This window comes from Rattus rattus, chromosome X, assembly GCF_011064425.1.
Source record: "Rattus rattus isolate New Zealand chromosome X, Rrattus_CSIRO_v1, whole genome shotgun sequence".
Lineage (NCBI taxonomy): Eukaryota > Metazoa > Chordata > Mammalia > Rodentia > Muridae > Rattus > Rattus rattus.
Genome location: NC_046172.1, coordinates 12,109,887 through 12,254,065, shown reverse-complemented (window position 1 = coordinate 12,254,065; position 144,179 = coordinate 12,109,887). Strand labels below are relative to the sequence as shown.

The following is a 144,179-nucleotide window of genomic DNA, read 5'->3' as shown; positions in this document are numbered from 1 at the left end:
TATTCAAGTTACTCTTTCTTTAGCCTATTTTTTTATTTTTACATTGAAAATAACCTTTGTTTTCATACAATATATTCTGTTTGTGTGCTTGTCTTCTCTTTGTTTTGTTGCAAAACGATTAGTTTCTTGCTTTTTCTAGGGGGTAGCTTGCTTCCTTGTGTTGGGCTTTACTATTTATTATCCTTTGTAGTGCTGGATTTGTAGAAAGATATTGTGTAAATTTGTTTTTTATGGAATATCTTGGTTTCTCCATCTATGTTAATTGAGAGTTTTGCTGGATATAGTAACCTGGGCTGGCATTTGTGTTCCATTATGGTCAGTATGACACCTGTCCAGGATCTTCTGGCTTTCATAGTCTCTGGTGAGAAGTCTGGTGTGATTCTGATAGATCTGCCTTTGTATGTTACTTGACCTTTTTTCCTTACTGCTTTTAATATTCTTTCTTTGTTTTGTGCATTTGGTGTTTTGACTATTATGTGACAGGAGGAGTTTCTTTTCTGGTCCAGTCTATTTGGAGTTCTGTAGGCTTCTTGTATGTTTATGGGCATCTCTTTCTTTAGGTTAGGGTAGTTTTCTTCTATGATTTTGTTGAAGATATTTACTAGTCCTTTGAGTTGGGAGTCTTCACTCTCTTCCATAACTATTATTCTTAGGTTTGATCTTCTCATTGTGTCCTGGATTTCCTGTATGTTTTGGACCAGTAGCTTTTTCCGCTTTACATGATCTTTGACAGTTGTGTCAATGATTTCTATGGAATCCTCTGCTCCTGAGATTCTCTCTTCTATCTCCTGTATTCTGTTGGTGATGCTTGTATCTACGGCTCCTTGTCTCTTCCTTTGGTTTTCTATATCCAGGGTTGTTTCCATGTGTTCTTTCTTGATTGCTTCTATTTCCATTTTTAATTCCTTCAACTGTTTGATTGTGTTTTCCTGGAAATCTTTCTGGGTTTTTTGTGTTTCCTCTCTATAGGCTTCTACTTGTTTATTATGTTTTCCTGCATTTCTCTAAGGAGTTCTTCATGTCTTTCTTGAAGTCCTCAGCATCATCAATCTAATGTGATTTTTAAATCTAGATCTTGCTTTTTTCTGGTGTGTTTGATGTCCGTGTTTGCTTTGGTGGGAGAATTGGGTCCATGATGCCATGTAGTCTTGGTTTCTGTTGCTTGGGTTCCTGTGCTTGTCTCTCTCCATAAGGTTGTCTCTGGTGTTACCTCGTTCTGCTATTTCTGACAGTGGCTAGACTGTCCTATAAGCCTGTGTGTCAGGAGTGCTGTAGACCTGTTTTCCTGTTTTCTTTCAGCCAGTTATGAGAACAGAGTGTTCTGCTTTCGGGGGTGTAGTCTTTCCTGTCTACAGGTCTTCAGCTGTTCTGTGGGCCTGTGTCCTGAGTCCACCAGGCAGGTCGCTTGGAGCAGAAAAGTTGGTGTTACCTGTGGTCCTGCAGCTCAAGTTTTCTCGTAGGGTGTTGCTTTAGAGCTCTCCATGAGGGCGGCGACCAGGAAGGCCTGTGCTGCCTTTTCCAGGAGTCCCAGTGCACAGGGGTCCAGATGGCGTTAGGTGTATTCCTCTGGAGTCAGAAATGTGGTCAAGGAGGTAGTCTCTTCTGGTTTCCCCAGGTGTGTCTGCCCTCTGAAGGTTTAGCTCTCCCTCCCACGGGATTTGGGTGCAGAGAACTGTTGACCGATTCCCTTCAGGTCCAGGCGGTGTCATTCGAGTGCCCCTGTCTTCCGTTCCCAGAGGCCATATACAGTTTCCTCTTGGGCCAGGGATGTGGGCAGGGCTGGGCACTATTGGTGGTCTCTCCCGCTCTGCAGTCTCAGGAGTGCCCACCTGTCTGGGTGGTGAGCTCTCTCTCCCAAGGGGTTTGGGAGCAGTGAGCTGTGGGCGAGGAACAGTGAGACTGGGGCTCCAGCTAAAAACCGGAAGTGTCCTGTCCCAGAGGAATTTTGCCCCTGTGTGTCTTGAGTCCACCAGGCAGGTCGCTTGGAGTAGAAAAGTTGGTTTTACCTGTGGTCCCACAGCTCAAGTTGCTCCTTGGGATCTGCTTTTGAGCTCTCGGTGAGGGCAGCAACCAGGAGGGTCTGCGCTGCCTTTTGCCGGAGCCCTGGTGCACCGGGGTCCCAGATGAACTGTTGACCGGTTCCCTTCAGGTCCGGGTGGTGTCTCTTCCTGCATTTCTCTAATGGAGTTCTTCATGTCTTTCTTGAAGTCCTCCAGCATCATGATCAAATGTGATTATAAATCTAGATCTTGCTTTTCTGGTGTGTTTGGATATTCAGTGTTTGCTTTGGTGGGAGAATTGGTCTCTGATGATGCCATGCAGTCTTGGTTTCTGTTGCTTGGGTTCCTGTGCTTGCCTCTCGCCATCAGGTTGTCTCTGGTGTTACCTTGTTCTGCTATTTCTGACAGTGGCTAGACCTTCCTATAGGCCTGTGTGTCAGGAGTGCTGTAGACCTCTTTTCCTGTTTTCTTTCAGCCAGTTATGGGAACAGAGTGCTCTGCTTTCAGGCGTGTAGTCGTTCCTGTCTACTGGTCTTCAGCTGTTCCTGTGGGCATGTGTCCTAAGTCCACCAGGCAGTTCACTTGGAGCAGAAAAGTTGGTCTTACCTTTGGTCTTGGGCCTAAAGTCGCTCCTCGGGGCTGGCTTTCAGTTCTCTGTGAGGGCAGCAACCAGAAGTGTCTGCCCCACCTTCTCCCAGGTCCCTGTGCACAGGGAGCCCAGATGGCACTAGGCATTCCTCTAGAGTCAGAAATGTGGGCAGAGAGTAGTCTCCTCTGGCTTCCTAGGCATCTCTGCCCCTCTGAAGGTTTAGCTCTCCCTCCCACGGTACTTGGATGTTTGATCAGGTCCCTTCAGATCCGGGTGAGTTCTGGACTGCAGCACTCCTGCAGCTTGAGTGCTCCTATCTTCCTGTTCCCAGAGGCCCTATACAGTTTCCTCTTGGGCCAGGGATGTGGGCAGGGGTGGGCAGTACTGGAGGTCTCTCCTTCCTTTCATTCTTAGGAATGCCCACCTTTCTGGGCGATGAGCTCTCTCTCCCACAGGGTTTGGGAGCAGGGTGCTGTGAGCCAGGATCAGTGAAGTTCGGGTGCCAGTTAGACACCGGCCCCAGAGGCATTTTGCCTTTGTGTGTCCTGAGTCTACCAGGCAGGTTACATGGAGCAGAAAAGTTGGTCTTACCTCTGGTCTCGGGCCTGAAGTCACTCTTCAGGGGCTGCGTTTTCAGCTCTCCATGAGGGCAGCAACCTGAAGAGTCTGCTGCCTTCTCTGTGGTCCTTTGTGCACAGGGGCCCAGAAGGCTCTCTCATATGATTTATTCTGATCACAGGTTCCTCTCCCTCATTTTTCCCAGGTCCTCCCCACTTCCTCACTCATGCTTTCCCTATCTCTTTAGAAAACAGACAACCAAAAGCAATTTACAGATTCACTACAATCCCCATCAAAATTCCAATACAATTCTTTACACATCTTGAAAGAAGAATCCTCAACTTCTTATAGAAAAACAACATAAAACAAAAAACCCAAAATAGCTAAAAACATAACTGAACAATAAAAGAACTTTTTGAGGAATCACCATCCCTGACTTCAAGCTGTACTACAGAGCAATAGTGATAAAAACTGCATAGTATTGTTACAGAAACAGACACATTGACCAGTGGAAAAGAATGAAAGACCCAGAAATACAACCACATGTTTACAGATGCTTGATTTTTGACATAAAAGCCAAAACGATACAATGGCAAAAAGAAAGCATCTTCAACATGTCTAACTGGATGTCTACATGTAGAATAATGCAAATAGGTCCATGTCTATCACCCTGCACAAAACTCAAGTCTATGTGGACCAAAAACCTCGACATAAAACCAGATACACTAAATGTAAGAGAAGAGAAAGTGAGGAATATCCTTGAACACACTGATACAGGAGACAACTTCCTAAACAGAACACTAATGGCTCAGGCACTAAGGACAACAATTAATAAATGGTACCTCCTCATGAATCTAAAAAGCTTTTTAAGTCAAAAGGACACTGTTAATAAGTCAAAACCTCAGCCTACATATGGGAAAAGATCTTCACAAACCCTACCTCTGACAGAGGACTAATATCCAAAATTTATAAAGAACTCAAGGAGTTAGACACCGACAAACAATCCAATTAAAAATTGGGGTACAGAGCTAAACAGAGAATTCTCAACATAGGAATCTCAAATATCTGAGAAGCACTTAAAGAAATGGTGTATTTTCAGTCATTATGGAAATACAAATCAAAACAGCTCTGATATTCCAACTTATAATCATCAGAATGGCTAAGATAAAAAACTCAAGGGACAGCACAAGCTGGTGATATGGAGCAAGGGGAACACTCCTCCGTTGTTGATGGGAATGCAAAATTGTACACCCATTCTGGAAAAATCAACTTTGTGGCTTCTCAGAAAATTAGGGATAGTACTACCTCAAGACCCAGTTATACCACTCCTGGGCATATACCCAAAGATGCTCTATCATCCTGCAAGAACACTTAATCAGCTATGTTTATAGCAGCCTTATTTGTAATAGCCAGAAACTGGAAACAACCCAGATGTCCCCCAACCAAAAAATGGATACAGAAAATGTGGTTCATTTATACAATGGGATACAATGCAGCTACTAAAAACAAGGACATCAAGAGTTTTGCAGGCAAATGGATGGAACTAGAAAATAACTTACGTGAGGTATCCCAGACTCAGAAAAACATTCATGGTATGTACTCACTGATAAGTGGATATTAACCATAAAGTACAGGATAACTATGCTATAATCAACAGAACCAAAGAAGCCAAATAACAGGGAGGGCCCAAAAGAGGATGGTTGAATCTTTCTTAGAAGTGGAAACAAAATAGACATCCAAGGTTGATAGAATGAGGAAACTGTGTGGGAGAAGGGATGGTGAGGGGAGCATTGTTGGAAGTCAGGGACACAATCTCTAGCATGTGCCAGAGTCCTAGATGGGTGGTGGTTTCAGGGAGTATATGGGGGAGACTCTAGTTGAGACTCCTAGCAGTAGGCGATATGGATCCAGAAGTGACAACTTCCTCTAGGCAGGCAGGAGTCCCAGTGGAGAGATAAGAACAGCAACTCACCCACAAAACCTTTTGCCCAAAATGAGTTTTTCCTACAAGAAGTACAGGGACAAAGATAGAGCAGAGATGGAGGACGGAGGGTATGGACAACCAATAACTGGCCCAACCTGAGACCCATCCCATGGGCAAGAACCAATCCCTGACACTATTAATGATACTTTGTTATGCTTGCAGACAGGAACCTAGCATAGGTGTCCTCTGACAGGCTCCACACAATGGAAAGAGATGCAGAGACCGATAGCCAAACATTAGATGGAGCTCAGGGAGTCTTGTAGAAGAGTTGGGAGAAGGGCTGAAGGATCTGAAGAGGACAGGGACTCCACAGGAAGACCATGGAGTTAATTAACCTGGACAATGTGGGGGCTTCCAGAGCCTGCATCACCAACCAAGGAGCACACATGGGCTGGACCTAGACCCTCTCACACCTATGTAGCAGATGTGCAGCTTGGTCTTCATGTGGGTCCCAACAACTGGAACAGGGGCTGTCCCTGAATCTGTTGACTGCCTGCCAGTGTATCCTGTTCCCCTAAATGGTCTGCCTTGTCTGGCCTCAGTGGGAGAGGATGGACCTTTTCCTTCAGCAACTTGATATGTGTGTGTGTGTGTGTGTGTGTGTGTGTGTGTGTGTGTGTGTGTGTGTGTGTGTGTGTGTGCAGTTAGTGTGGGGGCTAACACCAAAAGGGGAGCTCCTTCTTCGAAAAGGAGAAAGGGAGGGTAGATTGTTGGGGAAGATCTGTGTGAGGGGGTATTGAGAGGAGATTGGTTGATATTGGGATGTAAAATGAATAAATAAATTTAATAAAAAACAGGCAAATTAAAAATAATGGAATAAAATCAAAACAAAAATAGAGGCACAGGCACACATATGCACACCATACACACAGCACACACGCACTATAAAAACGCAAAATCAGAAACTGTAATATATAAACAAAGGGTCAGTAAGGTAAAAAAAAAATCCAATCAAAGCAATATGAGACAAAAAAGAAATCTACAAGAAGCCCATTGCCTTTGTTTTGTGTTGGCCATCTACTGTTGGACATGGGGCCTACCCTTAAGTGTGACTTATATAACCAGGGAGACTCCATTGGAGAAACTGTAAGTGTTTCCTTGCTAGAAGATATCAATTGGAGGTAGCTTCTTGGTAGAAATAAGAACCTATGTCCACTTCCCCTTCTTAGCACTGGAACTCTGTCTGTTGACCCCGTGCAGGCCTTGAGCATGCTATCACAGGCTATGAGTTCATATGTGCGTCAGTCCTGTTGTGTCTGGAAGACTGTTTCCTTGGAGTCATCCTTCCCCTCTGGCTCTTAAAACCTTTTCACCTTCTCTTCTGCACACTCCCTGAACCCTTAGGGGAAGGGTTTGGTGAAGACATCTGATTTAGTCTCTCACTCTCTGCATATTGCCTAGTCATGGACCTCTGTGTTATTTCCCATTTCCTACAGGAGGAAGCTTCTCTAATGATGGTTGCATGAGACATTGGTCTATGGGTACAGCAGAAGGTCACTAAGAATCATTTTCTTGCTGGACTTGTTTAGCAGAACAAATTATTTGGTTCTCCTCTGGGCTCAGGACTTACCTAGTCTCAGGTTCTTGGCCACCCAAACATTTCATACTTTTTGAAATAACTTTTTGAGACCAAGTCTCACATAATCCTGGCTAAACTTAAGTCCTTATGTAGCCACGGGTGGTGACCCTAACCATTCTACTCCCACCTCCCAAGTTCTGGAATTACTGACATGTTCCACCACACCTGTTTATGCAGGGATGATGATTGGACTCAGAGTTTTATACATGTCAGACAATAACTACCAACTGGCCTACACCTTCAGTCCTTGAAGTCTTCTTCAGCCACAAAGAAACTTGTGTCTTTACAGGCTGAAGGGATTGTCCAGTGGTTAAAGGCATTTCCTGCTCATGCATAGAACCTGAGTTCCGTTTCCAGCACACAAGTTCCAGTGACTCTGGCTCCAGGAGGATCCTGTGGGCCTGGCCTCTTCTGGAACCTACATCCATGTGCACATACCTGTCCAACAGGGTTCTTCCCCTGCTCTGCTACACAGGGTTTCTTTTAAAGAAAATATTGTCTTCCTAGCATCTTTGTTTGTTTCTGCATCACCTATCAATGAGTCAATTTTTGAATAGAAATGCTATTCAATCTTCATGAGCCAATATGTCTTCTTTTTTCTGCTAATATACCTGTGTATGTGCTAGGAAGTGAATTCCAAGTTTAGATGCTCTTAAAGTCTGATCCAGATGTTTGTTTCTCTTACAGTTCTTCTAGGTGCTGATCAAAACCAAAGGCCTGGACAAGAAGCTTATGCCCTCTCAAGCTCTACTCCGAAGTATGCTTGTCACAATTATGACTGTAACCTCAGAGTAATAGACTCTGACCCGATATGCCTCATTTCCTTGGCCAGTGTCAGACATTGACTTTCAAGGACAGTGTAACTGATTATAGACAATCCCTACTGTTGCATATCTTGTGAGCTCCCTTTGACAATGGTAGAGAACCTGCTTGTGCTCAAGACTACAGAACTTCATTTGTCTGAGGAGTAAGGAATCAACCTAATGTTTGAATGCCATAGATTTCCTCTGTTTTAATTCCAGTTCACAAGTTTTTAAAATTAATTAGTTAACTAAAATATACAAGAATAAAACTATTTTTAACAAATTAATGACTTTAGGCTTTTAATAAAATTGATGACTTTAGGCTTTGAAAAACCCCAAATGGAGGGAGAAATTAATGGGTTAGACAATTGGAATGGGGAATATTTCTGGGATGAGCTAGAAACCTAGGATAATGGAAAGTCCCAGGAGTGTATGAAGGTGATCCTACTATGACTCATAGCAATGAGAGATATGGAGCTTGAATGGGCCATCTCCTATAACCTGAAAGATTTCCAATGGGAGGATTGGGTCTCCAACACAGACATAGAACCTGTGACCTACAATTTGCCCTGTCCACAGATGGAGCAGAAATTGAGGATATGGCCAACCACTGACTGGTCCAGGTTGAGACCAATGCCATGAGAGGTACCTCACCTCTGACACTATTAATTATATTTTGCTAGACTTACAGACAAGAGCCTACATAGCTGTCATCTGGTCTTCACCCAGCAACTGAAGAAACTGACACAGAAACCCCACAATCAAACATTAGGTGGAGCTTGGAGAATCCTAAAGAAGAGGGTGAGAAAGGATTGTAGGAGCTAGGTGGTCAGGGACACCACAAGAAAAACTACAGAGTCAACTAACCTGGGCCCATGGGGACTCACAGAGTCTGAATTGCTGACTAGAGAGCATGCATGGGACTGACCTAGGTCCTCTACACATATGTAAGAGATATACAGCTTGGTCTTCATTAGGAATTTTAACAGTGGGATCAGGGACTGTCTCTGACTTTGTTGCCTACCATTGGAATCCTTTCTCTCTACTGGGTTGCCTCATCAATAGGAGAATATATGCCTAGTCTTACTGCAACTTGATATGCCAAGGTGGGTTGACATCCATGGGAGTCCCCTCCCACCCTTTTCTGAAGAGAGAGAGAGAGGAGGGGTGGACGGAGAGAGGAGGTAGTAGGGAAGGACTGGGAGGAGAGGATGGAGGGGAATTTGTGGTTGGGTTGTGAAGTAAATAAATTAATTAGTTAACTAATTAAAATAAAAAAGAAAGGAAGAGCCCATTTTAACAAAAATCAATATGGTAAGCTTTTAGTTACTGTTGGTGGGAAGAGTTGGTGATCTCTTCAGTCAGTTGTAGCTGAAAATCTCTCAAGAATATTGTCACACTTTACATAAGATCAAGAAACTTGTTATTCATACCAAAGAACAAGATTTGCATTCAGTGCACATGGGTGTAGATGTAGAGGGTTGATGGAGTTTAAAGTGAGGAGGTTAATACCCCCCTAAAAATGCCTCTATCACCTTCACTGTTTGGCATATGCATATACTTTTAAATTTCAGTTGTGTTTATATTTCAAGGCTATGGGTCAGGCTGCATACTCTCTGGTTTCCAAATTTGTCCAGCAGTAGCTTAATAGGAGAGGATCCTTTAAGTGAGTGCTCCTGTGCATGGTCACATATCCAAGAGTATATGTGCAACACAAATTGGACATGATGGTTTTTTTTTGTTCATTTTAACAATGATAACACAAAGTTGGGTGGATAGGAAATAGGGGTGGAATGAGGAAGAGTTGGGGGTGAATATGATTAAAATACATAGTATGAGATTAGGTTTGGGAAACTTTGCAAACAAGGACGTGGAGAGATTGTGAAAACCTGAGGACCAGGACCAGGATGCCTGCAGCAACACAGGCTCTTCTGACAATGAAAAGAGGACATGCAGTTGGGGTGAGGTTGGATCTGGGAGGAGTTGGAGAAGTAGAGTGACTATGATCAAGAAGTGTTATTCTCAAAAACTGAAAGACAGAGGCAGAGAGGACAGAGAGAAAATACATGGGGGAGGGAGAAGAGGAGGAGGAGGAGGGGAGGAACAGGAGGGGGGAGGAAGGAGGAGAAGGAGGAGGGGAGGAGGGAGGAGGAGGAGAGGAGGAGGAGGGAGGGGAGAAGGAGGAGGGGGAGGAGGAGAAGGAGGAGGGGAGGGAGGAAGGAGAAGAAGGAAGAAAAGAAAAGGAAGAAGAAGAAGAAGAAGAAGAAGAAGAAGAAGAAGAAGAAGAAGAAGAAAAGAAGAAGAAGAAGAAGAAGAAGAAGAAAGTTGGCGAGGACAGATATCAGCAAATACTTCCTTCCTGTTTGGTTTTCCCAAATCTCCTTTTCTTCTAAGATCACTTGCATGATAAGCCCTCCCAGTCTGAAACCTCATTTTAGGGAATTTGGTGCTAGTTTCCAAAGAGTTCCTATACAGGTAAAGCATTCTAACCAGCCTCAGGAAGAAATTCTAAATCCATTTCCCCCTATTACTGCTAGCTTGCTATGTTGGGAAACGAACTTGCAGCAATTGGCTTCAAAGTGGATGGCCCTCTTGTAGAAGTCCAGGGAAGATTGATGGTAACTATCATGCAGTGGACATTCACTATCATTTTTCCTTGGTGACCCCTTTCATATGCTTGATAATCCATAATTTTGTGAGGCAGATTCTACTAGCAAGCATTAACACTGAAAAGGCTACCTATTTAACCAGTGTCATTTAAAACTGCAGGTTGGGGTATAAAGTCTATGAACCACAACGATGACCTGCATGGAAAGAGAGTCTAAAAAGTGCAATAGTGTCACTTATGCCCTGGGAGTAACCAAAAGCCACTGAATTGGCCCATTTGGTAGGATGGAATTCATGCCTGTCTTATCCAGTTATTCACAGCTGGTGAGATCATGGACCCTACAAGAGAAAATACCATGGTCACTTTCCTACATAAGCATAATTTTTGGCTGTATTCTAAATATTTATCCTCATACCCACAGATAGGTGTAACTCTCAGACTGCATCAAAGAAACTTCTTTGGCAGCAGCTGGACACAGTTACAGAAAGCTATGATTGGTCAAAATGCAGAGAAAAAACTGATCATGGTGTGCCTATGTTCAATTAATGCATTTACACCATAACCTCTACATCCAAGGCTCAGGGAACATCAAGGAAGAGGGAGGAGGAAAATTATAAGAGCCAGAGAATCAGAACATCTGCTGTGAGATATAAAGTTAGGGTCTGTAACTGCTTTGACAACTGTCATTGGTTTCCAAACAGAAACAGCAAATGGGGAGCAAAAGAGGAAGGCAGAACCAAGAGTAGTTAATTGAATATAATCAAGATCTATTGTTTAAAATTCTCAAAGAACTAATAAAAATATTATATTCAAATGTTAAAGAGTTGATGGTTTGGGAAGAATGAGTTGCCTGTGACCTTTTTCAGTATTAGGTGAATACAGCTGCAGTGTCCCCATTCAGTTTCCAGAGGTAGCAGAAGTGTCAGTGGTGTTGAGAACTAAAGCTGAGCATTGTTGTTTGTTATGGTCCCTCTTCTTGATTATCCACTGTTTTCAAATTCTGTGAGGTACCTAGCACAGGCTTCCAACTGTTCATGAATCATTCATGAATCAACTGTTCAAAGTCACTGTTTATTCTACTGCAGCAACATGCTTGATAACCAGTATCTATGCCACACCTATCAACTTGTATAGTTTGGTGGTTTGCCCACTCCTTAGATCCATCAAAAATGGTTCCATGTTTGCCATTGTCAAATTGGGACAATCCTATATTTCAAGAAGTGAGGATTGATTCTCATTGTTGGTGGGGGGTGGTAAAGTTACAGTGCAGCTCAGGACTTTTGATCCAATGGCGGTCATCATTGGATCAACAGAACTGAGTGTAGGAAGTCAGGAAGGAATGGTGGTAAAAGATATTGGATCCTTGATGACATTAAGCAGGTGGATTGGCTCAGCATTTATTTAGGATCTCTATACTGATTCCTTTCAATAATTTCCCTCTATTGAAACAGTTTGAATAGGATTCTCTGCCATTTGCAACTATAATAACTCTATCCAGGGGAGCTATGGAATCTCTGAAGATTTAGGATAAGAGGTAAGAAGCCCCCAGATACTTTAATGTGTTCTCTTCACTAAAGTCCACATCTCCTGTGCTCACGTATCTCAGGAAATGGCTCCAATTTCCCACTCACCCAAGCTACAAATAAACAAGGAAGTCCCACTGGGCTTGTTTGTTTTTCTTCCAGACCTCTACTCAAATCTTCCACCATGATAACTCTATCTTTGCAGTCTCCCTCATCTCTCAAACCTATAGCTTCTGCCCTATTCCAAATACCATGGTTCACAAGAGCGTTCTGAGTTGACTCCACCTCCTCTGTCAGCTGTTCACCCTCCCCTTCTGCACTTGTTTTATCTGTTCCTGTCATGATAAACTGTTCTCCATACAAAATTTGGCAGCCTCATCTATTCTGTTCCAGACAATAAACTCCATAAGCACATGGATATGCCCAGCCTTTCCCCACTCCTTTCTTTCATCTGGTACCAAACAAGCCTATTCCATGTCCCATGCTATAACAATTCTATGGGTCCTAGCAGAAAGCTTACACTTCCTAGTCACATTCTCTTCTTTCCATCACTTCCTTTGCCCTTCTGTGACGTTGGGCATGCCTTCTCACATCATGGTGTCTTTGATTTTACTGTTTCAAATAGTGGTTATGCATCTCAATGGATGTCTGTTTTCTCGAGCTTCTGTGTTACATGGCCTGTGCACACTCCTATATTTATTTGCCTCAATCTGTGTGTTTCAGTGTTTGTGTGCCCCAGTGTTTGTGTCCTGCAGGTGTCTCTATACCACAAATGGTCGATTTTTTGTCTTAGTCAACGTGTCTCATTGTCTACATAGCCTAATGTCTATTTTCTAGAGTCTTTATGTCACTGTATGATCTATCTGTCTTAGAACTGTGTATTTCCCAGTGTCTCTCTGTTTTGATATCTCTATGGATTCAGGTATGTGTCTACATGTGTGTTTCAGTTTTAGTGCTCAATATAACCCATTACAACATGTGTTCTATTTAGCCTAGTGTCTATGGGTACTAGCATACTTATATTCAATAGTTTATTGATACATATGTGAATGCGACAGTGTATTGATGTCACACAGTATGTGTGTGTTTTAATGGATGCATATCCCCATCTCATATCTCTTATATTTATATCAAGGTGTCTGTCTTCCTTGGATTATGTATGTCTCAGAAACAGTATACTATTGGCTAAGAACCACACTGTTGTTTCTTTTTAATTAATTAATTAATTAATTAATTATACTTATTCACTTTACATCCTACTACAGCTGCCTGGTGTCTGCTTGATGAAAAAACTGGCTGTAGCTGCTGGTTCATGCCTGGTGTCTGCCTGCATAGAGGACTGATCTGCAGCTGCTAAGTTGTGTTTGGTGTTTGCTATGGGACTGAATTGCTGCCCAAGAAGATTGAGTTCACCACCAAAGAACTATTCTTGACAGGTCCACTTCCTCCATATTCTAGTAACTTTTCTCTTCCACTACCTCTGCTGAATGGTGGTCTAGAGGAGAAAAGCCTTTTAATAACTTTAGTAAGTTGAACCCTTACTAAAAGGTTGCAAAAAAGTTGTACCTACAAGCATGATCATGTGTCGGCATGTTGCTTTGTATTTTTTTAGCTTCAGTTTCCATGTACTGCTGTCCTGATACTCTACTAGCTATGTGTCTCAGTATCTTACATGCCCAGCTATGTATCTCTCAATATTGATTTGACTCTGTATCTTTAAGTAGCATCATCTACTTTTAGGGCTTCTCTGTCACAATGTCTTTGAATGTTGGTGTCCATAATGATTAGTATCTGTGAGATCTAATACCTTCTTTTTTGTGTCTCTATATATTAATGTCCATGTACCCCAGAGTCTGTGTTTAAGATCGTCTTTCTTATGCCTCAGGGTCTGTGTATCTTTGAATCCGTGTATGTTTTAATGGATTTCAGTGTCCATGTGTCCCACTCTTGGTTTTGGCTGCATGTTGCATTTTGTCTCTAGTTTTAGAAGTGTTCTGTCCCCTTGCCTACATCTCTGTGTCTCTTCATACCTATATCTTTGGTATATGCATAAGTGAATCAGTGTTCAAATGCCTGTAGGCACCAGTGCCTACTTATACAGTTTTAAAGTCAGTATCTGCACATCTCAATTTTCCGGGTGCACCAGATTCCTTTATCTTAGTATCTCCATGTGTCCAAGTGTCTGAGTCTGAGGTCCCACATATCTCTTTGGTATTTACTCTAGTGTCTATATACCCCAGTGTTCCTATGTCCCAGAATTAGCTTTTGGTGTTTTGCTGTGCCTTGGTTTATTTGTGCTTGTTTCTTCATGTCCCTAGGTTTCTTTTCTTTTTTTATTATTAACTTGAGTATTTCTTATATACATTTCTAGTGTTATTCCTTTCCGGTTCGGCAACACCCCCTCCCCCTCCCCTTCAGCGTTATGGGTGTTCCCTCCCAACCCTCCCCATGCTGCCCTCTCCCCAGTCTAGTTCACTGGGGGTTCAGTCTTTTGGGACCCAGGGCTTCCCCCTTCCACTGGTGCTCTTACTAGGATATTCATTGCAACCTACCAGGTCAGAGTCCAGGGTCAGTCCATGTATAGTCTTTGGGTAGTGGCTTAGTCCCTGGAAGCTCTGGTTGGTTGGCATTGCTGTACATATGGGGTCTCGAGCTCAGCAAGCTCTTCCAGTTCTTTCTCTGATTCCTTCAACAGGGGTCCTGTTCTCAGTTCAGTGGTTTCCTGCTGGCATCGCCTCTGTATTTGCTGTATTCTGGCTGTGTCTCAGGCGATCTGCATTCACATTTGATCATCCGTCTTGAGTTTCATTTTGTTCTAGGCATCTAGGGTAATTCAAGCATTTGGGCTAATAGCCACTTATCAATGAGTACATACCATGTATGTCTTTCTGTGATTGGGTTAGCTCACTCAGGATGATAGTTTCCAGTTCAACCATTTGCCCTACAATTTCACCAAAGTCATTGTTTTTTTGATAGCTGAGTAATATTCCATTGTGTAGATGTACATTTTTTCTGTATCCATTCCTCTGTTGAAGGGCATCTGGGTTCTTTCCAGCTTCTGGCTATTATAAATAAGGCTGCGATGAACATAGTGGAGCACCTGACTTTCTTATGTGTTGGGGCATCTTTTGGGTATATGCCCAAGAGAGGTATAGCTGGATCCTCAGGCAGTTCAATGTCCAATTTTCTGAGGAACCTCCAGACTGATTTCCAGAATGGTTGTAGCAGTCTGCAACCCCACCAACAATGGAGGAGTTCCCCTTTCTCCACATCCTGCGCCAGCATTTGCTGTCACCTGAGTTTTGATCTTAGCCATTCTCACTGGTGTGAGGTGAAATCTCAGGGTTGTTTTGATTTGCATTTCCCTTATGACTAACGATGTTGAACATTTCTTTGGGTGTTTCTCAGCCATTTGGCATTCCTCAGCTGTGAATTCTCTGTTTAGCTCTGAACCCCATTTTTTAATAGGGTTATTTGTCTCCCTGCTGTCTAACTTCTTCAGTTCTTTGTATATTTTTGGATATAAGCCCTCTATCTGTTGTAGGATTGGTAAACATCTTTTCCCAATCTGTTGGTTGCCGTTTTGTCCTAACCACAGTGTCCTTTGCCTTACAGAAGCTTTGCAGTTTTATGAGATCCCATTTGTCGATTCTTGATCTTAGAGCATAAGCCATGGGTGTTTTGTTCAGGAAATTTTTCCAGTGCCCATGTGTTCCAAAAATACTTCCCTAGTTTTTCTTCTATTAGTTTGAGTGTATCTGGTTTGATGTGGAGGTCCTTGATCCACTTGGACTTAAGCTTTGTACAGGGTGATAAGCATGGATCGATCTGCATTCTTCTACATATTGACCTCAGTTGAACCAGCACCATTTACTGAAAATGCTATCTTTTTTCCATTTGATGGATTTGGCTCCTTTGTCAAAAATCAAGTGCCCATAGGTGTGTGGGTTCATTTCTGGGTCTTCAATTCTGTTCCATTGGTCTATCTGTCTGTCTCTGTACCAATACCATGCAGTTTTTATCACTATTGCTCTGTAATACTGCTTGAGATCTGGGATAGTGATTCCCCCTGAAGTCCTTTTATTGTTGAGGATAGTTTTAGCTATCCTGGGTTTTTTGTTATTCCAGATGAATTTGCAAATTGTTCTGTCTAACTCTTTGAAGAATTGGATTGGTATTTTGATGGGGATTGCATTGAATCTGTAGATCGCTTTTGGTAGAATGGCCATTTTTACTATATTAATCCTGCCAATCCATGAGCATGGGAGATCTTTCCATCTTCTGAGATCTTCTTCAATTTCTTTCTTCAGAGTCTTGAAGTTCTTATTGTACAGATCTTTCCCTTGCTTGGTTAAAGTCACCCCGAGGTACTTTATATTATTTGGGTCTATTATGAAGGGTGTCATTTCCCTAATTTCTTTCTCGGCCTGTTTCTCTTTTGTGTAGAGGAAGGCTACTGATTTATTTGAGTTAATTTTATACCCAGCCACTTTGCTGAAGTTGTTTATCAGCTTTAGTAGTTCTCTGGTGGAACTTTTGGGATCACTTAAATATACTATCATATCATCTGCAAATAGTGATATTTTGACTTCTTCTTTTCAAATCTGTATCCCCTTGACCTCCTTTTGTTGTCTGATTGCTCTGGCTAGAACTTCAAGAACTATATTGAATAAGTAGGGAGAGAGTGGGCAGCCTTGTCTAGTCCCTGATTTTAGTGGGATTGCTTCAAGTTTCTCTCCATTTAGTTTAATGTTAGCAACTGGTTTGCTGTATATAGCTTTTACTATGTTTAGGTATGGGCCTTGAATTCCTATTCTTTTCAGGACTTTTATCATGAAGGGGTGTTGAATTTAGTCAAATGCTTTCTCAGCATCTAATGAAATGATCATGTGGTTTTGTTCTTTCAGTTTGTTTATATAATGGATCACGTTGATGGTTTTCCGTATATTAAACCATCCCTGCATGCCTGGGATGAAGCCTACTTGATCATGGTGAATGATTGTTTTGATGTGCTCTTGGGTTCGGTTTGCCAGAATTTTATTGAGTATTTTTGCATCGATATTCATAATGGAAATTGGTCTGAAGTTCTCTTTCTTTGTTGGGTCTTTGTGTGGTTTAGGTATAAGAATAATTGTGGCTTCATAGAAGGAATTCGGTAGTGCTCCATCTGTTTCAATTTTGTGGAATAGTTTGGATAGTATTGGTATGAGGTCTTCTATGAAGGTCTGATAGAATTCTGCGCTAAACCCGTCTGGACCTGGGCTCTTTTTGGTTGGGAGACCTTTAATGACTTCTTCTATTTCCTTAGGAGTTATGGGGTTGTTTAACTGCTTTATCTGTTCCTGATTTAACTTCGGTACCTGGTATCTGTCTAGGAAATTGTCCATTTCCTGCAGATTCTCAAGTTTTGTTGAATATAGGCTTTTGTAGTAAGATCTGATGATTTTTTGAATTTCCTCTGAATCTGTAGTTATGTCTCCCGTTTCATTTCTGATTTTGTTAATTTGGACACACTCTCTGTGTCCTCTCGTTAGTCTGGCTAAGGGTTTTTCTATCTTGTTGATTTTCTCAATGAACCAACTTTTGGTTCTGTTGATTCTTCTATGGTCCTTTTTGTTTCTACTTGGTTGATTTCAGCTCTGAGTTTGATTATTTCCTGCCTTCTACTCCTCCTGGGTGTATTTGCTTCTTTTTGTTCTAGAGCTTTTAGGTGTGCTGTCAAGCTGCTGACATATGCTCTTTCCTGTTTCTTTCTGCAGGCACTCAGCACTATGAGTTTTCCTCTTAGCACAGCTTTCATTGTGTCCCATAAGTTTGGGTATGTTGTATCTTCATTTTCATTAAATTCTAAAAAGTTTTTAATTTCTTTCTTTATTTCTTCCTTGACCAGGTTATCATTGAGTAGAGCATTGTTCAATTTCCACGTATATGTGGGCATTCTTCCCTTATTGTTATTGAAGACCAGTCTTAGGCCGTGGTGGTCTGATAGCACGCATGGGATTATTTCTATCTTTCTGTACCTGTTGAGGCCCGTTTTTTGACCAATTATATGGTCAATTTTGGAGAAAGTGCCACGAGGAGCTGAGAAGAAGGTCTATCCTTTTTGCTTTAGGATAGAATGTTCTATAAATATCTGTTAAGTCCATTTGGCTCATGACTTCTCTTAGTCTTTCTCGTCTCTGTTTAATTTCTGTTTCCATGATCTGTCCATTGATGAGAGTGGGGTGTTGAAATCTCCTACTATTATTGTGTGAGGTGCAATGTGTGTTTTGAGCTTTAGTAAGGTTTCTTTTACGTATGTAGGTGCCCTTGTATTTGGGGCATAGATATTTAGGATTGAGAGTTCATCTTGGTGGATTTTTCCTTTGATGAATATGAAGTGTCCTTCCTTATCTTTTTTGATGACTTTTAGTTGAAAATTGATTTTATCTGATATTAGAATGGCTACTCCAGCTTGCTTCTTCGACCATTTGCTTGGAAAGTTGTTTTCCAGCCTTTCACTCTGAGGTAGTGTCTGTCTTTGTCTCTGAGGTGTGTTTCCTGTAGGCAGCAGAATGCAGGGTCCTCGTTCGTATCCAGTTTGTTAATCTATGTCTTTTTATTGGGGAGTTGAGGCCATTGATGTTGAGAGATATTAAGGAATAGTGATTATTGCTTCCTGTTGTATTCATATTTGGATGTGAGGTTATGTTTGTGTGCTTTTCTTCTCTTTGTTTTGTTGCCAAGACGATTAGTTTCTTGCTTCTTCTAGGGTATAGCTTGCCTCCTTATATTGGGCTTTACCATTTATTATCCTTTGTAGTGCTGGATTTGTAGAAAGATATTGTGTAAATTTGGTTTTGTCATGGAATATCTTGGTTTCTCCATCTATGTTGATTGAGAGTTTTGCAGGATACAGTAACCTGGTCTGGCATTTGTGTTCTCTTAGGGTCTGTATGACATCAGTCCAGGATCTTCTGGCCTTCATAGTTTCTGGCGAAAAGTCTGGTGTGATTCTGATAGGTCTGCCTTTTATATGTTACTTGACCTTTTTCCCTTACTGCTTTTTAATATTCTTTCTTTATTTTGTGCGTTTGGTGTTTTGACTATTATGTGACGGGAGGTGTTTCTTTTCTGGTCAATCTATTTGGAGTTCTGTAGGCTTCTTGTATGCCTATGGGTATCTCTTTTTTTAGGTTAGGGAAGTTTTCTTCTATGATTTTGTTGAAGATATTTACTGGTCCTTTGAGCTGGAAGTCTTCACTCTCTTCTATACCTATTATCCTTAGGTTTGATCTTCTCATTGAGTCCTGGATTTCCTGTATGTTTTGGACCAGTAGCTTTTTCCGCTTTACATTATCTTTGACAGTTGAGTCAATGATTTCTATGGAATCTTCTGCTCCTGAGATTCTCTCTTCCATCTCTTGTATTCTGTTGGTGATGCTTGTATCTACAGCTCCTTGTCTCTTCTTTTGGTTTTCTATATCCAGGGTTGTTTCCATGTGTTCTTTCTTGATTGCTTCTATTTCCATTTTTAATTCCTTCAACTGTTTGATTGTGTTTTCCTGGAATTCTTTCAGGGATTTTTGTGACTCCTCTCTATGGGCTTCTACTTGTTTATTTATGTTTTCCTGGAATTCTTTTAGGATTTTTGTGACTCCTCTCTATGGGCTTCTACTTGTTTATTTATATTTTCCTGGAATTCTTTTTAGGAATTTTTGTGATTCCTCTCTAGGCTTCTACTTGTTTATTTATGTTTTCCTGTGTTTCTCTAAGGGAGTTCTTCATGTCTTTCTTGAAGTCCTCCAACATCATGATCAAATATGATTTTGAAACTAGATCTTGCTTTTCTGGTGTATTTGGATATTCCGTGTTGGCTTTGGTGGGAGAATTGGGCTCCGATGATGCCATGTAGTCTTGGTTTCTGTTGCTTGGGTTCCTGCGCTTGCCTCTCGCCATCAGATTATCTCTAGTGTTACTTTGTTCTGCTATTTCTGACAGTGGCTAGACTGTCTTATAAGCCTGTGTTTCAGGAGTGCTGTAGACCTGTTTTCCTGTTTTCTTTCAGCCAGTTATGGGGACAGAGTGTTCTGCTTTTCGGGCGTGGTTTTTTCTTCTCTACAGGTCTTCAGCTGTTCCTGTGAGCCTGTGTCTTGAGTTCACCAGGCAAGTCGTTTGTAGCAGAAAAGTTTGTCTTACCTGTGGTCCCCAGGCTCAAGTTTGCTAGTGGGGTGTTGCCTATGAGCTCTCCACGGCCTCAGCAGCCAGGAAGATCTGCGCTGCCCCTTCCGGGAGGTTTCGTGCACCAGGGTTCCAGATAGCTTTTGTTTTCCTCTGGGGTCAGTACTGTGTGCAGCGTGCAGTCTCTTCTGGTTTCCCAGGCGTGTCCGCCTCTCTGAAGGTTTAGCTCTCCCTCCCACGGGATTTGGGTGCAGAGAACTGTTTATCCGGTCGGTCCCTTCAGGTGCGGTGTCTCAGACGCAGTGGATCTGCTGCTCCTGGGCCCTCCTCTACGGGTACCCAGAGGCCGTATACAGGTTCCTCCTGGGCCAGGGATGTGGGCAGGGGTGGGCAGCGTTGGTGGTCTCCTCCGCTCTGCTGCCTCAGGAGTGCCCGCCCGACCAGGCGGCGAGAACTCCCCTCCAGGGGGCCTGGGAGCAGAGAGCTGCTGAAGGCAGGGATCCTCCGCTGGTCCGGGACTCTGGCCAAACACCGGAAGTGTCCGGCCTTCAGGTGTTTCTGTGAGTCTGTGTCTTGAGTTCACCAGGCAAGTCGTTTGTAGCAGAAAAGTTCGTCTTACCTGTGGTCCCCAGGCTCAAGTTTGCTCGCGGGGTGTTGCCTATGAGCTCTCCACGGCCTCAGCAGCCAGGAAGATCTGTGCCGCCCCTTCCAGGAGGTTCCGTGCACCAGGGTTCCAGATAGCTTTTGTTTTCCTCTGGGGTCAGTACTGTGTGCAGCGTGCAGTCTCTTCTGGTTTCCCAGGTGTGTCCGCCTCTCTGAAGGTTTAGCTCTCCCTCCCACGGGATTTGGGTGCAGAGAACTGTTTATCCGGTTGGTCCCTTCAGGTGCGGTGTCTCAGACGCAGTGGATCTGCTGCTCCTGGGCCCTCCTCTACCGGTACCCAGAGGCCGTATACAGGTTCCTCCTGGGCCAGGGATGTGGGCAGGGGTGGGCAGCGTTGGTGGTCTCCTCCGCTCTGCTGCCTCAGGAGTGCCCGCCCGACCAGGCGGCGAGAACTCCCCTCCAGGGGGCCTGGGAGCAGAGAGTTGCTGAAGGCAGGGATCCTCCGCTGGTCCGGGACTCTCATGTCCTAATTTCTATGTGTTCCCATGTTTGTGTGTTTCAGAAAGAAGTATGTTTCAGTGACTGTGTATCACAATGTTTGTATGGGATGTTCCAGTTTCTGAGTACCCAATTGTTGTATTCCAGTATCTGAGTGCCACATATCTGTATTTCCTCGTTTATGTCTTAGTGCCTGTATGTCCAAGCCTTTGTTGGACTTGGTTTTTCTCCACTAGTATCTTTGTTTCCTAGTGTCTGAGTACTCTATTGACTATAGCTCCTAGAATGTCTGGACACTTAAGTGTCTATGTATGTCAGGGCTATATCTTGGTATTTATGAATCACAACATTTCTGTATCCTGATGTCTGTGTACCCCAATGTTCTTAAGTTCAAATTTCTGTCCTTTTCTGCCACTGTGAGCCAATGTCTATGCATCCCAGACTCTCTGGGTTGCAGTATCTCTTCTCAATGTATATGTAACCCAAAGATTGTGTGTTCTAGTGTCTGCTTCCCACCACCTAATAGAGTATAGTCTGTTTTTACTGCAGTGTCTACATGACTCAACAATTGCTCTTAGGTCTGAATGACCATATTCTCCGGTGTCTTGTAGGTTAGTGTTTGTATACTCTGCTGGCCACTTGCATGTTGTATTGTATCTCCTAGTTTTTTAATATAAAAGAGTTTGTTTGGGTCTTAGAGTTTCATAGGTTAGAGCCCATGATGATGGAGACTTGGCAGCAGGCAGCAGGCAGCCGAAGCAGCAGCTGAGAGCTTACATGTTGATCCACAAGCAGGATGTAGAGAGAGGGAGCACACTGGGAACAACACCAGTGTTTTGAAACTGCCAAGCATGCCTCTGGTGACATACCTCTCCCAACAAGGCCACACCACCTAATCCTACCCCAATACTTCCACCAACTGAGGACTAAACATACAAACATATGAGCCTATGTGGGTCATTCTCATTCAAACCACTATTACTGTTCTTGTGAAGAACCTGAATGCAGTTTCTGGCACTTGTATCAGGTAGGGTTCACAACTATCTGTAACTCTCGAACTCTAGTTCCAAGGGATCTGACATCCTCTTCTGCCCTTCAAGGGCACTTTCACTTGCATTCACTGACACAAAAAAAGACACATAATTTAAAAAATATTTTTAAAAGATGCTGAGAGGGTTGGAAAGTTATGTTCTATGTATTTAATTTTAAGCAACAAATTAATGAAATGTACTTCACTGGTTACCTAATTAATACAGAAAAATAGTTCTGTATATGGCATTCAGGTTACATACGTTTTCTTTTTATTAAAACGAATTTTAAATTTAAATATATTTTGATCATATTCTTCCCCTCTCTCACATTCTTTCAGGTTCTTGCCTTCCTACTCAGCCTTAAGTTCTTAAAAACAAAACCCTAATAATGATAACACTCTCCCAGAACAAAGGAAACAAAATAAAACCACATTCCCCCTGAAAGCAAAATCAAACAAAACACAACAAAGTAACTGAATAAAAGCACACACAAACACAAAACTGCTAGTTCCATTATTTATTAGTCAACTACTTCCAAACAAGAGGTCTGTCCTAGAGTGTTTGATATATCTAGTGTCACTCTATTGGAGAAAATTGATTTCACCTCTCCCAGAAAGTACAGTGACAATTCAGTTGTTACCCTGGTGGCTAGGTTTACATTGATTAATTCACTCACTTTAAAAAAATATAACAAAATCAGTAAAATAAGACCAAAGCAGTCACAGTGAAAGTTGGATAAGGCAAACAATGAAAAACCCCAAGAGAAGGCAAAAGAATCAGGGAGGAAGGGAAGGGGAAGTAGAGGGGAAGGTGTCAGGGGGATCAGGTATGGGGAGAACAAGGTGGGAGAATAGAAATAGGTGGAGGCACCATATCATCTTTGGGACATGCCAGAGACATGGAAAGGGGGACACACCAGGGAGTCTATGTGGGTGACGCTAGCTGAAACCTATAGCAATGGGGAATATGGCACCTGAAGTGGTTACCTCCTGTAGCCAGATGGGATTCCTAGTGAAGGAATGGGTACAGCAACCCACTCACAAACACATCCACTCACTAAATTTTCAAGGACAAAGATGAAGCAGAGACAGAGAGAATGGCCAACCAATGACTGGCCCAAGTTAAGATCTAGCCATGGGCAAGAATGAATCCCTGACACTATTAAGGATGCTTGTAGACAGGAGCCCAGCAAAACTGCTGTCTGAGAGGCACTACCCAGCAGTCAATGGAAACTGATGCATAGACCCATAGCCAAACATTGGAGGGAGCTCAGGGAGTCTTATGGAAGAGTTTGGGAAGAATTGAGGGCCCCCAGAGGAAATGGGAACTCCACAGGATGTCCAACAGAGTCAACTAACCTGAACCCTTGGGGGTTCCCAGAGACTGTACCACCAACCAGAGAGCTAGCATTGGCTGGACTTAGGCCCCCTGCACATATGTAGTAGAAGTGCAGCTTGGTCTTCATGTAGGTCCCCCAACAACTGGATCATGGGCCTGTCCTTGAATCTGTTGCCTGTCCGTGAATTCTGTTTCCCTAACTGGGCTGCCTTGTCTTAACTCAGTGGAAGAGGATGTGCCTGTTCCTGTAGTAGCTTGATATGCCAGGGTAGGGTGATGTGGGGTACCTCTCCTTAGAAGAGAAGGGGTATGGGAAATGGAAGGAGGAACTGTGTGAATGTGGGAAGAGAAGAGGGTGAATGTTGGGATGCAAAGTGAATGAATGAATAAATGAATAAATAAATAAATAAATGAAAAAAAGGTCCCACAGACTTGTCTGTAGGTTTATCAATTGTGACCCTGTCTTCTTTGACAACTCCAGCCCTTGTTAATTTGCCCCAAAACAGACAAACAAACACAATGACAAATATCTGGGACAGCAGAGCATCATGAGGGACAAGCCTCCATGATTATAAGCATTCCTCCATGATTTATGCTTTGAGTTCCTGATCTGCCTTCCTTTTATAATGGCCATTTGTTGAGGCACAGAAGCTGAAATAAACCATTTCTTTCCCAGGTTTCTTTTGGTCATGTTTTATTACAGTAATGGAAACCTAAACAAAATCTAAATAAAAGTTGTTCTTGAGTCTCAAAAAAAAAAAAAAAAAAGGGATCAGGGAGGAGTTTGCACACACAAGAATCTCAGAAAAACACTAAACTAGAAGCCATAATATATACACAGAGGACGTGGTGCAGACCCCAGTAGGCCCTGTGTTTGCTGCTTCAGTCACTGTGAGTTCATATAAGCTGTGCTCAGTTGATTCAGAGGGCCTTGCTCTCCTGGTGTCCTCCATCCACTCTGGCTCTTAAAGTCTTTCGACTACCTCTTCCCTGGGGTTTCCTGACCTTTAAGGGGGAAGGATTTGATGGAGACATCCCATTGAAGGCCGAGTGTTCCAAGGTCTCCATTCTCTTCATGATCTCTGGCTGTGGTTTCTGTATTTGTCCACATCACCTGCAGGAGGAAGCTTCTTTGATGGTGGCTGAGCAAGGCACTGATCTATGAATATAGCAGGCATTTTTATTACTGCAGTTTTTCCTTTTTTTTTAAGGCCAGTAATATTTGGTTTTACCCTCTGTCTCTGGCCTATCTACTCTCTGGTACTCAGTCTTCCAAGCAGTACTGGATATGGGTTCTATCTCATGGAGCGAGCCTATAAGTTCCACAGCCTTCTATTGGATGTATAGTTAGCAAAGACCTTTTCTCATTCTGTAGGCTGTCATTTTGTCAAATTGACAGTGTCCTTTGCCTTACAGAAGATTTTCAGTTTCATGAGTTTATTGTTGATCTTAGTGACTATGCTAATGATGTTCTTCTGTTGAGAATCTTTTTCCAGTGCCAATGACTTTAAGGATATTCCCCACTTTCTCTCCTATAGAGTTCAGTGTATATTGTTTTAGGTTGAGGTCTCTGATCCATTTGGACTTGAGTTTTGTGCAGGGTGGTAGAAATGGATCATCTGGATTCTTCTATGTGTAGCTATCTAGTTTGAGCAGCAGCATACTGTCTTTTATCCAGCGTGTATTTCTGATTTTTTAAAAAATCAGGTGTCTGATTCTTCAGCTGAACTCCATCGATCAACTTGTCTGTTTTTGTGCCAATACCATGCTGCTTTTATTAGTACAGCTTTGTAGTACAACTTGATATTGGGGATGTTACCTCCAGCAGTTCTTCAATTACTAGAGATTGTTTTAACTATCCTGGGTCTTTTGTGTTTCCAGCTGAAATTTGTCCTTTTAAGTTCGGTGAAGAATTGTGTTGGAATTTTGATGGGGATTGCATTGAATCTGTACATTTTTGGGTAGGATGCCCATCTTACTAATATCAATCCTGCCAATCCATGGGCATGGGAGATCTTTCCATCTTCTGATACCTTCCTCAATCTCTTCAAGTTTGAATCACACAAATCTTTTATTTGCTTGGTTAGAGTTACTCCAAGATATTTTACATTATGTGAGGCTGTTGTGAAAGGTGCTGCTTTCCTGATTTCTTTCTCAGGTCATTTGTCATTTGTAGAGAGGAGTTTTGTGAGTTATTTTGGTATTCAGCCACTTTGCTGAAAGTGTTTATCAGCTGTGGGAGTTTCCCACTGGAAATTTTAGGGTCACTTATGTAAACTTTCATATCATCTGCAAATAAAGATACTTTGACTCCTGTTTCAATTTGTGCCCCTTTGATCTCTTTTATTAGTCTCCAGCTGAGACTTCAAGTACTGTATTGAATAGGTATGGAGAGTTAAAGAATTGTTTTGTTCCTGATTTTAGTGGAATTGCTTTAGTTTCTCTCCATTTAATTTGTTGTTTGCTCTAGGCTACCTGTAAATTTACTTTATTATGTTTAGGGTTGTCCCTTGTATCCCTGATCTCTCCAGGACTTTTGTCATGGAGGGGTATTGGATTTCATCTGTGGACTTTTCTTCCTCTAATGAGATGATCATGCAGATTTTGTCTTTCAGTTTGTTTATAGAGTGGATTACATATATCAATTTACATATGTTGAACCATCACTGCATCTCTGGGGTGAAGCTCACTTGATCATGATGGACAGTCCTTTGATGTGCTCTTGGATTCTGTTTGCAAAGACTTTATTGAGTATTTATTTTTGCACCTGTGTTCATAAGGGGAATTGTTCTGTAATTCTCGTTCTTTGTTGGGTCTTTATGTGGTTTGGATATCAGGGTAACTGTGGCTTAGTAAAATGAATTGGTCAATATTCCTTCTGTTTCTATTTTGTGGGATCATTTGAGGAGTGTTAGCATTAACTCTTTTTTTGTGCTTCAACAAGTTTCTTTTTTTCTGAACTTATCATAAACAGTACATAACAAGTAAATGAGGTGGGTGGGGTGGGGACATCCTAGTGGAGACAGGGGCGGGAGGGGATGAGGTATGGAATGTGGAACAATAGGAGGGTAGACCAGGAGGGGAATACAATCTTGAGTGTAAAAATAAAAAAAAATAAATTAATTAAAAAAGAAACTTCCTCAGAGAGTACAACAAAGTCAGCAGATTAAGATACATGATAAAATTAGCATTAAATCTTTCACCTAGGGAAAAGACAGTTACTTGGTCTTTCTGTATTTATTATTCTGCATTTTCACAGATGACCTAGAATGACGGAGAGCTGAGGTGTCCTTAATGGTTTGAAATTATGGAAATATGTTATTTAACTTGGCATGCAACAGTAATGGTCGGTCCCAGGAAAGCACAGTAAATGTGAAAGAATACATGCAATCACATGAAGAGTGTGCATCTTACGTTTTTATATACCTTTCTGTAGCATTAACTTTTGTTTGAAATTCTGGTAGAATTTTGCTGTAAAACCATTCAGCCTTAGGATTTTCTGATTGGGAGACTTTTAAAAATGGGGTCAGTTTGGGAGAAAGTTCCATGAGGTGCTGAGAAGAATTTATGTTCTTTTGTGTTCTAGTAAAATGTTCTACAAACATCTGTTCCTTCTATTTGGTTTATAATGTCAGTTAGCACCAGAACTTCTCCATTTAGTTTTTGTTTGCATGGCCTGTTTTGCTGAGAGTTGAGAATTGAAGTGTGAGGGTCAATATGTGATTGAATCGGTAGTAGTGTTTCTTTTACAAACTCAGGGTGTACTTGTTTGGGGGACATAGATGTTAAGAATTGCAATGTTCTCCCACTTAAGGATTACTCCCTGAGATGGAACCTATACCTGACACTGCTTGCAAGAGCCAGAAACTAGATAGCCCAGTGACCTAGGGTAAAAGCAAATACTACCAGACCTAACAAAAGGTAGTGTTAAAATGACTCCATGATATCCTGCCATACTCATAGATTAGTGCTTTATTCAGCTATTAACAGAAAAGCTTTCTCTTGCAGCAGATGAGAAGAGATAAAGAGCCTCATAGTCAAACAGTACACACACACACACACACACACACACACACACACACACACACACATACACACACACACCACAACACGGTGGTGGTGGGGGACAGATGACCTTGGAATATCCAGTTCTGAATGGGATGTCACCATCATATCTCTCTGCTCACCTCAGGAATCAACATGAGCAAAGCTCATATGAACTCGCAGAGACTGAAGCAGCATGCACAGGGTGTACATGAGTCTGCACCGGGTCTTCTCTGCTTATATTATAGCTTTCAGTTTAGTGTGTTTATGAGACTCCTGAATATGTGTGTGTGTGTGTGTGTGTGTGTGTGTGTGTGTGTGTGTGTGTGTGTGTGTGAGTGAATGAGTCTCTGATTCTTTTGCTTTTTTTTGGGTTCTTTTCCTTCTGTTGGGCTGCCTGGTTGAATTTCAATGTGATGGTTTTTGTCTTACATTTTATTTTATTATGTTTTCTTGTTATCTCGTAGAAGCCTGTTCTTTTCTGATGATAGGCAGAAATGGAGTGGATTCAGATGGGAGGAGATGTGAGGAGGAAGTGGGAGGAATAAAGGGAGGGGAGACTGTAATCAGGATATATTGTATGAGAAAAGACCTCTTGGCAGATTTTTTCTTTGTTGAGTATGTAGTGTCCTTCCCTATTTTTTTCTGATGAATTCTGGTTTGAGTTCTATTGTGTTAGATATCAAATGACTCCACTAGCTTAGTTTTGTGTCCATTTACTTGGAAAATCTTTTCCCCACACTTACCTATCCTTAATGTTAAGGTATGTTTTTTGTATGCAACAGAAGGATGAATTCCCATTTTCACCTCCATTCTATGAGTCTGTGTCTTTTTATTGAAAAAATCAGACCATTAATGTTGAGAGCTGCCAATGATTTTTATTATTTTGTTGTTGTGGTGATGATGATGATGCATGTGTGTGTTTCTCATATTTTGACTTTGTTGATCTGATATTATTTATTTCCAGTATTTTCTTGGATGTAGTTAACCCCTTTAGCTTGGAGTTTACCTTCTAGTACCTTCTATAGGCCTTGATTTGTATATAGATCTTGCATGAAATTAGTTTTTTATCATGGAATGTTTACTTGGTCTCTTTCTCTTGCCTTGCAGCTTTTAAAATTCTTTCTTTGCAGTGTATATTTATTGCTTTGATTATTAGGTGTCAAGGGGACTTTCTTTTCTGCTCCAATTTGTTTGGTGTTCTGTATGCTTCTTGTACTTTGATAGGCATCTCCTTCTTTAGGTTAGGAAATTTTTCTTCTATAAAAACATTTTCTCTGACTTTGACCCATGTTTTTTCTTCCTCTTTTATATCTATTATTCTTAGGTTTGGTCTTTTCATAGTGTCTCAGTTCCTGAATGTTTTGTGCCAGGAGTTTCTTAGTTTAACATCTTCTTTGACAGATGAATCCAATTCTACTATAGAATTTTCAATGCCTGATCGAAGAGACTGATGGAAGAGATTTTCTCTTCCATCTCTTGGATTCTGTTGGTGAACTTTTTTCTGTAGTTCCTGTTTGAATTCCTAAATGTTTCATTTTTAAAATTCCCTCAGTTTGCATTTCTGTTATTGATTCTAATTTCAATTTCAGTTCTTAATCATTTATATTGACTTCCTTCCAACATTTGTGTTTTCCTGGATTTTTTAAAAAGGAATTTATGCATTTCCTCTTTAAGGACCTCTATCTCATGCATAAAGGCTGTTTTTAGGCCATTTTCTTGTGCTTTAGTCATGTTGGAATATTCTGGGCATGCTGTGATAGGGTTACTGGGTTCCAGTAGGGACACATCCTCCTAGCGGTAATCGTGTTTTTTATTAGGGCATCTAAGCATTTGGGGTTGGGGAGACTGTATTCCTAGGTGCAGATATCTGATCTTGTCTTTGTTGGGTAGGTGTTTTGTTCCTTGTTTTCTGTTTTCTCTGTGGTTCTTAGAAGAGTGTCATGACTATGTGTTGCCCTAGGAAAAAAGTTTGGGGTCTTGATATATGAGGACACTGGGGGTTCCAGAACAAATGTGTTTCTGGGTATTGGGACCTGACACTTAGTAATGTGATTGGGCTTGGGATATGGTGGGAGGCTTCATAAGAGGAAGAAAGGCAGGGTGCTTCACAGGACCTGCTTATTTGGTCCCCTGGAAATGAGGGCAGAGAGTGAGGAGAAGCCACAGCAGAAGGTCTGATACAGACCTGGGGATGGGACTGGAGTGGGGGAATTAGACTTAGAGGAATGGAGAAAGAGGTGAAGATGTGCAATTTGACTACTTGTTTCCCTTTTTGGAGTGGTCTGTGGTTTCCCAGCAAATGCCTGCTGGAATTGTAGGCTGGGACAAATCAATGAGTTTGGAGATGATCCGTGTGATCCTCTGGAGATGGGGACAGACAGGCAAGGGAGACTGCAGCAGTTTTCTACTGCAAAACTATGAATGAAACTGGGGAACTGCACTTGGAGAAGCAGAGAGAGAGGTGAAGATCTACACTTAGGATACCTGTTTCCCTAGCCAGAATGTGTCTCTTAGTTTTTAACCTTCCTGTGTCTGTAGCACAGTATTTGTAAAGACCAGTTCTATAGTTCTATGTCTATATGTGTAACCTTGTCATTGACTCTATACCCTAGAGCATGTGTTCCAGTGCCAGTTTACCTTGGCAAATGTGTATCCCAGTGTTTACTTTTCTCAATGTTTGTCAGTCTCTGTACCCCTGTACCTTGGTGGTATCATATAATGTCCTGTTTATACACCTTGGTGCTTGTTTCTTCTAGTGTTGGTACTTTGTTTTGTCTCTGAGATTAGTTTTCCATATGCTTCAGTTTTTGTGCACATTCTTTGTGTTCTAGTTTCTCAGGTTCTGTGTGTTCCTTTGCCTATGTATACCAGCATCTCTGTGTACCAATATTTGGTTACTATTGCCTCTGTATTTCTGTGTATCTGACAGCTGCCATAGAGCTTGTGTGTATGTGTGTGTGTGTTAAATATTTGTTCATGCCAGTGTGTCTGTGTTCTAGTGGCTATGCATATTTTCTTTTGGCCGCCTGAATCATAATATCTATATGACAAACACTTGAGTTATGTCTACATAATTCAGTTTCCCAAGATTTATGTATACCAAGGTTTCTGTGTCCTGGCGTGTGTGGTTTCTATGGTATGCTGTGATCTAGTAATTGTATGTCCTTGATTTCCAGCAAGTCTATGAGAGCCAATTTCCAACTCTGTAATACTTCTCTAGGCCATAAATTCTATCAATCTCTGTGTTTCAGTACCAACCAAGCCACATCTCTGGGTATTCCCATTTGATATGGTATTCCTTACTTATGACCTTGTCTCCATGTGCCATATCTATATATTTAAATGTCCCTGTATTCTTACTCTTGAATTTCCCTGAGATTCAGCATGTCTCAAGTTTCTTTCCTAGTGTCTGTGTCTTCCTGTCTCTCTGTGTCCATGAAGCTCTGTGTCTTGCTACCTGCTGTGTATCTAGTGAGTTGCTATGTATTGGGTATTCATGTGTGGGTGTGTCCCCTTTGATGTGTATCACTTAGTTTTTGTGTATCCCTAATTATCAATCAGTGCTTCTTTATATGTCTGTCAATTTTTGTATATTCATAGTTCTTCATATGTATTTGAATCTTTGTTTCATGGCCTTGAGTGTGTTTGCATGCTACCTAGTGACTACAAAATGTGACTCAGTACTCACCACCTCTGTATTCCACTCTCAATTTGTTCTTATTTATGTGTGACCCCAAATCTTTGTGTATATTGGATACTCTGATCCAGCGTATGTGTTCTGTATTCTTGGGTGTCGCCCTGAGTTCCTTTGTTCCAGACAGTGCCTGTATGCTCACAGCCTGCATATGCTGCCTTTCTTGTGCCCGATATGGAAAAGTGCCCAAGCCTGTGCATCTCCAGAACTTCCTTTCTTCTGTCTGAATTTGTTCTCCTCTTTTCCCTCTCCTCCATCTATTGCTCTCACATCTTTGCCAACATCTCTGTGTGATTTTTATAATATCGAGACTGTACTCTCATTGTCTCTGAGTCTTTGTCTTGGCTTCCCCACAGCATTCCTGTTTTGTGAGTTCCTTTGAATATTTCTCTGCATCTGTTTTGTTCTACTGCATCATCCTCAGTTTCATGTCTTTGCCTCCCTATTTTGTCTGGAGCCCAGAGCCATGCTTTTAAGTCACTGAACCACTACCTTATGTCTTTAGGTTGGAGTCACTATCCTCATCCTTTCACTTATAACCTTTGTTTCTGTGTGTGACATCTAGGTGTCCTTAGGAATATCCTGATTCAGTGTCTTTGCACCCCTACTTTTCTTTTTTTTTTTTTTTTTGAAATATTTTTTTTATTAACTTGAGTATTTCTTATGTACATTTGGCAAACATCCCTTCCTCCCCTTCCTTATGGGTGTTCCCCTCCCCACCCCTCCCCCCCATTGCCGCCCTCCCCGACAGTCTAGTTCACTGGGGTTCAGTCTTAACAGGACCCAGGGCTTCTCCTTCCACTGGTGCTCTTACTAGGATATTCATTGCTACCTATGAGGTCAGAGTCCAGGGTCAGTCCATGTATAGTCTTTAGGTAGTGGCTTAGTCCCTGGAAGCTCTGGTTGCTTGGCATTGTTGTACATATGGAGTCTCAAGCCCCTTCAAGCTCTTCCAGTTCATTCTCTGATTCCTTCAACGGGGGTCCCGTTCTCAGTTCAGTGGTTTGCTGCTGGCATTCGCCTCTGTATTTGCTGTATTCTGGCTGTGTCTCTCAGGTTCGATCTACATCCGGCTCCTGTCGGTCTGCACTTCTTTGCTTCATCCATCTTGTCTAATTGGGTGGCTCTCTATGTATGGGCCACATGTGGGGCAAGCTCTGAATGGGTGTTCCTTCAGTCTCTGTTTTAATCTTTGCCTCTCTCTTCCCTGCCAAGGGTATTCTTGTTCCCCTTTTAAAGAAGGAGTGAAGCCTTCACATTTTGATCATCCGTCTTGAGTTTCATTTGTTCTAGGCCACTAGGGTAATTCAAGCATTTGGGCTAATAGCCACTTATCAGTGAGTGCATACCATGTATGTCTTTCTGTGATTGGGTTAGCTCACTCAGAATGATATTTTCCAGTTCAACCATTTGCCCTCTGAATTTCATAAAGTCGTTGTTTTTGATAGCTGAGTAATATTCCATTGTGTAGATGTACCACATTTTCTGTATCCATTCCTCTGTTGAAGGGCATCTGGGTTCTTTCAGCTTCTGGCTATTATAAATAAGGCTGCGATGAACATGGAGCACGTGTCTTTTTTATATGTTGGGGCATCTTTTGGGTATATGCCCAAGAGAGGTATAGCTGGATCTCAGGCAGTTCAATGTCCAATTTTCTGAGAAACCTCCAGACTGATTTCCAGAATGGTTGTACCAGTCTGCAACCCCACCAACAATGGAGGTGTTCCTCTTTCTCCGCATCCTCGCCAGCATTTGCTGTCACCTGAGTTTTGATCTTAGCCATTCTCACTGGTGTGAGGTGAAATCTCAGGGTTGTTTTGATTTGCATTTCCCTGATGACTAAAGATGTTGAACATTTCTTTAGGTGTTTCTCAGCCATTCGGCATTCCTCAGCTGTGAATTCTTTGTTTAGCTCTGAACCCCATTTTTAATAGGGTTATTTGTCTCCCTCTTGGTCTAACTTTTGAGTTCTTTGTATATTTTTGGATATAAGGCCTCTATCTGTTGTAGGATTGGTAAAGATCTTTTCCCAATCTGTTGGTTGCCCGTTTTGTCCTGACCACAGTGTCCTTTGCCTTACAGAAGCTTTGTAGTTTTATGAGATCCCATTTGTGCCGATTCTTGATCTTAGAGCATAAGCCATTGGTGTTTTGTTCAGGAAATTTTTTCCAGTGCCCATGTGTTCCAGATGCTTCCTAGTTTTCTTCTATTAGTTTGAGTGTGTCTGGTTTGATGTGGAGGTCCTTGATCCACTTGGACTTAAGCTTTGTACAGGGTGATAAGCATGGATCGATCTGCATTCTTCTACATGTTGACCTCCAGTTGAACCAGCACCATTTGCTGAAAATGCTATCTTTTTCCATTGGATGGATTTGGCTCCTTTGTCAAAAATCAAGTGACCATAGGTGTGTGGGTTCATTTCTGGGTCTTCAATTCTGTTCCATTGGTCTATCTGTCTGTCTCTGTACCAATACCATGCAGTTTTTATCACTATTGCTCTGTAATACTGCTTGAGTTCAGGGATAGTGATTCCCCCAGAAGTCCTTTTATTGTTGAGGATAGTTTTAGCTATCCTGGGTTTTTGTTATTCAGATGAATTTGCAAATTGTTCTGTCTAACTCTTTGAAGAATTGGATTGGTATTTTGATGGGGATTGCATTGAATCTGTAGATCGCTTTTGGCAGAATGGCCATTTTTACTATATTAATCCTGCCAATCCATGAGCATGGGAGATCTTTCCATCTTCTGAGGTCTTCTTCAATTTCTTTCTTCAGAGTCTTGAAGTTCTTGTTGTACAAATCTTTTACTTGCTTGGTTAAAAGTCACACCGAGGTACTTTTATATTATTTGGGTCTATTATGAAGGGTGTCGTTTCCCTAATTTCTTTCTCGGCTTGTTTCTCTTTTGTGTAGAGGAAGGCTACTGATTTATTTGAGTTAATTTTATACCCAGCCACTTTGCTGAAGTTGTTTATCAGCTTTAGTAGTTCTCTGGTGGAACTTTTGGGATCACTTAAATATACTATCATATCATCTGCAAATAGTGATATTTTGACTTCTTCTTTTTCGATCTGTATCCCTTGACCTCCTTTTTGTTTGTCTGATTGCTCTGGCTAGAACTTCAAGAACTATATTGAATAAGTAGGGAGAGAGTGGGCAGCCTTGTCTAGTCCCTGATTTTAGTGGGATTGCTTCAAGTTTCTCTCCATTTAGTTTAATGTTAGCCACTGGTTTGCTGTATATGGCTTTTACTATGTTTAGGTATGGGCCTTGGATTCCTATTCTTTCCAGGACTTTTTTATCATGAAGGGGTGTTGAATTTTGTCAAATGCTTTCTCAGCATCTAATGAAATGATCATGTGGTTTTGTTCTTTCAGTTTGTTTATATAATGGATCCGTTGATGGTTTTCCGTATATTAAACCATCCCTGCATGCCTGGGATGAAGCCTACTTGATCATGGTGGATGATTGTTTTGATGTGCTCTTGGATTCGGTTTGCCAGAATTTTGTTGAGTATTTTTGCATCGATGTTCATAAGGAAATTGGTCTGAAGTTCTCTTTCTTTTGTTGGGTCTTTATTGTGGTTTAGGTATAAGAGTAATTGTGGCTTCATAGAAGGAGTTGGTAGTGCTCCATCTGTTTCAATTTTGTGGAATAGTTTGGATAATATTGGTATGAGGTCTTCTATGAAGGTCTGATAGAATTCTGCACTAAACCCGTCTGGACCTAGGCTCTTTTTGGTTGGGAGACCTTTAATGACTGCTTCTATTTCCTTAGGAGTTATGGGGTTGTTTAACTGGCTTATCTGTTCCTGATTTAACTTCGGTACCTGGTGTCTGTCTAGGAAATTGTCCATTTCCTGCAGATTTTCAAGTTTTGTTGAGTATAGGCTTTTATAGTAAGATCTGATGATATTTTGAATTTCCTCTGAATCTGTAGTTATGTCTCCCTTTTCATTTCTGATTTTGTTAATTTGGACACACTCTCTGTGTCCTCTCGTTAGTCTGGCTAAGGGTTTATCTATCTTGTTGATTTTCTCAAAGAACCAACTTTTGGTTCTGTTGATTCTTTCTATGGTCCTTTTTGTTTCTACTTGGTTGATTTCGGCTCTGAGTTTGATTATTTCCTGCCTTCTACTCCTCCTGGGTGTATTTGCTTCTTTTTGTTCTAGAGCTTTTAGGTGTGCTGTCAAGCTGCTGACATATGCTCTTTCCTGTTTCTTTCTGCAGGCACTCAGCGCTATGAGTTTTCCTCTTAGCACAGCTTTCATCGTGTCCCATAAGTTTGGGTATGTTGTACCTTCATTTTCATTAAATTCTAAAAGTTTTTAATTTCTTTCTTTATTTCTTCCTTGACCAGGTTATCATTGAGTAGAGCATTGTTCAATTTCCACGTATATGTGGGCATTCTTCCCTTATTGTTATTGAAGACCAGCTTTAGGCCGTGGTGGTCGATATGCGCATGGGATTATTTCTATCTTTCTGTACCTGTTGAGGCCCGTTTTTGACCAATTATATGGTCAATTTTGGAGAAAGTACCATGAGGAGCTGAGAAGAAGGTATATCCTTTTGCATTAGGGTAGAAACGTTCTATAAATATCCGTTAAGTCCATTTGGCTCATGACTTCTCTTAGTCTGTCTACGTCTCTGTTTAATTTCTGTTTCCATGATCTGTCCATTGATGAGGTGGGGTGTTGAAGTCTCCTACTATTATTGTGTGAGGTGCAATGTGTGTTTGAGCTTTAGTAAGGTTTCTTTTTACGTATGTAGGTGCCCTTGTATTTGGGGCATAGATATTTAGGATTGAGAGTTCATCTTGGTGGATTTTTCCTTTGATAAATATAAAGTGTCCTTCCTTATCTTTTTTGATGACTTTTAGTTGAAAATTGACTTTTTATTTGATATTAGAATGGCTACTCCAGCTTGCTTGTTCCGACCATTTGCCTGGAAAGTTGTTTTCCAGCCTTTCACTCTGAGGTAGTGTCTGTCTTTGTCTCTGAGGTGTGTTTCCTGTAGGCAGCAGAATGCAGGGTCCTCGTTCGTATCAGTTTGTTAATCTATGTCTTTTTATTGGGGAGTTGAGGCCATTGATGTTGAGAGATATTAAGGAATAGTGATTATTGCTTCCTGTTATATTCATCGTGGATGTGTTATGTTTGTGTGCTTTTCTTCTCTTTGTTTTGTTGCCAAAACGATTAGTTTCTTGCCTCTTCTTGGGTATAGCTTGCCTCCTTATGTTGGGCTTTACCATTTATTATCCTTTGTAGTGCTGGATTTGTAGAAAGATATTGTGTAAATTTGGTTTTGTCATGGAATATCTTGGTTTCTCCATCTATGTTAATTGAGAGTTTTGCAGGATACAGTAGCCTGGGCTGGCATTTGTGTTCTCTTAGGGTCTGTATGACATCAGTCCAGGATCTTCTGGCCTTCATAGTTTCTGGCGAAAAGTCTGGTGTGATTCTGATAGGTCTGCCTTTATATGTTACTTGACCTTTTTTTCCCTTACTGCTTTTAATATTCTTTCCTTATTTTGTCGTTTGGTGTTTTGACTATTATGTGACGGGAGGTGTTTCTTTTCTGGTCGAATCTATTTGGAGTTCTGTAGGCTTCTTGTATGCCTATGGGTATCTCTTTTTTTAGGTTAGGGAAGTTTTCTTCTATGATTTTGTTGAAGATATGTACTGGTCCTTTGAGCTGGGAGTCTTCACTCTCTTCTATACCTATTATCCTTAGGTTTGATCTTCTCATTGAGTCCTGGATTTCCTGTATGTTTTGGACCAGTAGCTTTTTCCGCTTTACATTATCTTTGACAGTTGAGTCAATGATTTCTATGAAATCTTCTGCTCCTGAGATTCTCTCTTCCATCTCTTGTATTCTGTTGGTAAAGCTTGTATCTACAGCTCCTTGTCTCTTCTTTTGGTTTTCTATATCCAGGGTTGTTTCCATGTGTTCTTTCTTGATTGCTTCTATTTCCATTTTTAATTCCTTCCACTGTTTGATTGTGTTTTCCTTTAATTCTTTCAGGGATTTTTGTGTCTCCTCTGTATGGGCTTCTACTTGTTTATTTATGTTTTCCTGGAATTCTTTCATGCATTTTTTGCGATTCCTCTCTGTAGGCTTCTACTTGTTCTCTAAGGGAGTTCATCATGTCTTTCTTGAAGTTCTCAGCATCATGATCAAATATGATTTTGAATCTAGATCTTGCTTTTCTGGTGTGTTTGGATATTCCATGTTTGTTTTGATGGGAGAATTGGGCTCCGATGGTGCCATGTAGTCTTGGTTTCTGTTGCTTGGGTTCCTGCGCTTGCCTCTCGCCATCAAATTATCTCTAGTGTTACTTTGTTCTGCTATTTCTGACAGTGGCTAAACTGTCCTATAGGCCTGTGTGTCAGGAGTGCTGTAGACCTGTTTTCCTCTCTTTCAGTCAGTTATGGGGACAGAGTGTTCTGCTTTCCGGCGTGTAGTTTTTCCTTTCTACAGGTCTTCAGCTGTTCCTGTGGACCTGTGCCTTGAGTTCACCAGGCAGTCACTTGCAGCAGATAAGTTAGTCTTACCTGTGGCCCCGAGGCTCGAGGGTTCGCTTGAGGGGTTCTGCCCACGGGCTCTCCTGCAGTGCAGCGACCGGGAAGATCTGTGCCGCCTCTTCCGGGAGCCTCCGTGCACCAGGGTTCCAGATGGCCTCCGGTGTTTTCCTCTGGAATCAGTAATGTGTGCAGAGAGCAGTCTCTTCTGGTTTCGCAGGCGTGTCTGCCTCTCTGAAGGTTTAGCTCTCCCTCCCACGGGATTTGGGTGCAGAGAACTGTTTATCCGGTCTGTTTCCTTCAGGTTCCGGCGGTGTCTCAGGCAGGGCTCCTGCTGCTCCTGGGCCCTCCCCCACAGGAACCCAGAGGCCTTGTACAGTTTCCTCTTGGGTCAGGGATGTGGGCAGGGGTGGGCAGTGTTGGTGGTCTCTTCCGCTCTGCAGCCTCAGGAGTGCCCCCCGACCAGGCAGTAAGGTATCTCTCCCACGGGTTCTGGGAGCAGAGAGCTGCTGCGGGCCGGGCACCCCTACTTTTCTTATCATGATGTTTCCGCCCACTAGCCTACATTCTTTGCCTAGTTATCTTTCTACCTTGACCTTTCTAGGCATATCTATTTTTGTTTATTAGTCAAGCCTAGGTCCATGTGACTGGATTTGTGGGTTCCCATTCCCATTCTCATGTCTACTACTTCTGCCTCTGAAGTTTGATGCCACTCCCTTGCTGTCACTGCATCACTGGGTCCCACTGTCGCTTAAGTGGTATTCCTTATGTCTTGGCTGACTGGTCTGATTTCCATCTCTTTTTTGTTGTTGCTGTTTTCATTGTTCAGGGGTCTTCCTTCTTTGTCTCTGGATCTTGGAGTATGTGGCTCTGTGACATTGACTCAGTCTTCTGCACGTGCTGATATCACTGAATCTCTGCCATCGCATTCGTGAGTCTGCAATGCCTGCTTCCGGAGTTGCACATCTGTGGCTTTGCCCCTCTGTACTGTCATGTCATCTCCCCCTGGCCTGACAGAGTGCCAGTGTCTTTCCAAGATTCTACATTTTTGACCTTGGTTTTTGGGGACTGTGATCCTGACCAGTGTCTTCCTGGTTGTCTTTGTATTATTGTATCTCTGTGATCTTAGTCCCTCCCCCCCCCAGTCTGAATCTCTGTGTGTATTATTATGTATGTTGCTATTTCTCAGTTCTTCACATGTGAAATCACATGTTTGGTTCAAAGTGATCCTTTTTTATTAAAATCCCTTTGTATCTCTGTGAAGGGATGGTAACTCAGAGACATGGGAACGTAGAACCCCCAACAAGAAAGCATATGTTTTTGTCTCTGATAAAGTCACTCTGACACCTGTCCTTTGCATGTCTTTGTGTTTTTATGTCTATGGTTCCTTTTTTGTTGTTGCTGTTGTTGTTTGAGACAGGGCCTTGCATTAGAGCTCATGTTAGCCTCAAACTCACTATATAGCTCAGACATATCTTGAAATTGCAGCCATCTTCCTGCCTCAGTCTTCCCAATGATGAGATTATAGTCATATGGCCCCATGTGCAGCTGTCCATGTCTCCTCTTCACTGTATTCTCATTTTTGTATTTTTGTGCATCTTTTCTGCATGTGAACTATGTCTTTGGTTGCATGCATGCATGTTGCCTACTGCTATTTCATGCTTATTTTTGTCCATTCAATTATTCTACAAATATTTATTAAGCGCATGCCATGGGCCGTGATCTGTGGCTATGAAGAGGAATCACAATAGATTCTTGCTCTCTGGGATCTCACAGTTTCCGCTGGGATCCAGATGAGCAAACATGATTATCACACAGTATCAAAAATGCTGTGAGCTTGGAGAGGACTTTAAGCAGGCACCAAATTCAACCTCATGGGGGGGCCAGGGAGTGCCTTCTAGGGGAAGTGATGAGTAAGACTTGAAAAATGAAGTGAGTTTACCTAGATAGAGCAAAGGAAGCATGCCCCACACAGAAGGATGAATACATACAGAAGTCCAGCGATCACAGCTTATTAGGGAAATTCTAAGTCACTCAGTGAGGTTTGGGTTTTAAGAACGACAGTCAGTGAACTATGAAAAGAGAAGATGAAGTTGGGAGGGGGATGTTGAAGGGGAGATGGGGGATTGTGGGTGAAATAGAAGGAGGAATAGGGGGCTTGCTATGATCAAAATATACTATATACATGTGTGAAATTCTCAATGACTAAAAATCACTTCTAGGGATCATGCAAATTTGTAACAGAGACTATAAACTAGGCAAAAGAATACTAAAGCTTTTAGGGCCAAAGTCTGTCCAGCTTTGTGTATCTTTTCGTATCCTGGTATATTTGCCCTTAGCACATGCGTACGTATCCCTTATGTGCACCCTCATGTACCCAGGCCTGTGCCATGGCTGACTCCATGCCATAGCCTCTGGATCTCTGGGTTCAGGAGCCATCACAGAACATAGGCAAGGTAGGGCTGACCCAGCAGTTGTTCCACATGGGAGCGTTTCACCAGCCAGCATGAAGTCCAGCGGGGAAGTAGCCTTGGCGACTCTTTCAGCAGTCTCTTGCCTAGTACCACTGGCACGTCCAGGCCATGGGGCTTCTGTAAATAAGACCCAGCAGGTCCTGTTACCAGCCGGATGTCTGTGTGTTGAAACTGTCCTGAGGGAGAGAAGATGTATTGCCAATTAGATCTCTAGGGAGGCCTGTGAGCAGGGACTCTAGAAGGAAAAGTGTCAGGGTTAGAGTGTCAGATCTACAGGAGGGGAGAGGCTAGACACTGGGGAAAGCATGAATAAGTCAGATGGGACAGGGGTGTGGTGTGGAGTGGAGAGTCAAGATAGCAGAGAAAAAGAGATCAGCTGGGCCTGGAGGAAACAGGAAGATACAGGGGAAGAAGAGGTTCAAGAAGCTACAGGGGAGGTGAAGATGTCTATTCAACCTATTATTACTGGCCTCAGGTGCTTCTGGGGTCTTCTGATTTATAGTCTAGGGCTTACAGTTCACTTTCACAGGAGCCTAACAATTCAGATGGTGCTTTAAAACACCAAGACCTTGCTATGTCTCTTCCCTGTTTAGAGCCTTTCATGAATCCTCTGAGAGAAGGTCAAATTCCTCACCTTGACATTCAGCTTGGTCACGCCAGCTCTAGCTCCTGCTATCACCATTCCTTTCTTGTACACTCTTGCTTGCCTGCCAGATGCAATGCCCTCCCTTGTCACAGAGGTCTTTCTTTTTCTGTTGTTGTTTTTAATTTTTATTAACTTTATTCATTCACTTTATATCCCAATATCAGCCCCCTCTCTCCTCCCAGTACCACCTCATGCAGATCCTTCCCCCCATTCCTCCCTCCTCTTCTCCTTTGAGAAGGGGGAGGGGGAGCTCTCATCTAGGTATCAGCACCATTACTCTCCCCCTCCCCCAACCCACCCACTATATCAAGTCACTGCAGGACTAGGCTCATCCTCTCCCACTGAGGCCAGAAAAGGAGCTCTGAGGTTGGGAAAATATTTCTACCCTGGGTTACTCTAGCTTTCTGTGCATCTCACTGTCTTGCACTCGCTCCTCCCTCCCTGTAAGCACTCTTCTATATCTGTCTCTGTCTCTTTCCCTTTCAAGTTGGAATTAATGAATGTGAGCGGCCCGCTAGACCTTCATTCTAAAGAAGGTTTCTGGGCCGGGGAGGAGGCTCCGAGGTTAAAAGCATTTTCTTTCATTGCTGAGGTCCAGAGTTTGCTTGCCAGTAGCCACATAGACCTATAAAGTTCTTTAACTCTAGTTTCAAGGAAACTGAGGCCCTCTTTTGGCCTCCAGGGCTACCCAGAATACAAGTGGTGCACAAGCATATATGCAGACAAAATATTCATATACACAAAAATAGGAAGAAAAGAAAAAGAAAAGAGATTTCTGTTAGGACTGGTATACCCTGCTTCCTCTGCCTCAGCAGCACTTACCCATTAGGCCATGGGCTGAGGAGCTGAGGCCTGAGCCATTGGCCACATAGAACCCCAAATGGGGTAGCTGTAGTGTGCTGGGGTGTCTGTACTGGTGACGAAGGATGAGGAAGTTGAGGTGGGGCCCAAGGCGGAGGGTGAGACGGGTTGCAGAAGCCACATGGAGCTCCAGCTGGGGTTTCTTCACCAGGGCAGGTTGGTCCCAGGGTAAGTTCAAGGTGCCCTCACCTCGCACAGATATAGAACTGCGACTTATTGTAATGGTATATGCCCGGGGTTTTTCTGAAGTGATTGTGATGATATGGAAGTATGTCCGGGTCTGGTCCTTATGACCTGGTCTTGATGGTGCTCCAAGTAACCGCCCACTCACATGCAGCCCTGTAAGGGAGAAATGCAGGCCTAGAGTATAGGATTTCACTACAGTGTGCCCATGGTAACCTAAAGCCCAGGCAAGTGTGAGGTCTCAGGGTCTAGATGATGTCATTCACATTTATGGTTAGAATGTTAGCTCTTATGTGGAAATGCTTTCACCATGGTCTGCCCTGAGCTGTGTAAGGAGGGCATGTAGTATGTATGCACATGCTTACCCTAATGTGGTTATTTGCATGTATATGTGAATGCTTGCCCACTGCTGTGTAAGTCTGTGTATTTGGTTGTATTCTGATGAGTATCTCTGGGAAAGTCAGTGCATTTACATATTTGAAGAAGATGGCATGTTTCAATATGCACTTTTGATTGTATGATCATATGTGCCTCTGGATATGTGGGTATTCTATGTCTTGGTGTGGTAATGTAGATTTTGTGTGCCTGGTTGTTTGCAGGATATGCTAACACGTGTAAAGTGTCAGCATGCATGCATCTAGGAGCATGTCAGTGTGCGTCAGGTGACTATTTCGGTACACTAGTACATTTCATGTGTCTGATGGGACAGAGAATATGTGCTGTCTCTCTGTATTTGATTCCTGGGGATTGGGATGAATCTGGAGGCATCAGAACTTCTATGTCTGAATTGTTGATGTGTACGGGTTACTCTGTGGTACACATTGGCATATTTATGAGTATACAGAATGTCAAAATAATTTACCACATGTCCTGGTATGTATCTCTGACTATCTTGGTTTTATGAGTGTGCTTGTTTTCACTTTTAAAATTAATCCGTTAATTAATTTTTGAGACAGCATCTTACTATGTAGCTCTGGCTGTCTTGGTACTCACTATGTAGACCAGGCTGGCCTTGAACTCATAAAGAATCCTCCTAGTTCTGTCTCCTGAGTGCTATAATTAAGAGGGTATATCACTATGCCTGGTTTAGATTTATTTTACGCTATTCATGTGTATTTATTTATATATTATTTATGTGTATTTATATATTATATATGTTTTTACTCAATGTATGTATGTGCATCATATGCATGCCTGGTGCCCATGAAGGTCAGAAGAGGGTGTTAGATCCCCTGGAACTGGAGTTACAGATGTCTGTGAGTCATATGTTTGTTTTCATATGCATTCTTATATATTACTATATATTATAAGGTACTATATATAATTATAAATTTATGTTATAAGGTATATAAATACATAGTTCATACATTATAATAGAAATACTTATATATATGTGTGTATTATACACATAATATATACATATATTACATGTATGTATATACATACTCTAGAAGCTCTGAGGCCTCCCAGAACTGTAAGCCAACACAAACTCACCTTATAAAGTACTGCCTTGGATATGTCATGATTTTATACTCTACTATAAGATACATATAATAAAGTGATAAATGTCTAAGGTTGTTGACATGAGAACACTCAGCTGTGATCTTGTGTGGAATGGAGTTTTGGGATTCTCACCTGCCTTGGGGTCCTCTATGAGCTTTAGGAGGTCCCCTGGGCGCCCATCCAACGTGAAGCAGATCTTCTCGTCTGAGTAAGGAATGTGAATCACAAAGTGGGGGTCCCCATCCACTGTAAGGCAGGAGATAACTCTGAAGTTATGAGTCTTGAAGAAATGGGAGAAAAGAGAAGAGGGGGAATGAAAAAAGGCTATGTCTATTTTCCAAGAGTGAGGGAGAGGGGGGAGAAGGAGAGGAGGAGGGAGGAAGGAAAGGAGGGGGGAGAGAAAGAGCACCCAGTATCAGTTCCAGTGCTCAAGGGATGGGGGCGAATGGATTACCAGAGGACGAGAAGGTGAAGATGCCTGGCCATGTGCCTGCAAAGGATTGAGGACATGAATTAGTAAGGAACTGATTTAACATCCCCAATAACCCTGCCACCCTCCAGCTTCTGGGACTTAGGTAGGAACCAAGTTCCTGAGCTCAGTATTTAAATCTTTTCTGAAATTTGTTTCTCCAATTTTTTTCTTTATGTTTTATCCTATCCCAGTGAACTGACTTATTTGCTATTGTTTGTTCTTTGAGCCATGTTTTATATATATGTCTCCCAGGCTAGACTTTTTTTTTTTTTTTTTTTGAGCTGGGGACCGAACAGGGCCTTGCGCTTGCTAGGCAAGCGCTCTACCACTGAGCTAAATCCCCAACCCCTAGACTTGAACTTCTAATCCTCCTTCCCTTAACCACCAGCGTGTTGGGATCACACATGAGCATCACACTTGACCCTGAACTGATAGTTGCTATGAGTGCCTGCTCATTGTTTGCTCCTTTCTGTTTTGTTTGTTTGTTTGTTTGTTTGTTTTTAACCATTTGGAATGTTTTCCTCTTATTTTTTTCTTACTCAAGTCAATTTTCAGTTATCCTTCAAGACCAGATCAACTGATGGATTGATGGATTATTAGAGAGCAATGTTCTTTACCCGCCCCCTTTGGCTGTCTTGCTCTGCCTTGCTGAGTGATGCCCCTCACTGCTTTGAGATTCTGCAGCATTCCTACCACCAAGGAGAGGCTCAAGGCATGTAGCCACTCAAGCAGACCAGAATCCAGACTTATGAGATGAATAAAACTCTCTCCTTTATAAATTACCCATGTTGCAGTAGGCTGTTACATCAGGAGAACGTGGAAGAAGGGGATGAGTGTTGTCTTTTTTTTATTGAATAAAGTATATGTTTTGATCATGTGTCCCCTTTCCAATTCCTCCAAGAACATTTTCACCTCCCTACATGCCTGATTTTATGCCCCACCTCTGTCTCTGTCCCTGTCTCTGTCTCTCTCTCTGTCCCTGTCTCTGTCTCTCTGTCTCTCTCTGTCTCCCTCTGTGTGTCTGTCTCTGTCTCTGTCTCTCTGTCTCTCTGTCTTTGTCTCTCTCAAAAGCAAAGAAACAAACACAAAAACACAAGAAGCAGAAAATTGTAATAATGAAAATCAAACCAAGTGAGACGAATAAGATAAACTGTCCAGACAAACAAAAAGTCTACAAAAACATTGAGTTTATCATAAGCATCAGACTTGCCCTAATGCTTGGCTGATATTCTCAGTGATACTGCATCAGAGAAAACCCATTCTCCAATAAGTGTTGTTTTAAACTGCTCCCACACTGTCGATGAGAGTTCCAGATGCCACTGAGTAGAAACAAGGGCTTAGAGGAGTGTTGGCCAGAAGAGCCCCTTGCTTACCTTTTACCAGCTCCTTAGAACTTTCCTTAGAGTCCATGTGATGTTCAGCAACTCCCTGGATCCTCTCAGAATTACCATCCCAGTGTGGACTTCCTGCCAAACACAAATCAAATGAATCCTTCCCACGCCTGGGTCAAAGAGAAGACGAGCAATATCACTGTGCAGCCTAGGCTTGCCTCCAACTACTGACTCTACTGCTGCAGTCTCCCAAGTGCTGGGGTTCTATGGAACCTGCATGTCTGCTCATTCTTTCCTTCTAACTGGGAGATTCCCCAGTGGCTACCAAAATTGACCTGTTACATCTATATTCATGCAGCCTTTTTTTCAAGTTCAAACCAAATTTGGTTTCTCACAGCATCTATACATTAGTCTGTTCATTCACTCATTCATTCATCCAGGCATTGCTTAGGCATCGGGATATGATGGTGAGAAAGATGGATGTGGTTTCTCACCTGGCAAAATAGCATAGTTATGATTATCAGTGGTGGTAGATGCTATACAAAATAAAACATGGACTGATCAAGGTTGTCATACATGCCTGAAGTGGCCTGTGGAAGAAGGCAGGCAAGGAAGTTGGTCCAAGGCACAGGCGGGAGAGGTAGGAGTAGGGAAGGAATGAGGACTATAGGAAAGGGCAGGCCAGGCGAGCATCGAGGAAAAGTAGTAATCAGAAGTACCTGAGTGATGACTGGGGAAGGCCCAGTGGGAGGAGTGAGGAAGAAACCAGAGTCTAGAGTTCAGAGGATGGGTGGGAATGTGGGAGAAGGTGAGGTCAGCCATGGTACAGAGCTCATCATGTAGGATCTTGCAGGCCATAAAGAAAACTTTGAAGTTTATTTCAGGAGTAATGGTAAATCCTAGAGGAGCACTATGTAGGAAAGGGGGCATGGCATTGTTTGTCACAAACAAGGAAACTTGTGAGGAGGCAGAAGCAGTTAATGTAGGTACAATAGTAGAGTTTGATTTGTAATGGTGGCAGTTGAGTTCGTGGGAAGATTTGGGGAATAAAATAGAGATACAAGCACCAGGATGCAGAGGTGGATTGGATATTGGGGGACATGAGGGACAAGGTATGACAAAGATGTTGCCTAAAATCATGTCCCTGTGAATTATTGCTGCCCTTAGCTTTTTCTAATGCTGTGCTATAAAGTGCTATAAAGTAACACAAGAAGAGATTCCCCTTCTTTCAAGAAAGCAATCTAGTGGGTTGGCAGAAACCCATTTCTTTGGGGGACCAGAATGTCTGGGTTTTAGCCTCTGACTAGCTGTGTGACATTAAACAAGTTGTTTCACTTCTCTGTGCTTCAGTTTCCCTGTGTATAAAATGCATATAACAATCGTTTCTTGTGGGATATTAAGTGCTATGTTAGACACATGATATGAAGAGAGTACCACGTACCTGTACATAGGGAAAGCTGGAGAATAGTACTTAATAGTCTTTGGGAAGTGTAATGGAAATTGCCAGTATTTTCCATAAAATTTATTAAGTGGGGCTCTTCACAGAGCGCAGAACAAGAAGACTTGCCTTACCTAGTGATGCTCCAATTTATACCACCACATTCCTCCCGTGCTTGGGAGTCAGCAACCATTCTCTTTTTCAACGAGACAAATGTCAAGTTGGGCCAGTTTGCTTCTGTTTAGCCTTTCCAGTCTTATTTGCCAAAGCCTCTAATTCTGTGCATAGGTACAGAGGTCTAGAAATGTCAACTAGTCCAAAGTCTCAAAGCAACCAAGGAAGCTTCTGGATCATTACTAGAATCCATGCATACTTCATCTACTCTCAGCTCCTGCTCTCTCCATGTGCACCTCCTCCACTCTGGACTGGCCTCTTGCCAGCAACACTCACCATCTTTGTCAGGAGTGAGGAAGGTATAGAAGACTGGTGGGTTCAGGGACTCCATGAACTTGGACTCTTCCACTGACTCTGACAGCAGCTGAAGCTTCTCTGGGAGAAGGTGAAGACTGATGGCTTCTGGGAGAGTGCTGGAAGGCAGCAAGATTGGGAGGTTTAGGGGAGCTGCCTCTTGGCATAGGAGCAGAGCTGTTGGGTAGGGTCATTATTGGAATCCCTGGCAGAGACGGTCCCAGAACTTGCCTGGTGCTCTTGGGTCCTAGCAGCGGGTCTTGCTGATGCCAGTGTCTTGCAGTGGGCAGCAGAGAGGTCAGAGTAGGGGTAAAGGGAGAAGGGAGAGGTTCCCCAGGAATAGAGGTAGCCACAGTACTGCTGGAACTTGTGGAACTAGAGAGTATCGTTGAGAATGTGCTGAGGCTCTGAGGAACTAGTAGCCTGGGTCTGGCAGGTAATGGGATTTGGGTGCTATAGGGAGTTGGTGTTCGGGACTTGGAAAGTAGTAAGGGAGGTGAAGTTTGGAGAGATGAGACACTAGGTTTATGAGATGAAGGGATTTTAGGAGACTTGGGTAAATTCCCTGGTTTAGGGTGTGGTAAATTTGGGGGAGTCTTGGGAGTAAGATCCGTGGAGTTGAGGTGTAATGGGTGTTTGGGTATCTGAAATGTGGGGGTAGATTTGGGCTGTGGCACGTTTTGGGGTGACTGTAATATAGGTTCCTGAGATACAGGTTGGAGGTATGATGGGGCATCTGGTGAAGGGTGGGCATCTGATGAAGCAGGGAGTTTGAAAGGAGTAAGTGGATTAAAATGTTTCATGGTGCCACCTTTGGGCTGGGCAGGGCTCACAGGATTCAAAGGCAGAGTATGTGTCCTAGAATTAACCAGTGATGGATGCTAGGATTCTGGTGTGTTGAACTGGGCTTCTGAGGCAATGGGTCATTGGAACTTGAAGGCACATGGGCAAGAGGTTTCATCTTCAAAGTTGGCAGTGCCAAGGTACTAGAATCTTGGGCTGGAGTTTGGGGCTTTGGTTGTACTAAAGTTGTTAGGCTATTAGACCAATGACCCAGTGTCCCTAGCTCCTTGGAACTGGGCACCTTCATTGTAGGGGAAGTAATAGTTAAGGTTGGTTTTGTGGGTCTCGATTTGGAAGAGACCTTGAGAACTGAGGCTGGTTGAGCTGTGCCTGCTCCTAGTCCAAGCCTGTTGCTGGATGAGGGTGTGACTGTGCTTGTCTTGGCTGTAGTGGATGGCTGGGTCATGGCTTCCTCGTTGGTCTTCTCGAGGTGCACCACAACCAGTGAAGTCAGAGCTGTGACAAAGTTGTATTCAAGAGATAGGTTGAGGGCTTTGGCAGCCAGCAGACGGCGAGTTGTGGTGTCCCTGGCTTGGAAGCGTGCCTTTAGCAGCTCACCAATAGTGACATAGGCCCACAGGCGGCGGATAAAGTGGGCCACATTGAGGGCAGGTTTCCCTGGGCAACCAAAGGCTTTCTGGCTGCTGTTGGTGGCCTCTTCATTATGGTGGGCCACAAGAAGATGACCATTTGGGCCACGGGCTGCCAAGTGGATGCCCAGTTCCTGCTCACCTGGCTGCACCTTGCCAGCCACCACCAGCTCTGAGCCACAAAAATAGTTAGGGAAACGGGCCCTAGAGGAGGCCCCAACCAAGCCACCCAGGTAGTCTAGGTGCACATCTGCTAGTAGAGGCCTGGAAATCTCCGCATAGAGGCCCTCTAGTTGCAGGGCTGCATCAGCATCCTCGTATATGCGTCTTGCTTCTCCCTGGTTCTCCAGGGACAAACGACGTAGCAGTGAGAAGTCAGCGTCATCTCCAAAGGCCAAGCTGAAAAGAGATACCCTGTGGGCCAGTGCCTGACGGACGTTTGACAGGATCACACTGGGAGTCGTCTCACCGGCTGTGGGCTCCCCATCTGTCAGGAACATGATAAGAGGAATCTGCCCCACACCACGGCCCTTTCCAGGCTCCCGGTTGCTATGGTTCAGCACTGAAGCAGCTGCCAGCAGAGCTGCATTGATGTCCGTCCCTAATCGGGGAGCAGACTGTGAGACCACGTTCTCAGGCCATTTCTTACCCCTACTAGAGACACACTCCGAGGCTCATCCTTCCCATGTTATCTTTTCTCACCCTGTGCTGTTCCCACTGCTTATCCACCCTAACTCCTTCACGCTCGCCCTAACTCACGTGACCTGATAGTGGGGCCCATATGTCCTTGGTTTTTTGTTTTTTTTTTTTTTTTTTTTTTTTCCGGAGGCGGGATCAACCCAGGCCTTATGATTTCTCGGCAACGCTCTACCACTGAGCTAAATCCCCAACCCCATGTCCTTGTTTTTTTATCACCCCCGTTTCAGATCATTCTTTTCCCAGGGTGGGGAGTGGGGAGGGCGGAAGGGAGGCAGGATTGTTTCATTCTCTAGGCAGATGACAGCCACCCAAATACAGAACCAGGGGAAAAGATGGCTTAGATGACAGAGACAGTAGATCTGGGAGAACTGATTATTTGGAACAGGATTGAACAAAAGTGAGAACAAGGGCAAATGCTTGGAAATAAACTGTAACACTTACAACCATTTGCTTCCATGCGACTCACGTAGTTTTTGGCATTATGGATATTCTGGACAGTGGCCTGGATTGAACCTTCAGCTTTCCAGATGTTAACTATGTCAGAAAAGGTGATGATGTTGAAGGAGTCACTGGTTTGCAGATCACTGAGGATCTTGTCCATGGCCTTTTTAGTCTGCGGGAAAAGGGTGACAAAAAGAACAGAGCCCCATGAACTTGAAAGGCTCTATCCACAAGACACTTAAGCTTTTTTTTTTAACCCTTTTGACCTTGCCTTTCTGTGAGTTGAGGATGTCAGGCGAAATGTTTATTGGGCTTTATGGGAGACCTAGAGGTTCCCTGTTCATTACAGAAAAAAAAGTGGTTCTTAATTAAAAAGCCACATTTAGGTGTTCAATTACCACATGTGGCCAGTAGTTATTGTTATTAGATAGTACAGAATTTGAGATGATCACCAAGAAATTTCCATCGCCTGTATGGTGATGCATGCTTGTGAACAGCACTCAGGAGGGTGAAGCTGAAAGGCTGTGAATTGTAAGCCTGTGATACATAGACTGTCCTAGAAGACAGAACAAATAAACGATAGATCGATCACTGTGACAGCTTCACTCTCAAAGTTTCTGGTTCTGTTCTTCACAGGGCTATTTGGTCTGTATGGTCAGTGGTCTCTGACTGCATGATCTTGGGCTGAATGATTTCAATCTAGCTAACCCTATGATTGTGGAGCTGTACACCTAGCTGCCTGGCTTACACCTACTTAATTTCCACTGAGATCTGTTGCTGATTCTCACGCCCCTCTGTCTCCTCCAGGGTTATGTTCTCAATAACCCCGGGATAATCAAGATTCCATTTTAAGTTCATAGCTTGGCTCTCGTGCTCTGTAGAAAGCACACCATATCTCCTTTATTTATTCACATCTTCAATGGCCTTTCATGTGCCCATTCTCTAGAAAGCACTTTCTTGGGCTATCTGAATTTATTCATCTCCCCCTAGGCAGTCTTTTACTCCAGACTGTTCATTAACACTCTGATATGGAATATATTCACTCTCCAGCCACATATCAAATACTCTCAGAGCGAGACTCAGAATGCTTCTTCTTCCCTCTCTCTTTTCCCCATGACAATATTTAACATGGAGCTAGGCATATAGGAGATCCCATAGCATGGAGAGTCCAGTATTAGGTACCATTTATAGGACACCTCAGTGTTCCAGACATGGTTGAAAACTTTAGCTGTATCAGCACATACAGGTGTTTCAGAACATACTGGAAAAGGCACTAATATTCCTATTTCCAGGTAATGGCACAGAGCCTCACTAAGGTAGAAAGAGTCATTGGCTCAGGGTCACATAGCTGTTGGTTGATGGAGACACAAATCAAACACTGAGAGGTGGTAAGGGCTGGAAATATAGCTCACTTAGGACACAGTTTGGTAGCATTCATGAAGCCCTATATATAATATCCAGCACTGCATAAACTGGACATCCTTATGCATAACTAGAATTCCAGCACTCAGAAGGTGGAGGCAAGACGATCAAAAGGTCAAGGTCATAATCAGCTATATATGAGATTGAGGCAAGCCTGGGTTATTATGTGAAGTCTTCTTTAAGAAAAAGAGTGGCAGGCATTTTTTAAAAAGCACTAACATTTTACAGCATCAAAAGGGGAGATAGTTATAGATTTCAGAGACAGTAAGCAAAGTCCTTGTTACCTGTTGCAACTTAGTTCCAAACATGGAGCCACTCACATCAATAACAAACACCACATTCTTCTCTACTGGCTGGAGGCCTCTGGGGGCAAAGTAATGAATAAAATAGCCACCATAGACCTGGATGAAAAGAAGGGGAGGCAAGAAGCATAGTGAGGGATAACCTGAATCAGCCCCCTCTCCCTCTCCTGCATGATGCCCTGCTCTTTCCTTCCCAGGCAGCACACTCTCCCCTACTTATCTGTTGGCTCTGTGTTTATCTGCACTGTAACTGAACTGATACTCTGCAGACTTTCATCCGAGGAGCCTTGCCCAGAGCAGCAGAGTGAAGAAGACAAGCCAGGGGCCCAGGCCTACAAGTCAGCATCTTTGGAATATGTGAGTTCCTGTCCACGAGGCAGCCTGGCGCACAGGCTGAGGTCCTCAGGGACGTTTGTCTGGGCTCCAGGAACGGGAAAGTATTGTTTAACTCCCTCGACAGAGTGAGCCAGGGGCCCAGCTCATTGCTCTCAGGGCTGGAACAGGGGCCTCCTTCTCCTCCTAAACTCTCCTTTCTGCTGTTGCTGGGCAGAGCAGAGGGGGAGGAGGAAGCAGAGGCAACAGAGCTGTGTGTGCAGAGGGGATTGGTTGCACCAGGTGCAGATGCCTTGGCTGTCCTGCTGTGATTGGCTGTTGGTCCCCTGCCCCACTCCCATCTTTCCCTCTCTGCAGAGCCCGAGGGCTGGGTCAGTGGAGGGAAGAGAAGGATGGGCAGGAGCCCCTCAGGACCAGTGTCCTCCAGCCAGGGGCCTGGGCTGCCCCACAACTTGAGGCCCAGGAAGGCCTCCTGGGCTGCCTGGAAAGGCAGTGTTTGCTGCTGTGTGCTCTCAGTCACACACTGAATCCCTTCTTCTCCAGAGGAGAGGAATGGGAAGAGGAAATGCTTTTCCTCCATCCCTGCCTCTGAGTTAATTCACACATGGAATGGGGGAGGCCTGTCCCCCACAATCCTTGCTCCTGTCCTGTTTCCCCAAGGAAACTAAGTAAATTCCGCCCTGTCCCTGCCAAGCCAAGAGCAGAAATCTTGAGGGCTCCAGGTACCTGGTATAGGTGGGGAGCAGAATGTGCCACCAGTGTCTGGACCCGATTCTAAAACAGTTCCTATGATAGCCTGTGTCCTGGATAGAAGACTGTCCAGCAGCCCCCCAGCCCCACAGTGAATCACGCCATGCTGTCAGCCCAGGAGAACTCAGAAGTAAACAAATCACACACAGGCTTCTGTAAAGCCACCTTTGATTGCAGAGGTTCAAGTGCTCAAGAACGGGGTTCATCCTAAATTTGGTGTGTAAGGTAAGGTCAGGCCTGCTGAAGCTGCTCTGAGTGCTAGGTGGGCACATTCTCCTGAGGACTTGCTTCCTCCCGTCCATTACTGAGCCCTTACAGGGACCACTGAGGCCATAAAACCCTGCCCTTCCCTGTGTCCCACTCTGGCCACATGAAGAATTAGAGACCTCAGGGAGCTCCTGCTTGAGGACCCAGAAGACCTTTGCTGTCCCCACCAGCAGCCCTCTGCTTCCTCTGTGGAGACCACACAGCACCAGGACTCCTTCCCACAGGAGCTGAGTCAGCCTGGCCTTCTTGCCACGTGACCACCCCACCTCCCTGCTTTCATCTGCAAACAGTCCAGGGCTGCCTGGGCCCTTAAACCTCAAACCAGCCATATTTACAGTGTGGACTTGTCACTCTCAGATTCCTTGTCTTAGTACATGCCTTCCTCTGTCTCTTTACCTTGTCACAACTACCCACGACTCTCATCTGTGTCCTTGCCTTCAGATGGCATAGGCACGCCCCATACACAGAACCCTCTGCCTTTCCCTTTCACTCCAGGTGTAAGATCAATTCACTATTGCCACAGGGCTTTTCCATGTCAGCTTTTTAGGAAGACCATCCCTAACACTCCTCCTTGCCTGTACCACTTCACATGCTGCTTAGCTTTAGCACCTATGGTTTATGTGATCTCTGATGACCATGAGGATCTCTCTGGTTCTAGTAATACCTGGGAGACATTGGGCGCTGAGACTGATCCTTTTGAGGTTTCAGGGCCACTGAGTTGGGCCCAGGGCCTGAGTAGTTTGCGGTGGATGTGTCAAGATTGGGATGATGGAGCAGGCTTGCTCCCAGCAATGTATGGGGTGGGGCAGAGGGAGAACTGTGTCTCACATATGGGAGGAATGAAGACAGGAAGTGGGTTACCAGTGGCCCAGGGTAGACAAGCAAGTTTAACAGCAGAGGAGGTAGGGGAGACACCTCAGGAATTTACCCAGTGAGCCTGGAACAAATCAATGCTCCTGCCCCTGTGGACTGGCTCAGGAAGTTGTGGAGAAAGGGGTTTGGTGGCTTGGGGCCTTTCAGAGGGTGCTCTGTGAGGGAGCATTGCAAGGGAGGCAGGAAAGGACCTCCTGGGAGCTGACTTCCCAGGCTTTGGCTAACCCAGAGCAAGCCTGGGGTCTTGGGTCCCAGAGCTGCTATGATCTCTTGGAGCACAGAAGCCCCCCTTCTCCTCTAAGTCTTTCAGGCAAGAGTTGACACACTCCTGTGCAGGAAAGGGCCCTCAGGGTGGGGAACAAGGGAGGGTTCAGTAGTCAACCAGACAATAAGGTCAAGGACAAGCAGATAGGGAGATTTATACAGAAAGCATGTGGCCCAAGTGCAAAGGCAAAACCTTGCTCTGCAAAGGAGCTGCTTACTGACAAGGCAACTCGGTGGCTCTGTTTCAGGGCCCTGTTCAAGTCCTCCAGTTCTGTGTCTCCCACTGTGTAGTGTGTGCATGGTTCCCAAGGAGGAAGCCACATGCCTGACCCTGATGCAGCAGCTCAAACATCTCTAGGAATACACAGGGGACATCTCCACATCCTAGAGCATGGCTCTGGCCCCAGTGACCGGTGTCTAAGAACTTGCAGTTCTAGAGGTCAAGTACCTGCACATCTCCAATGATGTCTTGTGACCACATCATAGTGGGCGGTGAAGTCGGCCATGATTCCTGATTGGAAGCAGACTGCTCTTGCAGTGTTGGGGGAGAAGGTGATGGGACACAGGTCTCTTCCTCTGTATCCTGGGCATGAGGCAGATCCCCTCACCTGCATGGGCATTCTGTAGGTGGCATGGAGGGCTCAGCAGAGAAATTCATGGATGAGAACAGTAACAGAGGCAACATATGGGAGGTTGAGACCTGGAACCCCTGACACCCAGGCTGCTCCTCTTGTCTAGTATGCCCTTCCTGTTGCCCCACTGACACTCTGTCCACCGACCCTGGTCTGCTACTCACCTTCATTATCACACCCTGTCTACCAGACCCTAGCCTCCCTCAGCTCCCAGCACCATGAGATAGGGGTCAGTTCTTCACCAGCCTCCCTGCCTCACCTCCTCCCACCCCACCTAAGGCCTGTCTGCAGGACTCTCAGGCCCCAGCTCCACAGGGAGTCGCCTCCTCCTGAGACCAATGTAGTGGTGGGTGAGAGGACAGAGAGGCAGACAGGGCAGGGGCTGGGCTCCCTTCCTGCTGTGAGACAGGGAGAGGCTAGCAGGGCTCTCTCTGAGAGACCCTGGGCTCTCTCTTCCCCCTGTCACTCAGGAATGGTGCCCTCCAATGAGCTCTTCCAAAGTCTCTGAAATCATGGCAACTTTGGATCTGTGCATTTGCCCAACTGTCACAAGATCAACTCCTCTGAATTTTAGTCCAAGACAAGTGTCCACAGAAAAGTCCCAGAGCCTCCCCTTCTCCAGAAAGAGAGACTTGGGAATTCAGCTCCCTCCCCCTTCTTGCTCCAGCTGTCAGGAAGCTTAGGCAAACTGAGCCCTGGTCTGGAGAGCCTGGTCACATACATTCCCTGGGCTTCCTTCCTTCCAGGCCTTTTGTTTTGTTTATCCACAGGACTACTTCTATCCTCTGTTTAACCTTTAAGAGAAGGGGAGGGAGCTGCCATTTATAGCTTGGGACTCAAGCATGCAGGCTGCTAGATTCAGCTGCCCCTGGGCCCAGGTCCCTCATAGTGCCCCTTTGTGCCTGGGCCACGGTTGACTTTCTGTGAGTTCTAGTCTCTATAGCCACAGCACAGGGGTGCCAGTGGCTCCTGGATAGTTGTGGGCTGTCCTAGGTATTCACTGTGTCCTTAAGGAAGCACACCTTGAGCTTTGAGAGTGTCAAAGGAAGGGAACTCTTACCACCACCACCACCAGGATTCTTCATTAGGACGCTCCATGTCACGTGAAGGAAGAATGCTGTCCTGTCTTGCAGTGGGTCTCAGGGCATGAGGTGGCTGAGTAACAACGACTCCATTGATTAGATTTTTGAATGATTGTCCGTGAGGAAAGTGACACTCTTAGAGTTTAGCCCAGTTGGAATAGTAAGGCCTTCTTGGGTGATGTGTGTCACTGGGGGAGGCGTTTGAGAGCTCTGGTTCTCAATCTAGATCTAATGTGTCTTTCATTTCTGCCTCCTTCCGATCAAGGTGTAAACTCTGACCTCAAGCCTAATACCATGTTACCTGCACCCCCACCGTGCTTCCTGTTGTTGTGATGATGGACTCAACCTCTAAAACTGTACGCCAGCCCCAATGAAAAGTTTTCCTTTATGAATTTGTTATAGCCTCTCTTCACAGCAATAGATACCCCAACTAAGCCAGCATACAACTTTGCGTGGGAGAGTGATCACCTGGCATGAGCAAAGGCCTAGTCTCCTTTCTCAGATCTGGAAAATCAACCTGTCCTTGTGGTCCTAGGTCATAGATGTTCTGTCTTTCATTTGACTGTTTAACAAAGGGAAACATACAGGCCAATCTTATGGCAGAGTCAATCTGTAGTCTGAAGCCAGCTTGCACCGTGCTGTATTTCTGGTTGGGCAGGTTCCCATCAGCTAGACCCTCTAGTGCTGAAAATCTCTGCAAGGACAGCCTCTTCGGCTATATAACTTCCCTGTTTCCATTCACTCATCTCTCAGGAAAGTGTTTAAATTGGCTTAGTGCTCCCCCCTTCTTGGCTTGATATAAAGTTCATTTGAGCCTCGTTAAATATGGAGATTTGTGGCCCTAACCCAAGCCTATTGCACAAGGCTCTAGGAGAATGAGGTACTGAATTCTGTGTTTCCTTAAGATTACATCCAGATTGCACTGTAGTCAGTTCTCCTCTTCTATTCCTACAGAGGACCTGGCAGTAAGCCTATTCATCAAGATGCTTTTCTGTTCTGCATGACATCCCAGAATTAACTGCCCTGCCTCTCTGGTTTTCTTCCTCTCTTTGTGGTCATTTAGGGAAAAGCAGGACTCCTTCCCCATGGCTTCTACATCCTTCAACATTGTTAATAAAGTACTTCATGATCTACCTGTCAAACATTACTTCTTCCTTTCTGTCTTTCTTTCTTTTTGAAAAAATAAAGTCACACTGTTTAGCTCAGGTTGATCACTATATAGATTAAGCTGGTCTTGAACTCACAGGGGTACCAGCTTCTGTCTCCTGATAGCTGAGATTAAAGCCATGTGCTACCATGACATGTTTGTTAATAATTTTTAATAATTGATTCTGTACTTTCAGAAGCTTCTATTCCAAGCCAAGTTCATCTTAACTTCAAGAATTGGGCAGATATGGAACTCCCAATATCTTGAACCCTAAGCAAGCCCCCTTGTCTCTGATTTGAGAAGGAAATTGGTAGAGGGATATTACTGTCCCACAGAATATCCAAGACCTCCATTTAAAGACTAGCATTGTCTTTGGCATCTCATCTGCCCACATACTTGTCTGGTTGTTGGAACACACTTGGCAGGGCCTCAGTGGAGGTATGTGCACATAGGCGATGCCCGTCCTTTCAGACACAGTGATTTCTACGTTCAGCTTCCTCACCAACTGTCCAGGCCTCAGGCTTACCACCAACTGGTACTGGCCTTGGTGTCGCTGTAGCAGTTCTTCATAGGCCAGGGCAAAGGTTACCTTTGCACCTGCTGCCAGCCTGGTAGAGATTCGAAATTTTTCTGATTCCTGGTCCCTGGGCAAGAAGTAGAAATGAACAGGAAGGGTGTTGGATTTCCTGTGGTGTAGGGAACAGTTAGATAGCATGCTTATGCTAACCCTCACCCTTGACCAATTGGATCTGATCAGGTCTCAAATAAGTCTCTGGGCCACAGTCAATCATGCCGGCATCTACTCAGCGACCTCTCTTCTTTCCTCATCCCCTCTCCTGAACATTCTACCTGGAAAATGATCTCAAAGGTAGCTCTCTCCCTTATGGAAATGGGGTTCATAAAAATCTGAAATCAGATTTAATAAAAGGGTTTTCAATGTATGCAAACAATTTCTTTCTACCTTTAAATAGTTCCCTAAACCCACCTGATCCCTGTGTTAAACTCAGCTTGTTTATATGGCCAAAATCTAATGTATTCATTCCTATAAGATAAAACTCTCTTAGAAGCTGAGAGGAATCCATAAAAATGATAATACTTATACCAGATGAACAGAACTCATTTAAGAAATGAGTCTACTGAAAGATTTAATTCTTTTGAACCTAGCTATACTTAGCTGTACATTTTAATGTTTTGTCCACTTATTATGAATAAATGTCTTTCTCTTTTGAAATACAAAAAAAAAAAAAAAAAGAAATGAGTCAATCTAGACAAATCTCACCTGTTAACCCGGGCAAGAATGACAAATAGCATTTACCTCTCGCATGGAGATCCTAACTTCAAATTTGTAGATATCCATGTTTAATTTAAAGTGTCTGAAGAATTCAGGAAGTCAGAAAAGGCCCAAGAATGTGGGGGAGGAGCAAGAGGCCTTAAGGGGTTGAGTAGAAATACATAGTATGAAGGACTAGGGGGGAATACTGGTGTCTAAAGTTTTAAATGCTGATGAGAATTGGAGTATAGGGCAAATGAGGTTATGGGGTATGGGTTAACCAAAATTAACAATGTATGAAAAAGCCTTATGGAGAGCTATGACTTTGTTAGTCAATTTAAAATATCATTTTTAAAGGAGTTTTAATGGAGGCACCCTACCCTTGATAGGTGGAATGCTACTCCCAGAAGTCATGTGTTATAAAACTAAAATTCTAATGTGTCCTGTGACTTACCTTCTTGGGAGTTGTTGTTCAAGGAGGCCTCAGAAGCCTCCAAATAACATAGGCCATTACCATTTTTCTGTGTTACCCACTTTAGAAAGACAGGTAAACCCTGTTGCTGAAGATGTCGCACACTTTGGTTGCAGGAAATAGAAGAATCAATCTTGAACTGATCAAGAAAACTCCCTGCTAACTAGCTGGAAGATATTATCTAGGCTGCTTAGGGAGAAGATACATCAATCGTCTTTCTCAGAGCTGTACGTAGCATACTACAGTATCTGCTTACCAGGCAAGATGTGCGGTAGTGGTGTGAATGTTGAGGCATGCTTCACAGGAAGAATTTCATGCCTGGTATCAAAAAACCTAGTCAAAAAAGTCTATGGCTAAGGAGGTCAAGGCCCTAAGAAAGAACCCACTAGTAGTGCTTTACTCAGTGGACATGTGAAAATGGCCTCATCTTTGACCAGAAATCTTCTTTTTGGTTAGTTAAGAGACTCAAAACTGATAAAAATGCTGAGAATAAGTGAATTAGTCCTAAATAAGACATCTATGGCACCCAATCTGATGCTCAGGTAATATCATGGGATAGGGATCAGAAAGAATGCAAAACCTAAAGAATGGCAAGGGATAATATTTTCTCTCTACAACACATGGCTTTTGTACTCATGAACTCATGGTGGCTCTACCTGAACAGGACCTGCACAAGATGAAGCCAACCAAAACCCTAGCATGAATGGGAAGAAGGGCCCATGAGATCCTACTCTTCACTGAAGAGCTAGTTAATGGTTTCTGTGGGGGAGGGACAGTCACCTTTATTTGGAAGATGTAGTCACTGGTAGATTGCCATGCTCCAGTGAGTGGCCCCACGCCCATTTGCTAACAGAACACAGACCATTATAAAGAAAAAAAGGAAATGATACGAAGTTAGGAGGGGGATGAATTAAAGGCATGTATGAGGGTTGGATAAGATCAAATTACATTGCATGCATATGGATTCTCATTAAATAAATAAATAAATAAATAAATAAAATTTCTTATTAAAAGTAAAAATAAAAAGAGGAGAGAAAAATTCACATGTATATAATCTTCCCCCAAAGCATCAATAAGTTTCATCTTGCTAGCAGAAGCTAGAATTAGGGAAGTAACCCCCCCTCTTATTAAACATCTATTGTTATAGGCTTTGGTTTTTACTGACTCACGTAATCGTGATGTAAATCCTATGAAGTAGAAATCTTTTTTTTTTTTCATTTTACAGAGGGAGAGTATGAGGCACAGAGAGAAGGTATATCTTTCCTGGTCACACAGCTAAGATGAGTTAATTATTCCAGATGAGTTGGCACCCTACCTGACACCCACATGAGCAGCCGTCTTTCCTTGCTGATAGGCTTTCTCATACATTTTTTTTGCCTGGTGTTTTTCCTTGATTTCTGCAACATAGATTTTATTGTCGATGGTCCTGATGGGGCAGAGGAAAAGAAGGGATAGTGAAGTCAGACAAAGAAAAATGGTGGTCAAAACCAGGCTGTAATAAAAGGGAGAAGAAAAGGGATGGGAAAAGAAAGAAAAAAACAGTGTCATTAAACTCAAAATAATGTGGGAACAATAACTGGCAGTGAGAGTGAGATAAAAGGTGTGATGATGTTCTCCTGAAGTCTGTTTGTCAACTGGGAAAAGAGAGACCACACACCATGTGGGACACCATGGTTGCATTACTGTTTTGTGTTTCTTAAAGCATTGATGAATGTTTGCCTTTTACATACGAACATTTTAGATGTAACATAGTTGAACGTTTTTATTGTAATTGCTGGATATTTGCTATAACGTTTATTTTTAAATAAAACACATCAAACTAAGCATGGTGATGCAGACATAGAATCACAGCACTTAGATGACAAATTCAAGGTTCCTCTGGGCTATACAGTGAGTTCCAGGCCAAGATAGGCAATTTAATGAGATACACATAACACCCACACACACACACACACACACACACACTTTAATTAACTCATAGGCACTGCTGCTTGGGATATGAATAACAATCTAAAAAGTGTGTCTTTTTAAAGAAAGCACATTAAGTAAATAATATTGTGAATGGTATAAATGGTTAAAAATTGTCAGTAACTCTTTCATTGGGGTTCCCAGGCTCAGTCTGATGGTTGGCTGTGAGTATCTGCATCTGTATAGTCAGATGCTGGCAGAGCCTTTCAGAAGACAGCCATACTAGGCTCCTGTCTGTGAGCACTTTAGAGGCAAAGGGAAGGGGGATGGGATGGGGGTTTTGTGGAGGGGAGACCGGGAAGTGGGACATTTGAAATGTAAATAAATAAAATATCCAATTAATAAAAGTAATTGTTGGTGACACAGGGCTCAAAGAACATGAACTGGATCTCTGACCTGAATGATCCTTCCCTAAATGTACTAGATTGTACCCTACAAGTTTCTCAAGGAGGGAAGCAACCAGTACTCCTACCCCGCTAGGATTCCTATGACCCACAACAATGACCACTAGAAAACCACCAAGGCTAATGAAATCATGGATCTTGGAGGAGAACATATAATTGCCACTTTACTAAGCCAGCATAACTCTAAACACAATCTAAACATTTATCCTTATATCAACATAGAAGTATAGTTCTGTCCCCTCATCCAGGAAACTTCTCTTGGCAAGAAATAACCATTACAGAAAACCAAAACCAATCAAAATGCAGAGTTGTGCAGCCAGTTCCCAGCTGGTATATCTACAACACAACTCCTACACCTAAGGCTCAGGGATCATTGCAGAAGAGGAGATGGAAAGATTGTAAGAGCTAGAGGAACATGAAGTTTGTTGTAAGATTGTGTCCCCTAGGGTGTCAGAGATGCTATACCCATGAAGTCTCAACAATATGGCTAAACATGACCTGAGCAAGGAAGAAACCAGCAGATATTTTAACATGGAAGGAGGAAAGGCCTTATACAAAGAACTACAGACAATGAAGAAATGATGAAAGTGAAAGAACATGGTCTAATTTCAGCTTACAAATCTCAGGTCATGCTCCATCAATAAATGCAGTGAGAGCAGGAATTCAAGAAGGGCAGGAACCTGGAGGCAGGAACTGATGCAGAGACATGGAGGTGTGCTGCTGACTGGCTTGCTCCTTATGGCTTGTTCAGCCTGCTTTCTTAATGAGCCCATCACTACCAGCTTAGAGATGACACCACCCACAATGGGATGAGTGAACCCTCCCCCATCAATCACTAATTGAGAACATACTCTTACATGCTTGCCACTTGCCTACAGGCTAACTTGTTGGGGGCATTTTCTTAAATGAGGTTCCCTCTTCCAAGATGACTGTAGCTTGCATCAAATTGACAAAAACAAACAAACAAACAAACAAACAAAAAAAAACAAAAAAACTACTGCAAGTGACCCCTATGCAATATGGCACACAAACACATCATTATTAAACCATAATCTTTCCTTTCTTGTTTATCCCCAAGATCTCGTGCTAATATAACAATATATAACATAGACCAACTTTAAAAGTGTCACAGTCTAAAAAATTCAGACTTAAAAAATGTTCAGCTTCTTTAAGACATCCAAAGTCTTTCTAAAAACCCCAAGTCCCTAAGTATGAGCTCTCATAAAAAAAAATGCCTACTTATTGTCCCAAGAGGGAAGAACTAGGTAGCACACAATTACAATCGAAGCAAAGTCAAACTCCAACAGTGTAAAAAGTCCAACATCTGGGATTCACTCATAAACTCTGGGGCACTGAGGTGCCCAGGAATGGGCAGCTCCACTTCTGCAACTTTGCCATTTGCAGTACACAAAGCTGGTCTCTTAGGCTCAGGCCAGTTCCACACCACGCTTGCCACTGTCTTTGTCTTCCTATATTCCTGGCACCTCCAATATACTGGGTCTGCACCATAACAGTTTCATCTTTGTCAATGGCCTCTCCTGGCTTCTCACAGTGCCAAGCCTCAGCTGCTCTCCATGACTCCTTTAGGCCTTCAAATCTAGCACCACGTGGGTGACTCTCACTACCAAGTTCAGGTGCCAGCATGAGGTACAACCCTGGCCACCTCTGGAGCACAGCTTCTGTGTGCTGACTCCAAGGAAATACTTCCCACACGATTTCACCTCAGTGATGCTGGTCTCTTATTAAGCACCATTGATTCTTTAGCCCCAGCTAGCTAGCATTCACTGTCCCAGGAAAGCAATGTTTTCACTTTAGTGATACTGGTTTCTTGTTAATCGTAGTTGATTTTCAGGCTCAGTTTCAGTGACTAGAAATCAAAACTTCGCAATTCAAAATGTCAGAATAGCCCGATAAAACATTTATTCCCTAGGAGGCAATCCAGGTCTCTATCATCCACACTGCTCTCAAGACTCTTATTTTCCATGCTCCCAAAGAACCGCCCATTAAGCTCTCAGCGCTCAATACCTTTTCCAGTTCAAAATTCCAAACTCTTTGACAATCTCCTCCCCCAAACAACATGGCCAGCTCTGTCACAGAAATACCCCATGAACCTGGTACCAATTTCTGTTTTAGTTTGCCTTCTGTTTTGTGATAAATGCCACGAACAAATGCGACTTGGGAAGGGTCAGAGTTTATTTTAGTTTAAAGATTGCAATCATGAAGGGAGGTCAGGACAGGAATTCAAACAGGGCTGGAACCTGGAGGCAGGGCTAATGCAGAGCCATGGAGGGGTGCTGCTTATTGGTTTGCTCCCCACTGCTTGCTCAGTCTGCTTTTCTTATAGAACCCAGGACCACCATCTTAGGGATGGCACCAACCACAAAGGCCTGGGCCCTTTCATACCAATCATGAATCAAGAAAATGACCCACATCCGTGCTAATAGGCCAATGTGGTGGAGGCATTTTCTCAGTTGAGGTTCCATGTTCCCAGATGTGTCTAGTTTATGTCAAGTTAACAAAAAAACTATTTACCACACCTACTAACTGGGCTCCATTTTAAAGCTCTTGCTCTTTATAGATTGATCTAATAGCAATAGAAGTATCTATTAATCTTTGTTTATTTGACACAGGGTCTTCCATTGGCTGGCCTGAACTTACTATGTAGACTCAAAAGCAATAGCTTTTTGAGACAGGGTTTCACTATAAAGCTTAGGCTGGCCTTGAACACACTATGTAGCATGTTTTCCCTGCCTTTTTTAAAAATGCTTCACTTTTTTGTTTTTGTTTGAGCAGGGCTTACTCTGAAGCTCAAAAGTGAACTTAATATTCTTGCCTCTATCTCTCTATAATTTTAAAAATTAAAAATAGTTTTAAGTTATACATGAAAGTATATAAGGTAAAATGCTTACCTTGCAAGTATAAAGACCTGGGTTTAATCCCCCATACTCATGTTTAAATAGTCATGGTACTGCCCTTTACTGGCTGCAACCTTCAGGAGACTGGGTCGTGTACTTTGCCTAGGTAGCACATTAGAGCTGTCCCTGATGTGAGCTAGTGCCGAAGGCATGAGAGTGGGAGAGCTGGCTCTGCCCCTTGCTGGCTCCTACAGGCATTGGATGAGCTAGCCCAGGGCAGTGCTGGAGAGTTTGTCAGATGGTGTGGGTGTGGGAGAGCTGGCTGGCTGACCAACTCAGCTACCTCCCAGGCCCAGATCCATGGGATTGAGTTGTTACCATCCCAACATCTACCCCATCTATGAACTGTTGGAGCACGTGAAGGGGCTGGTCCCACAGATCCAACACTGCAGGATCTCCATGACACAGGGCAACAACAGGATATCCGAGAGGAGTCCCAGTGAGGATCCAGTATTGATAGTGTAGCAGAAGCCAGAGACCTCGAAACAGACCAACGACTCATTGCAATGAACATTTTCAAGCAAAGAAGTGTGGACCAAAGGTTATAGTATGGGACACACTGTCACACACTACAGCTTCCACGATGCAGACTTTTTTCTTTTGGGTGCAGAGGGCAGGTCAGCAGGGATGTGGAGATGAGTGGGATTAGAGTACGTCCTAATGATATCCATGTAATACACGTATACCTTGCGTAATGTCGAAATCCATATAGAATTGTATATTCTCAAACACTTATCATTTGTGACGAAACTTTTAAAATCCTTTCGTTTAGCCTTAGAAGTATACAGTGCACAATTGTCACTGTCACTGATGACAGTACCCTAGATCTTGTCGTTCCTAGCTAATCGTGATCAGATTTCCCCACAACTTCCCTACCCCTTACTCCTATCAGTCTTTGAGAATCATTATTCCACCCCAAATTCACAAAACTAACAATCTAGATTCCACAACACATGAAAATACACACATGTACACATACATACAAAAAACACAGAAAAGTTGTAGATACTAATGATATCCATGTGACACATGTATACATTGTGTAAAATATACATGAATATATCATGTGAGTGATATCATGTGCCTTTTTGTGTCTGGAATACTTCACACAGTATAGTGGCCTCTCCATCCATCCACTTGGCAGTGTTTGAGACTTTGAAACTTTTTTAAGTTATTATTTTATTTTATGTGTATGGATGCTTTGCTTTGACTGTGTGCTATATACATGTTTGGTAGCTGCAGAGGCCAGGGAGGGTGTCTGATCCCCTGAAACTATCGTTACAGAAAGCCGTGAGCTGTCATACGGATGCTGGGAATTGAACTCAGGTCCTCTGGAAGAGCAGACAGTACTCTTAGCTGCAAGTCAGCTCTCTAATGACAATTTGAGAAGGTTTTGTTTGTTTTGGAGACCAAGTGTTGTTCTACTTCAGGCTGGCCTTGAACTCACCATCTGTATGCCTCCGCTCTCCAAAACTGGTATTCGAGACATGCGGAACTGCACCTAGCTTAAAACCAGAATTAAAACAAAACTGTGTATGTATTTATGTATTTATGTATGTATTTATGTATGTATGTATGTATGTATGTATGTATGTATTTATTTATTTATTTATTTATTTATTTATTTATTGTATGATATGGTTTTTGTGTGATCCAAGCTGGTTTGAGCTCCTAATAATATTCTAGTCACAGCCCTTTCTATCCTGGGATTTGAGGCATAGACCTGGCCCATTTATGCTGTCACAAGTAACAGGACTTCCCTTTTTTCTTTTTTTATGGTTCATTTAGGTATCCATTCAGCAATTAGATCCTTAGGTTGTCTGTAGTTTTAGCTGCTTCATATAGTGTTCCTTACTGTTTTCTTTTTTAACTTGTTCAGCACAATCTTGCCCCAGAGCCTTGGTAATTATGCATCCTTTTGCCTAGAATGTTCCTCTTTCAGAACTTTGTAAGTCTTCACAGCACTCTCTTTGGGTCTCTGTTTAATGTCACTTGATCTTTGATAGCTCTAGACTAGTACCTCTATTCAGTCTGTCTCCTTTGCTCTCCTTGCTTTTTTTCTTTGCTAACACTCCTCATAGACAAACTGATACATGTGCGTTTATGTTTCCCATGTCTTGTCTTCTCTACGAGACTGTGAGCTCCTTGAAGACAAAGAAATGTCTTCCTGGTCTGCTGCTCATGCCTGGAATGTAGCACTCTCTCAATCATTTCATAATAGGCATCCAAAAAGGACAGTAAGAAAAGCTAGAGCTCATTTCATGGAATAGTGAATCAAAGAGAAGGGGGATAGAGAAAGATGGCAAGAGAATCCAGGCCTTTGAACTCAAGACCCAATGAGCTCGCATGGCAGCAAGGAATGTAAAGTGTTGGATAAAGCTCACACTAGAAGGAACAGATAGGTCAGAGCTACCTTTGAGCTGTGAGAATGTGTGTCCTAGAGAACATTAATAAACCTTTGCGGGAGGCAGGAACAGCTGTCTCCATTTCAGAAATGGAGCAGCTAGGATGCAGATAGTAGCAACTTCCAGGAATACTAGGGGAAGATATACAGCTGGCAGCAGCGTTCCAAGGCAGCTGAAACGGTATTGCTGAGGCTTGGCTAGTGTGGGGGTGGACAGTGCTGGCTGGGCCTCAAGGTCTCTTGGGGGCTGGGGTGGTAGGGTGGAGCAACTCTGGCAGTAGCACACTGGGGCCTCTGTGTGTGCTGCCTCCAGCCAGCATACTTTCCACAGAGTCTGCCCAGGGACATTTCTCCAACCTCCTTTGCTTAATTTTTTTTATAAATCCTTTTGGTGTTTTTTTTTCTATTGAAATGAACCCACATTCTGCCTATTGCTTTGTCTTTACATCACCTGACTGCCAACCTCTCAGGTCATCCCCACACTTCATATCATACCTGGGACGTGTTTGTTTGGGGACTACTTTTATTCTTGTATTTGGCTCATTTGGTCCTCTACTTGCAAGGGTCTTGGTTCCTTCAAGTCTTACCAACTTGGAAATCCTGTTGCAGGGAAGTGCCCCTCCATTATGGTCAGTTCTTCTCCCCTATCCTGACTTCACCTCAATCAAGTCTTCACAACCTCCCTACTCTCAAGGCAAGGCCATGAGGGTCTTGATGACATGGGCTTAGGACTGTAAAGATTGTTTATAGCACAGGAGCCTTCTCCATCACAGGAGCGACAATGACCGAGCAAGGGCAGAAATTCTGTTTGGGTTGGACTCCCTAATCTAATTCTGAGAGTGTCTCTACTCCAAGACAGAAGTCCCCTCTCCTTTTGTCCCCTTGATGCAGGATTTCATATAGCTGAGGCTGGCACTGAACTTGAATACACGTATGGATTATGGCCCTGAATTTCTGATCTTCTCGCTTCCATCTCCCAAGTGCTGGTATGACAGGTGTGCGCCACAGTGGCCATTTTATGTGGTACTGGGAACTGGACCCACGATTTTTTTGGTATACTAGGAAAATATTTGACTGAGCTACACCCCCAACCCCAGAAGCCTTTTCATAACTCAGACTAAGGGTTCTTTCATCTGTGTGTCTTCCCTCATTCATCATCCCATCAATTGCCTGTCATCTAACCAAACAAAACTGAAAAAAAATATGATGCCCATTCATACTTTCACCATAAACAGGTTGTTTCTCTTGCCAATGGTCTCTCAAATTCCACCATCATGTGCATGTTCCTGTTCTAGTACAGGACCCTTCTCTGCTTCCGAGCTTCTTGGCTGGCTCTTCTACCCTTGATGCCTGATTGTTACTCCTTGCTTACCACATTGCCATGCCTCCCTACTAAGGGGCCCAGCTATCTTTAAGGTGGGGTGTATGTGTCCCTGGGGATGCTGGGGACAAGTCAAAGGAGGATGGAAGAATATTAGTGTACTATTTATAGTTTTCTATTATTCTTTGATGATTTACATGTATATTCCTCATACTACATATACATTCTATAGCATAGTATTGTGGGGAATGGGTGCACACATGCGTGCATGCGTGTGTGCCTTTGTGTGTGTGTGTGTGTGTGTGTGTGTGTGTGTTCCCCATTAGACAGTAGACTGGGAGCAGGAACTTTCCCATCTTTCCACCATATCTAGCCAGCACTGTGTGAGTCGTGACTTTAGTATCAGGAAAAGGTTTGGTGGTGTTTCTTTTCTTTGCAAAAAACCCAATTTTTATCAAGTATTTATCATATGCCACACACTAGTGTTTGAATAAATTTCCACACATTTTGATTCATTTAATCCATGCAAGTGGTTTCTAATTTTATCTGCATTTTACAGATGTGTAAAATGAGACTCAGAAGTTAGGTAGTTTATTCTGAGTCACACAGCTGGCAGAGGCAGGATTCAAAGTCAAGATGCCTGCTTTTATAATTCATCCTCTTCACTGCTTTGCACTAGTGAAAGAACAAGATTGAATGAACGAAACGGTAAGTTTGAAAGCAGACTTACATTGTGAAATTGGAGATAAAGGCGATGCGGGGTAGATTCAGGTCAAAGATGGCTTCATGGGCTTCATCATGTGGATTGATGAGGACAGAGGTGACCAAAGTGTGTGCATAACGAGACACCACAGTGGAATGTATGGAGTAGCTTGTCATCAACAACTGAGAAAGAATACAAGAGAGATGGAGTGAGTTGGAGAAAGTCCATTTTTGGCCCAGATGGGCAGGTACTTGGGATCTCAAGGTTCCCGAACTGGTTTCAGGCTGCGAGAGGAGAAACTGAGGTGACTCAAGGGAACATGACGTCTGTCATATGCAGACCTGCCTACGAGTGCAAGCAGAGCTTCAGAACTAAATGTTCATAGACGATCCCAAATCAAAGCACTTCTGGACAAGAGATTCTCCAATCTTAATGAGCTCAGATCTTGCTAAACATGGGTTCTGATTTAGCAACCCTGGGGCAGGGAGAGGCTGATGTTCTCCTTGCTCCTGAATTCCCTGAAGCTGTTGCTGCTGGTGGTGGTCTATGGATTTCACCTTAGAATGAATGTAACATTTTAGCAAAGCTTTAGAATATAACAGACTGGATGTAGTCATTGGGCCCTACATTCTTACAAGGCACTGTGATATTTAGTTTTTTCCTTTTTATGATTTCAGCCATAAAGATTAAGCCTCATACATATAGTGATGTAATGCAGTCATGAGAAGTGTCTAATGCATTAAATTCCGGTATTTCCCATATCTTATGGATGTGTTAAATGAGGCTTAGACACTAAGGTCAGCCAGCAAGAAGATAAGCATTTTCTTCCCTATCTTCCCTGAATTTATGATCCTTCCATCTACCCACACATCACATACATCTCGTTTGCTTAGTGTAGGGAAGTGGGACACAGCTAATCTAGAATCAGATGGGCGTAGGTTCAAGTTCTGACTCTGCTGTTTCCTCCGTCTTAACCTCTGAGCCTTTGTTTCCTTCTCTCAATAGTGAGAATAATAAGAGACCATGGCATACAGGGATGCTGAGAGGACCAACTGAAACAATAACAGAAGCCACTGGTACAGCATCTGACATGCACTCAGCAAGCAGTAACACTTGTTTTTTTCTAGCTCCGGCTTCTCAGCCCTGCAGAAACACACTGAGAAACTTCTCCTACTCCTCCCACCCCAAGGAGCTACTTTTCTCACAAACTCCAGACCTTTGTCCTCTCATACTAAAACTGACCTTGCTGCTTGATGAGGCAGAGCCATGGGGTCCTTGGAGTGTTGGGTCTAAGAGGATGGTCAGCAAAATGCTGACCCAGCTGAGGTACCTCCATTCAGACATGGTACCACTTCTGGCCTGCGCCTGCTGTTCTCATGCAGAATGTCTGACCCTGATCTGCAAGGCTTCTCTCTTTTAAACTTCCAGGTATCCCTTCTCTTGAGAGGGAGGGACCATGCTGACGGGTGTGGAAGTCTCTGAATGTGGCATTGAGGCCTACACAAACCAGGATTGTCCAAGAGCTAAGGCTGGCATCTTGCCTGGAGACGGGCCAGTTCTGTGCCTCCTTTTCCCCCTTCATCCAGCTGTAAGCTGAATGGAAACTAAACATAGCAGAGTGCTGGGTCTGTCTGTTTGCTATGTTGGCTCAGGGTGGGGTTTTTCTTTCCTATAAACATCCACTGAAGCTCAATAACTGGAGCCAGAGAAAGGTCACTCAGCACCGATCATCTTAAAAAGGTAGCAGACTTAAAAAAGGGTTGGAGAGGCGAGTACCCATTGTCAATCTTTTCTGTTGCTGACTTCTCTAGACACAGGGAGGGGGGACCTATAACAATGCAGAGGTCCCACGGACATGAGATTTCCAATCTAAAGTATAATCAGAGGTCAAGGTGAGCTATGGCAGAGATGAAAAGGAGTACAGTTCAGTCATTTAAAACATAGCCATGGGACTGAGAACATCTGGGTTTGAATTGCAGTTCTGCAGCTTATTGGATGTGGAATATTCAGTGAGGAGACTCATGACTCTGCAGCCTCAGTTCTCTCATCTGTGAAATGAAGATAAAATTTCATAAAAAGATTAACACTGAACCTGTAATTTTGGAATTTACGACATCTGGTAAATATTCAATAATTACATGCCAGGATGACATACCGCAAAAATCCAAGTGTGGCAGTAAGGCATAGTGCTGCACATTTATTTATTTTTGGATATTTTTATTTACATCTCAACTGTTATCCCCTTTCCCAGTTTCCCAGCCATAAGCTCCCTACCCCATCCCCTTCCCCTTCTTCTGTAAGGGTGTTCACCCCCAACAACCCCCCTTCCCGCCCTCCCAACATTCCCATACTGGGAACCAACCTTGGCAAGACCAAGGGCTTCTCCTCCCATTGGTGCCCAGCAAGGCTACATATGCAGCTGGAGTCATGGGTCAGTCCATGTATAGTCTTTGTGTAGTGGCTTAGTCCCTGGAAGCTCTGGTTGGTTGGCATTGTTGTTCTTATGGGGTCACAAGCTCCTTCAGCTCTTTCAATCCTTTCTCTAATTCCTCCAACGGGAGTCCCATTCTCAGTTCAGTGGCTTGCTGCCAGCATTGACCTCTGTATTTGACATGCTCTGGCTGTGTCTCTCAGGAGAGATCTATATCCGGTTCCTGTCAACATGCACTTCTTAGCTTCTTCATCCATCTTATCTAGTTTTGGTCACTGTATATACATGGGCTGGATCCCCAGGTGGGGCAGGCTCTGAATGGCCTTTCCTTCAGTCTCTGCTCCAAACTTTGTGTCCATATCCCCTCCTATGAGTATTTTTGTTCCCCCCTTTGAGGAGGATGAAGTATATAAACCCAGTACTTGGGAGACTGGTGCAGAAGGAATCTGACGGCAGCCTATGGTGCATGGTGAGCTCCATGCCAAGTTGACCTATACAGTGAGATCCTGCCTCAAAAACAACAGTAAAAGAGCATGGGGAATCCCCTGTCCTACTATAGATGTGAAACGGACAGAAAGATGAAGAACTGAGGTGCTTTGAGCCCAATGTCTGAAGGTCCTGTGGAGGGTGGATTGAAGAGTATACCTACACAGAGGCCATTAGTGCTCATCAGAACCTTTATCTCAACTCCTCTGATGACTTTTTATAAATTGGCATAAAGACAGCAAAGATACCTGGATTTGCCCTGTGACATTCATTATTGTGCAACGAAGTCTCATTCTGGCCTCTGCGGGGAAGGTCCCAAATCCTAATAGTTGCCAGCTACTCCAAGTCCACTCAAAGCTTCCCATTGCAGCATCCACAGTGGAGGTGCAGGTGCTAGGGATGGAACTCAGTTGGTAGAATGCCTGCCTAAAAAGCCCTGGGTTCAGCAAGCATTGTGTAAATGGGATGTGGTGTAGCTTGTCTGTACTCTTGGCACTCAAGAGTTCAAGGTTGTCAGCAATATAGGGAATTTAAGGTTTATGTGAGACTTATAGAAGGAGGAGGAGGTGGTGGTGAAGGATAAGGAGAATGAGAAAGAGGAGGAGGAGGAAGAGGAAGTGGAAGAGGAAGAGGAAGAGGAAGAGGAAGAGGAAGAGATTTCCTCATAGGGTAGAATTATATCTCCAGAGAAGCTTAAGGACAGATAACCAAGGCTCCTCAAGCAAATTAAGAAAGCCTGTACCATGGAATCCCAAGCACACAAATAAAACAAATGAACCCAGAGCAAGTTGGGGATTTGAGTAACAAAAGATAACTTCACTTCAGGAGAAAAATGGTGATTGTCAGTGCTTCAAGAAAAAGACATGTGTAAGACAGACGGAGATGCTACACAGTGGGGACAACCAAGAGAAAGGAAGACACCTCAGAAATGTAAAAGAAGTTGCTGGAAATAAACATGTTAAAAGAGATCAGGACATAGAGAAGAATCTCTCAGAATGTAAGGGGGAAACAACAAGACAACTAGGCAATAGGAAACAAAAATGTAAAAGTTACAGACCAACACAGCAGACTCAACACATAGAAAAAGGAGATATGATTTGCTTTGATTTTTGTTTGTTTTTCAAATTTTTGTTGTTTTTCTTGGTTTTGTAAGGGAGGGAGGGAGGAGAGAGAGAGAGAGAAAGAGAGAGAGAGAGAGAGAGCGCACGGAGAAGCATGAAGTTGGGAGGGTAGCAGGGTGGGGGATCTGGGAAGAGTTTGGGGAAGAGAAAAGAGTATGATCAGAATATATTGTATGGAAAAACCTTTTAAATGTAACAGGAGCTGAGCATAATGGTCATCCCAGCACTGGCAAGGCTTGGGCAGGAGGATTGCTGCAAGTCAGAAGCCAGGCTGGTCTATATAGTGTGTCAAGCCACCCAGAGTTACATAGTGAGACCTTGTCTCCCAAAACCAAACTAAAAATATATCAGAAGTCAATTTCCTACCGCTAAAGATCTCTAGAGCAGGCGGCAGAATGGTGACTGCTGAGAACTGACTCCATTTAGTCACTAGCACTCTTCCATGTTATCACTCTCCTTTCTGCCCTCCATCAGGTCCCTTTAAAATTCAAGCCACATTCTTCCTTCTCTCTTGCTAAAATAGAACCCTCCAAGGTTCACTTACAGAGCCTTATATGAGAGGAGCTAGTGAGGTAAGCCCTTGTTACCATTCTCACCACACAGCCTGTTCATTCTCTCTCCTTCTCCCGCTATTACTTTAGCAACCCTGAACTTCATGTTCTTCTAAAGTGCCAGGGATGGAAAAAGATGTCACAAATAGGCTTTTGCATTGACCTTTTTTGTTTGAAAGATCATTCCCAGAGATCTACCTAACTCCCTCGCCTATGCAAGCATTCATTCACATTTGGCAATTCCAGTGAGTTATTTCTTGATCAATCTATTTAAAGTGGGAATTAACTTTTTTTCAAGGCACCCTCTAATTTCTCTATTTCCCCCCTTTTTATTTTTTAATCATTTTTTGAGTTCCTCCTCATCCCCTTGCTCCTCGTTTATATGCAACAGTTTTATTGTGTAACTCAGAGTGGCCTCCAGATCTTCCTTCCCTAGCTCCCTGAATACTGGAGTTAAGGAATGCACTATTCCACCTGGCATTTGTTTTCTCCATAGCACTTGATTTAAGTTGTTACAGATTTTATTTCGTGATCTGGTTGTTTTCTCTCTTCTGTTTACGAGAATCAGCTCCATGAGAAACAGGCATTGATCACTGTCTTCCCTGCTATTGTGTCTTCAGCTCCCAGAACAGCATCTAGTACCTAGCAGACTCTCGATAAATGTTCTTTGAAAGGGTAGTTATAATGAAGTTATATAACTTGTGGAAAAATAAAATGTGTTACCAAGTCTTTATATTTGCAAGAAATTTGTAGCTCAAATATAAAACAATGCACAACCTTCATTCTAGAAAAAAACCTCCTTTAAGAGGTCCAAGGTTTGTGACATTGGACATTGTAAAGAAGGAAGTATATTCTTGGCTCATTACTTAGCTGGATTTTGGAAAAAAATATTTACATAGTCAAGACAATGTAAATACTGTTTATTGGTTTTTGGGTTTAAGAGCTACCCTGGAAAGACAAAGAGAGGAAGACCTCGTAAATACTTCAGAACAGAATGTAAATGTCAATAATATGAATAACGTAAAAGGAAAGATCAAAGAGATAATGTAGGGCATTGATGGGTAGTGTGTGGCTAATAGCTTTGTTTTTAAAGGCAGGCAGTTAGGGATAATGCTGGCTTAGTAAAGTGGTAGTTGTAGGTTCTCCTGTAAGATCCATGACTCCACTAGACCCTGGTAGTTGGTTAGGTTTCCAGTACCAGGCATGATTTCCTCAGAGAGCTGTTGGTTACTGTCAAAGTATTCATGCACCCTCGGGGTTAGTGCATCATGCTAACTGAGCATTTTATGTTCATAGACATCATGGCTGTGTAGTACTATTGGCTCTTTCTCTCCTTTTGAAGTTTGCACTGTGCTTTCTGGTACTTATACTCCCAGGTAAGTGTAGTTCTCATCCCTCCTCAAGGAAACTTCTCCTTGCAACAGAGGGAAAGATCATTACAGAGAATCACAACCAATCAAAATGCAGAGATGTGGAGCCTAATCCCAACGGACACACCTTCAACACAGCTCCTCCATCTAAGGCTCAAAGGTCATTGCAGAAGAGGGACCAGAGTGTAAGACCCAGTGGAAAAGGTGTGAAATTGTATCTCCTAGAAATGTCAGAGAAGCTAGACCCATAAAGTCTCTCAGCAACATGGCTGCTGAAAACATGATCTGAGTAAGGAAGATCCCAATAGATATGCTAACATAGAAGATGGAAAGGTCATGAGGTCTTACACTTAGACAAAGACCTATAGGCAGCTAAGGAAAGCTGAGAGTAGGGGAAATAGTCTTGTCCAAGGAAGACCACAATGATTTGCTATTCCATACCAATGTCATTCCCAAAAAATATAAATATGACTAAGTAGGTTATATTTATGTATTTAGAGATATGTATGTACATACACATACATATATGTAATCACAATTTTAAAAAAGAGGCCATTTAACTGATAGAAAGCAAGGGAACAGAACTTGGGAGGGATTGGGGAAGGAAAAGGAGGGGGAAAGATGTAATTATATTATAATGCCAAACATAAAATATTGTAAAACTAAAATAAAAGGCATGCTGTTGACATCATTGTCCAAAAAGGACAAAATAGGGAGTAGAGGTAGAAAATAATGGGGAAAATACATATTTTCAGGCTCCAAATTAAGTAATAACAGAAAAAGGATTGATGCTAGACATTGCAGGGGAGTGGGGAGAAAAAGCAAGGAAGCTCTGTTCATGAAGAACATCATCATTGTCATTTTGGGGAGTTAATAGGATATTGTCTAAATTTTATAAACTAAGAAGAATCATATCCTGTTATCAAGACTTGTAGAGAGACCCATTGGTGGATGTGAAAATGAAAAGGTGGCTTTGAGAACCAAGTTACATTGTTTGCAGGAAAACAGATCCAACTGGAGGTGATAACATTATTAAACAAATAACACTCCTCTCAGAAAGACATATATGTTTTCTCTTGTTTGTGGTTATTAGATACATAAAGTCATGTATATAAAGGCAGAAGTGACTGCCTAGGGGGACAAAGACAGATAAAGGGAAAGGGGATAAAGGGCGGGTGTACAGTCAATAATACAATATATGCTTCCATAAAAAGGTAAAAACAATTTAAATTTCAAAAGGAAGATTCAGAAGTATAGAATGGAGATGTGGAGGGTTGAGGCACAGGACCATTTTTATATTCTTTTGTTTAAGTTGTTACCATGTACACTTAAGAATTTAATAAAAAATATAATATTTAAAACATTATTTTGGTCTCACAAATGAAATAAAATTACCTTTTCCATGAACTGGAGTCTTACACTGTAGCCCTTATTGGCCCAGAACTCACTATATGAAAAGCAAGGATGGCCCTTGAATATACTAATCGTCCGTGCCTCTGCCCTGGATCAAGGCTTAAAGGTTTATCCCACCTAGCCTCAAAAATGTGTCTTATGATACTTTTAACTAGGGGATATCCAGTTAGACTTGTTCACAGATGAAAATCGACCGTGATGTCCTTAACACAGTTAGGCAGAGGGCTGGTGTTTTATTTTGCTTTCCATTGCTATAGCAAAGTGCCTGAGGCTGCATGTTCAAAGACCAAGATCAGTTGGTCCCACTTCCTGCAGTCTTGGCTGAATCTCAACAAGACAAACAGCATCACGGTGGAAGCACAAACAAGGAGAGAGCAAACTGTGAGCTGTGAGTCTTTTAATGACAATTCCCAACTAGAGAAAAACTAACCCGAGTCCCAAGAGAATGACATTAATCTCTCCCAACAGTGATTAGCCTGGTGACCTAGTCACATTCCACTTGGCCCCAACTCTCAAAGATTCCACCAATTCAGACCACTTCGCCAATTCCCAAGCTTTCAGCACATGAACCCTTGGGAATGAAACAACATCCAAATCAAAATACAGCACTTGGAGAGCATATGGGACCTAACACCTCATAGGCAATGTAGTATCGTGGTTAAAACTCTGGTACTTGACATCCATTGACCTGGGCTCAAATCCATTCTGTACTAGACACCCATTAGATGAAAGCTTGCCTCTGGTAAGTTATCTTGCTTACTCCCTAATGTTGTTCTCTCTAACAATATGTAGAAATTTAAGTCTTTATATTTTTTGGAAAGTTTACTGGGGAGTAAAGAATTGGCCCCCTGTAGCCAAAAGAGAGCTTGAAAATGAGTTGCTCATATCTAAGCCTTTTATGACCATGGGCCACCTTTGTGATGGTGCCTATTGCATACCTGGACTTCATTCATTTTCTTTCGGATGGCCCACTCCCTTCTCAGAAGCTTGATTTTAGGAAGCCTCTTTGTACAAAAAATCTGGAAGAAGTGGTATTAGTCCACATGTAGATATGAGTATATGGGGAATCTACCTTTTATTTAACAAAAGGTACCTGTACCTTTCTCTTTAAATTGCCTTAAAACAGTGGTGCTGCCTTTAATTCACGCACTCCAGAAGTAGGGACAGGAAGAGCTGTCTGAGTTGAAGATCAGTCTAGTCTACTTAGTAATTTTTAGGAAAAGCTAGGTCTACATAGGAGGCAGGAGGTGGGGGAGAGAGGGGAGAAGGAAAAGGAGAGGGAGAGGGAGAGGGAGAAGGAGGAGAGGGAGAGGGAAAAGAGGAGAGGGAAAGGGAGAATGGGGAGGAGATGGGGAGGGAGGGTGGGAGAGGGAGGTGGGAGGGGGGGAGAGGGGAGGGAGAGAGAGAGAGGGAGGGAGAGAGGGAGAGAGAGAGAGAGAGAGAGAGAGAGAGAGAGAGGAGAGGGAGGGGGGGAGGGAGAGAGGAGGGGGAGCGAGAGAGGGAGAAGAAGAGAGGGAGATGGGAGGGAGAGACTTTGAAATGGAAAGGAGTTAGCTGGCAGTGAGAGTAGAGGGCAGAAAAGTCCCACCAAGCATGAGGCATGGGACTTTCCCCAGTACTGAGAACGGCTGTGGTATCTGAAGGAGAAAGTCTGATGAGCAATTCATAGCCTGCTATGCTGTGCAGCTTAGGTGACAAAAAGGAATGATAAGTAGCTCTGGAAGGATTTTTTTTTGCCACTCTTTCCAGCACTGTCTCTGAATTTCCCCAAATTCAGAAACATCAGTTCTGTTATAGTTTAGGGGAAGAACATTTTGCTATGCAGGATTGGTGGGAGGGATATTCTGAACCCCCTCCTTCAGATTCAGGGGTCTGTAATATCATTATTTCTGCATAAGTCAGTTTCATCCAGGTGTTCTATGCTAAGCAATATTTAGCTAGGATTCTTTATTTCCTTAATTGAAACATCTGAAGGTAATTTAGTTTCTCATGTTTTCCCTAACCTGGTATGTGTGACCTATGTAATCTCAGGTACTTTCTTTTTTCTTTTAAAACATTTGATTACACATTGTGTGTTTGTGTGCATACATGCATGCGTATGTGCGTGCGTGTGCGCGCGCTCGAGTATGCGTGGTGCGCATGTGGAAGTCAGAAGACAACTTTCTAGAACCAAGTCTCCCTTTCCACCATATGGGACTCTGGGCTCAAAGTCAGACTATCAGGTTCTATGGCAAGAGCATGTGCCTGCAGACCATAATCTTGCTTTTTGTTTTTTGTTTTTCTGGTTGTCTATGGTTTTGCAAACAGGCCTTTGATATAATGACTTGGACTCTTCTGATTCTGTAAATTAATGCTGATCAAAAGATTCTACCATTCACAAGAAGAAAATGGAAGAAATTTTCTTTAGTGGAAAGGTAAAGATTTTTGAACTAATTTGTTTTTCTTATCAGATAAGGTTGCTTCTCTTCTCTAATCTCTAGGTCCTAAGATAAGGATATTTATGCCATTGTGTTAGGAAGGACGTAAAAGTGAGGAAGGGCATTGCCCTGCTGATGATTGGGCTGGATTGAGCTTACTTCATTAAATTTGATAATATGCAAGGTTCTAATTCTGTTCCTCCAGAGACCACAAGTGAGTCAACATTGGAACTCTAAATGTTGGAAACTGTAGCACATGGGAAGCAGTTCCATGGGAAGACGTGCGTAGGTGAGAGAAAGCATTGACTGGTAGTGAAGTGTGTTGTTTAACTGCTATATGGGCAACTATATATAATTTTCAGAAGAAAAGGCCTGGAAAATAGGGATAGGTGTTTCTTGAAATCCACTCACTGTCATGAATGCCAATATGACACTGAGAACTGTCAGGGAACTAGTGCACAGTGTAGACTCCAAAATACAATGGCCGAATGAGACATAAATGTATCTCATTAAAAGAAATCCAGAGGCAGGCTGTCCATTCGCAAAGTTGTCAGGAATTAGGTTCTTTCCTTTTACTGTGCTACTACCCTAAAGTTTAACTAAAGTCTTCCTGGCCTTTATCTAGTGTCAGAGTTTATGTATCATAAAAATAAGATGTTTTATTACTAAAAAAAAATAGAGAGAATATATATTAGGTTATGTCATTAGTAGCTGACTGCAAATGTCTGCCCTGAAGCTTTTCCTTCCTAGCTCACCAGAGATTTACCTGTGAACATGCCCAGACTTATTTCTCCACGTTGCTTTTCTCAGTGTTAGCAATATTTAACATTATAAACACATTTATTCCTGCCCCCTCTCTTCTCCTTCCTTCTCTTCTCCTTCTCCTCCTCTCCCCATATATAGCCCAGACTAGCAAACACTGCTCTCTTAGCCCCTAAATGCTGGGATTATCAGTGTTTGCCACCATGTCCAGCTATTTAAAAAAACCAGCAGTATGTGTGTTCCTTTAAACCAGTGATAGAGATCAAACCCAGGGCCTCATGCATACTAGGCAATATGTCTGATATTCAGGATACTGCTCTGTGACCCAAATGGGTTGCAACTGACAAGTTGAGAACCACCGCTTTAAAACATATATTTTTCTCCTGTTTTTCCTTTGGTCACTCCTTATAGTGTCTTTTCTTTTATTTCATCCATACCTGTTGCTGGTCTCCAGGGATGATTCCTGCAGGGATTCCAGTATCTTCCAGTTTGGTGCTTTCCTTCCCCCTGGGTGTACTTTCTTTGAACTAAAGACCCATTTATTAAGTGCCAATTTCTACATTGATACCCTCAACTCGGACCTTTTTCTTGATTCTCAGACATGCTTATTCAACTGCCAATATGACATTTCTACCTGGATGTACCACTGGTGTCATAAAATCAACATTCATTTCTTTTTAACTCCATTATAAAATCAACGTTCATTTCTTTTTAACTCCATTATTCCATGACTCAGTGAAAGAGTCACTATCTGCATTCTCTGTTAAATAAAGATGCCAATATTTGACTATGTTCTTTCTTCCAATCTATCCCTCCACAATCTAATTACTCATTAAGTCCTAGCAGTCCACCCTGCCCCCCCCCCCCCAATCTCCTCACTATCTCCCCTGCTAACACTCTAGGCCAAACCACAAGCACTGCTTGTTTGGATAACTACCAAGGTCATAGCTATGCTCTCTAGTTCCAAGAAGACACTTAATCCCCATACAACATCTAAGACCTTCTAAAAGACACACCTACAACATCTATGTGGTGACCAGCTGTAGGGTGCTTTCATAGACCCTCAGGACCCTCAGGTTTGAGAACTTTATTATCTTGGTATTGAAAGTTTGTCATAAGTTGGAAAGGATAGGGATTTGGGGTACCAGAATTGGAAGAAAATGAGAGACTGCTCTAATGGTCAGCAGACAGAGCCTAGGAGATAAGAAAGTGGTAGGGTGACATTACAAACTTGGGGAAAGTAACAGTTCACAGAAAATGAAACGAATATATAAACCCGCCATGATGCTATATGAAAATGTGTGTGAATCAAATTGTCCATAGAGCATAGGGATTCGTTATCTTTCATTTGTTCAATAAGGGGAAAGGTGACCTCATGGAGCAGATTGTGAGTATTTGTGTATAAGAAAGATCTTGAATTTCATTTCTATAGTTTCTATGAAGTATAGTTTATAATAAGCTTTTTCTGGGTCTGCATTCACATGCTCTGTTGCTAATGATATTTTGTCTACTTCTCTTTGTCTTTACATTTTATCTTGTTCTCTCGAAGACACCCAATTATTTATGTGAATGTGTGAGGTAACAGAAGTGCCATTTCAAACTAGTGAGAAATGTTAATGAGGGTGAATTTGTAAATGCCATAAAAGTCATTACTTTGTACAGTTAACTTACTCTGAAAATGGTAGTCTTTTTCAAATGATTTGAATCAGCAAAACATTAGAAAACAACAGTCCAATATAGACACCAGGATGTCCTTGTAGCATTGTTTGTAATAGTTTGAAAAAGGAGAAACATGCAGAAGGTACATGCAGCTGAACTAAATAAATCAACTATGGGACATCTCTACAAGAAAACATTATACATTACTAAGAAAATATACACTAAGGGAAAGAGGTTTGAATATATAACTTGAAAAAAGCAGTTACAGAACAGTAGCCTGTGTAGGGAGAAAGCCCAAATAATCAGACTATGAATTAAAAAAATATGGAGGAATGTCTGTCAAAATATTCAATATTATGAGTATGTCTGCAGAAGGAGATTAAAGATAGCCGTTCATATTCTGTTACATATTTCTGCTCTTTTTCTGGTTTTCACATGACAACTTTTGTAGTAAGAAAAATAATGATATAAAATAAATAATTTCAATGAATGAATCGTTTTCGTGGGGCAGTTTGGGTTGGAAGGGCTTCAGACCGAACCTGGTACAGAGGCATAAACATGGGCTTTGGCGTCAGACAGCATTGAGCAGGGCCCCATTGCCCCACCCCCGAGGAAGGGGCGGGGGTAGGGGGCTGCGGAAAGGGGCTGGGCTGGGCTGGGCTGTCTGCAGCTCTAGTCCAGGAGGCTGAGACTTCGAGAGGGACTGAGGAGCAGGCACACGCATCCCAGACTCACTGGAGGACAAGGTGAGGGAACAAGATTGGGCTTTCCTGGTGAGCAGACAGTGGTTCTAACTACCTGAAACCCATAGCTGGGCAGGTGGGCAATTCTTATTTGACCACTGTAGCTGGAGCAGAGGTGCTGCATTTAATGCGGTGTGGGAATGAGGTCGACCAAGAAAGTAGCAAGCTGTATATGCACTGGACAGCAGAGACTGGCAGAGGTGGAGGGGAGGAAAGGGGGAACTGTGCATGTTTGAAGAAGGAAGAATATGGGGGAATAAGAAGGGTAAGGCGAGATCCAGGGACGAGAATAGGGGATGCAGAGAAGGGTTAAGGGACACTTGGGAGGGGGGTGTGCATAAGTAGTACAGAGAAGGATGTAAGGAATGGGAAGAGATTTTTGTAGAGTAAGTAGGAAATGCGATGGGAAATAGGGAGTCTGGAGTCAGGCAGAGGGAATAGGGAGGGGGGGAATAAGGAGTGTTGAGGGGGGAGGGGCAGACGGGCTGGGACGGAGGCCCCCCAAGGGAGGCAGAAAAGGGGCAGGACCACTTCCGGCCTTTAGTGGGGAGGGCAGTATCTGAGTTTCGGAGGGGCTTGGAGAGAGTGGACACACTCAGGAATTGTAGGAGGACGAGGTAAGTCATGGGCCCCAGCTTTGGATGAGAGCCTGCTAGGGGTCGGCCCCACCCTCTTGGAGTTGGAGAAAACCTGCCTTAAGAGCCAAATCTTACCGAATCCATCCAGCTAGGAAGGGAGGGGACTGGACCCCGTTTGGCTGGGCCTAAGTTGGAATCACTAGTTCTATCCTGAGTTGAGGAGGGGGTGTTACAGGGAAGGAGCCAAACCAATTTGGGTTTTACCGTTTGGGGGGCAATGTTAGGATAAAGGGCGGGACCTAGAGACTCTGTGAAATTGATAGGTGGATGTGAGTAGGGGAGGGGCTAGGACCACCAGACACTGCGACAATTTGGAAGGAGGGAAGACTTGTTGGGGGAGGGGGCGGGGCTGAACAGCATTGCGGACCTGGAGAGGGGCGTGTGTAGGAGCTGGGTGCTGGACTGAGACCATGGCCATTGCGCATGCGCTGTATGTATAGCTAGAAAGGGGCGTGTTGAGTAGGGCTTGCAGAGAGACAGGGCCAGCTGCTCAATGCGCATGTGCACAGTGGACTTCAAAGAACGGGTTTGTACTGGGAAAGCAGGCGGGGTTGAAAGGGCGCTGCAGAAGACGCGCATGCGCACTCCAGGCCTGCGGCTGGGGGGGGGTGCGCTGGGAAAAGGGGGCGGGGTCCTCAGAGCTGCCGCGCTGGCACATCTTCCTGGAGGAGGGGAGGGTGCGGCTGCAGAGAACTGAGACCTAGAGACAGAATTTCTGTATCTGAGCACCTACTGGTTGGGGGCTCAGGGGGGGCTGGGCTGGGGCCCTAAAGAAGGTGAGGCTCAGCTTCTAGGCAGAACAAGGGATACAACGTTCAGCGGGCTCTCCACTTGACCCAGGCCTTCTCTTTGAACTCAGCTTTGCCAGGTGAACTTGAGACATGTCTGACACAAGTGAGAGTGGTGCAGATCCAGCTCGCTCTCAGGTAAGACCGATCCCCCCACCCTTTTCTTGTTGCTTTGCTTTTCCAGCCCCTTTTGCTGCCCTAAATCCTTGGAGCTTCTCCTCCCATCCTTGTCATTCTCCACCCACTTCTTTGCCTGGGTGCATCCCCTCTCCCCAGTGGAGGGTAGGCCAGAAGGAAGGGAGAGAGGGTGGGCGGGCCCTTGTACTGTCATTACTTTGTAACTCAGAGAAGGGGAGGCCTGTTTAGGCTAGGGTGGTCGGAGCACACCACAGGTAAGAGTCTTTGCTAGTCAGAGAAGTGTAGCCTCGGAATTTTGGGACCATTTGCCTTGTTGAGGGTGGGAAGAAGGTCAGTAAACTTCTTTGCTTTCCCTTGCAGGGCAAAGCTTCAGAAAAGGACAGCGGCTCCATGATGCAGGACCTGTTGACTGTGACCCAGAACTTGGAGGTCTCAGAGACACCAAAGGCTGAAAAGGCACCAGAGGTCTCAGAAGCTGCGAAGGTCCCCAAAGCCTCTGGGAACCCAAAGGCGACAGAGGTCTCAAAGGCCCCAGAGGCTTCGGAGGCAGCTGCCACCCAGGCCTCACCTACCACACAGCTGAGTGAGACCCAGGTTCTGGCAGCTGAAAACAAGAGTCCAGCAGCTGACACCAAGACGCAGAAGGCTGACCTGCAGGCTATGACAATGCCTGCAGCCCAGACCAAAACGGTCAGCTCTGTTACCGATTCTAAGGTCAATACAAAGACTCCGGAGACCGAGGTTCCTGCCTCTCAGTCTGGGGCAGATGAACCAGAGCCTGAGGGTGCAGCTGTCCAAGTTCAGGAGAATCAGGATACTCGGCCCAAGGTCAAAGCCAAGAATACCGAAAAGGTAAGATCTCAGCCATAACCGTCCTTGCTTCTCCACATTCATCTTGCTCATTTGTCTGCCAACATTAAAATGATTCCTGTGTTCCTGAAAGACACAGGGAACACTAAGAGGAGTGTGTCACAGTTCTTGTATCCACAGAGCTCACAGGCTGGTGGGGAGATGAGGCAGGAATATGCATAGCTGTAGGCTGACTGGAACACAGTTTTTATATTTACAGAGTAGCTGTACACGGGGCCTTGAGGTGGGCATATTCACATGTGTAGTCTCATATCTGAAACTAACTCCGATGGTGTCATTCTGTTGAGCAGGAACCTGATGTCCAAAAGAGGACTGACTAGTCTACGGTGCTAGAAGCAGAGTCAGTGGTGGACGTGGGAAGACGAAAAGCCTCAGGCCTTATTTCTGACTTGTTCCTGATCCACTCAGGGAGGAAATTCCCAACTGGTAGTCAGTGATAAGCCCATGACTCAGGATGGCTAGTGTCCAGTGAGGAAGACTCTTACAACAAGGGCAGGGTTGGGGGGATGTATCCCAGAAGAGACAGGGTTGGGGGTACTTTCCAGAAGAGACTGAGTTAGGAGAAAGAACCATCTGTACCACTTGCTGATCTCCACCTTCCCCTCTTTTGATGCAGGGGAAACACCTGGAAGGGGAAGAGGACGGCAACAGTGATCAGAGTCAGACTTCAGAAACCACAGGTGGTCGGAGGGTCTCAAAGGCCCTAATGGCCTCCATGGCCCGTAGAGCTTCAAGGGGACCCATAGCGGTCTGGGCCCGCAGGGCATCAAGGAGTCGGTTGGCTGCCTGGGCTCGGAGAGCTTTGCTCTCCCTGAGGTCACCTAGAGCTCGGAGAGGCAAGGCCCGAAGAAGAGCTGCCAAGCTGCAGTCATCCCAGGAACCCGAAGCACCCCCACCCAGAGATGTGGCCCTTTTACAAGGAAGGGTATGAACTCCATCCTCGACAGGTCACCTTTTCCATTGCCCTGCCTGATATCTTCTCTGTTGTGCTTTGGAGTGTGCTGTGGTTTGTTTTTTGTTGTTTGTTTTTGGCTTTTCACCATTTCTTTCTCACCTAGGCAAATGATTTGGTGAAGTACCTGTTGGCTAAAGATCAGACAAAGATTCCCATCAGGCGCTCAGGTAGAGTCCCACAAACACTGTCCCTCTCCTGGGCTCTGCCTTATCTTGCCTTCTTACAAATGTGCTGGGGACAGCCTTCATTCTCCTGCTCCCGCCCCTTCTCGCAAAGTTCTCCCAACAGTAGGGTCTCTATTGAAAAGCCCCCCAACCTGGTTTTGCCACCCATGGCATGGGCAACAGAGTATCTTAACTGGGCATCGGGGTTACCCGCTATCTCTACAGCACAGATGCTTGCAACACTCTCATTTGCAGATATGCTGAAGGACATCATCAAAGAATATACGGATGTATACCCTGAAATCATTGAACGAGCAGGCTATTCCTTGGAGAAGGTGAAGGGGCAGCCCTGGGGGATGGGCACACCAGGGAAGCTTTAAACAGAAGAAAGGTATATGATCACCCTTGTGGAGGGAAGCAGCGACCTACTACGTCCTCATCACTGTGGAGATGAGCACATGGTGGCCAGGGAGGGGTGGCCACTGACCACACAGCAAGTCAGTGGTGGAAACACACCTAGTACTAAAACTGTGCAGCTTAGTCCAAACTTCTGTCTGCTGCTGGATACTCCATCTCATGCATTGCAGATGCTCACCCCTCTGTCTCCCTAAATTCCCAAAACCCAGTGTTTGTTATATGTGCAATAACACCTAACTATGTACTTTATATACAGTAGTCCATTACTTTCTTTCAGAGAGAGAGAGAGAGAGAGAGAGAGAGAGAGAGAGAGAGAGAGAGAACACCCATAGCTATAAAGGAACTGCAGGATGCACAGGAGGCTGAATTTTATGATTTGATAAGCTCTTCTTCCTATCCATAGGTATTTGGAATCCAACTGAAAGAAATTGACAAGAATGACCACTTGTATATTCTTCTCAGTACCTTAGAGCCAACTGATGCAGGCATCCTGGGAACGTAAGCTGGGAAAGTGCTAGCGTGGGAAGGGGCTTCTGCTTCCATCCGTCCATCCCTCTCTCCACGGCCTATTAGAAGCTCAGGAAAGAGGGCCTAAATGGCCTAAACGCCCCTGTTCCAGCTCCCGCACATGGCTGGATCCCTGTGGGTCCTAGCCTTCCTTGCTAGACTGAGAGAAAGGTTTCAGAGCCTGGGGCGGGGCATTACTGCCGCCAGGGGGCTCTCTGTCCAGCAAGCCTCCAGGAAATCAGCCTGTTGTTACTTCTGTCTTCTACCAAGTGCTGGCCTGGCTGTGGAAGGATGACTCTCAAAGGAGGGAGGGATTCCTGGGGAGGACCACGATGCTTGAGAGCAGGAATGTCACTGGAGTTCCATGGAGAACTCTCAGGGGTGTTTGGGACTCGGGAGAGAAAGACAAGACATCCATTGACAGAGTGTTCACGTTCCTGGGTTGACAGGCATTCTTCCATGTCCTTCTAACCCTAGGTAGGAGTAGCATGTGGTTTCCCATTTTGGTGCATGGAGAGCTTGGCTCAAGAGTGCACACACCTTGCCTTGGGTCACAGATAGCTGGAACCATAGAGTAGGCTGAATTCTCTGTCTGCGGAATGTAGGAGAAGCTGGCCCAACAAATTGCCCTGGGTGATGGCTCATGAACGTAAATTTTCTCTGTCTTAGGACCAAGGACTCACCTAAGCTGGGCCTCCTCATGGTGCTTCTTAGCATCATCTTCATGAATGGAAATCGGTCCAGTGAGGGTGAGTGGCTGGGCATGCAGTTGAATAGGTGGCTGTTGCCTGAATTCCAGATGCTCATTTTCTGTCCTTGTCTCCTTCTTGCCTCCTCTTGCAGCTGTCATCTGGGAGGTGCTGCGCAAGTTGGGGCTGCGCCCTGGGTATGATTGGGCTCTCTCAGCGCTTGCTGTCCGTGTTGTCTTTTGGCAAGAGAGGACAGTCCCAGGATTACATCAGCCTGGTGGTCTGGTGGAGCTGGGGGTGGGGATTCTGGGCTGGGTAGTGGGCCCAAGATTCTGACCCATGTGGATGGGGAAATGGCTCTTGTCTCTGCTCACCCTCTCAACCATCTCTTGAGCTTCCACGGAGCTTTCTTTGTGCTGTAAATCTTTTTTCTATCTTGGAATTAAATGCCTCTGTCAGCATCTGGGAAGTATACCAGGTCCGATTATATTTATTTGTTTATTTGAGCTTTCTATATTCTCAGGATACATCACTCACTCTTTGGGGATGTGAAGAAGCTCATTACTGATGAGTTTGTGAAGCAGAAGTAAGTGCTTTGTCTGCTGTTGGAATCTACCTTACATTCTGTCTAGCACATGCTAGTGGCAGGTTCATTCTGGGCGCAGTCATAGATTTCTGTTTCATACGTGGTTTTAGAACAACTTTCTGAGGGAGCGGTTATTAAGAGTCATGTACATATGTAGAAATAATCTAAATGAAGTGAAAAGTCATTTGTTCTGGGTTACACAGGTAGCAAATAAAAGTTGTGGTTAGAACATGATTCTTTTTACTCTGCTAAGTAGTGCTTTATGAAAATTACATTCTGCCAGTGGTGGTGGCACAGGCCTTTAATCCTGCACTTTGGAGGCAGAGGCAGGTTGATTTCTGAGTTTAAGGCCAGCTTGGTCTACAAAATGAGTTCCAGGACAGCCAAGGCTACACAAAGAAATATTGTCTCAAAAAAAGCAAAAAACTCTTTCCATCAAAATAGTCTTCAGTGCTACCCTTAGGCAACCTAGGACAATGCCAGGTACTGACTTGTGCATTTGGGATGACTTTTAACTCCTGGTCATCCTGTTTCATCCTCCTGAGAGCTGGAATTAAAGGCATGTGCCACAAAACCTTGACATTTTTTTAACGGTGGATCTTTCCAGAGCCTGGCCAGTTCTCCTTCCACATCCTTGCAGTGTGATGTACTCAGAGCAGGGACTCTAAAAGTGGCCCTTCTGTTTACAACACACCCAATAGGCACCATGTAACAAGGAGCACAAGACTCATGTCCTCCCTGTGAACAAGTGCTCCACACGTTTCTCCCCAGTTCTTCCATGTGGCCTCTGGGCATGACCAATAGGATACAGTTCCATTTTGGAGAAGGGCTAAAGCATTTAGTATGCATCTACAGCCAAACTAGTCCATTCATGAGTGGTCCACACCTGACCCTGAAAATGGACTTTGATTCTTTTCTTTAAAGGTACCTGGACTACGCCAGAGTACCCAATAGCAATCCTCCTGAGTATGAGTTCTTCTGGGGCCTACGCTCTTACTATGAGACCAGCAAGATGAAAGTTCTCAAGTTTGCCTGTAAGGTAATTGGAGAGCCATTTGTGCTTGCATGTGAAGGTCATGGGGTGCCCCGGGATGGGCATTCTATGTTCAGAGTGAGCTGAAGTTCATATCTGGACATTTTAAAACTTCTGAGTTGTCATAAACTGTCACAAGCATGGTATCTTGGTCATTTAATTTTTACAACCGATACAGCATTGTTGTGCTGCCCATGTGAAAGCAGCCTCAGAGAAGATGTCGGGTGATATATCCAAATCACAGAGCTAGCTAAGTGCTGAAGGAAGGTTGCAATGGTTGATGCAGTATCACTTGTAGTACTAACTGTATAGTTACATGACATACAGCATGTAGTATGGTACCTTACAAACAGTGGTGCTAAATTCTCTGATTGTGAACCTTCTAAGGGTTATTATTTCCATTTCAGGTGCAAAAGAAGGATCCCAAAGAATGGGCAGCTCAGTACCGAGAGGCAATGGAAGCAGATTTGAAGGCTGCGGCTGAGGCTGCTGCCGAAGCCAAGGCGAGGGCTGAGATTAGAGCTCAGATGGGCATTGGGCTTGGCTCTGAAAATGCTGCTGGGCCCTGCAACTGGGATGAAGCTGATATTGGACCCTGGGCAAAGGCCCGGATCCAGGCGGGAGCTGAAACTAAAGCCAAAGCCCAAGAAAGTAGTGGTGCCAGTGCCGGTACTGGTGCCGGTGCCAGTGCCAGTGCTGGTACCAGTGTCAGTACCAGTGGCACTGCTGGTTCTGGTGCTAATGCTGGGGCCAGTGGGGGCTTCAGTACCAACCCCAGTCTGACTGCCAGTCTCACGTTTGGGCTCTTCGCTGGCCTTAGTGGAGCTGGGGCCAGTAACAGTAGCAGCTCTGGTGCCTGTGGTTTCTCCTACAAGTGAGATACAGGTATCTGTCATGGGGGCAGTGAGGTGGCTGGGTCTTGGGGGGGATGGGGAGCTGACTCCTGGATTGAAGATAAGCCTGGGGCATGTGTAAAGATGGTAACCTGTTTGCCAGATATCAACTGACTGATTTTCCTTTATTTGTGTTTCCAGATTGCTAATCACAGCGTCTTCTTCTCAAGCCAGGGTGCACTCTCAGAAACTTATTCAATGCAGCACTCTAGGCAACCGCTATCAATCAATTGAAGTCGACACTCTATATTAAATCTATTTGCCATTTCTGAGTTTATTGCCTTTTTTTGTAGACTGTCACATTTTAAAAACAATTGTCAAAGTTTACACTCCTTGGTTAGATTCTAAGAATGAGAATTGGCACATCTCACTGGAGTAGGTCAGGCATTGCTCTCCTTTTGGGTAGTTAGGTTTTCTGTGTGGGAGAGTCATGGGGATTGTAGTGTCAGAAGAAGCTCAACTCTCCTTTTGAGAAATTTGTAGGCGAAAGGCACAGAGAAAGTTGAGTGGTTGGGGAGACCGAAACAAAAGAAACATTTTCTCATGGAAGAAGAGTGTAGTTTAGCTAGGCAGAAGCCAGTGAACGGGGGACTCTGGGAAGAATCCTTCACCATCTGTAAGTCTTATGGTAACAGAGTCCCAGTTGCTGAGAAAGTCTTATGGGCAACAAAGCCCTTGTAATGGCCACCCCTTCCACTCTATATGTGATGAAAGCAATATTTATTGCTTGGGGAATATGATTGAAGAAACAACAAACAAAAACTCCAGTCAGAGAGGAATGACTCATAACTATGGTCATCGATTCAGACCTACTTTTATTCCTGGGAATGTCTTCACTAGAAGCAGGTCCTTCCACTTGGGCTCATGGTCTCATCAGGAAGCTGGGTGGTCCCCATGATAGGCAGGTAGAGTCAGCTTTGGAGTCCTAGGAAGTAGGTTAGTAGGTACTGTGTCAAAGGCTACCTCATTGCCAGGTGTTGCCTCTGTACAAATGTGGGCTAAGAGATAGTGGAAGGTACTAAAGAACTCAGGGACTGTGGACCTAGTATAAAATTGGAGTTTAAAGTGATTGACAGAGTTGAGGGTCAATCAGTCATGAAGAACTCTGCCCTTGCTGTGTGGCTTCCATAGGCCACTGGGTTTGTGGGATTTCTCACTTCTTGGGAAACTTAGGCATTAGCTCTTTTCCAAGTGTCAGGCCTTGAAGGCAGGTAGGACATGGAGACAAAATTGCTGACAAGTGGTGTTGCCCCATGGCACAGAAAACAATGGAAGACCTTGTTTCTGTACCCTTATCAGCCTGAGTTACCTTTATGAGCCATTACTATAACAAATGGACAGTTCAGTTTCCAGTCCTTCCCTTAGGATAACATTAGTTAAATCCAAATCATTCTACATCATAGGATATAGCTTCTTGTCTAGGAATAGTAAGAGCCCTTTGAACAGGTTCCCCCTCAAAAACACCTGTTGATATTTTTGTCCAAATTGTTCCCTTCGCTTGAAATTTGTTTTCCATAACTGGACTGTAATTGTACAATATAGTTATTACATAGGAGGCTGAGGATGGAGGACTCTTAAGTTCAAGGAACGTCTGTCTGGTTTACAGAGTGAGTTCACGGCCAGCCTGGGCAAAGTACTGAGAATGTGGCTTAAATAATAAGCAAAAAGCACAGACTGTACCTCAGTACTAGAGTGCTTGTCTACCACGCAAAAGGTTCTTGCTTCAATCCCCATCATGACATATTGCCACTTTATAAAGAGCACTCTATTTTAAAAATCCAACATAAGGTGAATAATGACTAGATAAACTATTTTAAGCTACAGGTTAAATGTGAAGGGCAACCCATATGGAAATTATACCACGGCATCTATTGTTGTTCTGGGGCAATTTGTACACTAGTTCATTGAGCCAGTACTCAGTTGTCTGAAGAAAGCCACTGATGAGTTATTAGGACATAAACATTCCCACACAGCCTGGTCTGGGAGTTGATGGCTCACTACTCAAAATATCTGTGGGCAAAGCAATTAGAACTAGGCCTGGTACATAATGTGTGCCTTTGAAGTATTTTACTCCAATGGTGCTTATCACTTTCAGTTCTCTGAATTTTCTCCCCATTTTCTGGCCGTCTAGTCTGACTCAACTACCATCAATTGAAGCTTCTGACCAGGTTGCTCTTTGTTCACTTTGTGTTCATTTTTGAGACAGTCTTAAATAGTCCAGGCTGGCCTCAAACACCCCTATGTAGCTTAGATTGGCTTTAAATTCCAAACACTTCTACCTCTGACATCCTCCAAAATGCTGGGATGACAGGAACCTTTCCAAATAAAGCGATCAAACAGATGCAGGACCCCTGCCCAAGAAGAATTGCTCCTCTGTGTGTCCTAGTAGGGTCACATCTGCCAGGCTGCAGCAGCTCAACCTGCAGCTCCTTACCGTATCGCCTGGAAGCTGGTTATCAGGCGTTCTGAAGTAGGGCCTAGGGCTGAGCTAAGCAATGCAAGGCACAGGTAGGTGTTGCAGAGAGCATGAGCCTCCGGTAACTCTATAGCAAATGCTGTCTATGTGCACGGTCACTTGGGGATTCCCTCATTAGGCATTTGAAATTGGTTAGGTCATTTTCAAGTAGCAACCTAATAGAAACTGCTTCTCAAAAGAACAACTGTATGATGGAGAGAGCATGAGCTATAGGGACCTAGAGAAGCAGGGCATCTGCTCTCCTGTGTACAGGGTGTTGTTAATCAAAGCTGGCGTGTACTAGGTACATCTGCACAAACACACACAGGCATAGATTTGTGTAATAGATACGAGTCAGCAGCCAATGTGCATTGGCAGAAGAACGTGTCTGGAACTATAAGGGAAAGACTAATCTCATTAGCTTTGTTACCAGGTGCCCTCAGATACATCACTGTCCATCTCTGGTTTCATACACTGCCTGCAAGATGCAAACAGCATCCACTTGCTGAGCTTTGAGAATTACTTTAAATGGTGCGTGGAAAGTACCAAAGATCACTCTCCGATACACAGAAGGTGCTGCTTAAGTGAGAGTTGTGCAAAAGAAGAATAATGGGCATTTCAAACCAGGGGCTGTGGAGAGAGCTCAGAAGATAAAGTTGTTTACGGTATAAGTATGAGATCTAGATAGGCTCTTTAACACCCCATAAAAAAAGCCTAATGGGTATGATGACCCATTTGTAATCCCAATGCTCAGGAGGTAGTCACAAAGGATACTTCAGACAAACTGGCTATGTAGCTAAAAGGGTAAACTGACTTCAGCAAGAAAATGTAGACGTGCCCTCTGACTTGATTCTCAGCTCTCCCACTCTATAAAGAGGAGAAAGAAGTCCATTGAGGCCTCAGCCCTTATACATCCCAGGTGATCACTTTCTCAAAAAAGTTATACCATGGCTTAGTCAGGGTTTCTATTGCTGTGAAGAGAGGCTATAACAAATTCATAAAGGAAAACTTTTCATTGGGGCTGGCGTACAGTTTTAGAGGTTGAGTCCATCATCACAACAGCAGGAAGCATGGTGGGGTGCAGGTAGACATGGTGATGAAGCAGGAGCTCAGAGTTTTACACCTTGACCGGAAGGAGGCAGAAATGAAAGACACATTAGATCTAGATTGAGAACCAGAGCCTTAAACGCCTCCCCCCAGTGACACACGTCACCCAAGAAGGCCTTACTATTCCAACTGGGCCTAAACTCCTAAGAGTGTCACTTTCTATGGGACAATCATTCAAAAATACGAATCAATGGAGGTCGTTGTTACTCAGCCACCTCATGCCCTGGGACCCACAGCAAGACAGGACAGCATTCTTCCTTCACGTGACATGAAGCGTCCTAATGAATAATACTGGTGGGGATGGTGGTAAGAGTTCCCTTCCTTTGACACTCTCAAAGCTCAAGGTGTGCTTCCTTAAGGACACAGTGAATACCTAGGACAGCCCACAACTATCCAGGAGCCACTGGCACCCCTGTGCTGTGGCTATGGAGACTAGAACTCACAAAAAGTCAAGAAGTGGCCCAGGCACACAGGGCAATACGAGGGACCTGGGCCCAGGGGGCAGCTGAATCTAGCAGCCTGCATGCTTGAGTCCCAAGCTATAAATGGCAGCTCCCTCCCCCTTCTCCTTAAAGGTTAAAACAGAGGATAGAAGTAGTCCTGTGGGGATAAAACAAAACAAAGAGGCCTGGAAGGAAGGAAGCCCAGGGAATGTATGTGACCAGGCTCTCAGAGCAAGGGGCTCAGTTTGCCCCTAAGCTTCCTGACAGCTGGAGCAGGAAGGGGGAGGGAGCTGAATTCCCAAGTCTCTACTTTCTGGAGAAAGGGAGGCTCTGGGACTTTTCTAAGTGGACACTTGTCTTGGACTAAAATTCCAGAGGAGTTGATCTTGACGACAGTTGGGCAAATGCACAGATCCAAAAGTTGCCCATGATTTCAGAAGACTGGAAGAGGCTCATTCGGAGGCACCATTCTGAGTGACAGGGGGAATAGAGAAGAAACCCAGGCTCTCTCAGAGGAGAGCCCTGCTAGCCTGCCCTGTCTCACAGCAGGAAGGAGAAGAGAGGAGCCCAGCCCTGCCACTGTGTCTGCCTCTGTCCTCTCCACCCACTCACTACATTGGTCTCAGGAGAAGGAGACTGTGACTCCCTGTGGAGCTGGGGGCCTGAGAGTCCTGCAGAGACAGGCCTTAGGTGGGGTGGGAAGTGAGGCAGGGAGAGGTTGTGAGTGAAGAACTGACCCTCTATCTCATGGTGCTGGGAGCTGAGGGAGGGCTAGGTCTGGTAGACAGGGTGTGATGAATGGGGTAGGGCAGGAGCAGACCAAGGGGCTTGTGACAGAGTGTCAGTGGGGCAGCAGAAAGGGCATGCTAGACAAGAGGAGCAGCCTGGAGTGTCAGGGGTTCCAGGTCTCAACCTCCCCATATGTTACCTCTGTTACTGTTCTCATCCATGAATTTTCTCTCTGCTGAGCCCTCCATGCCACCTGAATGCCCATACAGGTGAGGGTGACTTGCCCTCATACACCAGGATACAGAGGGAAGAGACCTGTGTCCGCATCACCTTCTCCCCAACACTGCAAGAGCAGTCTGCTTTCTCCAACTCAGGAATCATGGCCGACTTCACCGTCCACTATGATGTGGTCATGCAAGACATCATTGGAGATGTGCAGGTACTTGGACTCTAGAACTACAGAGTTCTTAGACACACGGTCACTGGGGCCAGAGCCATGCTCTAGGATGTAGGAGATGTCCCCCTGTGTGTTCCTAGAGATATTTGAGAGCTACCATCAGGGGTCAAGGCATGTGGCTTCCCTCCTTGGGAACCATGCACACACCACACAGTTAGAGACAGAGAACTGGAGGACTTGGAACAGGGCCTGAACAGAGCCACCGAGTTGTGTCAGTAAGCAGCTCCTTTGCAGAGCAAGGTTTTGCTGAGTAATTGGGCCACATGCTTTCTGTATGTCTCACCCTATCTGCTTGTCCTTGACCTTATTGTCTGGTTAGCTTCTGAACCCTTGTTCCCTACCCTGAGGCCCTTTCCTGCACAGGAAGTGTGTCAACTCTTAGCCTGAAGACGCCTAGAGGAGAAGGGAGCTTCTGTGCTCCAAGAGATCATAGCAGCTCTGACCCAAGACCCCAGGCTTGCTCATAAGGTTAGCCAAAGCCTGGGAAGTCAGCTCCCAGGAGGTCTTTCCTGCCTCCCTGCAATGCTCCTCACACAGAGCACCCTCTGAAAGGCCCCAAGCCACCAAACCCCTTTCTCCACAACTTCCTGAGCCAGTCCCACAGGGCACAGGAGCATTGATTTGCTCAGGCTCACTGGTACCCTGAGTGTGTCTCCCTCTACCTCCTCTACTGTTCGGCTTCTGCTTGTCTACCCTAGACCCTGGTAACCCACTTCCTATCTTCATTCCTCCATATGTGAGACACAGTTCTCCCTCTACCCCACCCCATACATTGCTGGGAGCAAGCCTGCTCCTTCATCCCAATCTTGACACATCCACCGGCAAAACTACTCAGGCCCTGGGCCCAACTCAGTGGCCCTGGAAACTCAGAAAGGATCAGTCTCAGCGTCCAATGTCTCCCCAGGTAGTTACTCGTTGTGAACCAGAGAGATCCTCATGGTCATCAGAGATCACATAAACCGTAGGTGCTGTGCTAAGCAGCATGTGAGTGGTATCAGGCAAGGAGGTGTTAGGATGGTCTTCCTAAAAGAGCTGACATGGAAAGCCCTGTGGCAATAGTGAATTGATCTCACCTGGAGTGAAGGGAAAGGCAGAGGGTTCTGTGGGAGAAGGCGGCCTATGCCATCTGAAGGCAAGGACACAGATAGAGAGTCGTGGCAGTTGTGACTGTTGCAAAGAGACAGTGAGGAAGGCATGTACTAAGACAAGGAATCTGAGAGTGACAAGTCCACACTGTAAATATGGCTGGTTTGAGGTTAAGAGGCCAGGCAGCCCTGGACTGTTTGCAGCAGATGAAAGCAGGGAGTGTGGGTGGTCACGTGGCAAGAAGGCCAGGCTGACTCTCAGCTCCTGTGGGAAGGGAGTCTGGTGCTGTGTGGTCTCCACGAAGGAAGCAGAGGAAGCTGCTGGTGGAGACAGCAAAGGTCTTACTGGGTCCTCCAAGTAGGAGCTCCCTGAGGTCTCTAATTCTTCATGTGGCCAGTGAGTGGGACACAGCGGGAAGGGGCAGGGTTTTATGGCCTGCGGTCCCTGTGTGGGCTCAGTAATGGACGGGAGGAAGCAAAGTCACTCAGAGACAATGTGCCCACCTAGCACTCAGAGCAGCTTCAGCAGGCCTGACCTTACACTTACACACCAAATTCTTCAGGATGAACCCGTTCTTGAGCACATGAACACCTCTGGAAATCAAGGTGGCTTGTACAAGCCTGTGTGATTTGTTGCACTTCTGAGTTCTCCTGGGCTGACAGCATGGCGTGATTCACTGTGTGGGCTGTGGGAGGCTGCTGGACAGTCTTCTATCCAGGACACAGGCTAGTCATAGAACTGTTTAGAATCGGGTCAGACACTAGTGGGCACATTCGCTCCCCACCTATACCAGGTACTCGGAGCCCTCAAGATTTCTGCTCTTGGCTTGGCAGGGACAGGGCGTGTGACTGATTGAAGCCTTGGGGAAACGGGACAGGAGCAAGGATTGTGGGGACAGGCCTCCCATTCCATGTGAATTAACTCAGAGGCAGGGATGGAGGGAAAAGCATTTCCTCTTCCCATTCCTCTCTCCTCTGGAGAAGAAGGGAGCTCAGTGTGTGACTGAGAGCACACAGCAGCAAACACTGCCTTTCCCGGGCAGCCCAGAGGCCTTCCTTAGGCCTCAAGCTGTAGGCAGCCTAGGCCTCCCTGGCTGGAGAGGACACTGGTCCTGAGGGGCCTCCTGGCCCATCTCCTTCTCTTCCCTCCACTGACCCAGCCCTCAGGCTCTGCAGAGGGAAAGATGGGAGTGGGGGCAGGGGACCAACAGCCAATCACAGCAGGACAGCCAAGGCATCTGCACCTGGTGCTAACCAATCCCCTCTGCACACACAGCTCTGTTGGCCTCTGCTTCCTCCTCCCCTCTCTGCTCTGCCCAGCAACAGCAGAAAGGAGAGTTTAGGAGGAGAAGGAGGCCCTGCAAGCTCCCAGCCCTTGGCAGCAATGAGCTGGGCCCCCGGCTCACTCTGTCGAGGGAGGTTAAAACAATACTTTCCGTTCCTGGAGCCCAGACAAACGTCCCCGGGGACCCTCAAGCCTGTGCAAGTCAGGCTGCCTCGTGGACAGGAACTCACATATTCCAAAGATGCTGACCCTTGTAGGCCTGGGCCCCAAACTTGTCTTCTTCACTCTGCTGCTCTGGGCAAGGCCTCGGATGAAAGTCTGCAGAGCATCAGTTCAGTTCTGGTGTGCAGATAAACACAGAGCCAACAGTCACAAGTAGGGAGAGTGTGCTGGCCTGGGAAGGAAAGAGCAGGGCATCATGCAGGAGAGGGAGAGGGGGCTGATTCAGGTTATCCCTCACTATGCTTCTTGCCTCCCCTTCTTTTCATCCAGGTCTATGGTGGCTATTTTATTCATTACTTTGCCCCCAGAGGCCTCCAGCCAGTAGAGAAGAATGTGGTGTTTGTTATTGATGTGAGCGGCTCCATGTTTGCAAGTAAGTTAAAGCAGGCGATAATGATGTTATTCATGTTTTTATCTATTTCGTTCTTTTGCTCATTCATTCTGTCTTCTTTCATATTTTGCATCCCAATCCCAGTTTCCTCTCTCTCCTGTTTTCCCAATCCTTCTCCTCACTCTGCTCCCCTCTCCCCCAGATCTAGTCCTTCTCTTTCCCTTTAGAAAAAACAAAAAACAAAAAACAAAAAAGAAAATCCACCTTCCATGGATATCAATCAAATGTGGCATAAGATGTCACAATAAGGCTGGCCACAAACCTTCATATCATAGCTGAACAAGGCAAATCTGGTAGGAGGAAAGTGTCCAAAGATTAGGTGAAAGAGTTAGAGATAGCCCCGATCACATTTTTAGGAGCCCCATAAGAAGATCAAGCTAAACAACCACAATATACACAGAGAACCTCCGCCAGACACGTTCAGCCTCCCTGATTGTCAGTGCATTTTCTGTGAGGCCCATGAGTCCTCCTTAGTCGATTCTTTGGACTGTGTTCTCTTGGTGTCCTTTACCCTTCCTGCTCCCACAATCTTTCCTCTCCTTCTTCCTGAAGGTTCCAAGAGCTGCCTAATGTTTGAATGTGGGACTCTGCATCTGCTTCCATCAGGTTCTGGATGAAATCTCTCTAGCGATGATTATGCTTGGCTCAGGTCTACAAGTATAGTAGAGTATCATTAGCAATCATTTCATTGATTTCTTTTTCTAGTTGTGTTTGGTTCTACCTTAGGTCTCTGGACTCTGCACCCTCTGGTTTCTGGTTCTGTAGGCTGTGTCATGGATGAGCCCCTCTTGTGGCATGGATCTTAAGCTGGACCAGTCATTGGTTGACCACTCCCACAAAGTTTGTGCCTCCTTTACCCCAGCACACTTTTCAGGTAGGACAAATTGTAAGTCAAAGCTTTTGTGGCTGGGTTGGTGTTCTAGTCACCCCACTGCAAGCCTTGCCTGGTTAGAGAAGATGGCCAGTTCAGGTTCCATATCTTCCATTACTAGGAGTTTTTGCTACAGTCGTCATTGTAGATTCCAGGGACTTTCCACTGCACTATGTTTCTAGCTCACTTCCAAATAGCCCGCCCCCATTTCCAGTCAACTCTCTTCTTCCCATCTGATCCCTCTTCTTTCCATACCCATGCACCCCAGCTCTACCTATAAAATCTGTTCTATTTCCAGTGAGATCCATGTGTTCCCTGCCCCTGTTCTCTCCTTGTTACTTAACTTCTCTGAGTCTGTGGATTGTAACATGATTATCCTTTACTTTACATCGAATATCTGTATATAAATGAGTATATACCAAGTTTGTCTTTCTGGGTCTCAGTTACCTCACTCAGGATTATTTTTTTCTAGTTTTATCTACTTGTATGCAAATTTCAGGATGTTATTTTTAACAGCTGAGCAATACTCCATTGTGTAAATGTAACACACACACACACACACACACACACACACACACACACACACACACACCCATATTTATATGTTCATCCAGAAATTTGCCTCCTGCGCCAATGCGTCCAAGGCTATTCTGCAGTTTCTCTTCTATTAGATTTAGTGTATCTGGTTTTATGTTGAGGTCTTTGATCCACTTGGACTTGAGATTTGTGCAGGGTGATGGATATGGATCTGTTTGCATTCTTTTACCTGTAGACATTTGTTGATGATGTTTTCTTTTTTGTATTGCATGATTTTAGATTTTTTTTTTTGTCAAAAATCAGGTGTCCGTAGGTGTGTGAATTTATGTCTGGGGCTTGGATTCAATTCCATTGATCAATGGCTTGTATTGCTAAAGCTGTGTAGTAGAGCTTGTGCTTGAAGTCTGGGATGGTAATACCTTGGGAACCTCTGAATCCTATATTATTTTACAGGAATGTTTTAGCTATCTTGGTTTATATTTTTTATTTTTCTACATGAAGTTGAGTATTTTTCTGTAAATGCCTGTAATTATATTGGAATTTTGATGGGAATTGCATTGAATCTGTAGATTGCTTTAGGAAAGTTGGCCATTTTTACTATGCTAATCCTACCAATCCATGAGTATGGGAGGTCTTTCCATCCTTTGATATCTTCTCCAGTTCCTTCCTTCCTTCCTTCCTTCCTTCCTTCCTTCCTTCCTTCCTTTCTTTCAGATTTGTTTATTTATTATGTATACATCCTTTTGACTGAGTGTATGTATACAGACAACAAGAGAGCACCAGATTTCATTACAGATAGTTGTGAGCCATCTGTGATTGCTGGGAATTGAACTCAGGACCTCTGTAAGAGCAGGCAGTGGCTTAACCTCTGAGCTGTCTCTCTAGCCCAGTTTCTTTGTTCAAAGACTTGAAGTTCTTGTTATGTAGGTCTTTCATTTGCTTACACCAAGATATTTTTATATTATTTGCGGCTATTTTGAAGGGTATTGTTTCCCTAATTTCTTTTTCAGACCGTTTATCATTTGTATATTGGAGTGCTACTTTGTTGTTGCTGTTGCTGTTGTTAATTTTGTATCCAGCCACTTTGTTGAAGGTGTTTATCAGCTGTACGGGTTCCCTGGCAGAATTTTTGGGGTTGCTCTTATGTATACTATCTGATCATCTGCAAATAGCAATACTTCAACTACTTCTTTTCCAATTTGTATCTCTTTTATTTCCTTTAGTTGTTCTATTGCTCTAGCTTGAACTTCAAGTAATAGATTGAATGGATATGGAGAGAGAGAGGACAGACTCATCTTGTTCCTGATTTTAGTTGAATTGCTTTGAATTTCTCTCCATTTAAATTGATGTTGGCTATTGTCTTTCTTATAATGCCTTTATTACGTTTAGGTATATTCCTTGTTTTTCTGATCTCTTCAAGACTTTTATCATGAAGGGGTGTTGGATTTTGTCAATGGCTTTTTCAGCATCTAAAGAGATGTGGGATTTTTTTTTTCTTTCAGTTTGTTAATCTGGTGGGTTATACTGACAGAATTTTGTATGTGGAATTCTTAAATCTCTGGAATGAAGCCTACTTAATCACAATGGACAGTCTTTTTGATGTGTTTTTGGATCCAGTTTCCAAGTGTTCTGTTGAGTGTTTTTGCATCCATGTTTATGAGGGAATTGATCTGTAATTCTTTCTTTCTTTCTTTCTTTCTTTCTTTCTTTCTTTCTTTCTTTCTTTCTTTCTTTCTTTCTTTCTGAATCTTTGTGTAGTTTGTGTATCAAAGTAACTGTGGGCTAGTAAAATGGATTGAGTGATGTGCCTTCTATTTCTATTTTGTGAAATAATTCAAGGAGTATTGGTATTAACTCTTCTTTGAAAGTCTGGTAGAATTCTGTGATAAAACCATCTGGCCCCCGGTTTGTTTTTGCTTTTGTTTGTTTCTTTGGTTGGAATACATTTAATAACTGCTTCTAATGGGTTAAAAGTATATTTAAATTGCTTAACTGATCTTCATTTAACTTTGGTAAGTGATATCTATCAAGAAATGTGCCCATTTCTTTTAGCTTTTTAAATTTGGGGAGTACAGGCTTTTGAAGTATAACCTAATGACTCTTCAGATTTTATCACTGTTTGTTGTTATGTAGCCCCTTTTATTTCTGATTTTGTTACTTTGGATATTCTCTCTCTCTGCCTTTTGATTAGGAAAGGGTTTATCCATCTTGTTGATTTTCTCAAAGAACCAGCTCTTAATTTGGTTGATTCATTGTATAGTTCTCTATGTTTCTACTTGTTGATTTCAGCCCTGAGTTTGATTATTTCCTGCTGTCTACTCCTCTTGGGTGTGTTTGCTTCTTTTTGTTCTAGAACTTTCAGGTGTGGTGTTAAGTTGTTAGTATGCGATCTCTCCAATTTCTTTATGAAGGCATTAGTTTTATGAACTTTCCCCCTTAGCACTACTTTCATTGTGTGCCTTCATTTTCACTAAATTCTATGAAGTGTTAACTTCTTTATATCTGTCTTGACCCAGTGTTCATTGAGTAGAGAGTTGTTCTGTTTCCATAAGCTTGTAAGCTTTCTGTTGTTTCTGCTGTTGTTGAAATGCAGCTTTAATCTGTGGCGTCTGATAGGATGCAGGGAGTTATTTCAATTTTCTGGTATCTATTGAGACTTGCTTTATGCCCAAGTATGTGGTCAATTTTGAAGAAAGTTCTGTGAGGTTCTGAGAGGAAGGTATATTCTTCTGTGCCTCAGTGAAATGTTCTGAAGATGTCTGTTGCGTTCATTTGGTCCATAACATCTGTTAACTATATTATTTCCTTGTCTCAGAGCTTGCTGACTCGCAGGCAGGTGTCCTCAGTGCAAAGAGGCTGAACTCGGAGTCATCACCTTGAGCCTTGCACCTAAGAAGTCCCAGGTACTTTGTACAACTGCGTTCCAGAAGCTGTATGTCTTTAGCACCTTCATAAGTGATGGCTACCATCAGGAAGAAACTGGTGATTGTTGGTGATGGAGCTTGTGGTAAGACGTGCTTGCTCATAGCCTTCAGCAAGGACCAGTTCCCAGAGGTTTATGTGCCCACAGTGTTTGAGAACTATGTGGCAGATATTGGAGTGGATGGAAAGCAGGTAGAGTTACCTTTATGGGACACAACTGGACAGGAAGATTATGACTGCCTGAGGCCTCTCTCCTACCCAGACACTGATATTATACTGATGTGTTTTTCCCTTGACAGCCCTGATAGTCCATCCCAGAAAAATGGACTCCAGAAGTCAAGCATTTCTGTCCAAATGTGCCCATCCATCATCCTAGTTGGAAACAAGAAGGATCTTCGGAATGATGAGCACACAAGGAGGGAGTTAGCCAAAATGAAGCAGGAGCTGGTAAAACCTGAAGAAGGCAGAGATGTGGCAAACAGGATTGGCACTTTTGGGTACATGGAGGGTTTAGCAAAGACCAAAGATGGAGTGAGAGAGGTTTTTGAGATGGCCACAAGAGCTGCTCTGCAAGCTAGATGCGGGAAGAAAAAGTCTGGGTGCCTCATCTCATGAAGCCTTGTGAAGCACAGCCTCATGCGGTTAATTTGAAGTGCTGTTTATTAATCTTAGTGTACGATTACTGGCCTTTTCATTTATCTATAATTTACCTAAGATTACAAATCAGAAGTCATCTTGCTACCAGTATTTAGAAGCCAACCATGATTATTAATGATGTCCAGCCTGTCTGACCAGCCAGGGTCCTTCTGACACTGCTCTAACGCCCTCTCTGCACTCCACCTGACACCAGGCGCTCATTCAAAGAATTTCACAACTTCCTGCTTCTTTCTAGAAAGAGAAACAGTTGGTAACTTTTGTGAATTAGGCTGCAACTACTTTATAACTAACAGGTCCTGCTTATTTTCTGTCAGCTACAAGGAACTCTGGTGAGTCACTACTTCAGAGTTCTTCTTCTTCTTCTTCTTCTTCTTCTTCTTCTTCTTCTTCTTCTTCTTCTTCTTCTTCTTCTTCTTCTTCTTCTTCTTCTTCTTCTTCTTCTTCTTCTCTCTCCTCCTCCTCCTCCTCCTCCTCCTCCTCCTCCTCCCCCTCTTCCTCCTCCTCCTTCTTCCTCCTCCTCCTTCTTCTTTATCCTCCTCCTCCTTCCTCCTCCTTTTCCTTCCTCCTCCTCCTTCCTCCTCCTCTTCCCTCCTCCTCCTCCTTCCTCCTCCTCTTCCCTCCTCCTCCTCCTCCTCCTCCTCCTCCTCCTCCTCCTTCTTCTTCTTGTTTGTTTGTTTTCTGGAGCTGAGGACCAACCTAGGGCTGGCGCTTGGTAGGCACGATCCACCACTGAGGCTAAACCCCAACCCCAGAGCTTTACTTCTTTTTTTTTTTTTTTTTTTTTTTTTTATTATTAATTTGAGTATTTTTATATATATTTTGATTGTTATTCCCTTTCCCTGTTTCCGGGCAAACATCCTCTCCCCCCTCCCCTTCCTTATGGGTGTTCCCCTCCCAACCCTCCCCCCATTGCTTCCCTCTCCCCAACAGTCTAGTTCACTGGGGGTTCAGTCTTGGCAGGACCCAGGTCTTCCCCTTCCACTGGTGCTCTTACTAGGATATTCATTACTACCTATGAGGTCAGAGTTCAGGGTCAGTCCATGTATAGTCTTTAGGTAGTGGCTTAGTCCCTGGAAGCTCTGGTTGGTTGGCATTGTTGTACATATGGGGTCTCAAGCCCCTTCAAGCTCTTCCAGTTCTTTCTCTGATTCCTTCAACGGGGGTCCCGTTCTCAGTTCAGTGGTTTGCAGCTGGCATTCGCCTCTGTATTTGCTGTATTCTGGCTGTGTCTCTCAGGAGCCGATCTGCATTCACATTTTGATCATCCGTCTTGAGTTTCATTTGTTCTAGGCATCTAGGGTAATTCAAGCATTGGGCTAATAGCCACTTATCAATGAGTGCATACCATGTATGTCTTTCTGTGATTGGGTTAGCTCACTCAGGATGATATTTTCCAGTTCCAACCATTTGCCTTTAATTTCATAAAGTCATTATTTTTTGATAGCTGAGTAATATTCCATTGTGTAGATGTACCACATTTTCTGTATCCATTCCTCTATTGAAGGGCATCTGGGTTCTTTCCAGCTTCTGGCTATTATAAATAAGGCTGCGATGAACATGGTGGAGCACGTGTCTTTTTTATATGTTGGGGCATCTTTTGGGTATATGCCAGGAGAGGTATAGCTGGATCCTCAGGCAGTTCAATGTCCAATTTTCTGAGGAACCTCCAGACTGATTTCCAGAATGGTTGTATCAGTCTGCAATCCCACCAGCAATGGAGGAGTGTTCCTCTTTCTCCACATCCTTGCCAGCATCTGCTGTTGCCGGAGTTTTGGATCTTAGCCATTCTAACTTATGTGAGGTGGAATCTCAGGATTGTTTTGATTAGCATTTCGCTTATGACTAAAGATGTTGAACATTTCTTTAGGTGTATCTCAGTCATTCAGCATTCCTCAGCTGTGAATTCTTTGTTTAGCTCTGAACCCCATTTTTTAATAGGGTTATTTGTCTCCCTGCGGTCTAACTTCTTGAGTTCTTTGTATATTTTGGATATAAGCCCACTATCTGTTGTAGGATTGGTAAAGATCTTTTCCCAATCTGTTGGTTGCCGTTTGTCCTAACCACAGTGTCCTTTTGCCTTACAGAACTTTGCAGTTTATGAGATCCCATTTGTGGGGATTCTTGATCTTAGAGCATAAGCCATTGGTGTTTTGTTCAGGAAATTTTTTTTCCAGTGCCCATGTGTTCCAAATGCTTCACTAGTTTTTCTTCTATTAGTTTGAGTGTATCTGGTTTGATGTGGAGGTCCTTGATCCACTTGGACTTAAGCTTTGTACAGGGTGATAAGCATGGATCGATCTGCATTCTTCTACATGTTGACCTCCAGTTGAACCAGCACCATTTGCTGAAAATGCTATCTTTTTTCCATTGGATGGTTTTGGCTCCTTTGTCAAAAATCAAGTGCCCATAGGTGTGTGGGTTCATTTCTGGGTCTTGAATTCTGTTCCATTGGTCTATCTGTCTGTCTCTGTACCAATACCATGCAGTTTTTATCACTATTGCTCTGTAATACTGCTTGAGTTCTGGGATAGTGATTCCCCCTGAAGTCCTTTTATTGTTGAGGATAGCTTTAGCTATCCTGGGTTTTTGTTATTCCAGATGAATTTGCAAATTGTTCTGTCTAACTCTTTGAAGAATTGGATTGGTATTTTGATGGGGATTGCATTGAATCTGTAGATCGCTTTTTGGTAGAATGGCCATTTTTACTATATTAATCCTGCCAATCCATGAGCATGGGAGATCTTTCCATCTTCTGAGATCTTCTTCAATTTCTTTCTTCAGAGTCTTGAAGTTCTTATTGTACAGATCTATCACTTGCTTGGTTAAAGTAACACCGCGGTATTTTATATTATTTGGGACTATTATGAAGGGTGTCTTTTCCCTAATTTCTTTCTCAGCTTGTTTCTCTTTTGTGTAGAGGAAGGCTACTGATTTATTTGAGTTAATTTTATACCCAGCCACTTTGCTGAAGGTGTTTATCAAGTTTATTAGTTCTCTGGTGGAACTTTTGGGATCACTTAAATATACTATTATACCATCTGCAAATACTGATATTTTGACTTCTTTTCCAATCTGTATCCCTTTGATCTCCTTTTGTTGTCTGATTGCTCTGGCTAGGACATCGAGAACTATACTGAAGAAGTAGGGAGAGAGTGGACAGCCTTGTCTAGTCCTTGATTTTAGTGGGATTGCTTCAAGTTTCTCTCCATTTAGTTTAATGTTAGCGACTGGTTTGCTGTATATGGCTTTTACTATGTTTAGGTATGGGCCTTGAAGTCCTATTCTTCCCAGGACTTTTATCCTGAAGGGGTGTTGAATTTTGTCAAATGCTTTCTCAGCATCTAATGAAATGTTCATGTGGTTTTGTTCTTTCAGTTTGTCTATATAATGGATTATGTTGATGGTTTTCCATATATTAAACCATCCCTGCATGCCTGGGATGAAGACTACTTGATCATGGTGGACAATTGTTTTGATGTGCTCTTGGATTTGGTTTGCCAGAATTTTATTGAGTATTTTTGCATCGATATTCATAAGGGAAATTGGTCTGAAGTTCTCTTTCTTTGTTGGGTCTTTGTGTGGTTTAGGTATAAGAGTAATTGTGGCTTCATAGAAGGAATTTGGTAGTGCTCCATCTGTTTCAATTTTGTGGAATAGTTTGGATAGTATTGGTATGAGATCTTCTATGAAGGTCTGATAGAACTCTGCACTGAACCCATCTGGACCTGGGCTCATTTTGGTTGGGAGACTTTTAATGACTGCTTCTATTTCTTTAGGAGTTATGGGATTGTTTAACTGGTTTATCTGTTCCTGATTTAACTTCAGTACCTGGTATCTGTCTAGGAAATTGTCCATTTCCTGCACATTTTCAAATTTTGTTGAATATAGGATTTATAGTAAGATCTGATAATTTTTTTAATTTCCTCTGATTCTGTTGTTATGTCTCCCTTTTCATTTTGATTTTGTTAATTTGGACAAATTCTCTGTGTCCTCTAGTTAGTCTGGCTAAGGGGTTTATCTATCTGGTTGATTTTCTCAAAGTACCAACTTTTGGTTCTGTTGATTCTTTGTATGGTCCTTTTTGTTTCTACTTGGTTGATTTCAGCTCTGAGTTGGATTATTTCCTGCCTTCTACTCCTCCTGGGTGTATTTGCTTCTTTTTGTTCTAGAGCTTTTGGGTGTGCTGTCAAGCTGCTGACATATGCTCTCTCCTGCTTCTTTCTGTAGGCACTCAGAGCTATGAGTTTTCCTCTTAGCACAGCTTTCATTGTGTCCCATAAGTTTGAGTATGTTCTACCTACATTTTCATTAAATTCTAAGAAAATCTTTAATTTCTTTCTTTATTTCTTCCTTGACCAGGTTATCATTGAGTAGAGCATTGTTCAACTTCCATGTATATGTGTTCTTTTCTTCCTTATTATTTATTGAAGACAAGCTTTAGCCCGGGTGGTCTGATGGGATGCATGGGATTATTTCTATGGTTCTGTATCTGTTGAGGCCTGTTTTTTCACCAGTTATATGGTTCAGTTTTGGAGAAAGTACCATGAGGTGGTGAGAAGAAGGTATATCCAGATTTCACTTTAGGATAGAATGTTTTATAAATATCTGTTAAGTCCATTTGGTTCATGACTTCTCTTAGTCTGTCTATGTCTCTGTTTAATTTCTGTTTCCATGATCTGTCCATTGATAAGATTGGAGTGTTGAAATCACCTACTATTATTGTGTGAGGTGCAGTGTGTGTTTTGAGCTTTAGTAAGGTTTCTTTTATGTATGTAGGTGCCCTTGTTTTTGGGGCATAAATATTTAGGATTGAGAGTTCATCTTGGTGGATTTCTTCTTTGATGAATAGGAAGTGTCCTTGCTTATCTTTTTTGATGAGGTTTAGTTGAAAATCGATTTTATTCAATATTAGAATGGCTACTGCAGCTTGCTTCTTCTGACCATTTTCTTGGAAAGTTGTTTTCCAGCCTTTCACTCTGAGGTAGTGTCTGTCTTTGTCTCTGAGGTGTGTTTCCTGTAGGCAGCAGAATGCAGGGTCCTCATTGCGTATCCAGTTTGTTAATCTTTGTCTTTTTATTGGAGATTTGAGACCATTGATGTTGAGAGATGTTAAGGAATAGTGATTATTGCTTCCTGTTATATTCATATTTGGATGTGAGATTATGTTTGTGTGCTTTTCTTCTTTGTTTTGTTGCCAAGATGATTAGTTTCTTGCTTTTTCTAGGGTATAGCTTGCCTCCTTATTTTGGGCTTTACCAATTATTATCCTTTGTAGGGCTCGATTTGTAGTAAGATATTGTGTGAATTTGGTTTTGTCATGGAATATCTTGGTTTCTCCATCTATGTTAACTGAGTCTTTTGCTGGATACAGTAATCTGGGCTGGTATTTGTGTTCTCTTAGGGTCTGTATGACAACTGTCAATGATCTTCTGGCTCTCATAGTCTCTGCTGAGAAATCTGGTGTGATTCTGATAGGTCTGCCTTTATATGTTACTTGACCTTTTTCCCTTACTGCTTTTAGTATTCTTTCTTTATTTTGTGCATTTGGTGTTTTGACTATTATGTGATGGGAGGAGTTTCTTTTCTGGTCCAATCTATTTGGAGTTCTGTAGGCTTTTTGTATGTTTATGGGCATCTCTTTCTTTAGGTTAAGGAAGTTTTCTTCTATGATTTTGTTGAAGATATTTATTGATCCTTTGAGCTGCGAGTCTTCACTCTCTTCCATACCTATTATCCTTAGGTTTGATCCTGTCATTCTGTCCTGGATTTCCCGGATGTTTTGGACCAGTAACTTTTTCTGTTTTACATTATCTTTGACTGTTGTGTCGATGATTTCTATGGAATCTTCTGCTCCTCAGAATCTCTCTTCTCTCTCTTGTATTCTGTTGGTGATGCTTGTATCTATGGCTCCTTGTCTCTTCCTTTGGTTTTTTGTATATCCAGGGTTTTTTCTCTTTGTGTTTTCTTTATTGCTTCTATTTCCATTTTTAACCTCGTTCACTTGTTTGATTGTGTTTTCCTGGAATTTTTTCAGGGATTTTTGTGATTCCTGTCTATAGGCTTCTACTTGTTTATTTATGTTTTCCTGCGTTTCTCTAAGGGAGTTCTTTATGTCTTTCTTGAAGTCCTCTATCATCATGATCAAATGTGATTTTAAATCTAGATCTTCTTTTTCTGGTGTCTTTGGATATTCAGCTTTGCTTTGGTAGGAGAATTGGGCTCTGATGATGCCATGTAGTCTTTGTTTCTGTTGCTTGGTTTCCTGTGCTTGCCTCTCACCATCAGGTTGACTCTGGTGTTACCTTGTTCTGCTATTTCTGACAGAGGCTAGACTGTCTTATAAGCCTGTGTTTCAGAGGTGCTGTAGACCTGTTTTCCTGTTTTTCTTTCAGCCAGTTATGGGAACAGAGTGTTCTGCCGGGTGCGTGCTAGTCTTTCCTGTCTACTGGTCTTCAGTTGTTCCTGTGGGGCCTATGTCCTGGAGTCCACCAGGCTGGTTGCTTGGAGCAGAAAGTTGGTCTTACCTGAGGTCCCATGGCTCAAATTGGCTTGGGGGGGGCTGCTTTTGAGTTCTCCGTGAGGGTGGCAACCAGGAGGGTCTGCGCCGCCTTTCCCCGGGCCCCCCGTGCACTGGAGTCCCAGATGGCGTTAAGTGTTTTCCTCTGGAGTTAGAAATGTGGGCAGAGTGTAGTCTCTTCTGGCTTCCCAGGCATGTCTGCCCCTCTAAAAGTTTAGCTTTCCCTCCCACAGGATTTGGGTGCAGAGAACTGTTCACCTGGTCTCTTCAGGTCCCGGAGGTGTCTGGACGGCAAGGGACCTGCCTCTCGAGTTCCCCTATCTTCTGGTTCTCAGAGGCCCTATACACTTTCCTCTTGGGCCAGGGATGTGGGCAGGGGTGGGCCAGGATGTCGTCTCTCCTGCTCTGCAGTCTCAGGAGTGCCCACCTGTCCAGGCATTGAGCTCTCTCTCTCCCAAGTGGTTTGGGAGCAGTGAGCTCAGAAAATTCATTTTTAAAATTCCCATTTCGTCACTTTCTCTGATAAAATATGGCCATATCTCCCCTATTCAGCCCTATATATCATTCCAGTACCCCTTTCCAGACTTGACTAAGTAGATAGGAATCCGGTTTCACCCCTGAGGCTATTACATTTTGGAGGTGGCATAGCCTTTCTCACCTGGACTGAAGGGTCTGGCTCTGAGTCACAGTGCTCCTTTCTCCACACTGTTATCGAAGTAGCCTCCCAGAGGAGCTACCAGTTTTTATGGGTGTCAATGGGTGGGTGGATGGGGTGGTCTCTTCTCTCCAGCTGACTCAACTTTTTTCTGTACCAGTTAATTTTTCCAACTAATAGAATAAAGGCAGTTTTCAAAAAAAGAGGCTATCAGTTTAGGGGGGGACATGGGACAGCTTAGAGGGAGTGGACATGAAAGAGACTGGAGGGAGGAAAAGGAAAATTGTAAGTCATGTGATTATATTTTAATTTAATATAAATATATCATTATGAAAAAAGTCAACATACAGGCCATAATTTCTGAATAAAGACCCTGACTTTCAAAAAATTTAAAAATAGAACATAAACAAAAGGTATACAAACGGGAAGGGAAGAATTCATATTGTTTTTATTTGCAGACAACTTATAGTCAAAACACTGCAGTATATACAATCAACATAGAAAAAATCAGTACTTTTTCTATATACCAACAGACATGAGGAAAGAATTGGAGGAGAAATACTATTCACACTAGCTTTAAGGATAACCAAAATTCGAATGCTTCACTCCTTTAAAAGGGGAACAAGAATACCATTGGCAGGGAATAGGGAAGCAAAGTTTAGAACAGAGACTGAAGGAACACCCATTCAGAGCCTGCCCCACATGTGTCCCACACATAAACAGCCATCAAACTAGATAAGATGGATGAAGCAAAGAAGTGCAGGCTGATAGGAACCGGATGTAGATCTCTCCTGAGAGACACAGCCAGAATACAGCAAATACATAGGCGAATGCCAGCAGCAAACCACTGAACTGAGAAGGGGACCCCCGTTGAAGGAATCAGAGAAAGAACTGGAAGAGCTTGAAGGGGCTTGAGACCCCATATGAACAACAATGCCAACCAACCAGAGCTTCCAGGGACTAAGCCACTACCCAAAGCCTATACATGGACTGACCCCGGGCTCCAACTTCATAGGTAGCAATGAGTAGCCTTGTTGGGGCACCAGTGGAAGGGGAAGCCCTTGGTCCTGCCAAGACTGAACCCGCAGTGAACAGGATTGTTGGGGGGAGGGTGGTAATAGGGGGAGGATGGGGAGGGTACCACCCATATAGAAGGGGAGTGGGAGGGGTTGGGGAATTTTTGCTTGGAAACTGGGAAAGGGAATAACAATAGAAATGTAAATAAGAAATACCAAATTTAATAAAGATGGAGAAAAAAATAAAGTATCTAAGAACAGACCTAAAGAAATGACTAAGTCCTAAGATGGAAATTCTAAGACACTGAAGAAGGAAATTGAAGACAAGAGGAGATAAAGAAGTACAACATTTTATGTCCATGAAATGCAAGAATTTATATTGTGAGAATGGATATATTACCAAAAACAACCTACAGATTCAATGCAAAGTCGATCAAATTCAAGTTATATTTTTATTATTTCTTGCTATCTACTGAATTTAGTCTTGGGTTTGTTCTTGTTTGTCCAAATTTTTGAGCTTCATGAAAAGTAATTCTTGTTTGTCCCATTCATCATTCACTAGTATATTGTTTAATCTTCACGAGTGTAATTACTAAAGATTCATTTGTTGTTGACTTTAAACCGTACTTCAGTGTGGTCAAACAGGACACATGGAGTTCTTTCATTGTTTGAGTTTGTAATGATTTGTTTTGTGTCTCACTATGTGGTGTATTTGGGAAACACTCTCAGTGTTTGTGTGGAGTAATCTATAGATATCTGTTAGTTCTACTTGATGTCATTTAATTCTGATGTTTCTGTTTATTATCTATCCAGATATGCCCTCTATTATAGAAAGAGGAGTATTAAAACCACTCATTCTTATTAAGTTGGAGTTAATCTGTATTCTTGAGCTCAGTAGAGATTTTTAAATTCAGTTGGGTGCATCAGAGTTTGGTGCATGTATAGTTAGGATTGCAATGCTTTCTAGCTTTTGGGTTTTTTTTATTAAAATGAGGAGTCATAAAAAACTCCTCCCATTAGTTTTTTATTTTGAAGTTTGCTTTGCCTAATAGCAAGAATAGTGACACCTTGTTTTGCCTCCTGGTCCCATTTTGGTTAGTGAAGTTTGTTGCTGATTTTAACCATCCTTTCTGCAGAAGGTTGTCCTATTTTAGAAAGTAAGACAAGTTTTGGTAGACACAGAAATATGGATTTTATTCTTTCTATCTATCTATCTATCTATCTATCTATCTATCTATCTATCTATCTATCTATCTATCTATCTATCTATCTATCTATCTATCTATCTTTACTCCCAGTCTGCCCTCCGACTGTTCCACATCCCATACTTCCTCCTTTCCGCTTACCCGTGTTTTCAGTGGGGGATTGAGGCCTGATGTAAAGTTATTATTGAAAGGTGCCGTGATTGCAGTCATCCGTTGTTATTTTCTATTTGTGTTCCTAGCCCTATTTTGTGCTTCAGTGGTTATAGCTTCATTTGCTTCTATAATCTCTTGGCTCTCCTCATTCCTCTTCTGGTCCAAAGTATTGATTCCAGTGTTCTCTGTAGGGCTGAATTGGTGAAGATGGATTCTTTTATGGCCTCTTTATATCATGGAAAGGTTTGTTTTTTTTCAACTATGCCAGATGATGTGCTGAGCATAATAGTATAAGCTGACATCTGTGGTATTTTAGCACTTGACATATGTTACTCCAAGCTCTTCAGACTTTTAAATTTCCCATGGAAATATTGGCTATTATTCTCATCTATTTTCTATGTATGTAACTTGTGTTTTTCTCTCATCTTTCTTTTTTCTTTTCTTTTCTTTCTTATTGGATATTTTTATTTACATTTCAAATGTTATCCCTTTCCTGGTTTCCTGTCCTCCCCATCCCTCCCCCTCCTCTCCTTCTTCTTCTATGATGGTGTTCCCCCTCCCCAACAACCAACCCTTTCTGCCTCCTCACCCTGACATTCCTCTACCCTAGAGGGTCTAACCTTTTCTTTATTTATATTTCAAATGTTATCTCTTTCTTGGTTTCCCTGAAACCCCCCATCCCATCTCCCTCTCCCTGCTTCTATAAGAGTGCTCCCCACTCCCCACCCACACCCTCCTCCTGCCCTCCCTGACTTCCTGCCCTGGCCTTCTCCTACACTGGGGCATGGGTCACAGATCAAGGACTCTCTTCCCATTGATGCCTGACAAGGCCATCCTCTACTACAGTAGGGGTGGTTGGAGCCATAGGTCCGTCCATGTGTAACCACTCTTTGGTTGCCCTGGGAGCTCTGGGGTGTCTGGTTGGTTTATTGTTGTTCTTCTGGGGTCCCTTTAATCCTTCAGCTCTTTCAGTCCTTTCTCTAACACATCTTTCCATATATTCTTTCTTTATTCTATATATTTAGTGTATTAACTATTGTTGATTATGTTGATTAGTGATTGCTCTGAGTTACTAAAATGCATTGCTGTCCAGATTAGGGAAGAAATGCGTGCACTTCCCCCTTGAATCTTTTTAACCAAGAGTGAGGCTAGATTTGAATTTTTCTACTCCATGCTCTCTGAGTCTTCCATCTTCTTTTCTATCTAGGGAGTTTTTGAATCTGTGTGCCTGCCTGGTCTTGTCTGTCCCTGTGTCTGAGTCATGTTTATGTACTGTCCCTGTGTACTACTCTTTGTGTGTGTGTCTATCCCTAAAAACGAGGTTTCACTCTGTATTTTTTTGAATAGCACAGAAAAAGAATCATATGGGGAAGGAACAGGATACTTTACAGAGACCTTTAACAGATTTACAAGGTTTAAGTCACTGGCTGCAAATGATCCCAACTGATCCAGACATCAACCCATTGTTTATCAATCAATATCCACAAATGGTTGCTTTCAACCTTTAAGGTGGATTTTTGGAAGTTGCTTTCAACATCTGTATTGACTGCTTTCAGAAAGCGATGCACATGCATTACTCTGAGTCAGGGGCACGGGAGAATGAGTACCTAAGTTGAGATTGCAACGATGCACTATCTTAGGTTGTAAAAGTTGATTTACTCAGAAATCAAGGCAAAAAAGTTATTGTACTCTTGCTCTCTCTTAAAGACAGGTTAAACAAACAGTTTAAGTACACATGGGATATCAGTCTTAAGTCTTATGCCTCAAGGTGTATTATTAACTTTGGCTGTGAGGACCACAAAAGTTCCAGTGTCCTGGAAAGCAAGAGATAGTTTTATAATACTTCATTGCCACAAACTGTAGTATGGGGGTTTCTTTTTCTTTCCTGTCTGTATAGTGTTCTTTTGTTAGCTTTTGTATCTGTATGGACATGTCTTTTCTTAATTTGGGGACATTTGGAATCTATGATCAGTTGAAGATCTGGTCTATGCCATTAACCTGGGATTCTTCTCTTTCTCCTACATCTACAATTTGAAGATTTGGACTTTTAAAAGCTATCCAGTAGTTTTCTTAGGATTTTTGTAGTTTATTTTTTCATATCCTTTCCTTGAGGGTTCAATTTCTTCCAAGTCTTAATATTCTAGCTCTACTTCAACTCATTCTGCTGGTATGCCTTTTCTAGAGTCTTCTAATTTGATTCTAGTTTTTGTTCCACTGTCATTTCCGTTTAAATTCTCTTCAATCATTATTAACTACTAAATCTAGTTTTCAAATTCCAAATTTTTCTTTGCTTAATTCCTTCAGCCATATATACATGTGTTACATATTTGCATTTTATATATTTTCTAATATATACATATATTTATTTAGTGCATTTATTTTTTATATTCCTTGTCACTCAGTGAGCTTGTTTGTTTGCATCTTTAAATTCCTTGCATTCTTCAATCAAATTGATAATTGTTTAGCTTTTCCTGGATTTCATCTGAGGAATTTTCATTGGAGAATATTTCTATATTAATAGTATTTTCTATAGGGTTGGCAGATTTTCCATTATGTTTGTTTTTTTTTGTTATTGTGACCTGGGCATGTGAACCTCTATTGTTGATTGTGTGTCTAGCCTGCCTCAGGCTGGGACATTATAGGAGTTAGAATCAGAGCTAATTTAAAATGTATATGCTCCTAAACACAGTTTTCTACTGGGATTATGGAATACACTACCTGTATCCTTAAACAGAGGATCAAAATAGTCTACTCTAGTAAACCCCTCCATATAAAATTATTTCCCAAGTATATTTAAAAATACCAGAAAAAAAGGTGTATAAAAAATGTGGTGTGGTGGGCATTACTTGGTTCGTTGTCTCAGTATCTGAGCATCTGTGCCTTTCTTGATAAGGGAAATGAAGTCTTTATGAAAAAAACATGATTCATCTGCAAGGCATAAATGCAACAAGCATTCAGAAGACCCCCTTGGTGCCTATATCAGTTCGGCTAAACAATAAGTATCCCACATTGGACCTAAGGCCTCCCCAGTTGTGGGGTGTATCCAGGTTTACCACATAGATATTGCCTCTTGGTTAAAGCCAGAACCAATCAGAGTGCTGGATTGTCTGTTGTAACAGTCGTACTGTGGAAACAGTGACACAACTTACCTGGCAGGTTTTGTGTTATAGTCCACAAGATTCTCATCTATATAAGACCATTGGTACACTCTCTAGCAGATTACATGTACACTGTTGTTTGAGGTCACTGTGGCTCCTGTTGCAGAACTCATAAGGAGGTATCATGAACTTAGCACTGAAGTTCATTTCTTGTGGACAGTGAAGGAAATGGATTCTGTTTTTCTGAGTCAATCAACAAGTCTCTGTGTTTTGACTGTGTAATTTAATTTAATATTAATTATTATAGAAAGTGTATTGTTTATTCATGGCCAATTAATTATTTAGTGTTTTTGCTATTTAACCCCATTTGTATAACTTTTTGGCATATTTCTAGAGCTACATACATGTATTTAGTAGCTATTTGAATATCATTTGGATCAACTAGGTAATACTTCATTTACTTGAAAATCTCAGTACTCCAATTTTTTTTAATTAGTTTTATTTGCATTTCAAATGTTGTCCTCCATCCAGTTCCCCCTGGACCGTTAACCCATCCCTCTCTTTGCCTCTAGACAGATCCCCTACCCACCCACCCTCCTCACCCCTCTAGCACCCCCCTTCTCTGGCATCAGCTTCCACAGAACTAAGGGCACCACGCCTCACTGTTTTCCAGACAAAAACTGATCCTCTGCTACATATGTAGAAGGGCCCAGGCCCATTGATATGTCTCTTTGGTTTGGTAAGCTTGGTCTCTGGGAGCTCAGGTTCTGGTTAGTTGAGTATTGTTCTTCCTATGAGGTTTGCCATCCCTTCAGCTCCTCAGTCCTTCCCCTAACTCTTCAAAGGGTCTTCCACCTCAGTCAATGGATTGGCTGTAAGTATCTGCATCTGTCTCCAGTCAACTCCTGGTAGAACCTCGAAAAAAGCCATACAGGCTCACATCATGGCTTTTTATCTTGGCATCCAACAATAGATGCAAGGGAGTTTGGTGCCTGTGTGGGAGATGGATCCCAAGGTGGGGTAGTCTCGTGGCCTTTACTTCAGTCTCTGCCCATTTTTGTCCATGCATTTCCTTTAGACGGGAACAATTCTGGGTTAAAAATTTTTGGGGTGGGTGGATGGCTCTATTCCTCAACTGGGGAGCCTTGACTATCTACTGGGCGTGGTCTCTTTGGGTTCCTATCTCCTCCTCTTTGGTGGCTGTTAATGTCATTGGGTCTGGGCCTCTCACATCCCTGGTGTCTGGGGACTTTCTAGAGGTCTCCCCTGGCCCCACCTCACAATACTACTGCATATTTTCTTCATTCTTCTAGTCCCTGGGCTTCTCTCTTTTTCTATACGATGGGTCCTTTTTCCTCTCCTGCCTTCCCCCGCCTCCCTCCCTCTAGCTCCTGTGATTATTTTGTTCCCAGTTCTGTGTAGGATTAGGCATCTGCACTTTGGTCTTTCTTCTTATGCTGCATGTGACACATTTATATTATGGTATATCTGAACTTTTGCTATCCTCCACTTATCAGTGATACATACCATGCATGTCTTTTGGTTCTGGGTTACCTCACTCAGGATGGTAATTTCTGGTTCCATCCATTTGTGATGTCCTCGTTTATAATAGCTAGGTAGTATTCCATTGTGTAAATGAACCACATTTTCTGTGTCTGTTCTTTTGTCTTGGGACATCTGGGTTGTTTCAGCTTCTGGTTGCTCACAAATAAGGCTGCTATGAACATAGCAGTGGAACATGTGCCCCTGTGGCATAGTGTGGTGCATTTTAGGTATATTCACTAGTGGTATAGCTGGGTTTTCAGGTAGAACTATTTCCAATTTTGAGGAACCCCAGATTGATTTCCTGAGTGTTTGTATGATTTGCAATCCCACCAGCAATGGAGGTGTTCCTCTTTCTCCACATCTTTGACAGCATCTGCTGTCTCTGGATTTGAACTAGCCATTTGATTGGTGGAATCTTAGGGCCATTTGGTTTGCATTTCCTGATAACGATGGATGTTTGCATTTTAATTAATTATTTTATTTATTTACATTTCTTTATCTTAGATCAATTGATAGATAATTGCCCTTAAACATACAAAGCTGGTACCTTATAGCATAAGAACATTGATAACAACCTGTAAATGCAAACGAGATGCCATTAACTCATTGTTCTTACTTGACTCCTCTCTCTCTCCTCTCTCTCCTCCTTCTGTTTCAGTCTCCTCTTCATGACTTCTCTCTGTCCATCCTTCCTTCTCACTCAATGACGGGCCTTCACAACCTGCCTGCCCTCCTGCTGTGTTTCTGCAATTCAATGGGGAGAAGTTTGGTGCGTCACCTGATGATTCCTGGTAGGCAACTGTCGGCGGGCAGTGGAATTGCCATCAAAATACAATAACAGATAACTCTAGGTGAGCAACACACTTGACCAGTTAAAAAGCCTTTTTACTTATATATAAATTGAGAACAATTATTTCCATTCTACAGTTTATAAACCATTAGATATACTCAACACCCAGTCCATCACTATATCAGTTAAACAGGATATTAGTTATCCATTCCAGCTTAAGAAAGGCTTAAAATCTATATTATATCTTGGCTAGCTTGTATACTATCTGATAACTATCCAATAAAATATGTATTTTCAGAGTGAAACAGCCTGATAGGCTATGGATAATCAGTCTTTAACCCCGTCTGTAAATCTTTGATGTTGGCCTCTATATACATAGGAAGCCTATGGGGCTTCCAGAGCTGAGGTTGTAAGACAAATCTCTGTCACAGTCCCTGTTGTTAACATAAACGATCTTCAGCCTTAGCCCAAAATCCGTGACAGACTCTTGAAATGCAGGTTTTGAGGCTGATCACCCTGTAGCAGGTTTATCAGTCAACTATTCTGCATAATTTGTCCTTTTCTGGACAGTATTGGTCTGCAGATGGACGACGGATTTTGTCCAGTGGCTGCCCCGGCTACAAAGTATTGCCTCTTACCTGGGTTGAGATGTTCCACATTCTTTGTTAAATCGTCAAAGGGGAACTGTTAGAGATATGTCTCAACAAAAGATAAATAACTTTAAATCTAAATTTTGTGAATTTTGATGTTTTTGAAGAAACCATCTACCTATATAAGACAATCTGTACTGTTGTCTTTTATATCTTAATAATATCTTGAAGGCACTCTACTGCTTTGTACAATTATGTTTTGCACCATTTGCCTTAGCTCATAGCAATCAACTCAGAGGATTTAAACATCAATGTGAAAAGAACTGGCTCTAAACCTTGTAATTTTAAACTTTTTGACAAATAAATACTGTAACAAGAAAGATATGATTTAAAGCTTGGATTAACAAATGAGATTATGACTGTATGCTCAATCAAATGAATTCACTCCCTATTGGAAATTACAATCAATTTTAAATTCTCCTTAAAAACAACTTTTAAAATACTTCAACAACCCCCAAAGTCCAAATTAATTCAGAGGCGTGACTCCCTCTATAACTTCTTCAAGCTGTACATGGGGTTAGAGATATCATAAAGGTAGAAATTTGAGAAAAACCAAATGTCTTTTAGCCAGCCTAGCAATGTCTGACCCAGCTGAGAAGTCCTTGAGACCAAGTTCATGTAGGCACACTCTATAAACTAACTCTCAAGACAAATTTTAGAAATGAGATATCTTTTTTTGTTTGATTCTCCTGAATAAAATTTTTCAGGCAGTCTACCTCTATCAAATCTGAATCAAATATGAAAGCTATGAGGTTTCCAGGCCTAATCTAACTTTTTTAAAGCACAAGAACTAAAATCTCTCCCCAAATGCACTGTGTTCCTTATTTCTAGAACTAGAAAACACAACATCTTGCGCTCTCCAGAGTAATAATATAGCCATAAACTCAAGTCACACTCATCATAGAAGATTAAACAATTTTTAAAAAACAACTAAGCTAAACAATGAGCCTGATAGCTTTTTGTGCTCTGTGATAAGGAATAATCCAAATTCCTGTATTGGAGCCCACGTTAAGAATTCAAGTTTCCTGTTGTGGTAAATATCAAAAGAAGTAACCACAAACCCTCGCTAGCCAGCATCAACCATATGGCCTTTAGTGGGTAATTCATAAAAAAACCAAATACCCTTCTATCAATTCCAATATCAATAAGCAACATATCAAACCAGGACTTTAGCCCAAAATATCTCCAATCTGTCAGGCTCTCTACCACAGATTTTATTTAACCTTTAATAGCTTTATGATATATGTCTGCATTTCTTCCTGGTGTTACAGACATTTATCAAACTTTCTACTTGAGTTAGGGGTGACCAATTTTTCCTATTTAAGTTCAACCATAGATGAAAATCCCCACGTGATTGAGGTAATCTCTTTACTCTCCTTAAAACAAACTTAAACACCTTCTATCAATTTAAAACCAATAAGCAAATTTAAAACTCAGGACTTTAGCCCAAAATATATCCATCTAGCTCTCTACCCAGAGCCACAGATTTTTCTTTAACCCTTAATAACGCTCTATAATATATGTCTACATTCACTCTTTCCTGGTATTTACAGACATTCATCGGTACAATTCTCTACTTGGAAGTAGTGACCCAATTTTCCCTATCTAAGGTTCTGAACCATGGATGAAAAATCCCCAATTGATTCAGGTAATCTCTTTACTCTTCTTTCTAAAAACAAAACTCAATCACCTTTTTAATAATACCTGTAATTAAGAAGTAGCTTGTCTAACTAGGATTTCAACCCAAAATTCCCATGGAGCCCATGTTAAAAAAGAATATAGTATCCTGAAGACTTTCTAAACATTTTTCTTTAAAAAGCAGCTTTTAATCTCTAACTCTCTGAGCTGTCATTACTTATCACACAGCCTGGGATTACAATCCCATGCCCAGGCTGGCTTCCCTGTTTCTTTGTTTGAATTCCTGCCTGAGAGATCTCATGATTCTAACATGGTGCCTGGCCTCCTCTTAGAAAAAAATAAAACTTTCTCTCAACTCTTAGATTACTACGGTGGATCATCTTGTCCAAACAAAAAAGTACCATCTGTTGCTGTAAAGAAAAAAATAAAAAGGTATTGGTTGTCTTTTATTCACTAGGTTTGCACTATAGTGCCCCAAGATATCTGCTAGATATCCGCAGAAACACATCCTAATTCCATGGTGGCCCATTGTCTCCTGCTGCTGCACACTTTTCTGCACCAAACCACATAAAAGAACACACAACACAATAGTCTTAGATCCAATTGGTAAAAGATATAATGCCTACTTAAACATACAAAGCTCTGGGTAAATTCCATCCCTTTAAGAAACATTGATAACAACCTGTAATTACACAGAACGAGACCTTTATGTCAGCCTCCATTGTCCTGCCACCTTATTTACATTTCAAATGTTATCCCCTTTCCTGATTCCCCTTCTAGGAGCCCCCACCTCTCTTTCCCTTCCCTTCACCTATAAGAGGGTGATCCCTCACTCCTCCACCCACTCCCACCTCACTCCTCCAGCATCTCCCTTCTCTGGGGCATCAAGCCTCCACAAGACCAAGGGCATCCCTCCCCACTGAGGCAGACAAGGCAGTTCTCTCCTACATACATAGCATGGGTCATGAACTAGCATGCTCTTTGGTTGGTAGCTTAGTTCCTGGAAGCTCTTATGGGTTCTGTTAGTTGATACTGTTATTCTTCCTATGGGTTACAATCCCTTTCAGCTCCTTCAATCCCTCCCTAATGCTTCTATGGGGTCCTGAAACTCAGTCAAATGTAAGTTTCTGCATCTGTCTCAGGTGCTAAAAGAGTCTCTCAGAGGATAGTCATTCTCAGTCATTCGGGATTTTTCACTTGAGAATTCTCTGTTTAGCTCTGTGCTCCATTTATTAACTGGCTCATTTGTTTCTCTGGAGTCTAACTTCTTGAGTGTATGTTTTAGATATTAGCCCTCTAACGGATGTAGAGTTAGGAAAGATCCTTCCCAAATCTGTAGGTTGCCATTTTGTCCCATTGACAGTATCGTTTGTCTTACAGAAGCTTCAGTTTCATGTGGTCCTATTTGTCAATTGTTGATCTTAGAGTCTGAGCTATTGTTGCTCTCTGTTCATGAACTTTTCCCCCCTGTGCCAATGTGTTTGAGGCTATTTCCCATTTTCTCTTCTATTAGATTCTGTGTATCTGGTTTTATGTGGAGGTCCATATTCCACTTGGACTTGAGCTTTGTACAAGGAGATAAAAATGGATCACTTTGCATTCTTCTACATGCTGACCTCCAGTTGAACCAGCATCATTTGTTGACAATGCTTTCTTTTTCCATTGTATGGTTTTGGCTTCATTGTCAAAGATCAAATGACCATAGGTGTGTGGGTTTATTTCTTGGTCTTCAATTCTATTCCATTGATCAACCTGTCTATTTCTGTACCAACACCATGTGGTTCTTATCACTATAGCTCTATAGTACAGATTGAGGTCAGGGAGGGTGATTCCACAAGTTCTTTTATTGTTGAGAGTAGTATTCACCACTCTGGGTTTTGTTGTTGTTGTTGTTGTTGTTGTTGTTGTTGTTGTTGTTGTTGTTACTCTATATGAAGTTGATAATTGCCCTTTCCATCTCTGTGAAGAATTGAGTTAGAATTTTGTTGGGGATTGCATTGAATTTATAGATTGCTTTTTATAAGATGACCATTTTACTATGCTAATCCTGCTGTTCCATGAGCATGGGAGATCTTCCATCTTCGATTTCTTTCTTCAGGGACTTGAAGTTCTTGTCACATGGACCTTTCTCTTGCTTGGTTGGAGTTACATCAAAATATTTTATACTATTTGTGACTATTTGTGAAGGGTATTGCTTCCCTAATTTCTTTCTCTGCCAGTTCATTTGTATAAAGGAAGGCTACTAATTTCTTTGAGTTAATTTTATATCCAGCAACATTACTGAAGTTATCAACTGTACAAGTTCTCTGGTAGAATTTTTGGGGCTGCTTATATTTACTATCATATCATCCTCAAATAGTGATACCGTGAGAACAACAGAAACACTGGAAAGCCTACACAGTCATGGAAATTTAACAACTCTCTACTCAATGATAACTTGGTCAGGGAAGAAATAAAGAAAGAAATTAAAGTCTTTTTAGAATTTAATGAAAAGGAAGGCACAGCATACCCAAACTAATGGGACACAATGAAAGCAGTGCTAAGAGGAAAACTCAGATCTCTGAGTGCCTCCATAAAGAAATTGGAGAGATCCTACACTAGCAACTTAACAGCACATCTGAAAACTCTAGAATAAAAAGAAGTAAACACACGCAAGAGGAGTAGAGGGCAGGAAATAATCAAATTCAGGCCTGAAACCAACCAAGTAGAAACAAAGAGAACAATACACAGAATCAACAAAACCAGGAGTTGGTTCTTTGAGAAACTCAACAAGATAGGCAAACCCTTAGCCAAACTAAGGGGCACAGAGACAGTATCCAGATTAACAAAGTCAGAAATGAAAAGGGAGACATAACTACAGATTCAGAGGAAATTCAAAAAATCATCAGATCTTACTATAAAAGCCTATATTCAACAAAACTAGAAAATCTACATGAAATGGATGATTTTCTAGACAAATACCATGTACTCCTTATGGGTGTGATTCCTCTCTCTTGGCCCTAGTACTTCCCAGTATGCCGTTAAGTTCCATATGAGAACGCTCCAATCTTTTTATATAGACATTTAGTGCTCTGAATTTTCCTCTTAGCTATGTTTTCATTGTGTCCCCTAAGTTTTGGATGTGTTGTGCCTTCATTTTCATTCAATTCTAGATAGTCTTTAATTTCATTTTTAATCTCTGTCGATCTATTTTTCATTCAGAACCGTGTTGTTAAATTTCTGTGAGTTTGTAAGCTTTCTGTTGTTTCTGTTGATGATGATATGCAATTTTAATATCTGGTAGTCTGATAGGATACAAAGATTTCCTTGTTTCAATTTCTAGTATCTGTTGAGACTTGCTTTGTGTCCAAGTATGTGATCAATTTTGAAGAAAGTTTCATGAGGTGCTGAGCAGAATATATGTATATTCTTTGGTGTTTAGGTAAAATGTTCTGTAAATATGTTAGGAATATACCACCATCACCAACAACAGCAACAATAACAAAATTAACAAGCATTGTTCAGTGACATAGCTAAACATCAATAGTCTCAATTCCTCAATTTAAAAGAAAAAAAAAAGAAAAGGAAGATAGGGGCACTCAAGCGGCAGGTCCCCTGTGGTCCAGACACGGCCCAGATCTGAAGGGACCCGGTCAACAGCTCCCTGCACCCAAATCCCATGGGAGGGAGAGCTAAACCTTCAGAGGGGCAGACATGCCTGGGAAGGCAGAAGAGACTACTCTCTGCTCACACTTCTGACTCTAGAGGAAAATACCTAATGCCATTTGGGACCCCGGGGAATGGGGGTCCCCATGGGAAGAGGTGGCACAGTCCCTCCTGGTTTCCGCCCTAACAGAGAACTCAACAGCAGCCCCCTACGAGCAACTTGTGCCTCAGGACCACAGGTAAGACCAACTTTTCTGCTCCAAGCGACCTGCCTGGTGGACTCAGGACACACAGAGGCAAAATTCCTCTGGGACCAGACACTTCGGTTTTTTTAGCTGAAGCCTGAACCTTGTTAATCCTGGCACAAAGCTCCCTGCTCCCAAACCCTATGGGAGAGAGAGCTCACCACCCAGACAGGTGGGTACTCTTGAGACTGCAGGGTGGGAGAGACCGCCAATACTTCCCACCCTTGCCCACATCTCTAGCCCAAGAGGAAACTATGGTAGGGCCTCTGGGAACAGGAAGATAGGGGCACTCAAGCGGCAGGTCACCTGAGTTCCAGACACTTCCCAGATCTGAAGGGACCTGGTCAACCACTCCCTGCACCCAAATCCTGTGGGAGGGAGAGCTAAACCTTCAGAGGGGCAGACACGCCTGGGAAGCCAGAAGAGACTACAGTCTGCCCACATTTCAGACTCTAGAGGAAAACACCTAACGTCTTCTGGGACCCCTGTACACAGGGGCCCAAGAAAAGGCGTGGCAGGCCCTTCTGGTTGCCACCATCATGGAGAGCTGAAACACAGCCTCCAGGAATGACTTCAGGCATGGGACCAGAGGTAAGACCAACTTTTCTGCTCCAAGTGACTGGCCTGTTGGACTCAGGACACGCACACAGGAACACCTGAAGACCAGTAGACAGGAAAGACTACACACCTGAAAGCAGAACACTCTGTTCCCATAACTAGCTGAAAGAAAACAGGAAAACAGGTCTACAGCACTCCTGACACACAGGCCTATAGGACGGTCTAGCCACTGTCAGAAATAGCAGAACAAGGTAACACCAGAGACAACCTGATGGCAAGAGGCAAGCCCGGGAGCCCTTAATACTGTTCCTCATGTGGTAACCCCAAACCATAAAATTATTTCACTGCTACCTCATAATTGTCATTTTGTTACTGTTGTGAATCATAATGTAAATATCTGATATGCAGGATATCTGATCTGTGACCTCGAAAGGGTCATTACCCACAAGTTGAAAACCACCCTTTAGTGTGAATGGCTGTGTTCATTACCTGGACTGTTATTCCTAGGGAATAAGATGGTGCTTGAATGCATGTATGCTTCTCTTTTTTCACATATACTTCTACAAAGCTTCTTTCTTTCTTTCTTTCTTTCTTTCTTTCTTTCTTTCTTTCTTTCTTTCTTTCTTTCTTTCTTTCTTTCTTTGGTGGGAGTGTTGGGATTGAAACCCAGGGCCAATATGTATCAAGGTTGTTTTATGCCAAGTTTATCTTTATATGGCTGTTTTTGAAAGTAAGAAACATAGTTAATTTGGTCTCAGGTAACCTGAAAGACCTTCAGCTTTGTGACTTGGGTAAATTATTTCCACTGTTTAAATATTTGCCTTCTTATATGTAACACTATATGTAAAATACTCACTTTCATTTTTTGAGTAGAGAAATATTTATTATCTGAAACAGATAAAGAGATCATGGAAATTACATTCAACTAACAATTCCAAATTTTACTTGGGAAGAAACTAGATATATTCATACAGGAGAGTGATTCCAGAGTTCTAATGAGTCCATCTGTTTTAAGCACTTGCATAGAACCTACTTCAGAGGAAGCACATGCTAAATATGTGTTGGAGTTGTATGCTGCTATTATTTTCGTACAGCTAAATACTTTGCAGATACTGTTGCTTATTTTTCCAGTGACCTTTTGGAGTTCTCCTTTGTAGACAGAAATGCAATTTACACCAGCTTTGTCTGAGAGCCAGAAAATTAATAGCAAATGCAGAATTTGTAGTCAATTCTGTGCTGTCTCTTTCCAATACACCATGATCCTTGGGGTCAACAAGCTTTCTCCAATTTACATCCCTTGCAAAAGAAAAATCAGTTTTCTCCTATGGTGTATTACTGCGCATATAAATCACACTTAAGATAAGCTCCATCTGAACCTCGCTGATCCCAGCCCACAGCTCCCTGCTCCCAAACCCCTTAGGAGAGAGAGCTCACCACCCAGACAAGTGGGCACTCCTGAGACTGCAGGGCAGGAGGGACCGCCAGTACTGCCCACCTTTGCCCACATCTGTGGCCCAAGAGGAAACTGTATAGGGCCTCTGAGAACAGGAAGATAGGGACACTCAATGATGCTGTCCAGACACTGCCCGGATCTGAAGGGACCCAGTCAAAGAGCTCCCTGCACCCAAATCCCATGGGAGGGAGAGCTAGAACGTCAGAGATGCAGACACACCTGGGAAGCCAGAGGAGACTACTCTCTGCCCACATTTCTGACTCTAGAGGAAAACGTCTAGCGCTATATGGGCACCCTGTGAACAGGGTCCCAAGAGAAGTCGGGATCGGCCCTTCTGGTTGCTGCCCTCATGGAGAGCAGAAACCCGGCTCTGAGAAGCGAATTCAGGCCTGAGACCAGAGGTAAGACCAACTTCTCTACTCTAAGTGACCTGCCTGGTGAACTCAGGACATAGGCCCACAGGAACACCAGAAGACCAGTAGACAGGAAAGACTACACGCCAGAAAGCAGAACACTCTGTTCCCATAACTGGCTGAAAGAGAAGAGGAAAACAGGTCTACAGCACTCCTGACACACAGGCCTATAGGATGGTCAAGGCATTGTCAGAAATAGCAGAACAAGGTAACACCAGAGACAACCTGATGGCGAGAGACAAGCACAGAACCCAAGCAACAGAAACCAAGCCTACATGGCATTATTGGAGCCCAAGTCTCCTACCAAAGCAAACACTGAATATCCAAACACACCAGAAAAGCAAGATCTAGATTTAAAATCACATTTGATTTGGGATTCTTCTCCTTCTGCTATTCCTATTATTCATAGGTTTGGTCTTTTCTTCATGTCCCAGATTTTTCTGGATACTTTTTCCAGGATTTTTCAATATGTAATAATTTTTAACTGAAGGATCCCTTTATTGTATCATGTCTTCAATGCCTGAGTATCTGTATTTTATTGGTGAGACTTGCCTCTGTACTTCCTGTTTGAGTACCTAAATTTTCATTGCCGAATTTGCTCCCGTTTGTATTTTCTTTATTGATTCTATTTCCAATTTCAGTTCTTCAGCAGTTTTATTCACTTCCTTTCACTGTTTGCATTTTATAGATTTCTTTAAGGGATTTAGTTCCTCTTAAGGACCTCTATAATATACATAAAGGATATTTTAAGGTCTTTGTCCTGTGCTTCAGTTATGTTACAATAATCAGGACCTACTATTGTAGGGTTCTTATTTACATTTCGATTGTTATTCCCCTTCCCGGTTTCTGGGCCAACATCCCCCTCCCCCTCCCCCTCCCCTTCTATATGGGTGTTCCCCTTCCCATCCTCCCCCCATTATTGCCCTCTCCCCCAATCACGTTCACTGGGGGTTCAGTCTTGGCAGGACCAAGGGTTTCCCCTTCCACTGGTGCTCTTACTAGGTTATTCATTGCTACCTATGAGGTTGGAGCCCAGGGCCAGTCCATGTATAGTCTTTGGGTAGTGGCTTAGTCCCTGGAAGCTCTGGTTGGTTGGCATTGTTGTTCATAGGGGATCTCAAGCCCCTTCAAGCTCTTCCAGTCCTTTCTCTGATTCCTTCAACGGGGGTCCGTTCTCAGTTCAGTGGATTGCTGCTGGCATTTGTCTATGTATTTGCCATATTCTGGCTGTGTCTCTCAGGAGAGATCTACATTTGGTTCCTGTCAGACTGCATTTCTTTGCTTCATCCATCTTATCTAGTTTGGTGGCTGTATAAATATACAAAGGTATATTTTGGATGTTAGCCCTCTCTCTATCGGATATAGGATTGATAAAGATCTTTTCCCAAGTTGTTGGTTGTCCTTTTGTCCCAATTACAGTGTCCTTTGCCTTACAGAAGCTTTGCAGTTTTATGAGGTTCCACTTGTTGATTCTTGATCTTAGAGCACAAGCCATTGGTGTTTTGTTCAGGAAATTTTCCCCACTGTCCATATGATTGAGGCTCTTCCCCACTCCTTCTTCTACTGGTTTAAGGGTATTTAGTTTGATGTGGAGGTCGTTGGTACTCTTAGACTGAAGCTTTGTACAGGGCGATATGAATGGGTCAATTTGCATTCTTCTTCATGCTGACCTCCAGTTGAACCAGCGTCATTGTTGAAAATGCTATCTTTTATCCACTGGATGATTTTATCTCCTTTGTCAAAGATCAAGTGACCATACATGTGTAGGTTCATTTCTGGGTCTTCAATTCTATTCCACTGGTCTATATGTATGTCTCTATACAAATACCATACAGTTTTTTTCACTATTGCTCTGTAATACTGCTTGAAGCCAGGGATAGTGATTCCCCAAGTTCTTTTACTGTTGCTGGGATAATTTTCGCTACCCTGGTTTTTTGTTTGTTTGTTTGTTTTGTTTTTGTTTTTTGTTATTCCAAATGAATTTGCAAATTCTTCTTTCTAACTCTATGAAGAATTGAGTTGGCATTTTGATGGGGATTGCATTGAATCTGTAGATTGCTTTTGGCAAAATGGCCATTTTTCCTATATTAATCCTGCCAATCCATGAGCATGGGAAGTCTTTCCGTCTTCTGAGATCTTCTTCATTTCTTTCTTCAGAGACTTGAGGTTCTTGTCATACAGATCTTTTACTTGCTTGGTTAAAGTCACATCGAGGTATTTTATGTTATTTGGGACTATTGTGAAGGGTGTAACTTCCCTAATTTCTTCTCAGCTTGTTTATCCTTTGAGTACAGGAAGGCTACTGATTTGTTTAAGTTAATTTTATACCCAGACACTTTGCTGAAGTTGTTTATCAGGCTTAGTAGTTCATACTACTAAGTGACCTTTTGGGGTATAAGTATACCCCAGATGATAAGTATACTATCTTATCATCTGCAAATAGTGATATTTTGATTTCTTCCTTTCCATTTGTATCCCTTTGACCTCCTTTTATTGTCTGATTGCTCTAGCTAGAACTTCAATAACTATATTGAATAAGTAGGGAGAGAGTGGGTAGCCTTGTCTAGACCCTGATTTTAGTGGGATTGCTTCAAATTTTTTTTTATTTAGTTTGATGTTGGATACTGATTTACTGTATATTGCTTTTACTATGTTTAGGTATGGGCCTTGAAATTCTTATCTTTCCAAGAATTTTAGTATGAGGGGCGTTGAATTTTGTCAAATTCTTTGTCAACATCTCATGAGATGATCATGTTGTTGTTTTCTTTGAGTTTGTGTATTTAGTGGATTGCATTGTTGGATTTCCGTATATTGAACCATCTCTGCATTCCTGGGATGAAGCCTACTTGAACAAGATGGATGATTCTTTTGATGTCTTCTTAGATTCGGTTTGGGAGAAATTTATTGAGTATTTTTTCCATAAATATTCATAAGGGAAACTGGTCTGAAGTTCTATTTCTTTGTTGGTTCATTGTGTGGTTTAGATTTAAGCATAATTGTGACTTCATGGGAGGAATTGGGTAGTGTTCCTTCTGTTTCTATTTTGTGGAATATTTTGGAGAGTACTGGTATTAGGTTTTCAATGAAAATCTGGTAGAATTTTGCACTAAACCCTTGTGGTCCTGGCCTTATTTTGGTTTGAAGACTTTTAATAACTGCTTGTATTTCTTTAGGAGTTATGGGACTGTTTAGATGGTTTATCTGATCCTGATTTAACTTGGTACATGGTATCTGTCTAGACAATTGACCATTTCATTCAGATTTTCTAGTTTTGTTGAGTGTAGACTTTTTTAGTAGGATCTGATGATTTTTCTGAATTTCCTCAGATTCTGTTGTTATGTCTCCCTTTTCATTTCTGATTTTGTTAATTTGGATACTCTCTGTGTGCCTTCTGGTTAGTTTGCCTAAAAGTTTATCTATCTTGTAGATTCTTCAAACAACCAGCTCCTGGTTTTGTTGATTCTTTGTATAGTTCTTTTGTTTCTGCTTGGTTAATTTCAGTACTGAGTTGATTATTTCCTGCCCTCTACTCCTCTTGGGTGTATTTGCTTCTTTTTGTTCTAGAGCTTTCAGGTGTGCTGTCAAGCTGCTAGTGTATGCTCTCTCCAGTTTCATTTTGGTAGCACTCAGAGCTATGAGTTTTCCTCTTAGCACTGCTTTCATTGTGCCCCATAAGTTTGGGCACAAGTTGTGCCTTCATTTTCTTTAAATTCTAAAAAGTCTTTAATTTCTTTCTTTCTTTCTTTCTGACCAGTTTTCACTGAGTAGAGCATTGTTCAGCTTCCCACATCTATGTGGGCTTTTTTTGTCCTATTGCTGTTATTGAAGATCAACCTTATTCTCCAGTGATCTGTTTGGATTCATGGTATTATTTCAATCTTCTTGTATTTGTGGAGGCATGTTTTGTGATCAATTATATGGTCAGTTTTGGAAAAGGTACCATGAGGTTCTGAGAACAAGCTATGTTCTTTTGTTTTAGGATAAAATGTTCTAGAGATATCTGTTAAACCATTTGGTTCATAACTTCTGTTAGTTTCTCTTTCTCTCTGTTTACTTTCTGTGTCCATGATCTGTCCATTGCTGAGAGTGTGGTGTTGAAGTCTCCCACTATCAATGTATTCATACATTGCATACAATGTGTGCTTTGAGCTTTAGTAAAGCTTCGTTTATGAATGTAGGTGCCCTTGCATTTGGAGCATAGATATTCAGGACTAAGAGTTCATTCTGGTGGGTTTTTCCTTTGATGAATATGAAGTGCCCTTCCTTATCTTTTTTATAACTTTTGATTGAAAGTCGATTTTATTTGATATTAGTATGGTTACCTCAGCTTGTTTCTTGGACCATTTGCTTGAAAAGTTTTCAGCTTTTCACTCTGAGGTAGTGTCTGTCTTTGTCACTGAAATATGTCTCCTGTGTGCAGCAAAATGCTGGGTCCTCTTTATGTATCCATTCTGTCTTTTATTGGAGAATTGAGTCTATTGCTGTTAAGAGATATTAAGGAATAGTGATTGTTGTTTCCTGTTATTTTTGTTGTGAGAGGTGGAATTATGTTATGTGACTCTCTTCTTTTGGGATTGTTGCAAGATTACTTCCTTGCTTTTTCTATGGTGTAGTGTCGGTCTGCACTTCTTTGCTTCATCCATCTTGTCTAATTGGGTGGCTCTATATTATGGGCCACATGTAGAACAGGCTCTGAATGGGTGTTCCTTCAGTCTCTGTTTTAATCTTTGCCTCTCTCTTCCCTGCCAAGGGTATTCTTCTTCCCCTTTTAAAGAAGGAGTGAAGCCTTCACATTTTGATCATCCGTCTTGAGTTTCATTTGTTCTAGGCAACTAGGGTAATTCAAGCATTTGGGCTAATAGCCACTTATCAGTGAGTGCATACCATGTATGTCTTTCTGTGATTGGGTTAGCTCACTCAGGATGATATTTTCCAGGTCCAACCATTTGCCTACGAATTTCATAAAGTCGTTGTTTTTGATAGCTGAGTAATATTCCATTGTGTAGATGTACCACATTTTCTGTATCCATTCCTCTGTTGAAGGGCATCTGGGTTCTTTCCAGCTTCTGGCTATTATAAATAAGGCTGCGATGAACATAGTGGAACACGTGTCTTTTTATATGTTGGGGCATCTTTTGGGTATATGCCCAAGAGAGGTATAGCTGGATCCTCAGGCAGTTCAATGTCCAATTTTCTGAGAAACCTCCAGACTGATTTCCAGAATGGTTGTACCAGTCTGCAATCAGCAATGGAGGAGTGTTCCTCTTTCTCCGCATCCTCGCCAGCATTTGCTGTCACCTGAGTTTTTGATCTTAGCCATTCTCACTGGTGTGAGGTGAAATCTCAGGGTTGTTTTGATTTGCATTTCCCTGATGACTAAAGATGTTGAACATTTCTTTAGGTGTTTCTCAGCCATTCGGCATTCCTCAGCTGTGAATTCTTTGTTTAGCTCTGAACCCCATTTTTTTAATAGGGTTATTTGTCTCCCCTCTTGGTCTAACTTTTGAGTTCTTTGTATATTTTGGATATAAGGCCTCTATCTGTTGTAGGATTGGTAAAGATCTTTTCCCAATCTGTTGGTTGCCCATTTTGTCCCTGACCACAGTATCCTTTGCCTTACAGAAGCTTTGTAGTTTTATGAGATCCCATTTGTCGATTCTTGATCTTAGAGCATAAGCCATTGGTGTTTTGTTCAGGAAATTTTTTCCAGTGCCCATGTGTTCCAGATGCTTCCCTAGTTTTTCTATTAGTTTGAGTGTGTCTGGTTTGATGTGGAGGTCCTTGATCCACTTGGACTTAAGCTTTGTACAGGGTGATAAGCATGGATCGATCTGCATTCTTCTACATGTTGACCTCCAGTTGAACCAGCACCATTTGCTGAAAATGCTATCTTTTTCCATTGGATGGTTTGGGCTCCTTTGTCAAAAATCAAGTGACCATAGGTGTGTGGGTTCATTTCTGGGTCTTCAATTCTATTCCACTGGTCTATCTCTCTGTCTCTGTACCAATACCATGCAGTTTTTATCACTATTGCTCTGTAATACTGCTTGAGTTCAGGGATAGTGATTCCCCAAGAAGTCCTTTTATTGTTGAGGATAGTTTTAGCTATCCTGGGTTTTTGTTATTCAGATGAATTTGCAAATTGTTCTGTCTAACTCTTTGAAGAATTGGATTGGTATTTTGATGGGGATTGCATTGAATCTGTAGATAGCTTTTTGGTAAAATGGCCATTTTTACTATATTAATCCTGCCAATCCATGAGCATGGGAGATCTTTCCATCTTCTGAGGTCTTCTTCAATTTCTTTCTTCAAGTCTTGAAGTTCTTGTTGTACAAATCTTTTACTTGCTTGGTTAAGTCACACGAGGTACTTTATATTATTTGGGTATTATGAAGGGTGCTGTTTCCCTAATTTCTTTCTCGCTTGTTTCTCTTTTTGTGTAGAGGAAGGCTACTGATTTATTTGAGTTAATTTTATACCCAGCCACTTTGCTGAAGTTGTTTATCAGCTTTAGTAGTTCTCTGGTGGAACTTTTGGGATCTTAAATATACTATCATATCATCTGCAAATAGTGATATTTTGACTTCTTCTTTTCGATCTGTATCCCTTGACCTCCTTTTGTTGTCTGATTGCTCTGGCTAGAACTTCAAGAACTATATTGAATAAGTAGGGAGAGAGTGGGCAGCCTTGTCTAGTCCCTGATTTTAGTGGGATTGCTTCAAGTTTCTCTCCATTTAGTTTAATGTTAGCCACTGGTTTGCTGTATATGGCTTTTACTATGTTTAGGTATGGGCCTTGGATTCCTATTCTTTCCAGGACTTTTATCATGAAGGGGTGTTGAATTTTGTCAAATGCTTTCTCAGCATCTAATGAAAGGATCATGTGGTTTTGTTCTTTCAGTTTGTTTATATAATGGATCACGTTGATGGTTTTCCGTATATTAAACCATCCCCTGCATGCCTGGGATGAAGCCTACTTGATCATGGTGGATGATTGTTTTGATGTGCTCTTGGATTCGGTTTGCCAGAATTTTTGTTGAGTATTTTTTGCGTCGATGTTCATAAGGAAATTGGTCTGAAGTTCTCTTTCTTTGTTGGGTCTTTGTGTGGTTTAGGTATAAAAGTAATTGTGGCTTCATAGAAGGAGTTGGTAGTGCTCCATCTGTTTCAATTTTGTGGAATAGTTTGAATAATATTGGTACGAGGTCTTCTATGAAGGTCTGATAGAATTCTGCACTAAACCCGTATGGACCTGGGCTCTTTTTGGTTGGGAGACCTTTAATGACTGCTTCTATTTCCTTAGGAGTTATGGGGTTGTTTAACTGGTTTATCTGTTCCTGATTTAACTTTGGTACCTGGTATCTGTCTAGGAAATTGTCCATTTCCTGCAGATTTTCAAGTTTTGTTGAGTATAGGCTTTTATAGTAAGATCTGATGATTTTTTGAATTTCCTCTGAATCTGTAGTTATGTCTCCCTTTTCATTTCTGATTTTGTTAATTTGGACACGCTCTCTGTCCTCTCGTTAATCTGGCTAAGGGTTTATCTATCTTGTTGATTTTCTCAAAGAACCAACTTTTGGTTCTGTTGATTCTTTCTATGGTCCTTTTGTTTCTACTTGGTTGATTTCAGCTCTGAGTTTGATTATTTCCTGCCTTCTCTCCTCCTGGGTGTATTTGCTTCTTTTTGTTCTAGAGCTTTTTAGGTGTGCTGTCAAGCTGCTGACATATGCTCTTTCCTGTTTCTTTCTGCAGGCACTCAGCGCTATGAGTTTTCCTCTTAGCACAGCTTTCATCGTGTCCCATAAGTTTGGGTATGTTGTACCTTCATTTTCATTAAATTCTAAAAAGTTTTTAATTTCTTTCTTTATTTCTTCCTTGACCAGGTTATCATTGAGTAGAGCATTGTTCAATTTCCACGTATATGTGGGCATTCTTCCCTTATTGTTATTGAAGACCAGCTTTAGGCCATGGTGGTCCGATAGCACGCATGGGATTATTTCTATCTTTCTGTACCTGTTGAGGCCCGTTTTTTGACCAATTATATGGTCAATTTTGGAGAAAGTACCATGAGGAGCTGAGAAGAAGGTATATCCTTTTGCATTAGGGTAGAACGTTGTATAAATATCCGTTAAGTCCATTTGGCTCATGACTTCTCTTAGTCTGTCTACGTCTCTGTTTAATTTCTGTTTCCATGATCTGTCCATTGATGAGAGTGGGGTGTTGAAGTCTCCTACTATTATTGTGTGAGGTGCAATGTGTGTTTTGAGCTTTAGTAAGGTTTCTTTTACGTATGTAGGTGCCCTTGTATTTGGGGCATAGATATTTAGGATTGAGAGTTCATCTTGGTGGATTTTTCCTTTGATAAATATAAAGTGTCCTTCCTTATCTTTTTTGATGACTTTTAGTTGAAAATTGACTTTATTTGATATTAGAATGGCTACTCAGCTTGCTTCTTCGACCATTTGCCTGGAAAGTTGTTTTCCAGCCTTTCACTCTGAGGTAGTGTCTGTCTTTGTCTCTGAGGTGTGTTTCCTGTAGGCAGCAGAATGCAGGGTCCTCGTTGCGTATCCAGTTTGTTAATCTATGTCTTTTTATTGGGGAGTTGAGGCCATTGATGTTGAGAGATATTAAGGAATAGTGATTATTGCTTCCTGTTATATTCATACTTGGATGTGTTATGTTTGTGTGCTTTTCTTCTCTTTGTTTTGTTGCCAAGACGATTAGTTTCTTGCCTCTTCTAGGGTATAGCTTGCCTCCTTATGTTGGGCTTTACCATTTATTATCCTTTGTAGTGCTGGATTTGTAGAAAGATATTGTGTAAATTTGGTTTTGTCATGGAATATCTTGGTTTCTCCATCTATGTTGATTGAGAGTTTTCCAGGATACAGTAGCCTGGGCTGGCATTTGTGTTCTCTTAGGGTCTGAATGACATCAGTCCAGGATCTTCTGGCCTTCATAGTTTCTGGCGAAAAGTCTGGTGTGATTCTGATAGGTCTGCCTTTACATGTTACTTGACCTTTTTCCCTTACTGCTTTTAATATTCTTTCTTTATTTTGTGCGTTTGGTGTTTTGACTATTATGTGACGGGAGGTGTTTCTTTTCTGGTCCAATCTATTTGGAGTTCTGTAGGCTTCTTGTATGCATATGGGTATCTCTTTTTTTAGGTTAGGGAAGTTTTCTTCTATGATTTTGTTGAAGATATGTACTGGTCCTTTGAGCTGGGAGTCTTCACTCTCTTCTATACCTATTATCCTTAGGTTTGATCTTCTCATTGAGTCCTGGATTTCCTGTATGTTTTGGACCAGTAGCTTTTTCCGCTTTACATTATCTTTGACAGTTGAGTCAATGATTTCTATGGAATCTTCTGCTCCTGAGATTCTCTCTTCCATCTCTTGTATTCTGTTGGTAAAGCTTGTATCTACAGCTCCTTGTCTCTTCTTTTGGTTTTTCTATATCAGGGTTGTTTCCTGTGTTCTTTCTTGATTGCTTCTATTTCCATTTTAATTCCTTCACTGTTTGATTGTGTTTTCCTGGAATTCTTTCAGGGATTTTTGTGTCTCCTCTATGGGCTTCTACTTGTTTATTTATGTTTTCCTGGAATTCTTTCAGGCATTTTTTGGATTCCTCTATGTAGGATCATAATTGTTCTCTAAGGTAGTTCATCCTGTCTTTCTTGTAGTTCTCCAGCATCATGGTCATATATGATTTTGAATCTAGATCTTGCTTTTCTGGTGTGTTTGGATATTCCATGTTTGTTTTGATGGGAGAATTGGGCTCCGATGGTGCCATGTAGTCTTGGTTTCTGTTGCTTGGGTTCCTGCGCTTGCCTCTCGCCATCAAATTATCTCTAGTGTTACTTTGTTCTGCTATTTCTGACAGTGGCTAAACTGTCCTATAGGCCTGTGTGTCAGGAGTGCTGTAGACCTGTTTTCCTCTCTTTCAGTCAGTTATGGGGACAGAGTGTTCTGCTTTCGGGCCTGTAGTTTTTCCTTTCTACAGGTTTTCAGCTGTTCTTGTGGACCTGTGCCTTGAGTTCACCAGGCAGGTCACTTGCAGCAGATAAGTTAGTCTTACCTGTGGTCCCGAGGCTCAAGTTCGCTCGCGGGGTTCTGCCCACGGGCTCTCCGCGGTGGCAGCAACCAGGAAGATCTGCGCCGCCTCTTCCGGGGCCTCCGTGCACCGGGGTTCCAGATGCCCTCTGGTGTTTTCCTCTGGAATCAGTAATGTGTGCAGAGAGCAGTCTCTTCTGGTTTCGCAGGCGTGTCTGCCTCTCTGAAGGTTTAGCTCTCCCCCCCAGGATTTGGGTGCAGAGAACTGTTTATCGGTCTGTTTCCTTCAGGTTCGGTGGTGTCTCAGGCAGGGCTCCTGCTGCTCCTGGGCCCTCCCCCACAGGAACCCAGAGGCCTTGTACAGTTTCCTCTTGGGTCAGGGATGTGGGCAGGGGTGGGCAGTGTTGGTGGTCTCTTCCGCTCTGCAGCCTCAGGAGTGCCCACCTGACCAGGCGGTAAGGTATCTCTCCCACGGGTTCTGGGAGCAGAGCGTACACAAACACTTTAATCAGGGTGAACAAAGGCTGTAAATGAACCTTGGAGAGTAGGAATTTGTCTTCAGGGTGAATCTAATTCATTGACTAGAGTTTAATAGGAATGCTTCATTTGCATAGGGAGGCCTTCCAGGAATCTCAGGTGCTTGCTGATCAAGTTCTTATCAGGAGAAAGGAAGCTGATCCTGTAATCTAACCAAAGCCATGTGATATTCAACAGGTAAAGAGTATGGGGTTTTCGAACTCCGAAGACAAGTTCAAAGGAGAAACCATCTATTTTGCGCCAAGCTCAGAAGGCTGTGCTGGCAATGGAAGACTTTGGCCTTAATTATCAGGTTTTCTGCCCTGTTTTAAGTTTTAATGGAGAAATGTCACCAAAGAGTTTAACCTGTGTTATGGGATAGCTTTGTACTGAACCAGAACCTGATTACCAGTATTTATATTTTTTATATCTCTACTATCTACTATTTTAAAAACTGTATGGGTATCAAATAAAACATAACACAAAACAGAGAGTTGAATGGGCAGAGTAGCCAGAAAGACAGGGGATTATTGAACCAATTTAATTGCTTGGTGGATTGAAGTCTTGAGTGCAAGTCTGCAAGGGTATATTGGTCTCAAACAACATTTGATTCATTTACACAGACATAACTTTTTTTTTCTTAATACTATGTAAGTTCTCCCAAGCTTATCAGTCATTAGGCCCTAGAAAGAGAGTTCATCTGTTGCTGGAGGGACCCAAGGCTGTTATCTATGGATACCATCACCAATTAAGCTTGTCTTGAAGGTCTCCAATCAACTGGGTTGTCTGGACAAAGGCAGATTCATAGCCCCAGTGTTGTTGTAAAATTATAGAAATGGCTGTCTTTTCCCCCCACTAGATCCAGTACTGCAGTACCCTGAGACCTGGTAAATATCTTGCCAGAAACATCATAACTCTGTGGCAGACCAATGTCTCTAACAACACACATTCTCCCAAACTCAATTCTCCACAAGAAAGAACACACAACACAATAACTTTTGATCCAATTGATGAGATATAATCGCCCATCTAAACATACAAAGCCCTGTACACATCCATCCCTTAAGAATATTCATGTTTGGTCCCCAGCTCCGAAAAAAAGAAAAAAAAAGAATATTCACATCAACCTGTGAATACACAGAGTAGAATCTTAACATCAGCCTCTATGTTCTCACTATGGCTTCTTCTGCAGTCTCCCCCAGTCTCCTGTTTCCTCCTGTTCCAATCTCCTCCTCCTCCCTCAAACTTTTCTCCCTCCCATCCTTCCTTCTTGTCCAATGACAGGCCTCATCCTATCTTCTACCTGCCTCACCTGTATGACATCATCCTACATTTTACCCTTTTTGTCTAATTAAACAAAAGCTTTTCTCTCAAATATAAGCTGAGCTCAACTATTGTCATTTTGTTATTAAAAGTATAAAATATATTTAACACCCAGTCGAACACTTTATCAGTTAAATAGAACATTTAGTTATCCATTCCAGCTTAAGAAAAGCTTAAAATCTATGTTATATTCTGGCTAGCTTGTATACTATCTGATAACTATGTAATAAAATATGTATTTTCAGAATTAAACCGCCTAATAGGCTATGAGACTATAATCACTCTGCAACCCTGTCAGAAATCTGAGAATGACCAACTATCTATACATATAGGAAGCCTAACACAGCTTCCAGAACTGAGAAGTTGTAGAGACAAATCTCCACTAGCACAGTCCTCTGTTAGCAAAATGTGAGAGCAAGTCTTTAGCCTTCTGGCCCCAAATCAACTGACAGACTCTTGAAATACAGAAATCTTGAAGGGCTGATAATTTTGGTGTGGCACAATTATCAGTCAAGTATTCTGCATAAGGTGTCCCTTTTGGACAGTATTAGTCTGTAGATGAAACAGGCAGTTTCTGCCCAATGACTGCCTAGTCACAAAGTATTATCTCACCTGGAGGTAGACATAGATGTTCAATTTCTTCATTAAATCCACCAAAGGGGAACTGTTGGGAGCAGATACGCCCCAACAAAAGATAAATAACTTTAAATCTCATATTTTGTGGATTTCTGACTTTTTTGAAAAACATCTACCTATATAAAGTAATCTAGACTTTTTTCTTCATATCTTAAATATTATCTTTGAAAGTACTTTCACAAACTAAGAGCCATTAATTTGCTATTTGGCCCTTAACTCACATGCCTAATCAACTCAGAAGTTTCTAATGACATCAATGGAAGGACTGGCTTAAAACCTTGTACTTTTAAACGTTTTTGACAAATAAATTCTATACCAAAGCAAAGATATGATTTTATCTTAATTACCAAATGAGACTATGACTGTACAACTCAATCTAGCTAATTCCTAATGTAATGTAATGGTTAAATTACAACCATTTCTAGATTTCTCATAAAACAACCTTAGAATAACCACTTTCAGCCCCCCAAAAGTCCAGGGAATTGGGGTGATGACTCTTCTATAACTCTTCTATATAACTTCTTCAAGCTGTACATGGGTGTTGAGATATCCTTGGGAGTAAGAGGTAGGAAGAATGAAGCAAATGTGGTAGCCAGATGTATACTGATTGAACCCAGCTGAAAGGCCTTGAGACCAGGAATCTAAGTAGGCACACTCTATAAAATACAACTCTCAAGACGAATGTTTAGAATCTTTTTGTTTGATTCTCTTGAATCTAGTTTTTCAGGCAGTCTCTCTCTCTCAAATCTGACCAGTATGACTCTTGAGGTTTCCAAAGACTAATCATACTTTTTCAAAACACTAAAACAAAACCTTTTCTCCAGAATACTGTGCTCCTTAGTCTGTAATGAGAAAAGCTTGTATCTTGCACTCTCTCCCAGAATAATAATATAACCATAAAACTCAAAGACACACCTATTATGAAGATTAAACAATTTTTAAAAAGGAAGTAAGCTAAACAATAGTGTTAAACAATGAGCCTGATAGGCCTTTGTACTCTGTCATATCAGGAAATTAACCCAAAATTCCGGTGGAACCCATGTTAAGAGAAACTGTTGTGGTAAATATAAAAATTAACCACAAACCCTTGCTATCGCTAGCTTACATCAACGAGCCATATGGCCTTTAGCAGTATAATTCATAAAACAAAGTAAATACCTTCTATCAATTCCAATATCAATAAGCAATTTATCAAACCAGGACTTTAGCCCAAAATATATCATTCTGTTAAGCTCTCTACCTGGAGCCACAGATTTTTATTTAACCTTAACAACTTGTAAATATCACAATTCTCTACTTGGAGTCAGTGACTAACTCTCCCTATCTAAGTTCTGAATCACGGGTGAAAATCCCCACGTGATTCGGGTAATCTCTGTACTCTCTTCTTAAAAATAAACAAATCACCTTTTAATAATACATGTCATTAAGAAGTAGCTTGTCTAAGTAGGATTTCAACCCAAAATTCCCATGGAGCACATGTTAGAAGGAATATGAGTATCTTGAAAGACTTTCTTTAAAAAGCAGTTTTTATCTCTAACTCTCTGAGCTGTAACTTCTTATCACACATCAGGGGACCTACAGCCTGCCAGCCCAGGGTGTTTCTGTTTCTTTGCTTAAATTCCCATGCCAGAGACATCACATGACTCAACATGGCGCTAGCCTCCTCTTACTTAGAAATTAAAACTTTCTCTCAACACTTAGGATTACTAGTGGATTCCTGCCCCACGTTGGGTGCCATCAATTGTTGTAAAATTATAGAAATGGCTGTCTTTTTCTCCCACTAGATCTGGCACCACAGTGCCCCAAGATACCTGGTAGATATCTTGCCAGAAACACACATCCCAACTCCGTGGCGGTCCAGTATCTCTGCCACCACACACTCTCCCAAACTCAATTCTCCACAAGAAAGAACACACAGCACAATAACCTTTGATCCAATTGATGAGATATAATTGCCCACCTAAACATACAAAGCCCTGTACACATCCATCCCTTAAGAATATTCATAACAACCTGTAAATACACAGAGTGGAATCTTAACGTCAGCCTCCATGTTCTCTCTGTGTTTTCTTCTGCAGTCTCCTCCAGTCTCCTGTCTCCTCCCATTCCAATCTCCTCCTCCTCCCTCAAACTTTTCTCCCACCCATTTTTCCTTCTCGCCCAATAACAGGCCTCATTCTGTCTTGCACCTGCCTCACCTGTATGACATCATCCTACACCTCAGCATATCCAAGAAAGATGGTGGGTGAGTCTCCATCTGACCTGCAACAACAGTGCTGCCTTCCTTTTATCATAGAGATAACCCTGGGGAGTAGTCACAACAGGGGTACAGAACCATGACAGGAGGTCTGTGTGGGGACACACACACATACATACATACATACATACACACATACATACACACACACACACACACACACACACACACACACACACACACACACACACTGCTTTTTATAAAAAGAAGATAGGGGATAATGCATGCATTAAGCCTGTAACAGTTTGACAGCACATTGGTGATGCATTATTATAGACCTACGGGAAAGGTAGGTAATGAGTAGGCATTAGGGGAAGCTTAATCCTAGTCTGGCATCCTTTAAGTGGAAAGTCACCTGTGTTACATTAAGGAAAACAGAGGAAAGGATCATTTATCACGTTTACTTAAGGTAGCTAAGAAGGCAAATGCCATTATGTATACAAAGTAGTCAGTAACAGGTTGTCTGTGAAAAAATAATGGCCTAAACATATTCTTATTTTTATTAATTAAAGATTAAACAGTAGTTATTAATGTAGTTTGTTTGACTGGTGAGGGGTGGCTCCAAGATGATTCTCTAAAGTTTAAGAGAATTTTCAAAAGCAGTAGAAATATATCCTTGTGTCCTTGTAGAATCTCAAGAAAAAATCTTGGGTTAAAAGCATGAACATTCTTTTAGTTATTTTTGTTATTAGGGAAGAAAATACTGTTATTCCTCTTATTAAGAGAAACAAGGATTCAAAACTTTTAGTTATTCCTATTATTAGGGAGAAACAAACATCCAAATAGAACTTTTCTTTAGTTGTTCCTCTTGTTAGGGAGGAATAAGCATCTTTTAAAAATTCATTTATTTATTCACTTTACATTACAGTATCAAACCCTCTCCTCCCAGTACCCAATCATGCAGATCCTCCCCCATGACCCTTCCCCTTCTCCTTAGAGAACGGGAGCCCCCTCACAGGCCCCTAACTTCCCTTTCCCCTATGCACGTCAAGTCATTTCAGTACTATGGGCACCATCTCCCACTCAGGCCAAACAAGACAGCCTAGTTAGAAAAGCAGGATCCATTGGAAGGCAACACACTCAAGGATAGCTCCCATTCCAGCCTCCATTCCAGTTGTTGAGAGAACTACATGAAGACCAACCTGCACCTTTGCTGCATTTGTGGGGTTGGGGTTTAGGTTCAGCCTGTACTCAAATTTTGTTTGCTGGTTTAGTCTCTGGGAGCCCCCATGTGTTCAGGTTAATGACTCTGTTGGTCTTCCTGTGAAATCCCTGTTATTTTCATGTCCCTCATTCTTTCCAATTCTCTAAGAAGACTCCTTGAGCTCCATCTAATGTTTGGCTGTGGGTCTCTACATCTCTTTCCATTAGTTGTTAGGTGGAGTCTCTCAAAGGACAGATATGCTAGACTTCTTTCTGTCTGCAAGGATAACAGAGTATCATTAACAGTGTCAAGGATTGGTTCTTGCTCATCAGATGGGTCTCGATTTGGGCCAGTCATTGACTAGCCATCCCTTCCATCTAGGCTCTATCTTTGTTCCTGCAAATCTTGTAGGCAGGACACATTTTGTGGGTAGGTTGCTGTCCTTATCCTTCCACCGGGAGTCCTGCCTGGCTACAGAAAGTCACCACATGAGGATCTATATCCTCAGCTGCTAGGAATCTCAGTTAGAGTCACCCCCATAGACACCCTGGGGCCTCCCCCATCCCAGGTTTCTGTCACGTCCTAGAGATGGCTCCCCCACCACAGATTTGTGTTCTCTCTTCTCTGTTCTCCTTACACCTGCTCTCCCTGCCCTCCTCCCCTTCCTATCCACTTTCCTACACAGTTCCCTCTTTCCATTCACCTCTGATATCTATTTTATTCCCTTGAGAGAGACTCTACCATCCCCCCCAATTGTTATTTGGCTTCTATGGGTCTGTGTATTATAACATGATTATCCTGTGTTTTATGGCTAATATCCACATATAAGTGAGTACATACCATGCATATCCTTTGGGTCTGGGTTATATCACTCAGAATGATTTTTTGTTTGTTTAGGATGATCTTTTCTAGATCTATCCATTTGCCTGCAAAATTCATGATGTCTTTGCTTTTAATAGCAAACTAGTATTCCATTATGTAAATGAACCACATTTCTTTATCCATGTGTTCAGTTGAGGGACATCTAGGTTGTTTCCAGTTTCTGACTATTATGAGTAAAGCTTCTATGAACAGAGTTGATTGAGTATCCTTTTGGGATGTAGCATCTTATGGATATAGCTGGGTTTTGAGTTAGAACTATTCTCAGTTGTGGCAGTTAGACCAATACCATTTTTGACAACGCTTTCTTTTTTCTATTGTATGGTTTTGAATTTTATGTTGAAAATCAAGTGTCAGTAGGTAAATGAGTATATTTCAGGGACATTGATTTGATTGCATTGATCAACCTGTCTGTTCCTACACCAATACCATGCAGGGTTTTTGTTTGTTTGTTTGTTTTTGTTTTTTTTAAATTACATTTTATTTCAATCTGTCAATATATTGACTTCCACATGGTTAAATGTCTGGCTATGTTGCAAAAGGAAATGGAATGTATGTCTATTTTGGGATTAGTAGCTAGTGGGGTGGCAAAGGTGAGAGAGACCAACTATGTGTGGTTATGGATGAGGGTACTGACACAGACCAATATGACCAGAACAAAAAGGACTACTCTGTGCCCTTTTCTCATACTCCTAATGAAGGTTGCTACCAACAGATCAACCAATTCACAGTGATAGAGACACTAGGTAGAGAGTAAACTGTTCCTCTGGTAACACTCACACCCATTTATACACTGTAATAGCAATTCTTATTGGAGGGAACAGCTAGCATTTGGGCTTTAGAACAGTGGAAATCACTGGTAGAAGTAAATCACAACAGTGAACATTGTCTTGAATCATGTGTTAACAAGGAAGGGAAGAGAAGCTCACTTCATATACTGCCTTATCTATGTAAATATATGATTCTGAGAAAGAAAAATGATCCACTGTCCCATATTCCCATTCTGGTGGGTTTCAAAGTAAGGCACTTGTGAACAAAAGCTGTCTTAATTTTTGATTCTTTTACCAGAAAGAAAATAGTTCTGTGTTTGTATTGGGGGCTGTGAGGGGGCAGTGAGTGTATACATATGCATGTGGAAGTCATGTCTTCTTCAAGCACTTCTGTAAATGTGTGTGTGTGTGTGTGTGTGTGTGTGTGTGTGTGTGTGTGTGTCTTTACCTGAACCCGATGTTCACAGATTAAATAGACTAGCTAGATAGCATGCTCCAGGATTCTCCTATAGCTTCCAGCATTGGCATTATTTGTAGGCATGCTTTGTCCTACATTTGGTTGTAAGCCTGTGTCTGAGCCACAGCAGGGCATGGCTGCTTGGGGAGACAGAACTCTGAGAGTTTGACTGCACTTATCTCAGATGGGTGCTGTGCTGTAGGGAAGCACAAAGACACCTCTCCAGGAGTGAAAAGCACGGTCTGAGATGTGAAAAAGCCTAAAGTGGTTTGGAAATCCCTGGGCCTGAGACAAGACTATGGTATTCTCGGACTCTTAGACATCCAGGACCTGATGGATGAAAGTCACGAAAGGGTAGAGAATGGAGTCAGGGGGCTGTGGGCTGGGGAGCATCTAGCTGGTGCAAGGAGAAGGGTGGGGTCTGACTTGTCCAATTGGGAATTGTCCTTATCTTGACAGAGGCAGGCTTGGTGATGGTTGTGGCTAGGAGCACAGTGAGACATATGGGAGATTAGGCTGCAGCTCTGTAGGTGAAGGCCTTTCTCATGGCTTTCCATAGCCATTCTTGATGAAAAGAGACAGTATATGGTTCTAAACAGTTTATTGTCATGGCGGAAAATGGATGTGTAAAGCCATACCCCCTCTTTTGATGGTGGGTCTAAGATTAAATACCTTTTGCAGGGAGGAATGACTGAGAAGGGAAGCTTGTTGGCTAAGCATGCATGGCCTCTAGGTACCTCATTAGGATGGAGAACTCTGTTTTG

At 42.7% G+C, this 144,179-nt stretch overlaps 2 protein-coding genes, 1 non-coding gene and 1 pseudogene across 7 annotated transcripts; 3 read left to right on the top strand and 1 right to left on the bottom strand.

Moving 5' to 3' along the window:
• Positions 1-39,834: 39,834 nt before the first annotated feature.
• On the bottom strand, positions 39,835-69,356 carry Itih6 (inter-alpha-trypsin inhibitor heavy chain family member 6). The gene is given in 17 exon segments (XM_032890451.1): positions 39,835-40,184; positions 41,477-41,854; positions 43,334-43,447; positions 43,656-43,691; positions 45,047-45,139; positions 46,893-47,055; positions 47,057-47,785; positions 47,788-48,944; positions 49,484-49,655; positions 51,190-51,306; positions 54,143-54,167; positions 54,169-54,214; positions 54,217-54,268; positions 56,917-57,199; positions 59,613-59,723; positions 68,040-68,194; positions 69,255-69,356. Coding segments are annotated over 17 exon segments (3,945 nt in total). The 3' UTR covers positions 39,835-39,972.
• Positions 69,357-80,859: 11,503 nt separating this feature from the next.
• Maged2 (MAGE family member D2) lies at positions 80,860-88,915 on the top strand. 4 transcript variants are annotated; one of them, XM_032890029.1, is made up of 13 exons: positions 80,860-80,968; positions 82,463-82,529; positions 82,890-83,381; positions 84,016-84,324; positions 84,458-84,521; positions 84,774-84,853; positions 85,339-85,433; positions 86,112-86,191; positions 86,286-86,328; positions 86,655-86,717; positions 87,642-87,756; positions 88,158-88,635; positions 88,785-88,915. In XM_032890029.1, exons 2-12 carry the CDS (start codon positions 82,485-82,487, stop codon positions 88,626-88,628), a joined length of 1,857 nt encoding a protein of 618 aa, XP_032745920.1. In that variant the 5' UTR covers positions 80,860-80,968; positions 82,463-82,484; the 3' UTR covers positions 88,629-88,635; positions 88,785-88,915. The 4 variants fall into 4 exon arrangements, with proteins under 4 accessions (XP_032745920.1, XP_032745918.1, XP_032745921.1 ...); XM_032890027.1 differs by lacking the exon at positions 80,860-80,968 and adding an exon at positions 81,499-81,582; XM_032890030.1 differs by lacking the exon at positions 80,860-80,968 and adding an exon at positions 82,259-82,379.
• Positions 87,359-87,478, top strand: LOC116889544. Its single transcript, XR_004386479.1, has one exon. It is a non-coding gene; the product is annotated as a small nucleolar RNA SNORA11 (small nucleolar RNA).
• Positions 88,916-101,173: 12,258 nt separating the features above from the next.
• On the top strand, positions 101,174-102,146 carry LOC116888480 (annotated as a pseudogene). Its single transcript, XR_004386316.1, has one exon. The product of XR_004386316.1 is annotated as a transforming protein RhoA-like (transcript).
• Positions 102,147-144,179: the final 42,033 nt, after the last annotated feature.

Coding starts and splice junctions, on each gene's coding strand:
- Maged2 (XM_032890029.1), top strand. CDS start 82,485: ATGTCTGACACAAGTGAGAGTGGTGCAGATCCAGCTCGCTCTCAG. Junction 84,325..84,457: donor TGGCCCTTTTACAAGGAAGG/GTATGAACTCCA, acceptor TTTCTCACCTAG/GCAAATGATTTGGTGAAGTA. Junction 85,434..86,111: donor GATGCAGGCATCCTGGGAAC/GTAAGCTGGGAA, acceptor TCTCTGTCTTAG/GACCAAGGACTCACCTAAGC.